This window comes from Dermacentor albipictus, chromosome 6 (assembly GCF_038994185.2).
Source record: "Dermacentor albipictus isolate Rhodes 1998 colony chromosome 6, USDA_Dalb.pri_finalv2, whole genome shotgun sequence".
NCBI classification, from domain to species: domain Eukaryota; kingdom Metazoa; phylum Arthropoda; class Arachnida; order Ixodida; family Ixodidae; genus Dermacentor; species Dermacentor albipictus.
In genome coordinates this window covers 142,905,647-143,012,235 of record NC_091826.1, presented here as the reverse complement: position 1 = coordinate 143,012,235, position 106,589 = coordinate 142,905,647, and the positions used below count along the sequence as shown (strand labels likewise).

General features: G+C 44.9%; 1 protein-coding gene, 4 long non-coding RNA genes and 1 other non-coding gene across 11 annotated transcripts; 4 read left to right on the top strand and 2 right to left on the bottom strand.

Annotated features, from left to right (window-relative positions):
* The first annotated feature begins 13,146 nt into the window (after positions 1-13,146).
* LOC139061394 (uncharacterized) lies at positions 13,147-23,962 on the top strand. 3 transcript variants are annotated; one of them, XR_011515435.1, is made up of 4 exons: positions 13,147-13,285; positions 13,424-14,421; positions 14,560-14,848; positions 23,830-23,962. It is a non-coding gene; the product is annotated as an uncharacterized lncRNA (long non-coding RNA). The 3 variants fall into 3 exon arrangements; XR_011515433.1 differs by having other exon boundaries at positions 13,204-14,421; positions 23,830-23,961; XR_011515434.1 differs by having other exon boundaries at positions 13,204-14,421; positions 14,553-14,848; positions 23,830-23,961.
* Positions 14,859-36,203, bottom strand: LOC139061395 (uncharacterized). 2 transcript variants are annotated; one of them, XR_011515436.1, is made up of 3 exons: positions 36,053-36,203; positions 33,029-33,061; positions 14,859-15,111 (listed from the first exon to the last, which is right to left on the bottom strand). It is a non-coding gene; the product is annotated as an uncharacterized lncRNA (long non-coding RNA). The 2 variants fall into 2 exon arrangements; XR_011515437.1 differs by lacking the exon at positions 14,859-15,111 and adding an exon at positions 32,354-32,923.
* A 6,256-nt stretch (positions 36,204-42,459) lies between these two features.
* Positions 42,460-44,477, top strand: LOC139047139 (uncharacterized). The gene is made up of 3 exons (XR_011507065.1): positions 42,460-42,769; positions 42,852-42,940; positions 44,210-44,477. It is a non-coding gene; the product is annotated as an uncharacterized lncRNA (long non-coding RNA).
* A 7,934-nt stretch (positions 44,478-52,411) lies between these two features.
* LOC139061390 (zinc finger protein 771-like) lies at positions 52,412-92,166 on the bottom strand. 3 transcript variants are annotated; one of them, XM_070541378.1, is made up of 3 exons: positions 69,070-69,087; positions 68,443-68,479; positions 52,412-65,128 (listed from the first exon to the last, which is right to left on the bottom strand). In XM_070541378.1, the coding sequence occupies exons 1-3, from the start codon at positions 69,070-69,072 to the stop codon at positions 64,518-64,520; spliced, it is 651 nt and encodes a 216-aa protein (XP_070397479.1). In that variant the 5' UTR covers positions 69,073-69,087; the 3' UTR covers positions 52,412-64,517. The 3 variants fall into 3 exon arrangements, with proteins under 3 accessions (XP_070397479.1, XP_070397480.1, XP_070397478.1); XM_070541379.1 differs by lacking the exons at positions 68,443-68,479; positions 69,070-69,087 and adding an exon at positions 92,114-92,166; XM_070541377.1 differs by lacking the exons at positions 68,443-68,479; positions 69,070-69,087 and adding an exon at positions 71,530-71,732.
* On the top strand, positions 60,187-60,260 carry TRNAS-GGA (transfer RNA serine (anticodon GGA)). Its single transcript has one exon. It is a non-coding gene; the product is annotated as a tRNA-Ser (tRNA).
* Positions 92,167-92,288: 122 nt separating the features above from the next.
* Positions 92,289-103,718, top strand: LOC139061391 (uncharacterized). The gene is made up of 3 exons (XR_011515430.1): positions 92,289-93,092; positions 93,674-93,757; positions 102,917-103,718. It is a non-coding gene; the product is annotated as an uncharacterized lncRNA (long non-coding RNA).
* Positions 103,719-106,589: the final 2,871 nt, after the last annotated feature.

Sequence of the window (106,589 nt, the reverse complement as noted above, 5' to 3'; positions counted from 1 at the left end):
GCTCAAAGTTAACCAGGAACAAACCAATGTCCTCTCCAAGCTTAAACGGCCGCATCAGGTCAGTCATTTTAAACAATACTCGTTCTCCTGCACCGTGTGCCTGACTTCCATTACGAGCGCGTTCCATCTCTACCTCGAGACGCTTCATTTCCAAAGCGTGATCGCGCTCTTCTTTTTCTTTCTCTTTTCGTTCTTTTCGTTCAAGCTCATCTCTCTCTCTCTGTTCTTTACGTTCACGCTCCTGTCTTTTTGCAGTCTCCCTCTCCTCAATGGTCTCAAGGCATTCCGACAGCTCGTCATCCTCAGCTCCTAACTCAAGAATAACCCTTAGCAGTTCTGGTTTTCTGAGTTTGTCTGAGACATCCAGACCCAACTCTCTTGCAAGCTCCAACAATTTCGGTTTGCGCAACGACTTCAAATCCATGGCTGCTCTGAATGCTGCTTTCTCTACTGCCTACTATTGTCTTGCCGCAACTAACCCGGCAGCAACGACAACCACAATTACCAGCTCTGTTTCTGACACTAACAAAAGCCTGGCAAAACTCAGAAGAAGAAAGTCCCGCACTCACCAAACCTCGCAGCCAAGATTTCAGCGCAGTCGTTCCGCTGCAGGCAACCAGTCATCACACAGGGCTCGTTGCACTGCTCCCGGATGGTCGTTGAGCTGCTCAGCATACAGTCAACCGCATTTCTTCGCTGCTGGCCTCCGTTGTCGCGATCTCACCGCTGGCAACCAGATGTTTGATCCGCACCGATGGCACCGGCTGTTGGAATCTCAGCGCGGCCACCAGCTGTTGGAACCTCAGTGCTGACGCCAGTTATTGCAACTGGGCAGCAAGCCCCAAGGGTAGCGTAGGCCTGGCGGCCTGGGGCACACTGGAAGCATCCGAAGGTCCCAGCAAAGCATGAGGCGACTGCTAACAGAACAACTTGTTTATTCTAGCATCGCAAAGAGCGGGCGGTCAGGTCGACCGAAGTAGAGAGACGGGAGAGCACGTTACTCAACAGCAGAAATCGGAGCCTCTCTCCTGGCGTCCGGGGCAGCTGCTCTTATACTCTCGGACTTGAGAGCAAGAGGGAAGGTCACGGGACTTCACCACGTGACAGCGGCGACGGACGGACTGAAAGACACGTTGGAACAAGGAGGTGACGCATCAGCCGGGCCGGCGCCGGACAGACCTCCTCGCTTCACACTGGGGGAGCTCCCCTCCCCGGCTGCCGCGCTTTGACAAGCGTGGGCACACACACACACACGCACACACAAAGACACGTGGCACTGATCATGCCGGGACGCGCTCGCCGGGAATGCGTCGCGGCCGCTCCGAACGGGCCAAAATGTCCGCCGCTTGGAACGAAGCTCCGGCGTACGTTGCATCCGCGCTGGCTTTACCGCGCATCGTAGGCGAAACGTAACAAGCCACATTGTACATAAGAGGGTGAGATTACCTCAAGCCGCGTCTGTGCGGCTTTTTTCCCTCATCCACCTCCATTTACCACTCCTCTGTACATGTGTGTGTGTAAATGGAAATTAATAAATCAAATCAAATCAAACTCACTTGAGAGATTTACTGGTGCTTGTTGCTTGAGGAATATACATGACGAATCTGTTTGGCAAACTGACACAGGCTGCTCGGCCCAATTTTTTTAGTGAAGTATGCCTGCTGGACCACATAGCTGCAGCCAGAAAGCAGTCGAAGCGTCAATGACTAGTAGTATGGGACATATTGAAGATATCGAAATTCCCCCTGTGGAGGGTCAGAAATCAAGTGAAAGTATATGCAAGGCTTGTGGTGCTTTCTTTATGAATGTTTGCGATTGGATTGGAGCAAACTTAAATTAGCCTGCAAGGCTCTCTTTTAAGTACCGACGAAGCGAATAGTTATCCGTTTGTATAATTAAATAACGCTGGATCGAGACATGGTGAGACAAAAGGTGCTTGAATTTTCCTTTTGTAGGCAATATAAGCTGCGTAGTAGTAGCTCGAGAATACTTTAGCCATTCCAGTTGGCGCTGTAAAAAAAGGCTTTATGGTTTTAATTCGAAGTTGAAGTGAACTGATGGGTTTCGCGAACATAGCGTGCCTCGCCATACGGACAGTCGATTACTACCTTTACGTGATCAGGGGTGTGCCATATTGTCGATAAAGGCTACTGAGGGCCACTATGATACATTTCATCACTTTCAATTGAGTGGCTGTCGATCTAAACAACGAGACTTTTCTCTCAGGTGATTGCTACTATGGTGTTTGTGAATTAACTATGTAAATACTCTACATGACACGCCGTCGTGTTAGCAGCCATGAGCAATTCGTTTTTTGGAGGCCTGTTTTAGAGGGGGATGAAAGTAGCAGCAAACATTTTCATAAGAAATGCGCGCCTAACTATTTTTTTACGCATTAATGAATGGCCATATTTGAATAGAACAACACACCAGAGTAATAGGAATCATGATGAGAGCTTCGCTGGGCAGTGTCTTTCTAAAATCACATTACATGTTGACGCCAATTACCAAATTTTTCTTCCACGTAAAATGCAATGCCTCTCATAGCTAAATACTAAAGGAATGTTAAGTGTTTAGCGAAGCATCATACACAACTTCGCGCGTTGAATTTGCAGATATTCTTTATTTAGTCAAAATTTACCGATAGACACGGCGCATATATGCATTGCTAAACCTAGTAGACCCCTTTAACGCTGCTTAGCTTGCGATATCCAAGCCGCAAAGTTTCTCGACTCACACGCTTTTGATGAAGAAACTGTGGTTAAGACAGGTATTGCAGCTGAAAGAAGCCGAGTTATTCTTCAATACGTACGGCTCGAGCAGCCGAGCGAGCCGGAGCGAGCGGCGTCCTGGCCGTGACGTCACTCGCGAGAGGGCGCCATTCCTCTTTCTCGGGGCTCTGGAACGTCGCTCTCTTTTCCATAGGGAGCTCTCTGCCGAGTGTTGCGACCATGCGCCGCAGGACGGCGCGCGCCACCGTACCGGTCCCCATGGCAACCACAGCCGCTGTCGAAAGCATCGCGGCTTCACGCCGCTGCTCTCCCGCTTTCAGGCCGGCGGTCGGGCGAGTGGCGCGCTGAAACCCGGCTGCTCTGCTGCAAAATTTTGTGCGAAGACAAACTAACGGGCGTCAAAAAAGCACGATAATGTTGTTCACACAAAGTAGTTATTCAGGGATATAAACGATGCATAGTGTTTCGCGCTTTTTTTGAGGGGATTTCGTTCACGCGTTTTTCTTCTTCCTTTTCTTGCTTTTTTTTTACGTGCGGCTGCCCGTTTAAGAGCGGCCACGAAAAAAAAAGGTCGTTGATAAATTCTGATGCTGTGCTTTTTCATGAGCACTCTATCCAGATCGGTAAATGCTGGATTGGCTGCCTTGTTACAGGGAAGATAGGTCACCGTACGTGGAGAGGAATATCAGCCTTATGTGGGAGGCTTCTGGATAAAGCGATTTAAATATTTAAGAGCTTGAAGCATGTGCTTCGCGCTGTTCCGTTTCCTAAGGTGCCAGGAATTATATTTACTCGAATAATAGCGCCCGTGGTGAAGAAGACATCATCGAAAGATAGAACGTACACAGCGCCTGAATACATTATTGATACGTGTAGGTTGTACGGAACACAAAACAAAGAAAATAACACTAAGTGCACATAATCAGCCAGTTGTGATGTCACGAGAATTTAATGCACGGCCCAAAAATCATTCCTAAGCAGATCGCAGTGCTAGCTCAGCAAATTAATGTTCGAAACTCGACCACATTATTCACACCTGCTTGTCATAAAAAGCACACGTTAATATATAGTTCATGTGAGATATTCTTTTCTGGTTCATCACAGCAGATGATGATGATTCCACGCACTTTGATGCAGAAAGTGGTTGGTGGTTGTGGCACGGCGCTTCGTGTACTGCCACACGACAAATGCACTACAGTTTTAATACTTTTCTCGACAGGGGCTTTTTCTCAAGAAACTTGACGACAGCATTCGTGTCGGTTTTTGCTTGCGCATAGTTTGCAAAAAGTGGCTTTATGAGCTTTCTTGCGATGAGTTCCAACAGGCCCTTGCGGTGGTCTGAATCGGTGTTGCCGCAGGTCAAGACGGGCAGACTCATGAGCTCTTGCACTGTCCTCTGCACGCATACATCGAGAGGCTTCTCGACTGACCGTCGCTGAGACAGTATGCAGTCCGCAAATCTGCGAAGACCTATAAGAACTTTGACGAGCTCCTCCGTTGGGTAGAAAAGGCCGCCGCGATCCTGGTGAGTGATGAGGCCATGAGCGGGAGCACTGCTCTTTGGTGCCTGAAGCATTGCAACGCAGTCAGCACAGGGAATGCGCTCGCTTACAGCTCGAACAATGAACCCTCCCATCGTGGCCACGCTGGCAATGTCGGGGTTCGAGACAAGTGGTCTGTCTGACAAACAGTGCTCTCTTAGACTCATTGCTGCTATGTTCAAAATGCGCTCGGCGGTGCCTGTGGTCGTATGGCGCTCGTGCTGAATTCGAAGAAGCCGCTTAGATGTGAAACTTGTCGAACTCTGCGCACATTGCTGAACCGGCTATGATGCCTGTTTTCAGCATCTTTTAAAGACCGCATATTGTGCTCCTGACGTCTAGGGCATCATCACATCCAGCACTACGCCGCAAGAATCCAAACATTGCCTCGATAGGATCACTCGACATTTTGCGGGTAAGAACAAAGCTAAATTGCTTGTCAGTCAGGAGATGGCGGATGCAAGCAACATTTGATTGCGTTGTGAATATCAGAGCATGACACGTCTCCTTGCTGAAAAAGTTTTCAGTCTTGCTGGCATCCCTCACATCTTCGACGTACGCGATGAAAGCGTGTTCCAGCCAGTCGAGCCTCGGATTATCCACATCACTGAATGAACGGCAATCGTCGTTGTTACAATGAATGTAGTTGCTGGCAATTGCTTATGTCCATTACAGTAAACCATTTCTGCATCGCTTCCAGAAAGTGGATTGTAGGCCCTGCCGATGCAAACTCAATGTCCGCAGTGTGCCCTGCTTGGTCTTTCAAATATTTGAGGGCCCCAATTACTGCGGCCGACAGCAACTGCACGGCCAGTTTCACGCTCATCTTTTCAATTTTGGACGGGTAGAGGTGCTTTCGCTTGAGGAACAACCTGATTGGCTTTACTGTTAAGTTCTTCTGCATTTTGTGCACCATCTTTAGGTACTTCGATGATATCTCTTTTTCTCCGCCGATGTCTTTCGCCAGAAATTTCGATCTCACATTTTTAATTATATGGCTCTGATCAAAAGCCAGAAAGATATGCTTAGTGAGATCTGCAGGGTGCGGAGCCCGTATACGCAGGACTCCATCACACAAAATTTGCATGGCTGTCACATTTGTCTTGTGATTATCTGTGACAACGCGCACGACATCGAAGCCGATCTCCGACGTTTTCTCGATAACATGGCGCATGACTTCTGCTAGTTGCTCCCCTGTGCACCCCTTTGTGAAGAAATACCCGACAGGTATCTTGTATCGACCGTGGAGCCCGCAGAGCAAAAAGCAGAGGACAGAGTTTGCCAGGCACTCATTCTGAGAGTTTGGGACCAGGTGTTGGATCCAGCTCCGCGCCCAGGTTGACGTCGCCAATGAACGCGTCCCTTTGTTTGTGGTATTGTAGTTTCTGGCGAATTCTCATTTCGTCTATGATAAGTGAACAATTACTATTGAGTGCGGCGTTTCAAGCGCTAAAATTTCTGTTTCCAGGCGGCAACGATCGAACTAGCTGAGTAAAGCCAACTTCTCCGGAAACCGCGCCGATGTATTTTTGGAGGGTCTTGTTGCAAGGCAACCGCAGCAGGTCTTCGGAGCGCAAGTACTCGTACGCCTTCGCTGACAAATTTCGGAGTACGATGCTATGTCGCAGCGTTGTTTCTGACCATTGTGGCTTTTTCTTTCTGTAGTTCTTTACCTGGTCAACGATTAGGAGTGCCTTTAAATTTCCTTTATCGGCATCGGACGTCACTTCTAGGAATGTACCAACGTGTGGTGCTTCTTTCAGCTTGAGTAATTCCTGTTTGTACGATTCTACAGTTCTACTCAGCCTCTCATTTTTCGCTTTGAGCGCTCGTTCTTTCTCGCGCCACCGCTTGCGCTGGACAAAATACGTCGAGGAATACAACTTCAATGGTGTCTGTGTCTTGTACGAGCGTTTAGCATGCACCATCCCTGTACGTGGTACATTCAAGCTATCGGAATTCTCCGCTGTTAGATCATTCATCGTGGTTTCCTCTAGCTGAAGTTGAATGGCATGGCGCGTTGGCTCGGTTCCTTCAGTGTTGCTCTCGTTACTTTCGTGCCCTGGAGGCGTGGCTGGACCTTGATTTCCTTCATTTGCGCATTCCGGTGGTTCGCAAGGCAACGAAGCACGCGAAGGGGCACGCTTACGTTTTCGCGTACGTCCTGCCTTGAGGTTCCGTCCCGCTCTCGCTTTGTGCGAGGCACTGTGTCCGTTCGCCGAACACACCGGACACTGTCGTGCTCTCAGTTTGCGCAAGGCACGGTGTCCGTTCAGCGAACACACTGGGTACCGTACCGGGTTTCAGAAGTCGCTTCGTGAAGTTCTCCTTGAAATCCGTAGGACGGAAGTGGAGGCTACACACAACAGAGCAGTCCGAGATAGTAATGATCGGCAAAGCGTCTCTTGATATAGCTCTCAGCCACTCTGTACGCAAAGCGTTTTTCGCTGGCACCTCGTGGAAGGACACCCCCGGTTGCTTCCGTCCCCAACTTGACGGGCAGCCTGGTACACAACAGCAACGCATCGTTGCGCGTGTAAATCACGAAAAGTTAATAAGGCGGACACACACATACAGTAAGCACCCACCGGCTCTGTAACATAATTTAGGCTCTGATGGTACTGAAATAAAAATACCGTCTCTGCTGTAACAGACGGCGAGCAAGCATCACGCGAACGAAGGCAACTTAAGCTGACGGGTTTAGCAGACGAACTTACCACCATTCGCCTGTGGCTCAGTTTCCAATAAAAAAAAAGAGTTTCAAGAAAGTGAAGTTTACTTTATTCAGCAATTTTTCATCTCGTCGCAGCGATAAAAAACGACACATGTGTGTCAACGTCTGCATGCAGCAACGGTGAAAACGCACGATGTCGTCTGCTCCCGACGCGCCAGCCGCTTGGCTGCCGACGTCGCTCCCGGCCGGTAGCCGGTAGCCGCGCCACCGGCGTGTTTACAAGGGCTGGCCGCAAGAGGCGCTCGCCACCGTACCAAAAGGAGGAGAGTACAGGCGAGGGAAGGGCAGCGCGTTTGCGGCTCACGTTCCAGGCATAGTAAATTATAGGAGGCATAGAGTTTCATATTAGTATACCTAGAGGCAAATCTGGCGCTGCGATCGTTCAACCATCATGGGAATGATGGGAAGTACAGGCTTCGGATTGGCATTCTATTGACTGGCGAACCAGTCTACGAGTATTTTTTTTTGCAGTTTTGGTTTCGCTCCGAGCGCAATCGCTGTAACCTGCAGTGGGACAGTGCAACGCAAAGCTCTCTGCCTTTGTTATGTTGCTCGGAGTGGCGATAGCGCGCTGGGCCAGCGACTTGGACGATGCTTGTGTTGCGGTGTGGCGTCGAAGCCCTGACGAGAAAGCAGCGGCATCGTAAACGTTGAAAGAACATGTTTTGAGCGTTTGGACTTTGGTTTGTCAAGTGTGTTAGGATGGCACTGTAGCGTTATGTGCTTTATGAAACTTCAGAATAGGACAAAGAAGGCACTACTGATACAATACATGTACAGTTGTACTTCTAGTGGCTTGACAATCAAATTTTATTGAGAGCTTCATTTTGCATTGCTCGTTTATGTGCTCATTGAAATGCGTGTTTTAGGACTTTGAGAACACAAACTTACTTGTGGTAGGAAAGATAGCTGCTTTCTAGCTGTAGTCTAGTGTCGCACAATGGGCACCCGCAAAGCCACGCCGTAACGCTTCGGAAGCCGTACGTCAATATAAAATATAATGACGCATACTCATAGGAGGCTACAAGCGTCCTAGCTAGCACTGCTGCAGGTGTGCTTAAAAGTACTTGAAGACGTTCAGCAATCGTGACAGCCGACGCAACCTTTCGAAAGAGCGAGAGAGTTCGCAAATGCCTGTCGTCTGCGATAAAAGTCTCGCGTTAAATGCAGCGAGAAGGCGTCGTAGCAGACGACACTTGTAGCATTCCGCTCAAGAGCGCAACGCTTTGTCACAATACAACATTTCTATTTTCAGAAATACTTGATGAGTATTTTTATATAAGTACATGCACGGTTGTTTTGCTCTTGCAAAAATGAATAAATAATTATTCTTTGGCGTTAAATGGGAACCAGAATCGCACAAGTATGCATACCCTGATGTGTCCTGGTGACAAACCATAGTAAGCCATGCTTCCATCTCAAAGTCATACAAAGTTTATGTAACGTGTTGTACATTATATACCATACGGCAGAAATAGAATTAGATTTTACGCGATAATATTTGAGTATAGCTTTGTTTACTGCACCAGAAGGAAACGCCACTAGTCTAAAGGCCGAAGTCAATCCGAAGCCTGTACTTCCCATCATTCCCATGTAGGTTGAGGCAACGCTCATAAGAACCCCCGTAGACACTAGCGCCACATTTCCCTCTAGGGTACGTATTTAGAAACTCTATGGTGAGCCGCAAACGCGCTGCCCTTCCCTCGCCTGTACTCTCCTCCTTTTGGTACGGTGGCGAGTGCCTCTCGTGGCCAGCCCTTGTAAACACGCCGGTGGCGTGGCTACCGGGAGCCAGCCGGGAGCGACGTCGGCAGCCAAGCGGCTGGCGCGTTGGGCGCGTCGTGAGCTTGAGCTTTCGGCGGCGGCGGCAGTGGTTGCCATGGGGACCGGTACGGTGGCGCGCGCCGTCCTGCGGCGCATGGTCGCAACACTCGGCAGAGAGCTCCCTATGGAAAGAAAGTGTCTGCGTTCACCCGGTGAACGCAGCGCAAGCGTTAGGTTCACCCAAACGTCACGTCCGGGACGCCACATCCGGTCTTTGTTTTTTCACGTCCGTGATGTCACATCCGGCCTTTTTGGCGGCATATGGCAGGCCAGTGCCTCCTCTATTTTTCTGTGCCTGGGAAATGGAGCGGAGAACCAAGGGAACCGGCCGTCGGCTCTAGTACGGCTTTTCGCCGCCACGCGCCGCCGCCGGAGTAGGATCATCGTCGCTCATTGAAACGCAGGGCGCGACTGTATACGCAGTTGTTAAATGGTTGAGCTTTCGACTGTATTCGCATTGTTTCAAGTACAAGCAAGACCTTTGTAAACACGAACCCTGAAGCACTTGTCGCTCTGGGCAACCAGCCTATTTTAGAGGCATGTGTCGTTCGCGGCTATTGCTGTTCGATGCGCTTGCGCGTCATCTGCTGCGCCGATACGAGAGCGCGCGCCAGTTGAAATCCAATGCGTGGAAAAATGTTCTGTCGCCGTTATGTTCGCTTATATGAAAGTCGATATTTGAAAGCAGTGCTTGTCACCATATAATGGGAACGCTTGGGCGCTGAAAGAGCCCCTAACGTCAACTCGTGTAGCAGGCTGCACGCAAGCCGGGAGTTCACGCGCTAAATGGCACGTAATGTCGTGAGACTGCTCTACGGCAAGACGTGATGCCACGTTTCCTTCTTAAAGCTTTTGAGAATTACATTTGTTGCCACCGCAAGGAAGCCACAGCTGGCGTCAGAAAATGAGGAGCTGTGCCGTGTCATTTAGGAACTCAAAGCTGTTGAATCGTAACGATGCAAAAACAAACAAAAAGCGCGTTCTGCCGCGCGATTCTGCAATACATGAAGTTCTGCAGAACCTGCATGCAGACATTACTCCGCAAATAGGGAGGTTCATGTCTTCAATATCAATGAGTTGCGAGTCATGGCTCACATTGATTTTACCATTTCAATGGTGAAAATAAAAGCATTTATTGCGGAAGGAAGCTACCACATGTCATTGAAGCGTATGCCACTCTCACAGTTTCGCGTGCTTTCGCGAAAGGGGCTTTCTTACAAAATGTTTAACTGTGTCGTGCCTATCAGTAACATTGAAGGCGTAGTTGCAGAGGAGCGGCCTCAGGAAACGAACCGATATGAGGTTCATGAGCTTAAGCCTGTGCTCGTTGCTGTCATTGCTCTTGCACTTTAGCAACTTTGAAGAACAAAGAGCTGGGACGGCGTACTCCACTAAGGTAGTCAATGGCTTCTGCAAGGTCTGGTGCTCCTGCAGTGCACGGTCAGCAAAATCTCTTAAACAGTCCAGGACAAAGAGAAGTTGGTCCGACGGGTAGAGTAGCCCACCTCGATCTTGGCTCCGAGTGAGCTGAAAGAGCGGCTGGTTGCTCACCGGCTTCGTACACAAAGTAACACAGTTCTCGCAGTCAATATGCTCGCCTACAACCCTTGCAATGTAGCCCCCCACATAGGCGGTAGCCGAAATCTGAAGCGATGACAGCTGCTGTGGCAAAATTGTGGTATTAAGTCTCTGCAATGCCAATCTTGCTCTCGAGAGCTGGGGCACTGCTGGCACAGTCGACGGCAGGGGAGGTATTGAAGCTGAAGCAGAAGTTGGTTGTGCAGAGGAATGTGCATCACGCAGTATGTGTCCCGACATTGCACCACATTCTTTGTGGGCAATATTGGAGGCTGCATTCGACACAGCAATCCCGGTCTTCAGTAGTTTTTCGAGGCCTGACAGTGCAGCCCGAACGTCCAACATGTCGTTGCACCCGGATGACATTCGCAAACTTCCAAAGAGCGATTCAATTGGATCGCTGTTGAATTTTCGAGTGAGCACAAAAGAAAACTTCTCTTCTGTCAACAGATATCTGACGCACGCCACTGTCGAATAGGTGGTTAACAGAATTGCTTCATACGTTTCGGCTGTGAGGAATTCACGAGCATGTCCAGATCTTTTCTTTAATGTCTCCAAGTACATAGGAAAAGTGACCTCAAGCCATTCAAGCCGCGGATCAGCACTGTCGTCAAATTGACGGCCATCCGAAAAATTGTGGCGTATGTGCTGCGTCGTGTTGCTGACATCGTGAAGCACGAACCACCGATAAACGTTTTTCATGAACGTAATTGTTGGGCCTGCGGCTGAAAATGACAGTGCACAAGTGTGTCCAGCCTGATCCTTGAGATGTTCCAAGGCAGCGGTTACACTTGGAGACATGAGCTGGACGGCTCTTGCCACGTTCATCTTTTCTATGTTGCTCGGATAAACATGCTTCCTGCTTAAAAACCGAACAGGCTTTACAGACAAGCCTTTCTGCAGTTGGTAGAGGTCTTTTATGTGTGAAGCAGAAATCTCACCTTTCGGGCCAAAGTCACGCGATAGAAACTGTGACCTCACGTTCTTCAGCACGTGGCACGGATCAAAGCTAATGAAAAGAATCCTGCTGCGGTCACAGGGGTGTTCAATCCGGTAGGTAAGCAGGCCATTTCCAAGCAGTTTCATGCAATTCACGTTCACTTTATGATTGTCCGTGACAAGGCGAACAATCCTAAACCCACAAGCTTCCACTTTTTGCATGACGAAAATCAGCAACTTGTGGAGTTGGGGGCCCGTTAGCCCTTTTGTAAAATAGTAGGCAACTGGAATCCGAAACTTTGTTGTCAGTCCACTGATGACAAAGCACAGGAGCGAATTGGCTAAGACAAGGTCACCGTTTTGCTCTTCCACCCCGATGTCTACTTGCCCAACAAAGCAGTCACGTTGCTTGTTGTATTGCAACTTCTGCTTTACCCTCATCTCGTCAACGATGAGCGAGCAGACCTTTGATTGCGGTTTGTCAAAGTTTTCGGCTTCACATTTCAGCCGAGCTTCCACCAGTTTGCTGAAGCCGGTCTCACCACTTGTAGTTCCAATATAGTTGGTTAGGGTCTTTCGGTCCGGAAGCTTCAAAAGCATCTCCCCTCGAATATGTTCGTAGGCTTTCGTTGATAAATGCCTCAGCACCACACAACGTCGAGTAGTTTCTTCAGACCAGGTAGGCCTTTTTTTTGTAATTGGTAATTTGGTCCAGGAGAAACAATGCTGAAGCCTCTTTCTCTGCTGCTCTTTCTCTAATGTAGGAAACGTCTGCAGTCAAAGAGTCCTCCTGCAGTTTCTTGAGCTCCTCTTTGTACTTGTCAATTGTCTGATGTAGTCTCAGTATCTGGCTCCTCAGATCTCTTTCTTTTCTCTTCCATTTGGCCTTTTCGGTAGTGAGCAAAGCAGAGGCCGAATGGCTGTCGACCTGGACACTTTTGTCGCATGAGGCAGCCTGGTCAGCCCTGTGCACGCATTCATTCTGGCACTGTAGACCATGATGGTCTCTTGTTTCGCAGGTAGCGCTTGTAGTATCCATCGGCTCCGATTCTTCCGCTTCGGGACCTGTTGCCTGCGTTGCACATGACAGCGGTCGCGAGGCAGCATGGCTACTGGTGCAATCATTCGTTGACTGTTCGTTCACAGCACGGTCACGTTTAGTGATACTTGCCATGCTTCGTTTAATTGTTGCCTTCGGCTGCAAACGTGAAGGGTAGTCTGCAAAGACGGACGGAACTGCATCCTTCTTGAGCCGCCGTTTTTTTCCTTCTATGAAGTCTTCTGTTCTGAAATGGCGGCTGCATACTCTAGTGTAGTTTGAAGTTGTATTAGGCGACCAATCACCCCGCCTAATTACTGCAAGCCACCTCTCTCGTATACCAGCGGCAGCTGGTATTTCGTGGAACGACAGCCCGACAGTCTTTTTCTTTCCGTTCGATTTGCACAATGGTACGCAACAGTAAGACATACTGAGGCATAGGGAACACGTGCTTGCAAAATCCTGAAAGAAGAACAATACGAATTCAAAGTTGCGCAGTGTTAGCGCGGCCGGACAGGCTGCATGTGCAACACGTGCGTGCAAAATTTTGCCTGAGAAAAAAGAAAACGGATACTATGAAATACGAATGCAAGTTTCGCATTGTCAGCGCGACCGGACAGAGTGCATGCAGAATACGTACCTGCAAAAGCCTGAGAAAAATCGGAAATGCAATCAAACGCGGATGCAAACACGAATTCGTCTGCTTCGTACTGCGCGCGGCCCGTCAGCGCCAGCTTACTATCCTACTCACACAGCGCCGCCACGCGGCGGCGGCGGCGCGGGCGCCCGACGGCCTGGGGAGAGCGTTCGCCCAGGCACTGAAAAAATAGAGGAGGCACTGGGCAGGCTCGGAGTGCACGAAGCGGTGGATCGCTTATTTTTCGGGCTTTTGCTTCTCGTAAGTATACTTCGTCTTTGCGTTTGATGTGCATCTACTACGCGTAGCTAATCTTTCGACTGCATGATGCCATATATAGGTGTTCTGTGATGATACTTTATAGCCAGGTTCCTCACGAGCTTTTGTGATGCATTGCAGGGACCGCCGCACCGGCCAGCCAGTGCTACAGTGTCCTAATGCAGAGAACGTATAGTACACGGAACTGCGCTCCTTCAGAGTTATTTAGAGTCTTTGTCAGAAGCACGTAACAGTAACATGACTTGGTTACGGTGCTGCTGCATGGCAGAATATTTGAATGGCAGATGTCCCGAGTGCGGCATGTAAGTACGTACGTACGCGCGCTTGTTTAGCCTAAATAAGAGTTTCTATTGTTCCCCAATGGAAATGCACATTCCTGATGCACGGTTCAGATCTGCCGGCTAAGGGCGGTAGTGAATAAAGTCACCAAATTGCGGCCTCGTTGCGGTCTCGCATTGCGGCCTCATTGCACGGTCGGGAAAAATTGCTTTAGAACCAAAATTTCGCTGCGCTGTCAGTAGCCATTCACTGATAAGCTTTCTCCGCAGCGTAATGCTCAGTGCAGGTGTGATGGGGGTTGTGTGTGCGGTCGGTATGTGACCGATATTCCTGAACGCAGTGTCATTCAGCGATGTGCACAGCTGTGGCTGATTGTAGAATGTGGGCTGTGACAGGAGTGATGGGGACCATGCTCCTGCCTCGGCCAAGGTTGCAGCGATTTCAGAGCTGCAGGGAGCGCCCAGGCAGAACCTAATCTCGGCCCTATGCTGCAGCTCCAGCTTCTTGAGACGGGCACGTGGTAGTGCCACGAGTGGGGGGACGTACCGCAGGCGTGAGGTGGCTACTGCATGGTACAGCCGCAGAGCCCACCTAGTGGTGCAGCTCTGTCCTCGGGCAACAAGCTGGGAGACTGCCTTGTGGACCCGGAGGACCTGGACATGCAGGGTCTTGACAGCAGGCAGCCAGGTCAGCCGGTGACGAACGTGTAGCCCCGGGTACGTCACTGCCGGTCTTCAAGGTCGCCTTCCAGTTGCAGCTGTGCAGCGGGCGGTGTCTCTTGGGTGGAGCAGCATGGCCTCCGTCTTCCTTGCCGAGATGGCAAGGCCAATGCAGCTCAGGTAAGCAGCGGCGGTGTCGAGGGCTCTTTGCAGAGCCGAGCGCGCACTGCTGTGGCTGTGTGGTGGATTTCGCACACATAGGGCGATGTGGTCCGCGTTGATGGAGGTATTCACGTGGTTGTGGGGGTCAGTCTACAGGACAGCAGGCAGTCGGGCCAGGTTGAACAGGAAAGGGCTCACCACTGATCCTTGTGGGACGCCCTCTACCAAATAGGTCCAGGGCCTGCTGAACGACTGGATAGGGCAGGCCGTCAAAGGCCCCCTTCATGCCGATAAGCACCAGGAGCACGGCGTCACCGCAGGCCTTGGCCTCTTCCAGCGTGGAGACCACGTCCACGATGGAGTCCGCACTGCATCAGCTCCGCCGGAAGCCTATCTGCTCATCGGCCAGAAAGCAATGGCCTCCATCAGCTTGCAAGCAGCAGAGGTGAGTGAGACTGGCCGATAGGAGCTCACGTTTTTCAGCCAGCCTTCAGGATGGGGGCCACGTAGGCTGTGCGCCATGACTCCGGCACCTGCCCTGACTGCCAGATGTTTAAGCAGTCAAGCAGGTGCAGCTGCTCGCTGGCGGCCAGGTTGCGAAGCATTTGGGTTCCTGGTGCACTGGGCTCCTGGTGCACTGCGATGCTTGGAGCTCGTGCAGCGTCAGCGGGTCCTGGTAGATAGCCATAACCTGGCTCGATGGCCACCCTGGGTGGTGAGAGAGAAGGGAAGACGGAAAGGCAGGGAGGTTAACCAGGCTGAGTCCAGTTTGCTACCCTACACGTGGGGAGGGGAATGGGGAGTGAAAGAGGAAGAGAGAGAACTTAAGTGTAGGATGTCTATAGTCGGGCACTCAAGTCTGTTGCCCTCAGGTAGCGAAAAAGCGCTCGGACTGCTTTCTGGGCCAATGAACTGTGAGGCCAGGCTCCCAAGACTGGATGACAGGCCATTTACATAAGCAAAGACCCTCTGTGGTGGTTGTGCAGGCAGCTAGGCAGGCTGACGGAAGGCTGCCCTACCTTCAGGATGGCTGCAGTGCGTGGTACAGCCAGCGCAAACTGGTTGGCGAGGAGCTCCGCAAGGGCCTCTTCGCTGATGCTCAGCGTGATGGCCACAGCGAGGACAGGTTGTAGGCTTCCTCTCCTGCTGGTGAGGGATTTGAGCAGTCTCCAAGCCAGGGGTCCCCTGGACCTGCCCTCGATGGCAGAGCAGAGGCTCCTCCTGCGCCGGGCTTGGCGTCTGCAGCGGGAATCTGCACGTCTGTACTCGGTCCAATGCTCTGCCTTGCCCGTCCGGATTGCTCCACGCTCCATACGGCGCCTGGAGGCACGAATGTTGAGCAGGTGGAGGTCCGGAGCGGGGGTATCTGGTTGGGTAGAGCACTGAACGGTGGCAGCCTGAGCACAATCCACGATGGCGCTCAGGAAGTCACGGCCATCGTCCAACTTGCTGCAGTGCTTCCGGAACAGGGACCAGTCTGTGACGTAAGTGCTTGACCTAGGCCTTCTCCCAGACCTGGGGCTGATCACAATAGGGAAGTGGTCAGACCCCCATTTGTCCGAAGTTGTGGCCCAGGAGTAGGAGCACTGCTCAGTGTTGAGGGAGAGGTCAATGGCCGTGCGAGCTCTGCGGTAGACGTAGGTGGGCTCCCTGGTGTTCCAAGGTCAGCAGGCCAGCTCAGCTGATGGCATCTGTGAGGCCTTTGCCTCAGCGGGTGCAGCTGCGGCTTCCCCAATCCGTGTGGTGTGCGTTGAAGTCACTGCACAGGACTGCATGCCCACCAAGGCGAACAGCCAGCTGGATGAGGCTGGAGGGATCCCACGGCTTTCCTGGACGGATGCAGATGCTCGCCACAGCCGTGTCCTGGCTGCCAAGGCGTACCACAACGGCGCATGACTCCAAGGGGCCACCGGCGATGTCAGCAACAGGTAGAACAGCATGCGCCAGGGTGCTGCGGACATAGACTGCCGTGCGTGGCTTTCCTGGCTTATGGACTCCATCTAGGCAGGGTGCCGCAGTGCAACTGCGTGTGGCACAGGTGCTGGCACCCGAGTAGTCGGGAAGCCGTAGGTTCTCGGCCACGGCATATGTCTCCAGCAGTGCAAGTACCGTATAGTGCGGAATATGGGTTGAGGTTTTTTCCCAAAAATATTACTAAAAGTTCACCCCTTGACTTACATACCGGCCCTTGGCACGGCATGAATAGTCGTCTGGCAGCATGTAGGAGCGCAGACCTTTCGGCATCCACATTATCGCCCCCTTGGTGACCGACGCGGCCCAACTCGCGGGCGCTGCGCGGTTCTTTATTCTGACGAAGTTCTTTATTCTATGGCGCAGTGCACCCGGAGCTCAAAGACAGGGTGGCGGATTTTGTCCGCGAGCATCGTGCCAGATCTTTGCCAGTCACAGCAGAACTCATCTGCATCAAAGCTATTGAGATCGCCCGAGAATCCGGACTGCCCAAGGAACAATTCAAGGGCTCCATTTATTGGGTTCGTCGCTTCATGCAACGCAAGGGATTCGCACTTCGACAGCGCAAATCAATCTGGCAGAAGCAGCCATAGGCATACGAGGACAAGTTGGTCGAATTCCAGCGCTATGTTATCCGTCTCCGGCAGCAGCATGGCTACATGTTGGTACAGATCGGCAACGCTGATGAAATGCCGGTGTGGTTCGACATGCCGTCGCTCACCACAGTGTGCGAACGCGGCACAAAAGAAGTCGGGCTTCTTTCTACGGGGAACGAGCATTCACGGTGATGCTCGCGTGTACTGCAGATGGCAGAAAGCTGCCCCCATACATAATATTCAAGAGGAAGACGCTGCCGAAAGAGGCTTTCCCACGGGATGTCGTTCGCGTGAATGAAAAGGGCTATATGGACGAGGCCCTCATGCTCAATTGGATTAAGACCGTCTGGAATCGGCAACCAGGGGCACTCTTGCGGTGTCCGAGCATGCTCGTCTTGGATGCCTTTCGCGGGCACTTGACCGCAGGATTGAAGCTGGCACTCCGCGACGGGAGGACGGAACTCGCCGTCATTCCGGGAGGCATGACGTCAACACTTCAGCCACTGGACGTCTTGCTCAACAAGCCTGTTAAAGACCGTGTCCGTGAACAATATAATCAGTGGATGGCGGGCGACAACCTGATGACCCCAACCGGCCAGCTGCGCAGGCCGCCTCTCGTCACTGTGGCCACATGGGTGTCGCAGGTTGTGCCCGCTGCCCGACGATATGGTGGTGTGGGCATTCAAGAAGTGTTGCATAAGCAAGAAGTGTTGCAAAATTTTTTGCATAAGCCAGGAACGCACACAGGAGTCCAAAGAACTTTGTCACCAGGAGAAAAAGTTACAGCACAGTGGGTCGAGTCGTAACGAAACTTGCGAGCGTCCTGGGAGACGTCGGTGTTAAGCGGGGCGAGGCGTCTGCACTCTGCGAGGCGAGACACAAACTGTTCCAAGAAAGGAACTGATGGGGGTACAGGAGTCGAAAGGAATGATACATCAAGAATGAAACTTGGTGAACAGCCATAGATGAAGAAAAAATGTTAAAATCCAGTGGTACGTTGCGTAGCCATGTTATAGGCGAATGTCATGAACGACAGGATTGCATCCCCGTTCGTGTGGCCCGGGTAGATGTACAGTCGCATGCAATATGACTTGCAACACTCTTTTTCGTTGTTGAAGGGGCTCCACGGCTGCGCAGCAGCTCTGACATTCGAAATAGCAGTTTAATAGACACCACTAATTGAAGCTGTGTTTCGGTCTGGAACTTACCATGTGTCTGCACAGCCGTACAGCCTTGGAACCCCTTCGACCATGGGTACCGGTGTTGCAATTCATATTGCACGTGACTGTACATCGCAATCATCAAGCTGTTGGTCTGCGGATGGTAACTGGAAGTCGTCTTGCGAATTGTGTTAGAGGCGCACAGAACTTCGGTAAGGACAGAAGAGAGGAAGACTGCTGCGGTCACTGAGGAGAACGCGCAGAGCGCTGCGGTGTAAGATAATGTTGTGTAGAAAGAAATCGGCGACTTCAGCAGCAGTCCAGGATGGCAGAGATGCTGTCTTCGCATAGCGTGTTGGATGGTCTATGGCCGTTGCAATCCAACGATTTCCATGTGAGGTCATGGGAAGAGGACCGTACAAGTCTATTCCAACTACTTCAAAAGGCGAAGCGGGACAAGGCAGAGGTTGTAAAGAGCCAGAAGGAGCTGTTGGGTTTGCTTTGACAATGAACGCAGGGTGCAACATACTTCGCAACGGCTGAAGATGGGCCAGGCCAGGAGCAGCAACTTCATATTCTGTTGTAAGTCTTGTGGTAGCCTAGAGGACCAGTCGTCGCATGATCGTGAAAGGCTTCAAGCACCTCACATTGCAGAGAACATGGTATGACCGGGACCCATTTGTTGCCATCGATGTGATAAATGTTGCGATGTAAAACCCCATTGTGCAGCTTGAATTGATTAAAGGGAAGCTGAAGCGGTTTTCAATTTCCATGAATTGCTGGGATTGGGAAGAACAGACCTAATAATTTACGGTTCCGAAATTTTTTTCTTCGTTTTGTTAATATAAGGGGCGGAAATCGCTTTCTAAATCACCCCCGCGGACACGCCCCCATCGCTTCCCGGAGCGCCGGGTGAGGAGGTTACCAGAGGAGAGAACCGGTGAGAGTGACGTCACTGGCGGGGACCGAGCTGCCGGACCGGCGTGCTGGCATGCGCTGGCATGCCTCTTTCCGTCCTGTGCTTTACTGAACGACGCTACGAGAGATTTGCCGCCGCCGCCGCTCACGTTTGTTTTGCGATTTTCGTAAACTGTTCTTTCCTTCTGTGCTGCGTGAGTGCCTACAGCCAAGGGCGCCCAACATGCCCTCGTTCTGTGCAGCATTCGGCTGCGCGAACACACGCGGGCGAGACGATGTGGTGTTTCACAGGTTCCCGAAGCACAAGGAGCTTGCAGTGCAGTGCGGTGAGGAGAGATAAGTTCGTGCCGACGAAATCAACTGTGCTGTGCTCGGACCATTTCCGCGATAGCCGGATAGCCTTACGACAAATGCGGAAACGCGTTGTTGCTAGCGTTGCTATACTCCGTTTCATACATCAGGTGCAACGCTGTGGAGGCTTGAGATACTTCTTGCAGTGGCTGCGTTCGCACTTAGAAAAAGTTCGGTGTTTCTTGACCCGATTTTTGAGAAAACTTTTCATATATAAGCTCAGTTCTGAATGAAAAAAAAGAATTTACCCATAGAAACAATCCGTGTACTTATACGGCTGCTAACACGTTCTTTTAAATCAATTTTATTTTCGGCATTCTTTAATTGCAGCCCGTCGCGGCAGCTTCACGTGCATGCTCGTGCGAGCAAATGCCGCTGGCACGCTGCGAAGCATAGACGGAAACGCGCGCAGTAATAAATTTTGGTAACCGGACTTCGTGCGTAGCTTCCACAGCGTTGCACCTGAGGTATAAATTGGAGTATAGGCTTGCCTATAGTGACATTCGACGTACGGTTGCAGTTATCATGTTTACCACACGGCGGTGCTAAAACTGCCTAATGTCTTTATGTCAACACTAGCATGGAGCATACCGATTATGCATACCAACACTAGCATACCGATTCTTGATCGAGCCACAATCGCAAAGTCGTCGAACCATATTCTGAATATTGCACATATAATCCCCCTGACCATCTCGATCTGGATGTGTATGATAAGCAACTTCCATGACTGTACCTCGCAGCACTGCATGTGCGCGCTTTGAAACGCGGCACTTATGTTAGCGATCGTGTATCAACGCTCAGAAAACCACGGGACTTCAGACAAGCAGCGGCAAGGTGCTTGACATCGCGGAATTGTACCCGTGTTTACAATCTAATGAGAAGTTAGTGCTTCGGCATTCTTCCAGCAGCAAGTTCCCAGTGACACTTTAGCGCATTTTTTCTCCCGCCATTGGAACGTGCAGCTACATGAAAAAAAAAAAGCATACGTAACAGCTAAGATTTCCAGCGCGCGAGAAGGTGTACACATCGCTCTCGCTTTTGGCACACTCAACATCGTCGTTGCCGCCATCGTTTTCCGTATCGGCTGTCGGTTCGAACATGTACGGCGAAAATACAAGCTGTCCGAGACAGCGAGAACGTTCCATAATGCTTACAACTCAGATATGCAGCCAGAACAGAACAGCGTGCTACGTTCTGAAACGGCGGCATGCGGCGGCGCCGACCGGCGACTGCCGCCACTGACGTCACAGCGGCTCCGACCAATCACGGGCAACAGCGGCGTTCGCGCGATACCCTGAGGCGCTGGTGCGCGTTTTCATGAAAAAAGAGCCGCTTGCGCTTGTTTTCGCCCTTTTTGAACGAGATATTCGTGTTCAGGGGACTCAAAACTGTAGAATGCCGCAGAGAACTCATTTTTTTCGAAAAGTGTTTCAGCTTCCCTTTAAGTTGTCGACGAAGTCAGGCGTTTGGAGGTGACGAAGAATCTTCCATGCGTTGGAGAATAGTTCAGCAGTGTGGGTCGATGCGTTAGTGGGACACAAGGACAGATGGGCTGTTGTGTCTTAGCCATTCGATGGCTACAATGGGTAAAGCCGATGAAGAGGACTCAGGACGTACACAATCACGGAGAGGTTATGGTGAATCGTCATGATTCGGCAGAGGGTAGCAAGAGAGAGCATTGGTGTCTTGATGCTTCTTTGCAGCCCTGTAGGTGACATTGAAATCGTACTCCTGTAGGTGAAGCACACAGCAACCCAGGTGACCTGATAAATTCTTTAGCGATGAAAGCCAGCACAGTGTGTTATGGTCGGTAACGACTGTGAAATGGCGGCCATGAAGACATGGGTGAAATTTTTGCACGGCCCAACAGCAAAGCACTCCTGCTTGGTTATGGTGTAGTAATTTTCTGCACTGGTTAGTGCACGACTAGCCTAAGCAATTACTCGTTCGCGGAATGTGTTGTCGCATTGTAGTAGAATGGCACCGAGACTGACTGCTAGCGTCGGTGTGAAAGATGGTGGGCGCGGTTGGATCAAAGTGGCGCAGTACTGGGTCTGACGTCAGGGCATGTTGCAAAAGCAGGAAAGCATGTTCACATTCGTCGGACGAAACAAAGGGTGCATTACTGGGGAGGAGTTGATGGAGCGGGGACGTAAGTGTAGCGAAGTTGCATATGAAGTGCCGGAAGAAGCAAGTCCAAGAAAACTGTGCATGTCTTTTTGACGCAGTGGACACAAAATTCGAGGATGGCAGTAAGCTTCTCGGGGTCCGCACGAATACCTTCTTTGCAGACTATGTGCCCCAGAACTTTGATGGCCTTGCTGGCCAAACTGCATTGTGTGTGTGTGTGTGTGTGTGTGTGTGTGTGTGTGTGTGTGTGTGTGTGTGTGTGTGTGTGTGTGTGTGTGTGTGTGTGTGTGTGTGTTGAGCTGCAAACCAGCATTTGCAAGACAGGCAAGGACTTCATCAAGATGTTGCAAATGTTGTGAGAGCATGGTTGAAAACACAATGTCGTCGAGATAGCACAGACGGGTTTTCCATTTCAAGCCACACAAGACTTATCGATCATGCGTTCGAATGTGGCAGGCACATTGCAGAGTCCAAAAGGCATCGCACTGAACTCGTAGAGCCCATCAGGGGTAGCAAATGTCGTTTTTGCTTTGTCGGATTTGGACATCGGTATTTGCCAGTAGCCTGGTCTAAAGTCAAGGCTAGAAAAATACTCAGCACCATGGAGTGAGTCTAGTGCATCATCCATCCGTGACACGGGGTGAACATCTTTGCGCACGATTTTGTTCAGCGCACGGTAACAGACGCAAGAACACACTGAGCTGTCTTCGTGACAATTGCAATGACATGAGTGTCAACAGCTCAAGTGACAGTTGATCCACGAGGCAACAGTTGGGGTTCGATTTGGTTTATTGCAGTAAGCAATGCAGACCCCTCAGAGAAGCGAATAAGGCCAGGGGTAATCAGAATTGCTCGAGATAGGGTATGGTCATAGGGTAGAATGAATACGCCGCCATCCACAATGTTACAGGAGTTGACACCTATAATCTTTTCTCTAGGTGGCCAAAGAACGTAATCGGAAGAGGTGACGAGACGAATGCATTCTTCGTGGTTAGGAAGAGAATTGCCAGTGGCATCATCCAGTTGTGTGAGGCGCTGACGACAAGAGATAGAAGCAAACGCCAAAGATAAGAAGTCCCACCGCAAGATGAGTTCATGGGTCACTCACGAAATACCGCAAAAACAATGTGGTGAAGAATTTAGTCTATGGACACACGAACAGGACACGGTGCGATTGGACGAATAATAACCTTGGCCGCTGCACAAAGAGAAAGGCCGGAGTAAGGCAATTCTTGTGTTTTATAGAGTCCCAAACAGTCACATGGCAATAATCGCCAAGCGTCTTGTAACATGGAGCCACCTCAGAATTGCGCCAAACAAAGATGATGGATGCAGCCAGTCTTGCCAGATAACTACATTTTGACTATTCTGTATTGTTTGCATTTTTTGTGTAAAAGGAATTGTCGCAGAGAGTTTTATCTTCAGTGGCCTTCAGTTGACGTCATCTGCTACAACTAGCACATAAGTTAACTCCATAGCACCACTAGGATGGAGACATTGTGTCGTGGGGTGCTACCTTAAAAGTGGACAAGAAGATTCTAGAGGAAAAGTGTGAGATGGTCACAGTAATAACCAAGGCATTTGGCATGGGAATGACCCAGCTATGAAAGTATTATCAGATGTGGATAAGCATATAATACTAAATGGCGCCTTGCACGAGTCCCAAGTGTCAAATGTAATGAGTATTGTGCATTGAAAGGGCCAAAAATGTTTTGTACATGCAAGGGAACACTATGGGCATTTGATAACAGTTGCTTAGATGTACTACATTAACAGGAACCAAACGAACTCCCTTAGACATAAGCATGCAGCAAATTCAAGGACTAGATGAAGCTTCAAAGAAGTAACTGCATTTCATGTAGGATAGGTGTGAATGACCTTTGTGCACGAGATCAGTGACAAAAACACTAAATGAATGCAGTACAGTGTCTGTATCATATCTTGTGCAGAACAAACTAGCCTGGAGTTTCAGCGTTCCTTGTCAGTTCATTTAAATAGGCACTACATTGTTCAAAGTGCAATATTGTTCTACAAAACATAATGTGCAAGATGTAGCATGCTAACCCTCGTGGCTCAACAACTACTGAACCGAAACCTCAATGAGCAGTGAAGCTTCCTTGTAATTTTCATCGTAACCATACTTTCGCTCTTGAAAGTGAACCTCTTTAGTGAATTTGCTTGTGTATTAATTTTTCTTTAGGCAAGTATTTTTTATACATGTTAATGTCTCAATCCTACTTTTTCTTTCCGGGGCTAAAACAAAATGCCTCTTATTTCACTTTGATCTTTTGACCTAGGAAGCCATCATCTGGTGCTGTGTACAGCAAGCACATGCTTCGGGCAAGGAGGGAGCCAGCACCATATCTACATCAGCAAGAACCTCGGTGCTCAAAATAAACATTTTCTGTGCAAATACCTGTCTTTTTATACTTCCAGCATGAATTAATAAGTTTCTTTTGCCTTCACATGCAGGAAGGTTTATAGGAATAAATAGTGACTGTTGAATGCCCAGGAAAAGCCTTGAAGCCATTCTACTTGTACAGTGATAAAGTACATGTGTACTTGAACTTGATAGTACAGAAACGAAAGGCAAAGTAACAGGCAAAATGCTCGGGGCAGCAGTCGTATAAATGGTAGATGAACACAGCTAATTGTGCTGTCCAGTTTCAGTTTGACCAAATGTTGCAAGAATTGCCTTCAATATGAATCATTCAGTTTAGCCAGCTAAAGTCGAACTCGTACAAACTTTGGAATGTCTGCTGGGAATTTTAGCATAAATGGTATGTGTGCATCGTTCAGCAGCACCACAAGCCCAGTAAGGTTTTTGCGTTACTGTCCCCCCTCCCTTGGGGTTATTGCAGTGTCTACTTCAAGTGCTTGAGGGTATAATGGAGAAGGACTCCATTCTCCAATGAGAAGGCTATATAAATATGCAGGACAAGAGCTTGTAGGCCTGGTTATAAGCATGAATTAGATATGTATAGACCAAAGGCAATATGAATACAATATGTTAAATTGCATCCATATGTGGGAACTGCCCACATCAAAGGAAAGAAAGTGCAATACTTGCAACCTACCAACATAAACATCAGTCTAGGGAAGGATTCTGTAAGGATCCACTAAGTGGACTGTTTCAGCACACACTGATTAGGTAGAGCTATAAGCTGGTAGAGCAAGTGGCAATCATCACCATGGGCTCTCGTGCTCTATTCATTCAGCGTGTACTGGAATGGACAGTCCACTTAGTCAACACTTACAGACTAGCCCCCTAGGGCTGTGGAAGCACGCAGTATATTAAGCTTAAGTCTGGAGTGCTACCTTCTGCTTATGTGGCAAGTCCTCCTGTTTACCTGTTCCTTTCAACTGAGAGCTGAGCACTGCCTAGGTTAAGTCAGAAAAAGCAACCAGGGTCCATAGAATTCAAACTATTACTATTTGCCCTATATAAGGGGACAGTGAAGCCTAAAATGACACTTGACTTGGGCCATATTTTTCGCGATATGCCAGAGAATATTGGGATTTCCCATCAATTTTACCATTCCTACATCACATAGTGAACAACCTGAAAACTTAACACTGTTGCGCAGAGCGATGAAGGGTCAGGATTTGAGCGAGAAAACAACACATGACACCTGAGCGCAAACTATGAACTGGTTTATTTTTCTGCAAGTGAAGCGTACATAAAGCCTACACGCATGCACAGGAGTCCTCTTCCCGGTCTACCTACACCCTCTATTGTCAGTGATTATGCTAATCTCTTCATTGCTGAGTGAAATAGACGGCGGGCTGACACATGAGCCCTGTGGGTCCACCTTGAGGTTGTATGCTTCCACGACTTGTCTTTTCCTTTGGTTCCTACTTTTCAGCAGAATCATTGCCTTGTGATAATCACCAGTTGATAGTTTGTGCTCAGGTGTCTATTGTTTTCTCGCTCAAGTCCTGTCCCTTCGTCACTCCGCACAACAGTGTTAAGTATGTTGAACAAACTAGCACACTGCACAATTTTCCTGATCTTGAAAATAATTGTAAACTAAAGTCCGTGAGAAACAAAGTGTTCTGTCATGACATACAGATTTATGCATGATCACTTGGCTATATAAAAATACAATTTTAGCCAATGTTAACGAAGAGCTTCACTTCTGGAGTTCACTTAAATGTCTGTGATGCATTGTGACAGTACGAGGTCCTGGAGATCCTACTGTGGAGATAAGTCAACATTGAGCCTATTCCTGTTTAATGTATGGATAGATGCCTTCACGAAGAGTTGGAGAAACTGCACAATACAATGTTTTATATCACATGCTGTGATAAAGTGTACACGCTGAGCTTAATGTTTTAGAAAAGCTCAAGAAAAGGCTCCAGAATAGGTATGATGGATAGGCAACCTTTTATTTGGCTCTCTTCATAGTGAAATCTAGACGCATCACCTCAGCCACACTTAGTAAAATCTGTGGGCTCGCACTGCCCATGCCTTTACTGCACAAGTTGCCTTGGTGCTCCCAGTCTTGACAGGTAACACTTAAGCACACTCTCATGCACGTGTTTGTTCCAAAGCTACAGCTGCTAACTAAAGTAACTCCCACATGCGATTCTGTAACTCTAGACCTAACTGCAAAAACGCATGCAGTACTACGAGTTTGGCATGGAGTCCACATGACATGTGCACAACTTCAAATTTCGTATAGGCAACAGATAACTGGTAACCTGTTAGAGTAACAAAATGGATGCCAAGGAAAATTCACCCAAAGCCTTAGGCAGGAAAATGAGGTGTTGTGATGAGATAAATAGCAATCACATTTGATCGACTGACTAAAAGCTGGCAGGGGTATTGCATTTGACATGATTGAAATGAGCTGCAGCATGGCATGGTAACTGTGGCAGCCTTTACAATGCCGCGCTCTCTGAATTACACTTATGTGCATCCATATGCTGCAGCGACCAACTGTTTTTATTCAAGAAAGCCAGGTTTGTGGTTCAGCACACATCATACGCTGGCAAACTCACTGATGAGTCAACTCCCTGAGATCATCCCATGAGTCTGAGTGAGCCCAGCTGAGCAGTATTTTGGCGAGTTTGAGCCCGAGTGAGCTCGGCTGAGTAGTATATTCTTATGAGTTCAAGTGAGCAGCTAATTATAATTTTGGCGAGTCTAAATAGTGAGTTCCGATTATTTTGCCAACATATATATGGTCCGTGTACTTTCGAAATTCAGCTACGACACTTGCGCATAGGTTGGAAATTAAGCTTCTCGCCAAGTGACTACTGCATAAATGATCATAGAGCCAGCGAAGAACGATACGCCTTAATGATGCAGCGTGCCGCGCGGGATCCATGTGTGCAGCGTGCCAGTGGATGGGTGCGTGTTTGGGAAATTAGGGGGTTTCGACCCATCCACAGATAATTTACATAATACCTTTCTCCATAGTATATTATTGCGATAGCAATTTTTGGACACCCTAAGCGAATTTTCGCCATCGCCCTGATGTTTGGTTTAAAGTCCAAGTGTGACAAAAATTATAGTGCTCCGTTGCATCCCTTATGCTGGGGTTAATTGCGAATGAAAGGGTGCGATTGTGAGCCGAGAAGGATGGCAGCTTTATGCGCGCTGTCCACGTCCCGTGATCAAGTGCGCGCTAGGGTCAGAGAGCGCGCGACGTCTCTTGCCTGGCCGTGCCCGTGCATATGGCTGTCCGCGCGCAGCAGAGTGCATATACACGGCCCGCGCGTGCCACATTTTTTAAAAGTAATTTGCGGCCGGTGTAAAGGCGGCAAGCCGACGTGGCTGCTGGTTTCACGAGTGTCAATTGGAAGTAGCGATATCTAAGTTTCGGGCGAAACTTAGAGAACAGTGACTTCCTTAGAGGGGCCAAAATTTTGGGGCGCATGAGCGGCACGTATAGTAGAATGCAGTGTTCCATTGTAAAAAAAAAATGATGTAACAAAATAGAGTGCTGAGTGTTACGTCTTTGTTACATCAAGGTTCAACAAAAATTAAGCGCTGGAAATCAGCGCTGGACGCACATGCAACTCCTTACTCCACACTGAAAACATTTGAGAAAACATTTTTTTTAAATACTTTGTACATTTGTATAAATCCCTACCTGCGGATATTCCTCTGGTTTAGCCTAATTATGTGCTGCCTACTTAACTTACTGACGCAGCATACGTATCATTGCGAAATTTATAATTTTTTGCTTTTAGAAAAAGCATCGAGTTATTGAATTTTGCGAACAGAAAAAAAATTGCAACTTCCAATATAGCGCGCTTCCTAGGCTATTAAATAGCTACAATGTTCAAGGAACGTACTGTTTCCATGAGTGGTTTACTCATGCAGTAAGATGTACTGCTCCTACACCTTGTAATAAAAAGCATATGCATCGACACATAGCAGCTGATATTCTTGCTTATTTTCTCATCACAGAGGTAGATGGGGCACATGAACCAATATGCTCACACAAATCAACGTGACCAACTACTGCGGAGACATGGCAACGAATTCTTTGTTTACCTTGTACACCACAAGTGCGAGGTTTGCGCATTAATTTGACTTCATGAAACCCTATTTATACTACAGGCTTTACGGCAATGCTTGCATGCAGTGCGGTGAAGCGCTCGACGAAACTGCACATATTATATGATTTGTTTGATATTAACTCGAGATGCAAACGTTTGTGCAGGCAGGCAAGCAATGTTTCCATTCACGCAGCGCACCAAAATAGCGAGGTGTATGCATTGATCTGGTTTCATGACATCGTACTTTTGCCACTAGCTTTACGGCAGTGCTTGTGTATAGTGCTGCGAAGCACGACGGAACTGCACGTTATTATACGGTGTGCTTGAAATCCACTCGAGATGCAAACGTTTGTGCAGGCAGGAAACGAATGATTTAATTCACGTAGCACAACACGAGAGCGCGCTCTATGCAGTCCTTTGATTTAATAAAACTCTATTTCTGCCACAGGCTTCACAGCAATGCTTGTGTAGAGGGCTGTGAAGCTCGACGCAGCTGTAACAACATCCCACAGTACACCCGATTTTTACCGAGTTTGTTTTAAAGGGCCCCTCACAGGCTACATAACAAATTTTGGTTATACACTGAAAGTTGTTACGTGCCCTCTAAGAAGTGTTCTACCGCAAGCATTTTTCAAATTGGTTCATTAACAGCAGATAGAGAATGATTGAAGTGCCGCGAACGCATGATTTCAGGAGGCGAGCGTCGCCGCCTATATAAACACTCTCTCGACATTCCCCGTTTCGCCTGTGTAAGCAAATTTCCTTCACTGCGTTCTCCCATACCGGAGCCGAGGGGTCGCGGCGGGTATACCCTGCCGTCTTCTTTTTTTCACCGTCACCGGCACACTTCCGGTGACGGTGTCGCGCGAAGCTGTTGCGCTTGTCTCGTTTCCTGTAGCGGACGATAGTGCGCGCTCTACACGAGAACACGTGATTAGCGGTATAAGTCAGTGCCCCAGCACTGAGGCAAACGCGAGAGGATAAAAGAGCATTCATGATCGCAATGCTGGAACACATGTAGACAATGACGTATAGTTTCGTTCTCTGCGCGCGTGCAAACGTCGGGAAAAGGAGGCGAAACGGAAATTCATCTCTCTTGCTACAGTGCGAAGTAAAACAAAAGCACCCAGACATTCGGGTTGTATTTTTCATTATTTCTCTAAACTTTAATTAGTTCACTGCAGCAACAGATTCAACAAATAACTGATGCTGCCTTGAATCTAAGTCACGTGTCACTCTGAGTGCCATCACAGCACATCCTGTGCTCCTATGCAGCAGCAAAGTTACGGGCATTCATCTGCTTGCTGCTGCGATAACATTATGACACTTTAACTCAGAGGTACGATTTTTGTTGTGTGAGATTATAGATAGCCAGTAGACTACTTGTCTGATGTTAAATGCTATGACCCACTGGCAATCCACGATGCACTCAACGAAACCGTTTTTATGCTGTGTGTGGCGTGACTCACCAGTGACCCACACGCAAGAATTCTTGCTCTTGTGTTGCCATCTGAGGTTTGAAATTGCAACTAATATATATTTTTATTGCATTGGACATGGGGTGGCATGTTTGTTTTGGAGAGTGGAGTGGCGGCGCATTTCTCAGTTGGGTTTCTTGCAAACTTTCGCAGCAGTCTTTGAAATACGTGCCATTGGAATAAGTACCTGCATTTTTCTTGCTACTCCCAAACTTTTCAGCGTGTCTAATAGATAGATCCTCATACCCCTTACGGATGAAAAAAAAAAGCACAATGCAGAGGAAACAAATAAACTTAGTTTTGGGCCAGAAGAATGCACCAGCAACTTCGCGATCACCAGCGGATGAGTCAAGTGCTTCAGTGTCAGATGTTCAGCAGTGGACAGTGAAATCAGTGACAAAGATAGTGTTTACGAACCATCACAGACCTCAGCCAGCATGTCGAATGGAGAGTCAGACCTGACTGATGATTCTGAGGTGAATGATTCAGGATACAATGCTCTCATTTCTCTCAGCCCATCTCTAGAGAAATGGACACCAGCAACAACCACTTCGCCTAGTGTGACACTACACGTACTCTAGGCCGCCCACTATCATTCAGTTGCCATCTAGCCGTTATGCCCCATCTTTATGTTCACTGTTTATTACGGATGACATTTGGCAAATGATGGTCAATGAAACAAACAGGTTCACACAAGTGTTGAAGTCAACTACTCCTAAATCTAAATCACGCTTGAAAAATTGGACGGAAACCAATGCCAAAGAAATTAAAGCATTTATTCGAATACTGATTTGTATTGGTCTCCTCCGTCTTCCTACTCCCAAATCTAAATCAAAGTTGAAAAATTGGATGGAAACCAATCTCCAACAAACGAAAGCATTTGTTGGAATACCAATTTGTATTAATCTCGTCCATCTTCCTATCCGAGTCACTACTGGGCAAAAAGTAACCTGTATGGTGTTGAACTCATTCATCAAAATATGAGCCGTGACCGCCTTCTCCCTACTTTTGAGGTTCCGGCATTTTGCAGACAATTAACTGGTTGCAGAGTTGCAGGATCACGTCTTTAAAATCCATCCTCTGGTAGAGAAATTGAACCAAAATTTTTGCCACTGTGCTTGAGCCAGGAAAGGAGGTTGTGATAGATGAAACAATAGTGCCATGGTGTGGCAGACTTTCGTTCTTACAGAGTCAGGCTGTTCAAGGCATGTACCAAAGACGGTTACAGGCTAAAGGTTGATGTATATGCCGGAAAGTGTGACTGAACAATTGCCATCGGACATGCCGAAGATGTATGCTTGAAACTCCTGCAAAATTACAAGGAAGTTGTGTGCCCGCTGTCCGTAGACAACTTCTACATGAGCTTGCCGCTCACTTTTCGCCTTCTAAAGGAAGACACTTTCATTCGTGGCACAGTTCGCTCAGTGAGGAAAGGGCTGCCAAAAGATCTCACTGAAGTAAAGGTTGCAAATGGCAGTGTTACCGAACTTCAGTCCAAAAATGGAGTGAAGGCACTGAAGTGGATGGACAAGAGGCCTGTTCTGATACTCACATCTGTCGCCAAATATGAAGCAACTTTGGTGGACAGTGGGAAGAAAACAAGGGACGGTGCACCAATCATGAAACATCAGGCCGGTCTCGATTACAATGCAGCAAAAAAGGGCGTCGACTATAGTGACCAAATGACGTTATACCACAACTGCCCTAGAAAAGGATTCAAGTGGTACAGAAAGGTAGCTGTTGAGTTGCTTGTTGGATGTGTCATCATAAATGCGTGGAACATTCGTGGCATGCTTGAAGGAAACTCTACGCCAATTATAAAATTTCAAGATGAACTGGCTCATTCACTGTTCGGCCCTCGTCAAGACAACATCGAAGAAACTCGTGGGAGAAGTGTCCACATGCTAAGAAAAACTGGCACATCGGCACACGACACTCAGTGGCTCTGCACTGGCTGCTATGCAGCCAACAGTACCAGCAGTAGCCCAAACACTATGGAGAGTGAGAAAAGTGACCACTTTCTGTGAATAACGCCCCGGCAAGCCATTCATCTGTTTGTTGTGCTTTAATTCTAAGCACAAGTAACCTGAGAAGCAAGCTAGCTTCAACTGTAAAATGAGTAGGATGAAAACTTCAAGACATGGCTAATGTTCATACTAAATTTTAGCCTTTCTCTAACTAATAAATATTTCTAACACAGGAACTGACTTCTTGTCTTTTTTAATGGCAAGCACTTTGTAGTTCAACATAGGTTTCTAGCATCTTGAATCCATTGAGGGGCTACAGAATGTATTAAAGAAAGCTAAAAATGCATAATGTTGTGCTGAATGTGATCAAGACACATGTACAAGAAACTATAGTCATTAGTTCGATGAGGACAGTAATGTGCTTTAGCAAGTTAGAACTTTGTTACCAAGTTGCCCACATTCACATCTTAACAGATTTAACAATGTTTCCACTACGTGGAGAACCTTGATCTACAGTGCTTTTATCATACTGAAGAAGGTTGGTGTTCCTATTATAACACGTGTACTTAAGAAGCTCAATCTCTCAGGATTTCATGTTGTTTTACTTGACATAAGCTTACGAGGCTTACAGATTACGTGCTCGTATCTCAACGTAAACACTTACTTCCTTTTCAATGATTTTCATTTCTGTAAAAGCACAGTAAATTTCGTCAGACGAGAAGTGCAAATGTGTTTTTTATTCTTTCATACTTGGTGCTTGCTATTATACAACTTACTTACATCAACTTGCGTGTTTAGAAAACTCATAAAAAACACTCCCCCCACCTTCTTCTTTCTTCTTTTACTTTCCATTGACTCTGACTTTCATTATGCTAATAAACTTCAGGAGAGCTTGCTCTCAGGCTAGTTTGTACACACTGCTAAGAATGAAAAAATGGAGAGAAAACGGGACAAGAAAGAAAGGCCTACAGAATGCTGATTTGCGCGCGGCAATCTATATCAAGGACGGGGTGCTGCACCAGGGAAGCTAAGAAGCCGCCACAACAAACTATGGGAGCTAGGTGAATGGCTTCGATGTCCACACAGAAACATAAATATAGGAATGTTATAGAATGCTGTGTCATTCAACAACCCCATGAATGTTGAAAAGTGGGACACTGATCAGCTGAAAAGAGTTTCAGAGAGCTCCAGGGAGTGGGGAGGATGATACAGTAAGGGGGCTATGGTGGTGACACGCATTAAGGGCATCAAGAATGAAGTGAAAAATTATGGAACATAGGGGGATTGTCTCATCACTGCTCGATCGCTCAACACCAGATAGCTGTGGCCAGTTGCCTTAGCTGAGATTCACCTACCCTGTCATAGCATGTGCTGTGCTTGCTGCTTTGCAGTCTTTAGAATAGGCAGGTGTCAGGGAAGCATGCCCATAATGCCTGCAATTAAGTAATAGGCGACTTGCAAAATAGTGCCCGCTCTCTTCCATACACAGCCATGGCTGAACCACTCACTAGCAAATCTGGTAAGAAAATAACGCTGACCTTCACTGTTACTTGGGCTGCAACAAGTCTGGGCTGCAAACAAGAAGACACAAGACAGAGCGCTGTCATGTTTTTAGCACAGTTCACTTTCCTAAGTAATGTACCAACAAGGTCATAATATACATTATATAAATACATCAATTTGTAAACAAAATGTTATTTTTAATATAGTCATTTTTAAAAACAGCACAAGGATGATGCATAATTTTAGGCGTAGTCTTAGCAATGAAAAACTTTTGTCAGAAGTTAAGCAAAGTTTTGGCAACGTAAAAATGTGCATCCTCATTGCTAAAGCATTCCTGTCCGGGGAGTGCTAGGAGTTTGTCTTGGTGTGATGTAAAACCCTCCACACATTTATATAGTGCTAGAGAGAGAGGTGATGGGGGAGTGGTAGCGGCCAGTGGAGAATCCTTCCCTGAAATGAATTTCTGGCTACGGCACTGAATGTCTGCAATGCCTTGTAATAGCAATAGGTCTTGGATGGAAACACTATAGATGATACCAGTGAACCTATTGAGCCTATTCCTGTTTAGTGAGGTGATGTATGTTTTCCCAAAGAATTATAGAAACTGTACAATGGAATGTTTTGTACCACCTGTAATAACCATGCTGTAAGAAAACAGAAAGGCTGAGCTTAGATGTTGTAGGAAATCTCTTAAGAGGCTCAAGGATCGGTAAAGATGACTAACTTCTGTATTCTCCACTCAACCCTCCACCTGGATTCAAATGCACAGCAGCCCCACTCCTTGACACAGGCGGTTGCCTAGCTTTAATTAAACTTCATGTCAATTACTGTGAAACACAGCGTCGTCTTCAGTCAAGGGGTGGCACTGTGCTCATCTCAGTGGAATGAAGCTTCCAGTCATAGATGGTTTCAGAATACAGGGTAAGTGACCTCACATTTTACTCTCTTCGTCATGAAATCTAGACACCAAAGCCTCGGTTTGAACAAGTAATGCTTTAAGTGCTCTCTCATGCATATGTTTGCTTTAAGGCAGAGTCAGCTTACTATTTCCTGCTTCTGCCACATGCAAATGACACAAAAATATCTCAATAAAATGATTGTGATTTAAGTGGTACACACTCTCTGCAATGTGATTAAATGTTTGTAATAAAAGAAGCACTACTCATGTGCTGGTCAGCATCTGCAGCATTATGTTCACCAAGATAGCTTTTTTGTCTCAATATATTCAATATTGTTGCAAATTTAAGAGGTTTTGCAGCTAACATGTAGCTGTCAACTTGTGTCTCAAGAACATACAGCTTTAGTTGAGAGGAGCGCTATATTGCATGAGACAAAGGAGCATTTTTAGACTGCTTGTTTTATTTATGTGTGAAAAACAATTGTGAAGGTTTTAATAGCAAAGTAATACAGTAGGTGTTGGCAACGCGAACAAGCCATGCAAAGTGTATGCATTAGAAATGAACTATCCAGATGAGGACCCCCCACCCCACTGATATATGTCAATGCTATAATATCAAATGCTGTGACATTTAACACATATGGTGACAAAAAAAAAGGATAACTAAAGCAAGAGCAGCATTAATAAAACAATATCAACTGCAAAATTTATACAATTTTTCTCAAAACTTTTATCTTCGCATAAACTGTGGCATCACACACTGTGGGCACTTTTGCTAACAACCTTCACATTTCACTAGTGCTAATTCTAGCTTCCCTTTAGCTTGTAGCTTGATTCTAGCTTCCAGCTCAACTGCAATGTTTTGAACGTCAGGGCATGTGCAAGTGAAAATTAGTTTGTGATGGCCATATGGATCTGTTTCTCTGCCTGAATAATAGGGAGAGGAGGGCAATATAATTGCCTTGAGAACTATTAAGCAGAAGCAGCATGGTGGATGAGGAGCAGTGGCCAGAATAAAACATTTCAGGAGTTCAATGTAGTAAGGATACAGGAGTCATATGATTAACTTCGCAAGAATATGAGGCCATTATAACACTAAGGGAAACAGACTGGCCCATCACACTGAATTTTCAAATATCCTAACTGGTCTAGAACACCTTGCACAGCTGCTGTAATTAGGAAAAAAAAAATGTAGCATTGTCTTAAAAAGACAGCTTTTTTGTTTGTTTACTCTGCTATGCCACTGTACACATTATTACTATTACTTTTTTTTCTTTTGGAACAGAAAGTCACCATATGCCTGGAGGTTTTAGATCACCTTCTTGGTGTGCTCCCGATATATGAACAGTTCGAAAACATTAACATTGTTGGTTGGTTTATTGCCCAAGTAGAGCGGCACGTAACGACTGACTACGGAACCAGGCGTGTGAATATGCACACCCTGTATCCAATCAACCCCTATATCAATCAATTTTGTACAATTAGACCTCCATATATTGAACTTTAATGTAACAAACCGTTTTACTTTGCAGAACTTATTTGGTGTGCATATAGAAATCTTCAATTTATTGAATTCTGTTTATCTGCAATTTCAATTTACGGAAACTATAAATTCTTCTAAAATTTATATGAGGATATGTGTTGCATTTGAACTGCAAATTCTATGGACGTACAAGCGCTTTCCGGGAGTAAAGCTTCACGATTTCCTTCCAAAGTTTATTCGACTTAAGGACAAAATTCTGCAGCAAAGTTATAAACGACCACAGGTGACAAGCAGCTGAATGCGAGGTATCTGGTACAGACCCACGGGGGAAAACTTAAAAACCACAATAGCACACATTCAGGCGAGTATGTAAACAGGCGAACTAAGCAGGGAACAAAAACAACACAGCACTGCTTTCATAGGTCCCGAATGATCAGAGCTTCGTCAGAGTTGGTGCAAGCACGCATCCGCAGATAAAACGGGCTCCCACCGTGCATTGACCAATACTTCGAGAGCTGACGCCTACACAATAACCGGGGTAGGTTACAGCACTTGTTTCTGCTCTGATCGTATAGTGTTCGAATGATGTCGCGACAACCAACGCAAGTACTTGCAATAGGGGCGACGACCTTCCACAACTCCAGAACATCACAAAAGACCGTTTGCACATGTACTAACCAGCCAAACAAACTAACCACGGCAGCGAAGACCACTTAAATCGAACATACAACGCAGAAACACCTCGTAAAGGTTTCACCATAGAGAAAGGTTACACCTTGTTGCACAGACGCTCACAAGAAATTCAAGAAATGTCCAAAGCGCACTACCGCCGCCTTATAAAAATCCAACGGGAGCCAAGCCAAATCAGTAATAAGTTGGCTATTTGGGTGAACGCAACGTACCCGTTAGAACCACCGGGTACGCCCAACGCCGGCCCTATGGAAAAGAGAGCGACGTTCCAGGCATATAGTTATAGGAGGCGTTGTTCCAGGCCATAGCCTCCTATATTTCTTCATGCCCGCTCACTGAGTGGGGGAACAAAGCGCGCCGTCCGTACCGCCTAGTTCATGCGCCCGCCACCAAACCGCGCTGCCTTCCCATACCCTGTCCTCCTTGACCCTGTCCCAGAGCAGACGACGCGACGCCGCCGCTTGCGCACGCGCTCGTGGAGACAAGTTTGGCGTTCGTATTTGAGATGGAATTATAAAATATAATCGCACGTTAAATTGATGTTCGTACACAATGTACAGTGGAAGTAAGCAACACAAAACATGTTGTGGAGAGCCAGCCCTTCACCAAAAAGCGCCGAACTGTGAGATCATAGCTCACAGTTTGAGGGTCTTTCGTGACAGCGGTTTTATTTCAAACACTTTAGCCATGTCGTGTTTGTCTGTCGCCTTCATTGCAAAATTTGTGAATATTGGGCGAAAAAACTTTGTCAGCAACAGTTGCAGCAGGTTCTCTTGGTGTCCTGGCGTCGAGCACATCAATGTTTTGTGCTCGCGGAGTATTGCAGCGGCATTACTCACAGCCTCCTTCAAAGGCTGATTCATGTGCCTTCTTCTTGCGAGAAGAACGTCGATAAATTTATCTAATGCGTAGAGAACCGCTAAATGTTGTCCAGTTGGGTAGATGAGTCCACCGCGGTCTTGGTGCTTTATCAGCGAGTCCGAGGGCGCCGAGGCGTTTGGCTTTTTTAACAGGCTGACGCACTCCTCGCAATTGATATTTTCTTGTACAACTCTTGCCAAGTAGCCGCCGACCATAGCCAATGCTGCGACATCTGGAGTAGGAAGCAGAGGCTGTCCTCGCTTGAGTCGCTCTGTGAGCTCTCTACATGCATCTGCAGGGAATTCCTCGCTGGTTCCTTCCCTTGTGTTTTTCTGTTGCGGCAGCGTTGACAAGTAATCGCTGCCTTCTGCTGCCATTACGTTGCTCGTACCAGCCGCCGACGCGATGCCAGTCTTCAGAGTCTTCTCAATACCTGACAGAACAGCTCGGGCATCCGTTTGATCATTTGACCCTGCTGACTTCCTCAGCCAGCCAAAAAACGACTCGATTGGGTCAGACGACATTTTTCTCGTTAAAACAAAGTGAAAGCGCATCTCTTCAAGAAGATATCGAATGCACTCAACATTTGAACGAGTTGTCATCACCAGGCCTTCGTAAGTCTCCTTGGTTAAGAAGTTCTTCGCCAGGCACTGGCTTTTGAGATCGGCCAGGTAGTCGAGGAAGCTTGTTTCAAGCCAGATTAACCGTTCATCGCTTGTAAATTCGAACTGCTTGCAATCGGCATTGTTCTGGTGTATGTGCTGGGTACAATTGCTCACGTCCATGAGCATGAACCAGCGGTGCACGGTGTCCATGAATTCAACGGTCGGTCCGACTCCCGCGAAACTTGCGTCGCATGTGTGGCCCGCTTGCTCTTGCAGGAGCTTCAGTGCCGCTGTCACCGCAGGAGACAAAACTTGGATTGCTCTTTTTACGTTCATTTTTTCGATGTTTGTGGGGAACACGTGTTTTCTCGTTAGAAATCGAACTGGCTTTACAAGGCTGCCTTGCTGCATTTTGTAGAGGCTCTTCAAGTGGTTCGCCGTTATTTCGCCGCCTTTTCCAATGTCACGCGATAAAAACTGCGAGCGCACGTTTTTGACCAGGTGGCACTGATCGAATGCTAAGAAAAGCTTTCGATTCGGTGTTCCTGGGTGCTCAATGCAATGCGTGAGGCTTCCGTTGCATAGAAGTTGGAACGCTAAGACATTGATTTTGTGGTTGTCGGTGACAATGCGCACGATGAAAAATCCTATGTTTTCAACTTCATTCAGGACGTGTCGCATGAGCGTGTGCAGCTCGCGGCCAGTGCAATTTCTCGTGAAAAAGTATGCGACGGGTATTTTAAACGAAACTGAAAGGCCGTTGAGGACGAAGCACAGAAGTGAGTTGGCTAGCACAGGCTCATTTGTTGTTTCCTTAGGAAAGCTCCCACCATAGTCTACTTCACCGATGAAGGCGTCCCTTTATTGTTTATAGTAAAGTAGCCTCTGTTTCACGCGCATTTCGTCGACAATTAAAGAGCACGCTCTGGCTTTGCGATGAGAAGCGAGCTCGGTTGACAGCCTTTGCTTCGCGAGTTCCGTCACGCCGACTTCGCCACGTGATGTGCCCATAAAACGCTCCAGGGTGCTTCGACTGGGCAGCCGGAGAATGCCCGTAGTCCTTATGTGCTCGTATGCGCGAGTCGAGAGGTTACGTAAAACTACAGCATGGCGCACGGTCAGATCAGACCACGTTGGTTTCGTTTTCCCGAAATTCTTAACTTGTTCTACTAATACTGATGCAGCCAAGTCTTTCTCCTTCGCTTTCTCGACAACTTGGAGGAATGCATGAACAAAGCACTCTTCCTTGAGCTTTTGTATTTCTTGTTTATAATTGTCGACGGTATTCTTGAGCCGCTCAATATGCGCGTTTAAGTCTCGTTCTTTGCGTCTGCACTTTCGTTTGTCCACAGTCGAAACCGAGAATTGTGAGGACACCTGCACTGCTCTGTCCATCTGCAAAGTCGCGGTGATGCAGCGCTCGCTAGCGCCGTTTTTCACGGGTGGCAACGGTTCGGTAGCGGTGCAGTCCACAGGTGACAAATCTTCAAAGACGACGTCGACAACCGGCAATTCGTAGAGCGGATGCGGACACGACTCCATTTGGTTGTCATCAATGACTGCTCGTCGCTTCGGCGGTGGTGGGTTGGCTAGCGCAGCAGCCTCGCGCTTTTTCACTGACGCGTAGCTTCTCTCTCTTTTTTTAGGAGGCTGCAAGTACGCCGGATATTCTTCGAAAATGCTGGGAATAGCGTCTTTCTTAAGTTTCCGAATTTTGCAACCTTCCTTAAAGTCAGAGGAACTGAAGTGTCGGCTGCATACAGTCGAATAGCACGACGTCGTATTCGGTACCCAGTTTTCACGAGAAATGACTTTCAGCCATTTTGCGCACAGTTCTGGATCGCTTGGTATTTCGTGGAACGATATGCCCGGCGTCCGTTGTTTACTGGATGACTTGCAGCGTGGCACACAGCAGTACCGCATCTTGTCGGGCGCAGGACACAACCGATTCCACACTGCAGATAGAGAACTGATTGGGTATAAAAAAGAAAGTAACGCAAGGAAACGATAAGAACTGTGCATCGTAAATCACTGATCTTACACTAGTAAAGCAATACACGTTGCAACAACGCCAACAACTAACACGTGGTCGCGGAAAATCTAGTAAACAAACGGTCGCTTCATTTGTGTACACTGCTTACAAGTGCGGTCATGCATCCCTGATATTTCAAGAAAATATGTGTATAAACATGCTGCTGTTGCAAAACGCATACGCTTACGTGCAACCAACACGACGGAAATCGCACAACTCTTGCTTGACGGATCGGTTAGGGTGCTTCGATGGACCTCGACGCGTAGCTCGGTCTGGTATGTGAGGGCAGCATTTTAGGATGGATGGATGGATGAATGGTAGGAGCGTCCCCTTTGAAACGGGGCGATGGCAGTTGCCACCATGCTCAGATTTTTATTTCGCCTTTTATTTTTATCTCTGTTATGTGTTATTGAATTTCTCGATTTTCTTTAAATACGTCTTCCTACCCTTTTAACCTTATGTCCCCTCTCTGCTTTTGAGCCACCAATCCTCCAATCGCCTTTTGCTAATTTCCACCGCACATTTATTTACATGACTATCATTATCTCTGAACCCTAGGGCCTCAGGAAGGGTGACTGTGGCCGCATCGACATCGGGATTGATACCATCACATTTTAGTATGAGGTGTTCCATTGTTTCTACATATTTACCACACACAGTACATGTGTTTTCTTCTTCGTTAAATTTCTTTTTATAGCTCCGTGTTCTAAGACATCCTGATCTAGCTTCAAAGAGTAGGGCACTGCCTCTTGAGTTATCATAAAACGCTTCCTTCCTGATCTGCTGTTTCCAGTATCGATATAGTTCTACGCTATGCTTCTTTTCCATTGAATTTATCCAATTTTTACCTTCCGCTTTTTTAACCTGTAGTTTAATGCTCTGTCCTTTTTCGTCCTCGTGTCTGGCATACTTACTGGTTAGCTTCCTAGTTCTTTTCCGCCATTGTGAGTCAACGCTCTTTCTGTATAGGTATTTAAACACCTTGGCGGCCCACCTGTTATCATCCAATTTCCTCAGACGTTTTTCGTATAGGATTTTACTCTGAGCTTCCCTTGCTTCGAATGATGCCCAGCCCAAATCTCCCTGTACTGCTTCGTTTGTGGTTTTCCCGTGGGCACCTAGTGCTAACCTTCCCACAGCTCTCTGATTTACTTCTAGTCTCGACTGAACCTCTGCCCTTAAACACAGGACCGCATTCCCGAAAGTAAGCCCCGGCACCATTACTCCCTTCCAAATGCCTCTCAGTACCTCATACCTGTTGTAACCCCATAATGCCTTATGTTTCATTATCCCGGCATCTCTTCGCCCTTTTGCTATTAGAGACTGTTCGTGCTTTTCCGTGTACATCTGCCCTTTGTTTATCCATACCCCGAGATACTTGTATTCGGCCACTTGGGGTATTTCGTGGCCTTGTATTGTAAGCTCCTGATCAGTTGTATCGTTGAAAACCATCCCACCGGACTTAGCTGCACTAAATCTTAAACCTAAACTGTCTCCTTCGTCCCCACAGTAATTAACCAGAGTTTGCAAATCTTCCTGGCTATCTGCTAACAGTACAATATCGTCCGCATACATTAAACCTGGTAGTCGTTGCTCAACAACCTTTTCGCCTAATCTGTACGACAGATTATACCCTAGATTGCTTTGTTGTAACCTTCTTTCCATGCTTATCATATAAAGCATGAACAGCATGCGGTGATAGAGGACAACCTTGCCTTAATCCTTTGTGAACCTCGACAGTTGTCGTACTCTTGATTCCTTCCCATGTTATTTCAACATTATTTTCTCGATATAGTTCCTGTAGAAAATCAATTACCTCATTACCGATACCTTCAGCTTTTAATATGTTCCACAGGAGTTCCCTGTTCACATTGTCGTACGCACCACTTATGTCCAGGAAGGCTAAATACAGAGGTCTATTTTCCGCCTTAGCTATTTCTATGCACTGGGTAAGCACGAACAGGCTATCATCTAAGCGCCTACCACTTCTGAACCCGTTCTGAAGTTCTCCAAGTATTCCATTACTTTCTACCCATGACTGCATTTTTAATTTCACCGCCTGCATCGCCAGCCTATATATAACTGATGTTATCGTAATTGGTCGGAAAGATTTTATGTTCTTCTTATCACCTTTTCCTTTATAAATCAAATTCATTTTACTCTGTTTCCAGCTGTGCGGAATTTGCTTATTTGTTATGACTGCCTCCAATGCTTTTATCAGCGTTTCCTTGCTTCTTGGGCCAAGTTCATTAATTAACTTGATTGGAATTTCGTCTATCCCCGCGGACGTGCATTTTAGAACATTTGCTTCCGCCTTTTTCCAGTTAAGATTGGTCAATTCTAAGCTGTTTTCTATTATGCTATTCTGTGTTGCTCCCTCACTTGGGGCGATTACCCTATCGTCTTTCCTAAATGACTCTGCTATAACTGAACCAATGTAGTTCACAGCGTCATCTCCCTTTAAACAATTTCCTTCGGCATCGTGAATCTGTTCCTCTTTTCTGTGATTAGCTTTACCCAGCCAGCTTATATATGGTTCCAGAATTTTCTTGACCCCCCTTTAGTTGCATCGCGAACTTCAGCCAGCCAGCGATCAGAGGACTGCTTTATTTTTGCCTGGACGAGGACCTGCACTCGTTGTTTCTTTTGTCGATAATATTCCTATTTTTGGCCTATTTCCTCTTCAGATAATTGCGCCCTCTTTGCTTCTCTGTGTTCCCGAGATGCCCACCGTCGTTGTTCGATGTCCTCTTTAATTTCCTTATTCCACCAACTTCGTGGCTTCCCCTTTCCTCTCCAGCGGTTTACTCCTTTTACCTCTTTTATTTTTGTACTAATGAGTAGTTCTAATTAGAGTCACTCTAGTTCTAATGGGGTGTGAGCGCCTCTCGCGGAGAGCCGAGGCGTAAATCGAGGAGGAAAGGAGAGGGCAATGGACGGTCTCCGCGGCACCATTGCGCGGGCATGAAAAATATAGGAGGCTATGTCCAGGCATAGTATATTATAGGAGGCGTTGCGGAAACACATACTTTATACACGGACACATCACGCACTCAAGAGGGCTATTGGAGGCGAGGAGTTACGGAGTCGCCATCTAGCGGAAGCGCCTCGCTGGCGTAGTATGAGGGATCATGTGGCGCGCTCCTCATAGGTTTTGCTGTCAGCCTTCACTGAAGACAGCACGCGCGAGCTCTCCCGGACATTTCTGTAAGTACTTTCGAAACGAGAGAAGTTTTTTACTGTCTAAATAATAACCTTGGGCAAACTGAAAGCACACAATCGTTTACAGACGCTATCTCTTTACCGAATACGTACCGTGAACGCCACTGCGCGCGGTCGCCGCGATGGAGTCTCCCGAACCAGCTTCTTGCGTGAAAGGTAGGTAAACGCTGAGAGGAAGCTATGTGAAATATGTTCTTATAGTGTTTGTATAACTAAATGGAGCGTAATAGAACGAAGCCTCAATGCAGCGATCGCGCAGATTCCCAGCGACCGGCACGTCTGGATGCTTGTCCGCGCACTGTTTCGCTTTCTCCGCGCGCGCGTTTTCGCACTGCGCCATGAGCTTTAGGTCGCAGAATATGAGCATTTGACAGAATACAAGCAACCATTGTTGCGTGGGTGCTATCAGAGCTGTTCAAAGATAACTTCATTGTAGAGACTTCGACGCCTGTGCCGTCGCAACGATTCAATCTTTATACTTTTTGTGCGCAAACAAACAGGGACGAAGAATAGGGGCAACACAAGGACGAGCGCTTTGTGTTGCCCCTATTCTTCGTCCCTGTTTGTTTGCGCACAAAAAGTATAAATATGAATATGTTCCAACTAGGCCGACTTGCAGTTATGATTCAATTTTGTTTGTTCTGAATTCTTTGACCTTTCAATATTATTTCTCGAGTTGCGGCGCACTGTATGTTTATCGGTGTTCTCAGCGTGCAATTTCCCGCTGCTTTTGTAATCCAGTGCATGCATTAATTCATAACACAAACATGACCATATGCCAGGCTTTTTTTTAATGTCCTTCTTACCGCTGCCTTTCCACTCCACTCAACTTGCCAGTATCTATAGCATCGACAAGTTCATAGACCAAACCGTCATGACATTAGTCGGGCAGCGGACTCAGGCGAGCGTCTCAGTACACGTTTTCAGAACATCGCAGACCGGGCGCCGTAGCAGAAATCTTCCTCGCGTCTGTGCTTGCTGCATACCCGAGTTGTAGCCGATGTTTGCCGGTTTTATGTTTCGCGAGCCAAACTTCACGCAGCTTGTCCTGCGGCTACGTGTGAATAAGGCTGACTGCGGGCTACGTTGCGTACATCCGGCATTGTGGCACCGAGCAGCACCTCCCTGCATCCACTTACTCTGGACCCCTGGTCATACCTCGCTGCCGGATAACGGACGCGCACATGCGGTTGCCCGAGAAATTTCCCTCCGGGTGACTCTGCGTGGTGAGGCGACTAGTTCAGAGTGGGGGGATCCCTTGCTCTGTTACAAAGACATACTCCGTCATTATACCTGCATTCGTCGCACCCACGCCGCACTACCGCCGTCCTTCTCGCGGGAGGAAGCAGTGGCATTACGCCAGTTACAAACTGCAACTTTTCCAAATCTTGTGTCTCTCAATAAATTCTACCTACTGTTATGCAGATCGTTGCCCTGGCTATGGCAGCTCGCCCACAATCTTCCACGTCACGATTGAGTGCACTGCAAACCTCTTTCCTCCCTTGCCAAGTCTCCTTTACCTCCTACGCAACAAAGAGCTGCGGGACGATGCCCTCCGCAACGGACCTCCCGAGGTCCTTCGAGCTGTGATACAACGAGCTCGAAACATCGCCGGAATCATCTTAGGGATCCTGGACTGAGGGTTCCTCCCACACTGCTCTCACCATTCAAATATTATTAATAAAGATGTTTTACTCTCTCTCTACAAAAAACTTTCGCACTTTAAGCAAAAAAGGAAGTGCTAGGAAAGAAGCATGAGATTATTCCTAATTATATATTAATTAGCATATACAGTTGACAAAATAATTAGACGAACCATTTAACATACAACAAAACACTATGTATAACGCCGTCACAACTTTGTCATGATCCTGAGCAATTCCCAAGCTGTTTATAACAGCTTTCAAGCAATGAACCTCTCTAGGGAGTTTCTTTCCAGAGAGTAAAGCAAAATAAAACTACATGCACTCTCTTACTTTATGCCACAATATGCAGTTTTTAGAACATGTGGACAGCTTTATGCCCACCAGCACTGCTCTTATTGTAGCCTCTCAAATACAACCTTGTAAGCTTTTGCAGCAATATCTGCCACTCATGACCAGCTAATCACAGTGATAATGTCGACGAAGAGCAAAAATAAAAATAATTGGAATAGAATCGTAACATTATCCTGGCCCTGGACATGGCGAAATTCTGCCATATTGTCAAATTCACATTTTTTCACCTCTCCATTGGCTCACAGGGTGACTACACCCTCTCGCCTTATGTGGGCAGGTTTTTATCAGGAAGTGCTTGGGGGCCTCCAATATCATTCATTGTATAGGTCACTTCATTGTAAACGTCGCGCACTTCACCGCTCACAATAGAACAAGGACCGAATTATTACCTCATTATACAAGTCATTTCATTGCAGAGGCACTCAGCTGTGTACATGGCTCTTCAGGCTATAATGCCGGCTGTTTTTTGCACATACAGTATAGCATAGCATTGGCATTTCTTGGTGGATGCATTTTATTACCTCCTCAAAGTGTACAAGTGCATTCAATAGCTTTAACCCTTTTCATGGCAGCGACGAGTCTCTCCTGCCCACATGACTACTCCAAAATATGCCAGTATCACACGTCCAGGCATTTCCTTTCGCCTATTGAGTGCCATAGAAGAGTGGCAGTTGTTTCATCATTTTGGCGTGAATACGGTGCTATTAATTATACAACACCAGCTTCCCACAAAGCAATTTTTTAAGGTGCAGTTGGTGGACATGAAGCGTAAGTCTTGTTGCCAGCGGTTTTAAAAATGGCGGCTGTAGTGATGCCAGCTGTCTTTTCAATGCCAGAACCATGGTGCTTCTGGATGTTCCTTCACCCCAGGTAAACAAATAGACCCAAGAAGCTCTCGCAAGTTGTATTCAGAGCTTCCACGTAGCACAATGGCGAGAAAGATTTAGAGCCTGTGGCAACATATATCACATGCAGGGCTGGGCAAAGATACCTTGCAATTGTATCATAAGACGATACATGATGCTTGGGCAACAAGTATTTGAGATCCAGTTCCAAGACATTACCGCAATTATTTTATACGATATGATACCTTACATTAGTATCTTAAGATACTTCCATAGATTCACAAGTTTCTTATTATAGATCTATATAATGTGGAGAAAATGCGTATCCACAGAACTATTTGCTTGGAAATTTGTTAACTCCGACCAACATTGTTTACTTTTTAATGAAATGTGTGTTAGTATCTCCAAATTTTTGTCTTTCTTGCTCAAAGTATGACTTTCATTACGAAATAATTTATTGGGATTGCTTTAGCTGCTTAATCTCGGAGCTCTTTACGCGCGGCACTGTCAGCGGCTTTTGATGGTTGCGTTTGCAATTGTGGGAGTCGCTGCTCTGCTTGCTGACCAGCTAGTGGGTTGCCATTTAATTACAAGAACGTCAATAAGAAGCCTCTAAGAAACACCTTTTTCAGAAAACGTAGCAAGTGGGCCTGGAAAAGCCCTAATGATGAAACAAGAAATAAAATTCATTTCATACTACTATCTGCCGATCCCAGCATAGTGCAGGATATAGAAGTGATAGGTAGGGTAAAGTGCAATGATAATAGGTTAGTGAGGGCTAGGATTAAGCTCAATTTGAACAGAGAAAGAGTAAAATTGGCCAAGAAAAAACAGGTAAACTTAGAGGCAGTAAGGATAAAAGCTGACAAATTTAGGCTAGTACTAAACAGAGAGATGATTATGACGACATAGAGGTAATGAATGAAACCATAACGAGGGTGGCTTCAGAGGCAGCAATTGAAGTGGGAGCAAGGCACCAAGGCCACAAGTAGGCACACTCTCCCAAGTAACAAAGGACCTAATAAAGAAATGACAAAGAATGAAAGTGTCCAACTCAAGAGATAGGATAGAATTCGCTCAACTGTCAAAAACTGATCAACAATGCGAAAATAAGTGCTATTAGAAATTATAACGTGAGAAAAACTGAAGCCGTAAAAAATGGACGCAGCCTGAAATCAGTGAGAAAGAAACTTGGCATATAGGACAAACCAAGATGTATGCACTGAAAGATAAGCAGGGTAATATCAACAGCAATCTCGTCAATATAGTAAAAGCCGCAGACGAGTTCTATACTGACCTGTACAGTACTCAGAGGAATCAGGATCCCTCAATTAGAAACAGTAATGAACAGGATACAGAAACTCCTTCTATATCTCTCGATGAGGTCAGAACGGCCTTGCAAGACATCAAACAAAGAAGAGCGGCAGGAGAAGATGGAATAACAGTCGATTTAATCAAAGATGGAGGGGACATAATGCTAGGAAAACTGACGGCTCTCTATACGAAGTGTCTATCGACTGCAATTGTCCCAGAAAACTGGAAGAATGCAAACATTGTACTAAGCCACAAAGAGGGAGACGTTAAAGAATTCCAAGTCCTTATTTTCCTTTTTTGGTGCAACAGTCTATTCATTAGCTTACTCCCAGTATTATATAAAATATTTAGCAAAATAATCTCCAATAGAATAAGGGCAACACTGGACTCTCCAAAGAGTCAACACTGGAAACCAAGGGAACAGGCTGGTTTCAGGAAAGGATACTTCTACAGTGGATTACATCCATGTCATTAATCAGGCTATAGAGAAATCCGCATAGTACAATAAGCCTCTCTATATGGCAGAAGCGCACAAATTTGGGCTGGTTGGTTCATGATTACGAGCAATAAAAACAGCGCTAAACGACAGGACGAGTGACGCACTCAAAGATAGTCAAGCGCGGTATAGCAAGATCCTGCATGAAGGCGGCCCTCATCCGGTCTTGTGACCACCAAGTGGATGTCAGCTTCGAAAAGCAAGTAGCCAGGCTGAAGCTCGCAGGTTTCTTGGTACCGCTTTTGACCAGCATCGCTGAAAGCCTCGCAATGAACCTTAAAGGAAAGCAGTCGGCAGCTGCTCTATCTGAGAATCGCTCACGACAAATGGTGGCGGTTATACCATATGTGCACCAGGTTGCGCACAATCTCAAAAAGGTTGTCAGCAGGGCAGGCGTCAAGTTGCTGTTCACTGTCAAGAATAAGTTAGGTAGCCTGTGCCACCAAGTCAATCGGGTAAGCAAGAACAACAAAAAAAGGTTGTAAAAAGCAGCACAGACAGAGGTTTGTTGGTGACTGTTGTGACTGTGTGGTGTATAAGATTCCCCTTTCATGCAAGCGTTTTTATATCGGCCAAACGGGACGGTGCATCAATGACCGCATGCGTGAGCACTCTAACAAATGTCAAAAACGAGCAAAAGATAGTCAATTGTCACTGCATTGCAATGAATGCGGCTGCAAGCCTTTTTTCGAAGGTGTGACCTACCTGTCAAATTATCGTGATGACCACGCACGCCTTGTTTCCGAAGTTTTCCACATTCACATTAGTGGCGAAGCATGCGTAAGCCTCCCTTCTATTTCTCTCCTTCCGAAGGAGATTGCCTTCCTATCGCATTAATGGCAATCCCCCTGCGCATGCCCAATTCTGTTGATTATGTGGTTTCAGATAGCGGCGGAGCATATATATGCTGACTGAAAGAATAAAGACACTTTGGTTGTTAGTCAGCCCTGTTGTCTGTGTCCCTTCACTTGTCCTGTCGTTTAGCGCTGTTTTTATTACTCTCCATATGGCTTTCATAGATTACAAAAAAGCATTTGATTCAGTAGAGATACCAGCAGTCATAGAGGCATTGCGTAGTCAAGCAGTACAGACCGCTTACATAAGTACCCTGGAAAATATCTACAGAGATTCCACAGCCACCTTAATTCTACACAAGAAAAGTAGGAAGATACTTAATTGTAATTTGTACGCAGCAGCACGGTTTTGTTCCCTCCAGATCGACATCAACAGCAGTGCTAACACTTTCGCAATTAATAAATTCTGCACTTCATCATGATAAAATAATTGTACCAATATCTTTGGATATAAAGAAGGCATTTGATACCGTTTCTCACTCTATACTACTGCAAAAACTTGAATGTTATGGTGTCACAAAGGACTCCCTAAAATTTTTTTCCAGCTATTTATCCTCACGGAAACAAATGGTAGTAATGGGTGATTATTATTCTACATACAGCACAGTCACCAGCGGAGTCCCACAAGGTTCAGTGCTCGGTCCTGTGTTATTCTCATTATACATTAATGACCTCCCTAATGCTCTTCAGAACTCAAACGTTCTAATGTACGCAGATGACACAGCTTTATTATTCACAGGAGACACATTTTCTGCACTGCAAACGCATGTGACGTCCGAGTTATCAAACATTTCTTCATGGTTCTTAGAAAACAAATTGACTTTAAATAGAAATAAGTCAAAATATGTAGTTTTTCGATCGAGGAGAAACAATGTTGACACCAGTCAAATAAATATCACGTTAAATAAAAGCCCCATCCAAGAAGTTGATTCGTTTAAATATCTGGGCGTCATATTTGACCAGCATATACATTGGGAAGCACATATTTCATAGTGTATGCAAGAAGGTCGCATATGGTTGTTACTCCCTAATTAATGCGAAGCAATATTTTCCCCACGATGTACTCAAATCCCTTTACTATGCGTTTCGCCATAGCCATATTAGTTATTGTTTAGAATCATGGGGTGTGACCTACATGACATACTTACAACCTTTACAAAAACTCCGGAAAGGGCCCTGAAAACAATTGGCCCTTCAAAATATGCCAGTGATACATTTAATGATGTTTTCGATACACAACATGTGTTATCCGTTAATGCACTATGTAATCACAAGATCTCAATTTCAGTTAATAATATTTTATGCACTAACTTTCCTATTCCTCGAAACGTCTTTTCATTTCCAACTCGCAGTACAAGACATGCTTTAAAGGGTAACCTCAACTTGCCAAAGTGTTACAATGTATACGGTGAAAGGTTAATTGAATTCATTGGTGCAAAAATCTGGAATAATTTACCCCTAGAAGTTAAAACCGCACGTAATTTCAAGCAATGTAGCAAATTCTTTTTTCTTCATAACCAGAATCTCTAACTTACTTTCATAATGTACGAGTATTTTCAATATGTTTGTTGTCTGTATAACTCATGACATGTTCCGGAATACTGTGCTGTTCAAAACTGCGCCTGACCTGTCTTTTGTAATTTGTCACTGGACCGCAAACTAGCCTTCCCTGGCTATCGGTCCAGATATCTGTATAACCATGATTATGTAAAGAAAAATAAAGCACTTACACTTGCAAAAAAAAAAAGAAGAAAGGGGTCAGACAAGGAGACACAATCTCTCGAATGCTATTCACTGCATGCTTGGAAGTATTCAAGCTATTAAACTGGGAAGGTTTAGGAGCAAGGATCGACGGCGAATACCTCAGCAACCTTCAGTTTGCTGATGACATCGTTCTATTCAGCAACACTGCAGATGAGTTACTACAAATGATTGACGACCTCAACAGAAAGAGTGTAAGAGTGGGGTTAAAGATTAATATGCAGAAGACAAAGATAATTATAAATGACCGGGCAAAGGAACAAGAGTTCAAGATCGCGAGTCAGCCTCTAGAGTCTGTGAAGGAGTACATTTACCTAAGTCAGCTAATCACATGGAACCCTGACCATGAGAAGGAAATTCACACAATAAAAATGTGTTAGATCGCATACGGCAGACATTGTGAGCTCCTGACTGGGAGCTTATCGTTATTATTGAAAGGGAAAATATACAATCAGTGCATTTTACTGGTGCTGACATATGGGGCAGAGACTTGGAGACTGAAAAAGAAGCTTGAGAACAAGCTTCTTTTTCAGTCTTTTTCACCATGCAAAGGGCGATGGAACGAAGAATGCTAGGCATAACTTTAAGAGACAGAAAGAGAGTGGTTTGGATCGGAGAGAAAACAGGTATAGACGATGTTCTAATAGACATGAAGATAAAAGAATGGCACTGGGTAGGTCATGCAATGCGCAGATTAGATAACCGTTGGACCATTAGGGTGACAGAATGTGTACCAAGAGTAGAGGACGGCGTAAGACTATGTGGAGCAAAGAAATTACTAAATTTACAGATGCTAGTTGGAATCGGTTGGCGCAAGACAGGGGTAATTGGAGATCACATTTAGAGGCCTTCGTCCTGCAGTGGACATAAATAGGCTGATGATGATGATGCACAATGGCACAAATACCGCTGTGGAGTTTTATCTTGTGCGTACACATATTACCATTTACGCAATACTGGATCACCTGACAGGCGTATAGCAGCAACATTGGTAGCAACATATTTTGTGACTTATCGTGTATACAGAGAGCACATAAAACTGAAATGACCTTCGATATTCTGCTTATCTGCTTGCATAAAGTATTAGCAACATATTCATTAACGTGCAATCCTTTTGATTTTTCTTTTATGAGAAAACTTGCCTCTCAAAAACGTTTCACACATATTGTAGTCACAAAGCACCACGTAAGAAAAAATTTGATAACTACACTATAGCAGCATCAGAATTTGTGCAAAAGACGCCGCACGCATTGGCATACGCAGGGCAGTACCATGGCTACGAGCAAGTGTCATGGCACCGATGCAACTAAAAACAAAAAATCAAGAAAATGAAAGATCGGCTGTGCGCATGTTTTTGTTGAGCCCCACCACGTGAATGTGCTCGACCAACAGGGACACGCAGGCCTCATCCCCTGCCGTCGCTGGAGGGCTCTGGTAGAAAGATAAAAGAATGTCACTGCCTTTAGTTTTACTCGGGTGGCTTAGTGGCAGCAGTGTCAGTTTGAGAAGCAGAGTTCAGCCAATGTTTACAGTTTCCCACAGTGATGTTGCGATAGCAGTAGCTTGTATCTTAACATTAATAAGATACCCAAACATTATTTCATCTATGGAAAATACAGCTACCGATACGTCTCACCAGACGTATCATGGTAGAGATACAAGATGCCCAAGGAGTATCTAAGATACATGTACCTTCGATACAGCCCAGCACTGGTCGCATGGAAGCGGCTCGACTAATGCTTTGCTGCTGGTGCCTATAGAACCTGCTGCCCGCGCCACGCCATCAATGTGTCACATGGACGGAAAGTAAAGGCACAGTTTACTTTTATTCCAAGAAATATTGTGTTTTATATAGGCTGTTTCTGTGACCTGGCCTATCTACAACGCAACACCATGAAATAATAATGGATAGTAAAAAGCAGAATACAAATCAACATGATATTGCAATAATAAATGCTGTTCACAATGAATCAGTCATAAAAAGAACTACGGAAATTCTGGTGGCTTTCTGAAAAAAAGGTATTTGGGACAAAAAAGGTTAAGTAAAACAAAAATCGCTCTCTAGAAAGGTGCACCCTAGATTGGAGGCACAAATATCCCTTTCAGTAGTGGTAGGGGACACACTATGTTTTGACCATTGATGGGCTGCCCCTTTTCTGTGCCTCATTCGCGGCCTCCTTCTGTGGATATATTATTACTTCATTCCTTATCATCCTTTGATGTGCAGACATGCGTATGGCTGTGTACGCCATGTAGCGCCTTGCTACAATAAAGCCACTGCTGTTAGTCGGTGCTTGTGTTGTCTCCCTTTCCATCTGTCCTTGCCACCCTGTCTCGTACTTCAGAAACCACGCAATTACTTGGTCAATGCTTGCACTTTATTTCACATTTGGTGTAATTTATTCACACAGAAGGCAGAATAAGGAAAGTTTAACACACAGCACATGCTCCATAAATCTGTGGCGCAACATATTGATGCATATCCACGGAACACAAATATTTATCATACTGAACAATGGTTGTTTGTGCATTTGTAGACAATCTCTTAAAAAGGTAAGAAAACAAAAACACACATCTTAGAGGTATCATCGCCGTTTACTTCTCAAAAGAAAGATCCACTACCTGTAATAGACATGACTCAAACTTGCTACGTATGTGCTAGCTATGAAATACATCTCACACCTTGTTAAGCTAAAAGGAAAAAGAAAAGCATGTACACTTCACTTTAACTACAGTTCTGCATTACTCTTGAATAGACGACACCATGAAAATTACACCTGCAGCAATGATGAGGGCAGGCAAGCCATCAGCGTCGCTGTGACGACCAGATACTTAGGAACTGCACTGCAAAACTGCTTTTTGCATTGCATGGACACTGCACACACACATGCAGTAATTACAGTTTCTAAGTGCTTCTCGTGAAGTCAATAGATAAAACAGTGCACCAGAGACAACTTGCTGGTCAGGTACACAAGGTGAGAAGGCTGCTCTCTAGTGTTTAGAAGACAATGCCATTGAGTCTACGACAGACTAGAAATAAATGTAAACATTCTTGCCCACACCAAGCTTCTGCTGATTCTAAACATAAGCGATGTCACTGACAGTGACTAGAATCTCGCCACTTTCAATAACACAGCGCAAGGCAAAGTCGTAAGCACAGTGACCATGCTATAAGCCCAAAGCAGAGTCTAAATCATGCATGACGGAACATTCTCATGTAAATGCCTAGATTTTTTGCAGTGAAACACAATTGCCTTGAGCTTTGCGTGCCATAACAGAAATCTCGTATGTACATCAATGCCACATGAGCACACAAACACGTCACACAAGGAGCTCACAAGAGTGGAATGACTAGCCCATGTAAATGCCTCTGACAAGCTTTCATGCAAAGTGTGTGGCATCAGTCTGACAAGCACTGTTTTGCATCTTCATGCTGATTCAATACCATAAGAAAACACACTGCTGATTTGTAAAGTAGCACTTCCAGAAAAGAAACAGAAGGGCATTAATAAGTACAAATTAAATTCTGCTCTATAACAAAGTACAAACAAGTATGGCAAGGAGACACTACAGTGTCCACCAGATGCGAGAGCACCTGATGAAATGACAATGAGTCCATGGGACGTCAGCACCTACGCTTATGGCTGCAGCACTCAATTCACAAGTGCCAGTGGTCTTACTTTACAAGTAAAACATTCCACATTGCTTTCATGTAGTCTTTGACTTAACCACTGGCACCATGTATTGCAGTTTCGTATGTTGACTGCTCCTAACTTCATGGACAACTTCAAATAGCAAGCGAAATAACAGCCATCATATTTGAAGCAAACAATGCTGCAAACTCCACTTTGCAGAGCTTATTCCCGTAGTGTCCTAATGCATTAGGGGTCAAACTAATTTAGACTATCAAGGGAGGTTGGTGAACAAGCAGAACCACCACACAAACAAATTTCATTCTTAAGGATATTCAAGGCAATGGCCCTCAGCACTGCGTGGCACGCATGCAAGAACACTAATGACTAACATCTCACAATTAAAACAGGGCCGTGCTCATGCAGTGCAACATTGCAGATACCCATCTGCTGACCTGGCTACTGCGTGAGCAATGCCCACAGTTCCATTTCATCGTCTTTCAATACCGAAGCAAGAAGAGGAAGGATTCTTGCTATTTCCGACCCATCCATGGATACACCAGTGTGCATGTCAGCCAACTTTCATGGCCCATGGAGTTGCACACTGCTGTGACTTGCTAAAGATAACACAATGACAAGGCACTCTGAAACATAAGCACGAGATGCGCCATGTGTACATTGTTTTGCACACATTCAGCGTGTGGTGTTGCCAGCTGAGACTCACTGGTTTACGACGCTCTGGCATCTGTCTAGCTTTGCCATGTTGCCTGTTCTAAATACATTTAATAGTTGCATAATCTGACCCACAAAGCAGACATGACCTGCAGACTCAGGATGGCCCAGGCAACAGTGAATCCAATAATAGTTCACTTTATGGCATAGGACACTGTGTCAAGGAGTGCTACACAAAATGAAACCATTATTCAAACATAGCGTCTGTCTGAGACTGCTTATTTCAGCTGACATGCACGCTGTATAAACGACAGCCAGAAAGGCCAATTCATGCGGCACTGAAATTTCGAGCCTGTGTAGTTTGCAACATGCACACCTTTTAATTATGCCACTGTTGGAATGCGGGTACGGTTGAAGCAACAATCTTTCACTTAACAGCATAACACAAGAGCCACTGAGCCATTGCAGGGAGTGCTTGAATAAGCCCGTCACCGGACGAACATGTTGTGTTCTTTGTCTCCTTCCTTTGACGCTGAGAAACAATAACACCATGCCTTCAGGGGCCGAAATTTGCAACAATCGTTTTCACTATCCATTGTTTCTGCACTTCATCACTGGCTGGCATGATGGCGTGCCTTCCTTATCAGCCATCCGCTGATGATCAGAAATGAATAGAATACCAGGAAGAGAGTCCTTACGTAATATTGTCCGAGCTACCTATCGTGACACACGACAGGCTGACTATACAGAGAGGAATGCAGTAAAAGGAAGACGGAGCAAAACAGGGAATTAAACGAGACAGATGGTTGCATGCAATCAAATTATTACCCCCAATAAAAAGAAAGGCATGCGTAGTTGTCACAAGCAATACCATGACTGTCACATCACACTGCTGCACTATACGGCAGAGTCTAAAAAGGTAAATCCATCAGAAAAACAAATGGAGCAATCTTGCTCGTGCCACTCATTCAAGCTTAAACACATGTGTGTGTCTTCTTATTTTTTCTGGGGAGACACATAAAAAAAAAAGGACAGAGTACTCAGTCATTCTTGTCTGGTGTGTCCTTCTATTATTTAGTGGTTTTACAGTGTGCTAGTTGTATTCAATGACCACACTTTTCCAGTATGTAGAAACGGCTGACAAAAAGGAATAACACAAGCACCAACTTCAAACTAACCTTCTATTACTGAGATTATGTTTCTTTTCACAAAGAAGCAATCCGCAAACACTTTTTTTCTATGCCTTTTGTGCACTTGCACATTACTTTTTTTTGTGTACAAATAACAACCTCGGTAATTGAAGTTTAGTTAGAAGTTAATGCTTGTACTTGTCTTATCCCTTTTATGTCCGTCATTATTGCATGCTACAAAAGTTTCGTTGGTCGGTAGCACCAACACCTCCTAGACAAGTTCGCAATTCAAGCACTGCCAAAGTTCAAACAGGTAACGATGTGTGTAAATGGCCACACGCATAACTTACTCATACGTTTAATTGACAACTGCACGACAAATACCCCACTGAATAACTAGTACAAGCAAGAGCAAAACGTGAACAAGGTGAATGCAGGAGCCTACGCTTCGACAAGTGGACTTGTCTTCATCTCCCGCATTCCCAGTCTTTTCTCTAGTACAAGCAAGAGTGACTTGTATCGCACTGCAAAGGTTGGGAATGCCAAGAAACGAAAGGCACTTGGCATAAACCCGAGAAATAGTTTTTTTCACATACGGTTGTTGTTTGTGTACTTGTTCGCTATACTGTATTCTATAACCAGGTGTCCTTTCCCATAAGCACTAACACAGGATTATGTACCAGGCGTACAGTGTTGCACTCTTGCTTTGCATTTCTAGCGATTTTCCATTTTTTGCATTGACTTGTTTGTGTGCGTTCCGTATTGAAGTGTTCTGCAACAGCACTACGGAAAGAGCTGCTTAGGCTTTTCGTGCACCAGATGTTTCTGTATGCCATCTTTCTTTTCTTGCACTATGTCTTGCCTGTTTTGTGAGAAATTGTGCAAACCATGAAAACTTCAGGGTCTCAATAAACACCAACGTTCACCCAGAATGTGCCGATCTCCTTTCTACTATAAAGCACCTAGCTGCTGTCGATGCATGAGCACCGCAGACCGCAACATACGACCAGCTTTTCCCTCACACCAGCAGTAAGGGGTGCTGAGTCAGCCAGCCGGGTGAAAGCTGCCAGGTAGGGGGACGTGGTTGACATGATGACATGCAGGCCTGAAATGTCTAGGAGGTTTTTGTAGTGCTCAGCCCATTGCAAGCCAAACGAACACCCACTGGCCCAATTTCTCACTCTACACAAGGTATATCTTCTAAGCACATTGTATGCGTAGCTTATACGGGTGTGTGAAAACTCAAAAATTTCAAATAACAAATCAAGACGCGTCGTATTAGGCTCGGTCTTCGAATCGAATAATCACACTTTGTAAAAATGAATGTTTATCAAATAGTCTTTCAATATTTTAAAACATCAACTGGGCACAAGCAAACAAATAATTTGACCAAAAATCCATTAATTTTCGTGGAAATGGGCATAGCATCGAAATTGAACTTGAGAACATAGGTAGTGGTACAGGCTACGTTGCTCAAGCAGCCAGACTTGACCGGCTTTCCAGTGATTATCTGCACTCTCAAAATAGTCCTGTGTATGCAAACAAGCTTCTTAATTATTCCTAATACTCCATTTGTTGTTTTTAATAAACAATGTTCCATAACATGCAAACAATAACAGAAACTTGCTAATGTTATATTGTTTTACCTCAAATATGAAAATTGCTGCTCATTATTCAAAAAGCATTCGATATTTGATTCAATTCGCTTCGACTATTATTTGATTCACATTCGATAATTACTATTCGCACACCCCTAGGAGTTTACGATAATGAAGAAACGGGTTAACAGGTGCCCCCGGCACGAAAAATGAAAAACCAATCGGTAGGTGCCCCACGGAGACAATTGTGCAGGCACAGCTAGACGGCAGGGAGAAGTGGATGGTGCGTCGTTTCCTAGGCGAATGCAAAACCTGTGGAATCTGCCTCCGACAGTATGAGAGTCTCCTAAAAGATATGCAGATGAGCTGGAACTCTGCAGCGCCTGATGTTGACAAACAGGTGCAAAACCATGAACAAATTTGCATGTTCTCAAACCCGTGCAGTTCTGTAAGAGGTGCTCTTGCTATTTCACTTTGGAGCAACACTCAGTTATGTACGATGAAATACACATTATCGATTCGATTTGCTCTTATTCCACAGAAAAAGGTTGGTTATTAGAAGACAAAGAAAAGTGCTCTTAAAACTAGCTAGGTCGAGCCTTAGGGTCCTTTAGAATGCAATGTAACCACTGTTCATTAAAAGATCGTTAACAAGCCTAGAGCATGCGCCGTCCAAATTTTTTTACATCACAGGAGAACCAGTGCAGGAACTTGGAGCTCATTTTTAGTTTTTTGTGTTTTTTTTCTAGCTTACTAAGATTCTGTACCCTGATGTTCCTGGTATTCTGGAAATGTAATTTAGCTAACCAGTTTAACACAATAGTCTTTGTTGCCCCTTTAAATTGTTTAAAGTGCGATAAGACAATATTCCATCATAATTTTGAGTGAAAATCAGAAGCGATACTTCCCTTTTTTTTAGAAATGAGCTTTGAACCTGCATTTTCCTTTAAGGAGCTCCTAAGAGGCCTTTCCAATTGCCAGCTACTCTCTCGACAGCTTGAAAAGCAAAAAATTCCAACTCGCCGCTTCATTCAAAGCATAGCATAGGCGAAGCTCCAGTCATGGCTATGTGGTGCTAGCATCAAAAGTGACCTCAAGAAACTTTTCACCATCGCCATCTGCCGACCTGTTGGTTTGCCCTTTCCCAGTGTCAAGGGCGCCTAACGCTAGCACCACGTGCAAATGTGCGCCCAAATTACACTGGCTATAGAAGCAGACACAAAAGACAGTAGTAGCAGTACAACAAGCAGCAACAGGGGCAGGACTGGCATCCAAAACACAAGTGACAGTTCATTGCCCACCCCTTCTGGCATCCACAACCTCATGACACCATGATAACCATGGGGATTTGGACTTGGCTGTTGACTATCTACAAGTACAATACAATAAGTTCAATCCACTAAAACTAACAATTATTTCAGCCCATTTAAATGGGCCGTTCAACACTTTCGAGAGAGCTTGTAGACCAGCACTGATAGGAGCATCACGATGAGGCAATTTAGTGCACTTTTTGCGGAGGATGTGACATCAATGAGTGGCATTATGATCACCTGTTGAAAATGCAATGTGCAATTAAGTTTGGACAATAATTCGAATAGGGCAAAAAAAAAAAAAGACAGGGCATTGCGTTTTCAGATGATTTTAAGCACCGTACAGCCACAGGCAAGGTGTCACAACTACAGCAATAACACGTCAACATTCCGAGCACATGGCATACCCATGGCCACCTTGCGGACGCTGTTGTAACCGTAGAAGCAATGCCATGAATTTGGAAATAATATTGTGCACTGCCTAACAGCGCAAGCCACAGGATCAACACGTTGAGCTGGCTTGCCAAATTATGGTGTGACAACTTCCTTTCACTGATAACTGATGATGCTGTGACTATTGGGCAGCACACTATGACGTCACGAGAGCGTGAAATGCGCGATTCAAAGTCACGAAAACTCGAGCTGAGGGTCACCCACATTTTTCTCGTTTGTCTTTCTTTTTTAGACCAATAACTTTTGTTTGTGTGCATTTATTACCATAATCCCTTTTTCAGTCAGTTCTTTGACATGCGAAGAAAAGGCCTAAAGCAAAAATGGTGGCCTTCAAAAAGTGTCGCAGGAACCCTTTAAGAGAGAGCCACAAGTACACAATATTCAGCACTGAGCGACTCTATTTTAGAGATCTTGTGTGACTCAATGGCGTCATAGCACCCCTGGGCTGGCACTGTGCCAAGGCAACTGTGCAAGGAACACGGTTGCACATAGATGCCAATGCATCTGGCTCACAGAGTTATGTAAAATCTGCCCACTGAGCAAGATAATATAAAATTGTGAGCATCACGTTTTCCACTATGACATGGACATACCATAGTGAATCACTGGCCAAATTATTACCACGCACAGCTGGTGTTCTATCACGAAGTCAAATTCTACCAAAAAAGTTAAGCTTATAATTTATCATGCACTGTTTGTTATCCATACAAATTATTGTATGTTGGATTAGGATACAGCAATGTCCTGATGTGTATATACCATCTTTCTATTTAAAAAAAGATCACTTCAGTACAGTGTGAACATTGTTCACCTTAATCCGACTGACACATTATTTCCTTGTCATAAAAAAGTGTGAAGCACAGGTTAATTTTTTTTCACTTTATTTTCATTTCTTTGCTAGTGAACAATTAAGTGCAAGGTTTTTCTCGTGTATGCACACAACACAGTGACTCGGGCACTCACAGCTCCAACAGGTGGCCTGCTCAGCGTTGGCGCACAAGCTATTTTCTACAATCACTTTTGTTCACATTGCCATTTTTGCTTAACAATTATGAACAGGCAGACGTTGCCTTTGCTCTGTATACCAGAAAACAAATGTGTGATTTTGTTTCTAATTCTTTGCTAATGTTCACATCTGGCCTGTAAAACTGTTATCATATACACAGGCCCTCAGGTACACTCATGTGGTTACAATTCATGCTACCATTCGGGTGGATGCCCATTTTTCCCGTTTGTCCTCCCCACCGCCTTGCGGGCTTCCGCAGAACTCATTTGCAATAACTAGTGTCCCAGTGTCTCGAGTTGTCGATCAATTTGCCCTCGCTCTATGATCGGCTAGCTCCTGGTTAGCTCAGATGGTAGAGCAACCGCCCTGGAAAGGCGTTGGTCCTGGGTTCGAGTCCCGGACCAGGATGAATTGTTCTTTAACTGCCAGGCTTTTTTTCTGAGAAACCCATATGGGTTTCCTTTGTAGCTTCGTGCTACAATACGGGTAGATGCCAATATTTCCCTTTCATGTACTCCACTCCACTTTGCGGGCTTCCACAGAACTGGTTTGCCACACTCAAGTGGTTTGCAACTGCTTTTCACTTATGAGACACTCAGCTTATGCTGGAAGTAAAAGATTGATTGAAATCTCATGAAAGTGATTGCATCCCAGAAAGTGAGTGAGTATACAGCCCCAGGCTTCTGCTGAACCATGTGAAGGTTCAAGCCTCCAAGTTTCACGCAGGTCTTGTAAGAAAAAAATCTATTGCAATCATTCAGCCACTAGGGATAATGGTTTGGAAATAACTGAATGCTGTGCAAGTGAGAGCTAGGTTTAACTGGTTCTTCTAGCTAAACCAGCGACTTGCCTGCATTCAAGCAATATTTCATGGTGCCACACAGATGGGTGCACTGCTTGCCTGTTTATGCCAGGATTGCAACTGACAACCTGCCAAACTTGAAGTTTGTTTAAATCTCACAGACTTGACACCAGGTATGGTATCATTTCCCACTAGATTAAGACTGACTGATTTAGATGCCGCACACAAGCAAGCAACAGCAGACTTGAACCAGCAGAGACTGGCAAACAACGCACTGTATCTTGATCACAGTTAATTTGCTGTTGTCAATTTTGCTTTCTACAGGGACTTGTCTGAATAAACTTGCTCAATGCAGGTTGCCTTCTGGTGCACTTTCACCGTGAGAAGACTTGCAAAGGTATGGTCTTAGTCAGACCAGCAAAACTTTTTCATGAATGGAACTTTTGATAAAACTGGATGAAATAATATTAAATCGTAGAACCAGTTTAATTTCCTAAATGTTATGGAAAATACGGGAAAGTTGGCAGGAATGCAGGATAAATTGGAAGTACAAGTTGCCTGTGGCAATGTCAGGTGAAAAGCTGATGATTTCACTGTGACAAAACATCAGTGCCATCTGCCCTTACCAGGGCAAGACATGGCAAACCGTGTTTCACCCTAACAATGACGATGCTACCATTATCCTGCTGAAAAATCTACATTTTTACGTTTGGTGTCAACACACACTGTGCATGCTAATGAAGTTATTCTGGACAATGCAGAAAAGGAATGCACCTGAACTTGCACACTAACAAAGTGACACCTTTCTGCAAAACTTGAATGCCAATAAGTTAGTTGGTTCAGTCAAAGGTCGTTTGTACGCGATGCCCTCACTCGACATTCAGCATGATTGGACTGCTCCACTGAGAACAACACACTGCAGCTTCTCTGTGTATGCGACCTGAAACCTGCAGGACGGATAAGCAGCACGACAAACGGAACAAAAGGAAGGATTTTGCACTCATTTTCCGTCATGAAGTCACACCAATGGGCTCAATTTCATGCCCTTTGTTCCTGCAGTTAAGCTTAACAATTGCAAATAATTCATTGGATCATGTAATTATGAGCGAATAAGTAAACAATGGCTGTTAACACTTTGAGTGCCTTTCTTTTTTTTTTTTTGCAAAATGTGACCCCTGCGGATTTATCTTTATTATTGCGGATTGAAAATCTTCAGAGTGGCTTATTTCAAAGACCATTTAGCATAATTTTTTTAGAGTAACCATAAAGTGAGAAAATCAACCAGCACACACATTCTTTGTGTAATCGAACTGTGTATGTGAGTGCACGCAGGAAAACTAAGTGGATGTGCACCCATCAGAAAAACCAAATGAGAGAGAAACGCGCAGTGATTTGTTGTCCCATTACGAAGGGAGGGCAATCAGTTTTCACGAGTCCCTAGAAAGGGAACATTATTCATGGAAGCATCATTCTTCTACAACGGCATCATTTGTATATACTAGCACAAAACTGTGAACAGATGTCATCATGCTCCTGTGAACAATAAACGAGCGAGCATCTAGCAGTGGCTCTTTGAGAGGTTAGAAAAAAGATAGAACAGACGCGAGTTCCTGGAGTCTGATAAGGAAAAACAGCCCGCAAGACAATACCAAAAATAACTGCCGCACACCCACACACGTACTGATGCATGAGTGGTTGCTGTTGTGCCTGCATAAGCAAGGCGTGGAATGAAAACCCAGGCTACAGTGCAAGCAAACAATTCCCTGTATCCACACAGGGTGGCCACACTTGCTGGGCAACCGCGAGCTGAAAAATTCGCGCGTTTTTCAAACATACAGATGGCGTAGTAAATATACAGCGACCATTTGGGACTTGTTCTCAGCACCGTATAGTTGTGTTTGGCCCTAAAAGGGTAAAGAGTATGCGTGTTACTAAACCAAGACATCACGTGATCAGTAATGCTCACCATGGGTATCCCATTTTTTATATTCTGCACAATTATTTCTCTTTGAAATACTCTGAAGCAGCAGCAATGCAAGTCCGCATAAGACTAATTACTATGTAATTAATTTTCAATGACGTATAACATCAAGGTTAGTACAAGAAGTCACACGGACATCCGAAGCTGGAGAGATGATTACACAAATCTAAGCACAGCCCATTATCCCCATGCTTGTTGAACTCACATACCACCAGCGAAAGCAGGCAACAATGCTACATTTTCTTTTAGTATAGAACCCTATGAAGCAGGCCTTCACAAGATTAACATAAGCAGCACTTAAAGGTGTACCTATTCAACTGATGAAATTTGCTAGATAAGGCTCTTGCAGTCTGCTTATGTTGACATCACTTACCCTGTTCCTTAAGAGGAAGCTTTAGCTTGAGTGCTCCTATCTAAATACATGCAAAAGGAGAATTCGTTTTTCTCGGCAATCACTGCACCAAATTTGACGAGGTTTGTTGTATTTAAAAGAAAAACTTAAAATCCAGTGACCGTTGGTTTCGAAATTTTGAGTTAGGTTGTCAATATTTTATTAAAAATTGGCAAAAATCCAAAATTTTCAAGAAATGAAACTATCAAATTTACAACTCTAGCTCAACAACTAAAAATGATAATACAATTCTGTGAATTGCATTTAATAGTACATCTAAAGCGGACAAAATTGATATGTTACACACGAATATAAAAAAATTTAATAATAGGGAAATACAATTTTTGGAAAACCCTTGTAACCAACGTAACAAATTCACGTAAGATGTAAAATGACATTGAAGTCGTCCGCTTTGAATAGTCTAATGAATGCCGTTTACAGAACTGCGATATCAGTTCTTGATGCAGAGCTATGAATTTGTAAACTTCGTGCTTCTATTTTTTTCAAATGGTCAAATATTTGAAAATCGTTTTAGGAATATTCAAGCTCTAAATCGAAATTCCGCTTCCAACAGTCACTAGAATTTAGCTTTCTCTCTCAAATGCAATAAATTTCGTTAAAACTGGCCCAGGGGTCATCTCAAAAAAACGTTCTAGCGTTTTACATGTATTTGAATAGGCCGCATTGGAGTTGGACCCGAGCTAAAGCTTCCTCTTAAGCAGCAAACTTTACAAGCTCCATGTGCTTGTCAACATCACTATATGCACCCATGAATGCACAGAAAAAGCACAGTGTACACAAATGGCCTTTCTAAACAAGAGCGAACAGAGAGAGTGCCAAGTCACTAACGATCTACTGAGGCAGCACTGTGCGCAGAAATGTATGCAGTGTTATATTTGCTCACCACAAACCACCATTGGCAGACCCTCGAAATAGACTGCTGAATGAGGTGGTCCACGTTGCTCAACCCATCTTGAGCTTTTGGCGACTGCGGACACAGGCAGCACTCGCAAGATGCTAACAAGCACTGCGCACTCAAAAGCATGCAACAGCTGCAGAGAATGTGCCCACAAACAGGGCAGTGCAAGTCATCGCACACTTCCATATCGCTTATGCAGAACACAAAGAAGGGATGACATCACAAAGTTCCTGTGAACTGGCATCGGAAGCGCTCTCAAGCGTAAATCTTCAAAACTCGCAGAGGTACGATGCCTCTCTTCAAACTACGTTGTCCGGTGTGCAGGAACTCACATGGTTACGCACATGGAAAGTGTGTCATGGCACATGGAGACGCACTAGTGCCCCAGCAGAGCGTTGGTTCCCAACACATGGCACACGGGGACATCAGAAAAGGCATATCTTCTGGCTGTGGTTTGCCTAAGCCAGTAGGTGTACGCAGTCAGTTGACAATTATGTTTTCAAGACGACTGCAACGAGGCAGCAGGCGTCTTCAGCATTACAGCAAAGGCCAACGAAGCTGCCGTAGGACTTTCAAGCCAGTCCTAGGAGACTGTTCCCTTCCTCATTGTCGTCGTCCTCTTCCTCACTGGCCGGCAAAGAGGGAGCGTCCTCCGACGGGTGCTCCTCACCCACATGCTGTTCCAGGCTCGACGACTCGGTGAACACCCGCTCACAGCTGGTGCAGGGATAGAGCACATGGCCGTCGCTGGAGACATGACGCTGCAGGTGCTGCATGAGCGCCTTCTTGCCGGCGAACGTGAGCTGGCACAGCGGGCAACTCATGGGCTGGTCCCGCTCCAGCTCGGCCACGGCCACGCTGGCCTCTGCGGCGGCTGCTGACACGCCGTGGGTGCAGCGCAGGTGAGCCGCCAGGTGCTTGCCCTGGGCAAAGGACTTGGCACAGTGCGGGCACTCGTGCCGGGGCTGGTCACCATGGGTGCGCATGTGGCGGTTTAGGCCGCTCTTGTGCGTGAAGCGGCGGGCACAGCACCGGCATGTGTACGGCTTCTCCCCGGTGTGGGTGCGCCGATGTACGGTCAGGTTGCGGCGGAACGCGGTCGAGTACTGGCAGAGGTCGCAGCAGAAGCGCCGTGTACTGCTCGGACCCGGTGACTGCCTGCCCAGCGCCACCACACGTGGGCCTGGAAGCGAAGCACAGTCGCCACTTTAAATGTAGAATGCCACAGCACAGCAGCCATTATTCGCTGCTGTGGCAGCATTTACGACAGCCAGATTGTTTTCCGAAACACCTCCCATCTTTCCTTACAGGAAAGACTTGATGCCATTTTCAAGCCAATTATAGTCTGTACAATTTTATTTACCACATTGGCAAATTTCTTAACACAAGTTGCGGGTACAATACAATACCAGGTGCGTGATGACAGCCTGACTATCCCCAGCTAACCACGAAGAAGCTAACAATAAAAGAAACTACAGTAAGAAACATTCAGCAATCATACATGAAAATGAATGCGAGTTTAAAACAAGCGTAGGATGACATGTATGGCATATGATGACATGCGTGATGACACGTACGAACACAAAAAACAACTGCTACTTGTCCAGTAATGCTTGGGTTGCATGAAAAGTGTTAGTGCTACCCTAAAGCACCATCGCAAGCTACACAAGCTATCCGTGTTGCTTATCTCCTCTAAAATAAAATAGGTGCCTTTTCACCAATAAGCACTGATCATATTGCTAGAGGAATGCAATTATACATGGGTGGGCTTGACTCCATTCTCAGCTGAGCTAGGCAGCTCATACTTTCTGCAAATGCAGGCCACACTTATTTTGATATAACAGAAGGATGGATGTGCCAACAATGTTGTTCCCTGTTGTCAAAACAAGTGTGCACCGAATTCCCAGAGAATATGACTCATTGTTCAAGCACTTCACTCAGGGCACAGAACTGTGAAAGAAAATGGAGCTCAAAAGGATAAGAAAACTAACAAGGTCACAAGAGTGCAATCCTAAAGCTACCTAACTAACAGCCCTGCACACTACATCATCTAAGTGCCACTCTCCGGACGAAACTATGCGGAATGTTTTCCATCGTTTGAGAATCATTTCAGAAGGATGCACCTTACAGGTGAAAGGATTTTTCTTGAGGAAATAAACGCTCTCCACAGACAACAAAGAACTTTGTTCTTTTTGCTGCCACTGGCATGTTTATCTCCAAAAGAAATGCATGCCCCTCGCCAGACGATGTTTCATCACAGCCTGGATTACTGGAAGGGATACTAAAAACAAGTTCATTATAATTACCCTCCTACAACACCCAAAACATACACTCCTAGCATGAAAAGAGGCTAGCCACAAGACAATACCATCATGAAGTTTCTGCACCAGCTCATCACGACATCCTAAATTTTGACACCTGCCCAGTTAATTTTTTATTGGTAAAGATGGATTACACTGTACTCTAAAATGCTAAGACCAAACCTGCCGAGTTTCAGGAACTGTTACTCTGCCATAATTGCTTGAATACAACAAATATGCTCTGAAATCAGTGACATCACACTGGAATGCTGGCACTGTGGCTCCAGCTTGACATTAAAAAAATGGAATTTTGACCTTCACTTTCTTCTTAACAATTGGCCTATAATTATGAAATTAATGAAAACAGAGTTTTTAAGGAATACTTTACCAGTTTAAATTGATTTAGTCTTTCTCTTTAGTGTCCCTTAAAATCATTTGCTTTTCGTCTTGAAAAGTGTCCTGCAACCTTTCCAGTACTTGTTAACTTCTGTCAAACCTACGACCGAAGTAGCTATGTGCTCTACCCAGTTGACTATCATGAACATAGAAGTAACTCAAGGTGTTGGGTATAACATCCTGAAACAACACAGGAGTGCCGAAGTGGGGGGCTCTGGATTGATTTTGACCTTTGACTGCCTGAGGTTGTTTATTTGTGCACCCAAAGCACCGTGGACGAGTTTTTCTGCTTTCCACCCACATTGAAATTCAGCAGCCGCAGCTGCAATCAAATCTGCGACCTTACACTCGGAAGCCCAATCACTGAGCAATTGCAGTGGCTTAACTGAGAAGTGGTTAATTTGTACTATCAGCCAGTGTTTGAAAGTCCCAACATATCACTATGCTTTCCTACAGGGAGGAAAACACCCTTGAATTAAAATATGTCAATAATCAGGTTATTTATCACTAGAAGGAATTGCCAGTGGGCACATTACGTGCTCATCTAATCAGGGCGTAAATGCTAAAAGGGACACTTTTCAACTCAGAGTTATGATCCCATCCCATTTATGCTTAGGAACCGGCATAAGCAGTAGGGTGGAAAAAAAAAAAGACGGAGGCAAACAGAGACACACACAAATAGGATGAGCCACACTTACACTGGCATGTCTAACCAACCAGCTGCAACAAAAGTTCTGCTTCAAGAACACCCCATGCTATCTCCTTTTCCATGCAGTCAACATCATCTACACAAGCACGGAAGACTGGACAGGGAAGCTAATCTAGGAGCAGCATGTTGGTTGCTTTGAGCGCAAATATAACTGGCATCGGAAGCGTCTGGACACTAGTTCTGACCCCCTAGCACAGGTAACTTTAAGTAAACACTCGTAATGTATAGCAAAAAAATATACAGATATCTTGGTCTTAGTGTGCGAATATATTCCAACCCACCGGGTACTTATATCTTGTTCACGTAAATAGGTATAAACCACTGAAAATGTTCAATTGATTGCTAAATTGGACGTCACCAATTTTTAACTGATTTTTTACATCCCCGTGGTACTGGTCGACTCTACATTTGAGTTTGTTTATTCAGTATGTATGTCCCTGACTGTAAAGTTCTTTTGAGGGATGCACAGTGCCAAAAAATACTGTCTGCCACAAGGTACATGCTGTGGAGTTAAAGGCGATAACGTTGGGAAATTGGACAAATACTTGCTTTTTGTCACTTCATCATCATCATCATGAAGTACTTTGAGCTTACCAAATAGATGTAGTATAGAACTGAGAATGTGTCTTTTCTTTCTTCTTTCGTACAGTCAAAAAAGCATGTCACAATAAAACTTATCACACAGCAACTGGTCACAAATTGGTGGGGCACTGCTTGGAAGGAAAGCTATGTGCCGTGTGCTAAAACAATGAACACCACAACATGAAACAGCACTGCATATACACTTTGCACTGCCTCATCAAGTGACCTCAACATGCTACTAAGTAACATTCTTTTCTTTTCTGCGGTTTCCTATAGGCACGACACAAATCAACACAGCATTTCCATATGTGTCTAGCATACATACATAAACATCCATGTCCTGAGCGTGAAGTTCACCGAACAACAACATGTACATGGTGACAAAAATACAAAAGAAAGCACCGCTGTGTTTCCCAAGCTATACATTGGCTGCAAACACTGGCTTTGCCGTGCTTGCAAGAGCTACAGCAAAAGCAAACTTCTGGTCTTTGATTGCATCTCCAGTGGTACCTTGGTGACCTCTGCAGGCTTCGTGTCCTGCTTCACTCTGGAAGAAGACAACAGGTCGGGTCATCAAGTGCTGCTGAAATGACGACGGAGTCACATTAACACGAGATTATAGCCATCCTCCTGTCCACTGCAGGAGAAGATCCTCTCCTTATCCCAGTCTTGCATCACTCGTTTGCAATGAGTGCAAACTACCTGGTGATACTGAGCCCATGCTGCTTCATAGTCACCACTGCACAGATAGCAGTAAAATACTTCAGTCGGTGTATGTGGGCAGATGCAGGAAAGAGATATTTATGACCCTTTGAACTTTCGTTAGTCATCTGTGCTTGAGTTGTTTATTTATTCCTATATTTTTCTTGCCTTTGTCTTCTTCGCCTCCAGTATTCTTTTCCTCGTCACCTCAAACACTGCTTCTGAAGTAGCAAGCCCTGTATATAGTAGGGATGACATCTTGAACTTCCATTGAACTCTGTTTCTCCAACCTCTGCTGAAAATCTTATACTGACACAAGCTAAACCTTTGCCACATCCGACTGTGTTTATTTTCCCCTTGGCATTCATTCTACTCTGATCTAAGAACCGTTTGTTACCTAGTTCTACACCCAAACTATCGTAGCATTAAACCTACCATTCTTCACTGGAATGCCTTTGGGTCGAGAAAGCGCAGATTTTGTGGGCTGCAACAATAAAGCAAACTGGCTGAACTCAAGAAGTGTCTGTGTCATTTCAATTTCTCCTCTGCACGTTGGTCATACATGTTAGTTTTCAAGCTTATCAGCAAGGTGAGTGGCCACCCACTCATCGAATGAAATAGATGTTTAGTCTGACCATGTAAATTTTTGTGTTACTGCCTCGGAATGTCAGGTAAAGCCACTACTAGCCCTGAGGATCAGCCAAACCTTACAGAGCTCCTGTTGTCATCTGTGTTCTCCTGCAGCCTAGCGTACAAGCTTCTGCAGTAAAGCAACGTTTCCTCGCACTATATTTATTCCTGCCAACATGAACAGCGCAGCAGAAGAATGTCCTGGAACAGTGTGGTTGAACAGTGTGCCACAAAATGCCATCCCAAGCAATCTTGTTCATGGCATTCTGATAAAACAGCTGAAATTCATGTTTTCTAGTTTCAATGCCCCAAACTGCCCAATGGGTTATGAGGGACACCATGGTAAGGGGGCTTTTGATTAGTTTGCCTCGTGTTCTTTAGGACCCATCTAGTTACATGAGCATTTCAATGCACTTATGATTCTTTGAGAGCTTTACCCACTCAGCAGTATGTATGTATATAACCTCTTTGGCATGCCCAAGTGGTCCACTAGCTTGGGCCACTGGGTGTTTGGCCAAACTTGCTGCTGGCTGGCCTAGCAGACAACTTGGGTCACTGTGTATGTGATGATGGTGTGTGCCCATTTCCTGCCAATCCCTCAGAATGGATGTGCCAAGGTGGCGCAAGAGGTATGTAGCCTTTTTTTAAATTTATTGAACATACCTTACAGGCCCCTTTACAGGGCATTTAGTAAGGGGGGTATTAAAGAAAGTACAAAGTAACTTGTCAGTGTACAACGCACGGCTCAAATTTGCAGTTTAACATAAAGGAGAGGAATCGATGATAATGTGGTATGGCGGCAAGTACAAGGTCGGGCGGGAAAAAGGATAACACGAAGAGAGAAAAAAAAAATATTGGCTGGCATTATACATATGGAAAAACTGGATACAAGAACTATAAAGTATACCGATTACAATGACAACAGTAACAAGAATAGAAACTACAACCAAAGATAGACTGACAAATATGTGGAATCTAGGCGCATGAACAGTTGGCAGGGTTTAAAATACGCACAATGGTAGGGCATGATAAAAACGCAGGAACTAATGGCGTGCCCAGTAAAAACATTTATCAATATAAGGAATGCAGTCGGGCACAAAGTGGGATACTGAAGAAAAAAAAAAGAAACACGTGCAGTGGTACAAAAAAATGACGGATGTCTTTGGTCTTAAAGCTGTCGAAATAACAAATAAATAAATACATGGGTAGTATACAGAACATGGCACCGGAAGTAAAATAAAACTGGAAATACTAGTGGCAAGTTTTTATTGCGAAAAGAAAGAGTGCAGGAGTTGATGGAAATTATCGTGGTCTGGTTCAGATGCAATGTTGTCTGGAAGATCATTCCACAAACGTATGGCGCGTGGAAGAGCAGATGCGTTGAAGGTGTGAGTTGACCCATATAATCGCGTGAAACTTAAGTGATTATGCAACCGACGTGATGTGATGGAAGGAGCATCAAGGTGAAATGGGAATGGTCTGTTGCTGCATGCGTATTTGTGAAAAAGGCATAAAAGGGCAATGTCGCGACGAGCACTAAGGGGTTCAAGTGAAAGATTGAGCTTAATTTGCATTATGCTGTTATGGTTGTCATAACTGCGTGAAATGAAATGGGCAGCCCTATTCTGAACTGCTTCAAGCATGTTAATTAAATAATTTTGATAGGGGGACCAGATAGATGCGGCGTATTCAAGCTGTGGGCGAACGAAGGTCTGATAAGCTAGATGACGAACGTGAGTGGGACAGTTATGTAAATTTCGACGTAAATATCCTAAAGATTTTGAAGCTTTTGCGCTTATGGTGGTAATATGGTGAGACCAGGAGAGGTTGGGTGTGAAATGAATACCAAGGTACTTATAAGATGGTGCCTGCGACAGTTGGTATAATTGTTAATGGTGTAGTAGTAGTTGGAAATGTTTTGCTTGCGTCTGAAGGAGATTATTTTGCATTTTTCTGTATTCAGCGACATAAGCCATTTTTTACACCAGTTGTTAATGCGGTAAAGGTCGTTTTGCAGCGTTAAGTGGTCATCGGCACAGGTTATTGGACGATATATGATGCAATCGTCAGCGAAGATTCGCATGCAGGAAGAAATGTTGAAAAGAAGAAAATACATTGAAGCAACAGTACCCCACCCCATCCATGACATACACCACCTGATGGAGAGCAACTGCAACGAAGTGGCAGCAGCGATACTACAGACACATACTGCAGAGTCCCAACGGAGTTGCAGTGATTACCACAAGATATACAGTCGCGTTGTACCGTTAAGTGTCGTGGTAAGCAGCGAGAGTGCCCCTTGGTGCGTCTGCAATGGCAACAATGTGCCTCCTGACATAGCTCCAATGCTAATTGCCCATGTTCATCGTGAGATGAATCCTGCTGATTTTTTTCTTTTTTTTTTTGCATTTGGCCCTCACCAGGATGCAGCTGTTGTAATGCCTGGAAATACAAAACAACGACATTATGCAATGCAGCGGAACACCACAGCCGCTGCAGTGGTTAATAAAACCATTATGCCAGTGTGTACACATTAGGGGGAAGCTTTAGCTTGGGGGCTCCTATGCAAGTAGATTGGAAAGGAGAAATTGTTTTCTTTGGCAAACACTGCACCAAATTTGACAAGGCTTGTTGAACTTAAAAAGTTCAAATCTAGTGACTGTTAACAGCAAATTTTCTATTTAGGTTGTCAACTTTTAATAAAATCTTTGAGAATTGTGAATTTTCAGAAAATCAAACTATCAAGTTTACAACTCTGTAACTAGGCCACGGAAAATGGCATCACAATTCTGTAATCTGCACCTAATAGTACATCTAAAGAAGATAAATTTGGTATATTATACATGGTACTTAAGTACACCACTAATATGAGAGTAGGACTTTTGCAAAGCCCTGGTAAACATTGTAACATATTGACGCAACATAAAAATTATGATATCAAATTTATTTCCTCCAGATGCTTTAACAGTTGCAGTTCACACAACTTCGATATTTGTTTTTGATGCAGAGAGACAAATTTGTACACTTTGAGCTTCTGTTTCTTTTCTTCTTAATTAAGTTTGTTACAAATCTGTCATAAAACTGAAGCTCGAAATGAAAATTTCTCTTCCAACAGTCACTAGAGTAACTTACTCTTTAAAATGCAACAAATTTCGTTAAAACCGGCCCAGGGGTTTTCTCAGAAAAGCATTTCTTCATTTTATGCGCACCTGAATTGGTGCCTTTGGAGTTGGGCCTGAGCTAAAGCGAGGCCCGAACATTTCGTCAGAAAGCCTCTTTCTTTAACCCTTTGCAACATATCTGCCATGGCAACAAATGCAAGGTGAAGGTATATGCAAAGATAAGGCATGCCAAGCAAGTCACTTAACACAGTCAAAGGATCAGTGAAATTAGAATACTTGCAGGCACAGGGTGGCATTATCTGATGCAAGACAGCAACAATCAGAGATCACCGAGAGAAAGATATTCTGGGAGCCTTTGCCCTGCGGTACACACATGACGGCACCTCGTTTGCATGAGCAAATGAAAAATTTCAATGTTTTATTTATCAACGTTTATATGTTCTGAGCAAGCCAACTTTTCAAGCTTCCCATGTACAGTCAGACATAACTGTCTCATCACAAGCTAAAACAACAGTGACGGGGATCTTGTATGAGTTTGCCTGCTTTGTAACGCAGGATAAAGTATACGGCAGGTATGAAATAAGATTGCGAATACCTGACTAGCAGCTAGTGCCTTTATTCAAAGCAAGGAACATATATACAAGTAAAAATCTATTGGGACACTGAGAGTGGTTGATACAAGTAATAACCACAAGAGCACCATACTTTCTTTTTCACACCATGTGCACTAAGGTGATGAAAGTGACACGAAAAAAATTAAGTTCATGAAATGCAACCAACAAGAAAAAAAAAGCAAGGAAAACTACGAAACTATAGCCTGAAATAAATATGACCTGGAAGCTGAACAATCTTCATTGATGCTTAATGCACCTGTTGTTCTTCCAGGCATTGCCCTAAAGGCCTTTGAACAAAACTATGGCGGCAATCACAAATAATGCAAAACAGTTAGTTTCTACACACAAGGCAACAGCATTAGTTCATTGTTGCATTCTTAATCACAGTGCAATACCAAAGGTCAATTTCAATTTGATGATATTGGCAAAAAAGGGCTTAACCCACAAGCTCTATTCCTACCTCAATTTTAAAAAAGCCAAGACACAATGAATTCTCTCTGCAGTAAAAAATTAGCTTGAGGCGAATTGTTGAATGCTCTGGCGGAACAATCCTGTTCCCAGAACGGTTGTACTTTTGACTTGACAGCCTGCATTGATGCCAAGTGCACCCACTGTTCTCCCAAATGTGGCCCAAAAAAGACGCATCTTTAACAGTGATAAAGAATCAATGCTGATCACTTGTGATGTGGACTGTCACAAGAGTGAGAAGGCAACACTGAGCAAGACGTGCAGCTTCTTAGTATTCCCTATGCTTCGTTCCATGCACAGAGGCAACGCTATGTAGATGAGAGAGTGACGTCTTTCACTGTTCGCACTAGTGACCAAAAATAGTTCGTCCCATATGAAACATGCACACATCATGCGACTGGAAGCAAATCTTATATTTCGGAATATGGCGTATTCATTACATGCAATGTGTCGAAGGTCTGAACTTATTTAGAACCAAACGAGCTCACTTGCTCTCACAAGTGAAACACAGTACAGTAAAAGCTCGTTAATTCGAACCGCAAGGGGAAGCCGCTTCAGTTCGAATTAACGAAAGTTCGAACTAACGAAAGTGAAGAAGAGCAACAGTACACTGCGATTTGGAAGCAGTAGGGCATGTCAGAAATTTGGCGTGTCAGAAAGTGATGGCGTGTGCCGCGGGCACATGCCATCTTCAAGTCGAAGCTCTGGGTCCAACTGTGCCACACTACCGATGTCCACCGATACAAACGTTAGCCGAGGCTTAACACTATCACAATGATTCGCGACGGCCGATACCTCCTAAGCTGAAAACAGAGGTGCACAACCGATGAAGACTGCCGAGACAAAGACGCTGAACATGTGAAGGTGGCGAAGGCCCTGATTCGTTGGTTCCTGATTGCAAGCGCAGCTGCGACGTACTTGATTCGCTGTGTTTTGGCGCTTGCCGTGCCATCTCCGCACAACATTAGCAGCTGTACAAGATTTGCAAAGCCTCCGAGATTCGCAACGGGCAAGAAGTCTTGGAGGTTACGTAGAACGGAGAGGCGGCAGCCGCCACTGCCTTCTGGCTGACCCCGCGTCGGTTAGATTTTTTTCCGATTTTGCCTTCTCTCGCCGTTCTCTCCGTTTCGGAGGCAATACAGCCTTGTGTGTAGGCAGTAGGCGCTTTTCTCTGGCCGTGTGCCAGGTGAGCGTAGTTCGAATTATCCGTGAGGGAACCTTCTCGCGTTCGAATTAACGGACTTTTTTATACATAGACTTCTGTGGAGCTTGGCCGGACCAAATCGTACAGTTCGAATTATCCATAAATTCGAATTATTGAAGTTCGAATTAACGAGCTTTCACTGTATATGCAGGAAACACAGAAGGCGCACAAATGGCTTGCGATTCGGCATAAGCCCGTGTCTACGAGTTTCGGTTGCAATATATGAAGCAGTTTATATTTCGAAAGTGCCGCAGCTCAAGAGCAACTGCACTGCAATCTGCGTAGAGCAGGACTTCCTTGGCCACACTACTTGCATGGTTTCTGCAATGTTGTCTGCTCATTACGAGACGAAGTACATTGGCGTATGTGGCACCACGGGAATGATAGGAAACTACGACCTGTCTTGAATGTGGCTTAGCATGAAACGAGGTCATGGCTTACAAATTAAAATGTTTTCTGGGAGCTAAATCTTTATATGGCAAATCAGTTCTGCGGAACCCCGCAAGGTGAAGGAAAGGACATGAAATGAAAAATACCTGCATCCACCCGAATTGCAGCACGAAGCTGCAAATGAAGCCCATACAGGTTTCTCAAAAAGAAAGCCTTGCAGTTGAAGAAAAGTTCACCCGAATGCCAATGATTCGGGAAGGGGATGCCAGAGTTCTCTTCCGGCAATGTTCCAAAGAGGGAGCCCCCAAGCTTTTGAGCAATGCACCAGGATACCTTGGTGCACACACTTAAGTCCTCAATACATGGAACTTGCCCACCTTTGGTAGACACTGCACCACAGCGAGGCATACATGCATTTGTTAGAGAAGTTTGCCAAGAACCACATGTCAGCCTCAGACCTCTCATCTTCCTCTGCTCAAGAGCAAATGAAAATCCTCCATGACATCAAAATAGGCTTAATAATCCTCCGCTTTTCCACTTTCACACTGCAGATGACACATCCCTAACCAATTCTGTCTTCCAAATGACGGTTATTTATAGGAATGTGCTTTAATGTGTGTTGTAATGAAGAAATATATATTGTAAGGACAGTCTTGGCTTCTTCAGCTTTGCTTTCCAGCACTTGCCATCGACAACATGCACTCTGGGCAGAGTGAAGACGCCTGGGTTACCTCCCTTTTGGAGTTTCTCAAATATGCAGAAATAGTCCCGGTATGCAGGATGCAAACACAATAAGAACACAATTTTATTATTTGTGGCCGATTCCTCTACCATTGCAACCACGCCCTCAAAGATCAGCAATAGCTTGCGCTTATATCCAATCTTAGGGAAGATTTCTATGCACATTGTTACAGGACAATCCCATATGTACATCATGGTGGTGCATTTAAGAGCCCCCCCCCCCCCCCCCCCCCCACCTTCAGCTTCGATATTACTGGCCTGGTTTGTATAAGCATGTTTGCAAGTACACGCGTCTTGTCTCGAATGTCAATGCCGCAATGTGGTTCTAGAAACTTAGTTTCTGCCGCTTTCTCGTCTGACCAACCTCTTTGATTATGTACGAACCAATATTTGTGATCAACCGCCCTGCACCATTACAGGCAACCAGTGAATTATTGATACAGTTGACTGCCTGCCCAAGACGTCACATCATTTGAACTACACCACTTCACTCTTTGTTACGGAATCTTACAAACTGCTTAGTGTGCTTTTCAATTCAAAGCTATCTCACTGCTTCACAAGAAATCAGATCATCTACTCAGCTAGTGTGCTACAAACACATACCACCAAAGATTAACAGGCTCACAGAGCATTTCAGCTACACTTCTGGTGGCACGAGGGCACATACGTCACACAAGACCATTCCAACATTTCAACAGGGACATCAAGTTTCCGTTTGTTAGACGAGTCTATAACACTGCCATTAGACTTAAGGCGAGTATTTCTCTGCTTTTCCTATCATCCGGCCGCGAACGTTCCTGCACAATCTCTACAACTAGGCCCTACTTGTCTGAATCTTCAGAATGTGTGCTTCTCTCTCAAGCTCACAGCATGCTGATGAATGCAGATAGCTTGCCCACTTTCTTATAACAGCATATCGATCCTGTGAAAACACCATCAAGATGACACTAACCCCTCATATTATTAATCTCTCTGATCGAGCTGTCTGTTCCAGCTTAGAACGACAGAAAGCTGAGCTAGTTGGTGAGGATTCATTATTCAAAATAGAAGTGAGGCGTGCAGACGGGACACAAGAGTAGAGAAGTAGACAACACGAACGCCAACTATCAACTGAAGGGAGTGAGCAATTTAAACTTTGTGGGGGAGGATTAAAGTTTACCAAGGAATTTCCTCAGCGACGCGTAATTCAGTTTCTTGACACTTCCTTGATCTTTGAACAAAATCATGTTTGTTGGCAGTACTCCCCAAGATCTTCGAAGCCGTTGCTAAACTTTCAATCCAAGCATTCTAAATTAGTAAAAAACGGAATTGCCATGTCGTGCCTTAAGTCTTCCCTCACAAGATCTTGCATGCACAAAATGAGCACCAGTTTTAATGCGCAGCTCCGGCACCTATTAGAAGCAGGTTATCCTAGTGTAGCGGTGACCACTGTGGCTGAGCGTCTAAAGAAGTTGGTTTCAAGAGGGACGGGCGTGATTACAGAAAGCAGTAATAGCAAAAAAAGAGTAGTGGCTATTCCGTATATTCATTCAGTGTCGCACAGGCTTAAAAAAGTTGCTAGTAGATATGATGTTAATGTTGATTTCTCTGTTCCCAACAAGCTAGGTAAGATATGCGCTGCCGTACAGAATAAAAAGGAGCGGGTAAAAGGCAAAAAACGAACAGATATTTGTCCAGTGAAGCACAATAAGAACAACAGTTTTACTCACTGTCGTATGGGTGTGGTTTATAAAATTCCCCTTAGCTGTGGCCAGTTCTATGTAGGGCAAACGGGACGGTGTATCAATCGGAGGCTAATGGAACATAAAAAAGGTCATTAACCGGTGGATCGCCTTCTAATCTTTCGCTACATTGCCGAGATTGTAGCTGCACGCCAGAGCTAGATGAATGTGCGATATTGTACAGGCACAAGAATGAAGATACGCGTCTTATGGTAGAGGCATGGCATATCTACAATGGTGGAAGCGCGTGCGTGAGTCAGCCTTCGATTACCTTACATAAGGAAGAGATTAAGTACCTTAACAGTTATCTCTCACGTAGGCCGGTACGTGTACCCGATTGACACGTGGTGTTACCATTCCTGAGCATGCGCTGTTCCAGCTGTAGCTCTGGAGCTCCAAGATGCTGCCTGAATACTGTAGCGCTAACCGTGGCTCAATGAATCTTCCTAAATAACAATGTTCCTAACATAACAACATCCTACGAAAACAACACCCAACATTATCAAGCAACAAGCATTTGAGAAAAGGGTTCCAGAATGTCCCAGGGGCCGCAAAAGAAAACTTTAACAACATGCTGGTGCACGCTAAAGTTAGCCAACATCATTCCCTCGTAACAAAAGCATGTTGTTGCCCCAGGTGCAAAACCTGCAGGCACCTTCGAGGTGACATTAAAATTAGAGGCACCGCAAATAGTTATGCACACAAAGTGAAAACTAGCTTTACTTGCACAAGTTCGGATGTCATTTATATGCTTGAATGTTCCTTCCATAAGAAACAATATATTGGTGAAATGGGACCATCAACGAATGTCAAGTTAAACGGACATCCCGCAGACACAGCTAAAAAGCTTCCTAAAGCCGTCACTGAGCATTTCAACCAACCAGGTCATAACTTTGACGAACTTAAACTCTACATCTTACAGAGAAAAGAAGAAACAGTCACCATACCTGGCTATAAAGCGATATCTAATACACAAGCATCTAATTCCAGCGTTGGAGGCGTTGCTCTTTTCATCAAGAACAAACTCCCCTTATCTATGCCATCTGAATTCACATGCAGCATAACGTATTGTCACCTAGTAGTGATGGTGAAGAAAGCAAAACGATGAATGGTGAAGCTAGCGTCTTATTGGGCGAACTTGTGCCCACAAAAGCAAGTTGCACTCAAAGGACAGCAATAGCGGCGAACACAATCAGCGGTAGTCAAAAATCTGATCAGCGGGTCAAGCGCGTCAGCTTTTGTATATTCGTCATCGAATGTTCCAGGGTAATCGCTGGGACCCGCGTGTCTTCCATAAAGTTATGCCCAATTCAAGTAGCGCATGCATACAATCAGATTACACAAGGTTTGGTGACAGACAGCGGATGGAACCATCAATAACATTCCAGAAACTTCCGATACATGCAGGAGCTGTTAAGAACGACCAGCTGCAGTGCAAATTTGCCACCCAGTTACAACTATGGCGGCAACATTCCAGGAGCGTCGCCGCCAACTTCTAGCCACAGCGTGACTAAATCGACTTTGTGTCGGGGAACAATACGGGCATCCCCCTCTCTCTGTCGCTTTCGTCTCTGTCTCGTCGCTGTGTTTCGTCTCGTCTCTGTCGCTGAGGATGCGTTCGATGAAGCAGGCTTTGTGCTGAAACCGCCACATAACTCTAGCCTCATCGCCGTTGTGACGGAATGAGTTCGGCGGGCCAACTATTGTTCCCAAACTCCCCAACGCGCAACCCAGAATGGCTCCGAATTCTACGGGGCCCCTCTTGCGTCGGCTCCGGACCTTCGCACGTGTGTGCATTTGTGTGCGTAGACCGTCCTGCAGGGAGGCGGCTAGTTTGCGATGACGAAACGAACGTTCATCACCTTGTATCGGGAGAGGACCGAGTGTTTAAAAACCGCTGTTGTGCGGCTGCTCAGGACACTCTCTCTCAAGCAGTCATGTTAGACTGATATAAATACTGTAAATAAACCCATATTCCTTGTTCTCGATGAGAAGCAGTACCTCCCTTCATCAACGTCCTCAGCGTGGATAGGTTGGACGACAGCATGGGCCAGCTACCTTCTAATTCGTGCCCGACTCCAATCTTGACAACGGATCACGAGCGATGGGATTGAGCCCCAATCCTGACAACTGGTGGCAGCGGTGGGATGGTCTTTGCGACGTGGTGCTGTGACTGCAGTGAGTCCTTGGTTCTTGCTTTGACTCTCTAGGCTTCATTGTGGTTATTCTGTTGAGAACAGTAGGGAAGCTAGATTGTTGAGTGTTAGCTAGGTTGTGTTTTCCTAGCTAGATTTAGAGAGCAGGATCAAGGCAGTAAAGCAGCAATCATGGAGTTAAGGACACTGCTGAGAGACGAATTGTTGATTGTTGTACGCAAGGAAATGCTAAAGTCGAAATTATTGGCGCTAATTTCCAATCAGGCCAGTGAGAAAGAAATTGAAATGGGATTGGAACTTCTCAAAAAGAAAGAGAAAGAGAAGAACGGGAAAAAGAGAGAGAGGAACGCGATAAAGATAGCGAGTTAAGAAAAATGCAATTGGAACTTGAAAGCAAACGTTTGGAGTTGTCTCAAGGAAATGAAGGCGCTCTGGGACGATCAAGTGAGGCAGAATCATACTGCATGGACAGGCTATTAAAGCCATTTGAGGTCGGGACCGACATAGGCTTGTTCCTAAGCAATTTTGAAAGGACTTGCGAGAAGATGAACTTCGGCCCGAGTACATGGCCACAGCGGTTTCTGTCTATGTTGCCGTGTGAGGCGGTGGAAGTAATCGCCAGACTGAGTGCACAGGATGCATATGATTATGCAAAAGTTAAGGCTAGTCCCTTGAAGAAATACCGCCTTTCAGCCGAAGCTTTTCGGCAAAGGTTTAGGAGCACAGGCAAGAAAGATAGCGAGGGATATCCGAAGTTTGCACATAGCTTAAAGGCCAACCTAGTCGAGTGGCTTAAAAGCGCGGAAGCGTACGACAGCAGAGACATGATCATGGAATGCATGTGTCTAGAGCAGTTTTACAAAACCATCCCCCAAGCTGTGAAACTGTGGGTGCAAGACAGAGGGAATGTAAACACTGTGGAAAGGGCGGCTGAATTAGCCGAAGAGTATGCAACCCGTAGAAAGTTGAACGCCGAGGACGGAAACTTGGACGGTCGAAATGGACCGCGGAAACCATTTCCGTTCAAAAGGGGTTCGCAGACTAGACGATCGGAGCCTGTAGACATGGCGGAAAAGCCCGCAGAAGAGAGCGAGGGGAAACGTAACGGAGAAACCACACAAAAAGAACAGAAAAGAAAATTCGAATCTTTTAGACCAATTCGCTGTTACAAATGCCACAGAATGGGACATATAGCTGTAAACTGCGGCAAGCCTAGCGTAGTTTTCTCCTACGTGGAGGAAAAATACGAGAATATGGAACTTTTAAGTCTATATCTTCACGACCTGCAAGTTAATGGCAAACCATGCTGAGTGTTAAGAGACAGTGCCGCCACGATGGACATTGTCCATCCATCTTACGTGGCGGTAGATGACTTCACCGGAGAAGTAGCATGGATAAAACAGGTTGTAGAAGAACACAGCGTGTGTCTGCCCATGGCCAAAGTCAAAATCAATGGACCATTCGGGGACCTAGAGACTGAGGCTGCAGTTTCCAAATTTTTGTCACTGCAGTACCCTTGCACCTTTTCGAATCGTTCGAATCAGTTACTGCGTGACAAAGGGCTCAAACTGGGAGAGGGCATAGTACAGGCATTGACCCGAGGCCAAGCTCGTAAGATCGCGTCGCTTTCGGCTGAAAATGCACAAGCTCCTCCAGCGGAAGCAGAAAAGGGGATAACTTCAATACCCGAATCCGAGCTACGCCCGAGGGTCAAAAGAACAGTTGAGGAGAGCCTGCCAGCTGACCAGCTCAATAAGAGCGTAGCACTAGAGGGTCAAAGTTCTAGCCTGCAGGAAGAGCAAGCTGACGCACTCACAAGTGAGGCAGGGTCGTTGTTATCACCGGCCTCAAATAACTTTGATCAGCTCTTACGTGTGGATAGAGAGTCATCGGCAGCCGAGCAAAAGAATGATGAGAGCTTAGCTAAATTACATGACACAGCTAAAGAAGGCATTGCTAGGCGCAATGTGATGATACATGAGAGAGGGGGATTGTTGTATCGGCACTACAGAGATAGAAAGGGTAGGATTTTAGATCAGTTAGTCGTACCTACTAAGTACAGGGAGGACCTTTTGAGTCTCTGTCATGGAATTGGGTGGTCCAGCCACCTGGGCATAAACAAATCAAAGGAAAGATTGCTTATGGAATACTACTGGCCTGGCTGTTTCAAAGATGTAGAAAACTTTGTAAGATCATACGACGCCTGCCACCATTCTGGTAAACCAGGAGAGACATGGAAAGCTCCACTGAAGGTAGTGCCCTTAATAACAGAGCCTTTCAGACGACTTGTAATAGACACGGTAGGGCCTCTTCCAAAAACAAAATCAGGCTACAGGTACTTGTTTACCATGCTGTGTCTGGCTACCAAATTTCCAGAAGCAATCCCTTTGAAAGAGCTTAGCTCCACCAAAGTAGTAGACGTGCTTTTGACAGTGTTTGCACGAGCTGGGTTTCCAGCCTAAATTCAGGCAGATCAAGGGTCAGTATTCACGAGCGCACTGACTTCCACATTCTTGCAAAAGTGCGGGGTAAAGTTAATACACAGTTCTGTCTACCACCCTCAGTCAAACAGTGTAGAGAGGTGGCATTCGGTGCTTAAGCTATTTTTCCGTGCGCTCTGTTACGAGCACAAGGAGGACTGGGAGAACTGTCTGCCGGCAACTTTTTTTGCTTTGCGAACGGTTCCACATGAAGCGACAGGGTTCTCGCCGGGAGAACTAGCGTATGGGAGTACACTCCGTTCTCCACTGAGAATGTTAAGAGAGATGTGGGAGGAAAGAGGGGAGGGTCCAACAGTGGTTGAATACGGGCTATATTTGCTGGAACGGCTAAGCGCAACCCAAGGACTAGTCGGAAAGAACATGGGAGCAGCTTAAAAGAACGCCAAATTCTACTACGACAAGAATGCAAGGCTTCGAACGTTTAACGTCGGAGACCAGGTAATGATCCTCAAACCTTCAAGAAAGAACAAGCTTGAAGTTCACTGGGACGGGCCCGTTAAAGTGTTGCAGAAACTTTCAGATACTAACTATGCTCTGAAAATGCCCGGTCGAAGGAAGGAAGTGAAGATATATCACTGTAATTTGATGAAGCCGTATGTAGAGCGGAGCGGAGTCGTTAACTATACCATCAAAGAGCGGGATGGCACTAGTACCAAGTTTAAGGAGTATAGGGCAACCTCCAACTCTGAAATCGGCCTAGAAGTAGTAGAACACTCGGTAAGCTCGCATGCTCTAAGACCCGAGCAGCTAGATGAGCTAAAAGAGGTTTTAGAGGAATATCTCGACAGATTCAGCAATCGGCTGGGTAGAACCGAACTAATAACGCATGATATTGAGCTGACATCAACCGAACCAGTAAGGTTAAAGCCTTACAGGGTGTCTCCAAGACAGAGAGATTATGGAGGCAGAGATGCAGCGCATGCTATGGTTGGGAGTTATTGAGCCCATTGAGAGTGACTACACGTCACCGCTAATACTGGTAGAAACCCCTAACAAGGACCCTCGTCCGTGTGTTGACTACAGGAAGTTAAATGCCATCACTAGGCATCAGCTGTACCCGATACCCAACATTGAGGAACGAATTGAAAGAGTTAGCGCTGCTAAATACATTTCAACTATAGATCTCGTGCAGGGGTACTGGCAAGTTCCCCCTTTCAGAAAGTGCCAGCCACTATGCTGCATTCATCTCACCTGTAGGCACTTTTCGCCCTCTCGCACTCAGCTTCGAGCTGAAGAATGCGCCATTAGCTTCTCTAAATTAATAGATCTTGTCCTAAAAGACTTGCAGGAGTTCGCCTTGCCCTATCTTGATGATGTAGCAATTTTTTTGGACAGCTGGGAACAACACGTAACGCACCTCAAACAGGTGTTCTCACGGTTGAGGGAAGCTGGCTTAACGATAAAAGCGGAAAAGTGTAGGTTTGGTTGTTCACGGGTTACTTATCTGGGCCATGTTGTCGGTCAGGGCATGAGACGGCCGGCCGAGCTGAAAATAGCTACGATTGGAGAATTTTCTCAGCCGCGCACGAAAACAGACCTTCGTTCATTTTTGGGACTTGTGGGGTACTATCAACGGTACATTCCGAATTACTCGCAAATGGCAAGTCCATTAACGGACGCCCTCCAAAAGGGAGCACCGAGTAACGTACACTGGGATAAGGACAAAGAGAACGCTTTCCAAAGTTTGAAAACGCTATTGGTTTCTCGTCCTGTGCTTCGCGCGCCAGACAACACAAAGGAATTCATAGTTCAATGCGACGCAAGCGACAGAGGTATGGGCGTGGCACTTAGGTCGGCGACGATAACGAGGAGCATCCTATCCTCTATGCCAGCCGTAAACTAAATGTAAGAGAGGAAGCCTACAGCGCTTCAGAGAAGGAATGCGCCTGTTTAGTTTGGGCCGCCCAGAAGTTGTCGTGTTACTTGTACGGAGCGAAGTTCATCTTTGAGACCAACTATTGTCCTCTGACGTGGCTCAATCAAATGTCACACAAAAATGGCCGCATGCTCCGATGGAGCCTCTCTCTCCAAAAGTATAAATTCTCCGTTAGATATAAGAAGGGAAAGTTGCATAGCAATGCGGATGGTTTGAGCAGGCTAATTTGAATTCTGCATTTGAGGGTCCCGCCTAAATTTTAGGATTACTAGTGTTAATTTTGTTAAGCCAAGAAGTACCCCTCCCATTTCGCAGGATTCCCTCCATGATTCCTGAATTTGTCAGCACGAAATTGCTTCAGAAATTGGCATAGCAAAATGCAGCATTTTTTTTTCTGCACTTACGTATTTTTTTTTGAAGCCTACCGGGCCTAAAGTGAGAGCCAAGGTATGTCATCTCGGCGCAGAGCCGTGTTGTGGGCTTCATTTTGCAGTTGCCTGTCCTTGTTGGATGTTTTGTGGCGGTCACAAAACATCCAACAACCCCTGGCCACCAGCCGTTCTCTTCCTGCCCAGCGGCTGTCAGCGCTAGAGAGTCGAGATTTTTCGGGCCATGGAGGCGCTGTTAAGAACGGCCAGCTGCAGTGCAAGTTTGCCACCCAGTTACAACTATGGCGGCAACATGCCAGGAGCGTCACCGCCAACTTCTAGCCACAGCGTGACTAAATCGACTTTGTGTCGGGGAACAATACGGGCATTCCCCACTCTCCGTCGCTTCAGCTAGGATGTGTTTGATGAAGCAGGCTTTGTGCTGAAACTGCCACCAAACTCTAGCCTCATCGCCGTTAGGACGGAATGAGTTCGGCGGGCCAACTATTGTTCCCAAACTCCCCAACGCGCTACCCAGAACGGCTCCGAGTTCTACGGGGTCCCTCTTGCGTCGGCTCCGGACCTTCGCACGTGTGTGCATTTGTGTGCGTAGACCGTCCTGCAGGGAGACGGCTAGTTTGCGATGACGAAACGAACGTTCGCATCACCTTGTATCGGGAGAGGACCGAGTGTTTAAAAACCACTGTTGTGCGGTTGCTCAGGACACTCTCTCTCAAGCAGTCATGTTAGACTGATATAAATACTGTAAATAAACCCATGTTCCTTGTTCTCGATGAGAAGCAGTCCTTCCCTTCATCAACGTCCTCAGCAAGGATAAGTTGGATGACGGCATGGCCCGACTCCAATCTTGACAACGGATCACAAGCGATGGGATTGAGCCCCAATCCTGACAGTGCGTCCTGCGCTGTGCAATAACATTTGTTAGGTGGTGAAACGTGGTCACCTGATAACGATAAGCAAATACACGTGTCAGTATATTGAAGCACTCTTTCTACAGATCAAATCTTCTGCTGTTGTCGGTGTGATTTATCGGCCTGCCAAACACAGCCACTAGCTGTTTTCTTGTCAAACTTGAGAAAATTATTTCAGCCTTGACAAGGACTGGTCGTACTCAGGTTGTAATTCATGGCGACCTAAACATTGATGTCTTGAGTGCTAGCCACAAAGAACACACTTACCTAACAAAATCATATAATGTTTGCAATTTAGTCACTATGCCTACACGGGTGACTTGCACATCAGAGACCATTTTAGATCGAGTGCTCACTAATATTCCTACTGACATGACAGCAGGCGTTTTTGATGAGCCTGTCACCGATCACATACCAACCTTTGTCACGTTTGAAAAAGCGCCTATGCTATGCCATGCTGGCCACAGAACAACTTACAGAATTGATTATAAAAGGTTCATAATTTTTTACATTCAATAAGTTGGCATGAGGTTTACCACAACGACGTAGACCAAGAATTTGTTAATGTTCTCACAGACTCCGTTAAAAACTCCGAAACTGTAATCAATAGGCGCACGTATGATACTAATTTGCCCCTGAATGCCCATGAATTTATAAAATATGCTTAAGGCAAACTATTGGTATCATAAATGGAAACATGATAAGCATAATGCCCATCTTCTAATTGAGTACAAATCTGCCCGTAATAAATCTGTAGCTATGTTGCATAAATGTAAAAAAATACTATTACTCCAACCTTATTGAGCAAGCTGCTGGTAATTCTCAGAAAACTTGGCAAATAATCAACGAAGCAACTGGACGTGCTTGCAATGAAAAAATTGTACCTACTAATGTTACCGAGAATACTGTCAATGACTTCAACACTTATTTTACAAATGTTGGTACCTCACTGGATAAAATGCTGCCTCGTCCTAGCAAAGCTTCTTATGAACCTATTTCCATGACCAATAGTTTCGTTATAAATCATATAGAGCTTTATGAAATTCTGTCTATTGCGAGTAAGCTGGTAATGACTAATGCGCCGGCCCTAGATGAGATTCCAGCGCACGTTATAAAAGATAATATTGATATATTCGGACACATACTATGCGATCTATTCAACCCCTCACTACATACTGGAATATATCCATCAACATTTAAAATAGCCAAATTTACCCCTATTTATAGAAAGGGAGACAGGTCCGACCCTTCTTGCTACCGCACGATATCTGTACTGAGTGTTCTTAACAATACTTTTGAAAAAATAATCGTAAAACACATGCATTTATTTTTGGACAAATATCATGTGTTATGTCCACATCAACATGGGTTCCGACCAATGCATTCTACAAACACAGCAGTGCTCACACTGAGTCAAACTTTAAATACCACCCTTCAAAATAACAAATTTACTGTAGCAGCTTTTCTTGATGTCAAGGAAGCATTTGACACCGCAGATATCGAAATCTTACTTTACAAATTATGTAAATATGGCTTCCGCAACACAATATGGTATTTCTTAGAGTTACCAAAGGCCGTCAACTAATGATAATAATTAGCAACATTACTTCTTCCCTTCAGTCCATACGAACAGGTGTGCCACAAGGTTTGGTATTAGGTCCATTGCTTTACTTGCTATACATAAATGGCTGACCACAAGTACTAACCGCTGCCAAAATGCTCATGTATGCTGATGACATTGTCCGTATTATTACTGGTGAAAATATTTCAGATATAGAAAAAAATAAATGAATACTGAACTAGCCAAAATTGCTGATTGGTTTACTGCTTACGATCTTACCATTAATGCTAATAAAACTAAATGCATGGTATTCCATTCCCAAAATAATACTACTCCACTTAATGATATTACGCATTAATAATTGCCACCTAGATCGTACTGACTGTCCTTCTAGACAGCGGCTTAAATTGGCAGCTTCAGCTAGGTGCTGTCTGCTCTCAATTAGCCTCAAGTTGTTATGCCCTCGTGCAAGCTCGTGAATACTTTGACGTTTCAATACTCCGTATTTTCATTTTTTGTTCCATTTTATTTGGGCAACATAAATACAAGGTTTGCCCGCAAGGTAAGGCAAAAGGAGGGCGTAATCCTCCCGACCAAGGCCTTTACCTCGCTGGAGCAGCAGAAGTAGCAGTCAACTGATAAAACAAAGTACAACTAATAAGGCACAAAACTCCAAAACTATTTATAGCAAAATTTTAAACACATTGAAAAGTATCAACCGTTTGTCAAATAGCAAGTAACTAAATAAATACAGCACAGCATTCTGTTATTGACAAAAGTTGTACATTCAGAATATAACATTAATAACATTACTATTGACATTAAACAAAGAAGCTTTATTAACATTCGTTAATAACACTGTGATCAGAAAATATTATGTTTTGTATTGCATGTTTAAATTTGTGAATTGTTCTAGAATTTATAGCTTTGTCAACAATGTTAGGGCACGTATTACATAAACACATGGTTTCATATTCGATCGTTTGCGTGCCATATTTTGTCCTTGGTTTCCCTATTACTATTGATGTGTGACGTAAGTTGTATCCTGTGTCTTTACGCAGGTAAAGAGTTGAAAATAGTTCCCTGTTGCTGTAGATCTCCTTGAATAGCCGTATGCAGATCTTTGTTTTGTAAGAGTCTCGAATATTAGGAATGTTGTAGCGCATCATTAGTATGGAAGATCCTATGTATTGTTTCGAGAAGTTCAGAAACCGAACAGCTCGCCGTTGAAGTACTGCCAATTTTTCTATATCTGTTTTATTACCGTTTTCCCATACTAAGAGGCAGTAGCTAAGATGCGAGTGCACAAACGAAAAGTACAATTGTATGAGAAGCCTGATAGGCACAAAGCATCGGATCCGTTGTAGCAAGCCAACAGTTCATGCAACCTTAGTGCGTACCTTATTTATGTGCTCTGTCCAGCTAAGGTTTTTGTGAAATGTAACACCCAGAAACGAATGGCTTGAGACATGTTCAAGTAGCGATCCACAATAAAAAAGTTTTACGTCGTAATTTGTTTGCTTATTCTAGAAATAAAGAACTGTAAATTTAGTTTTTTTTGCATTTAAGTCAAGTTTATTAAGATAGAGCCACACGCTAAGTTCTTGTAACCAATGGGTTGCGGTAACTTCTAGTTCGTGAAGGTCTGCTCCGGAAAAAAAGACATTAGTGTCATCAGGGTACAGTATGGTTTCCTCTGTCAATGGAACGTTAGTTAGGTCATTTATGTAAATAATAAATAATAACGGCCCTAAAATGGAGCCTTGTGGTACCCCATATTTAATCATGCTCTTTTCAGAACTGTACCCTTTCAAGGAAGTGTACTGAAATCTAGATTCAAGGTAGCTATGCATAAGTTCTAATGCTATGCCTCTAATGCAATATACTTGGAGTTTCTCAAGTAATATATTATGTTTTATGCTATCAAAAGCCTTGCAAAAGTCTAGGAATATCCCAATGGTAAAGTATTTTTCTTCAATGTTTTTTATAATTGTATCTCAGACTCTTAATAATGCCATTTCGGTCGATTTATTCTTCTGAAAACCATATTGCTTATCCGAGATAACGCCTTTACAGAAAAAAACTATTTAGACGCTTATATATAATATGTTCAGCCACTTTGGAAAATACCGGCAATACCGAAATTGGTCTATAATTATTCAAGTCATTGTGTTTTCCACCCTTACAGATTACAGTGACACGAGCTATTTTCATTGTCTAAAGAAAAATTCCACTTGATAATATATTGTTACGAATGTGTACCATGGGGCCACAGATTATGTGAGCAACTGCTTCAATAGGCTGGGCTTTAATGTCATCCTCACCATTTTATGCTTTATTCTAGTGAACTGCCACCTACTGAACCGTGTAGAATCCTGGGGTTCGACATATAACTCCTACCTTGAACCAGTGTGACGGTTGCAAAAATGAGCTATACGTACAATAACTTTGTCGCGATACAATGAACCAAGCAAACCCCTGTTTCCTATGCTAAAAATGTTGCCTTTTGATTTCATACGGGAATCGCGATTAGCCACATATATTAACAATGTTATAAGATACAACGAGCCATTCCCTATTTCGTTACTCTGCACCTCACGACGCCACACTAGGAACCAAACTTTTAGTAACTTAAATATACCGCAATAAAAAACACCTATAGTAAACGACTGGTACAGTACGCTGGAGCGAAGGTATGGAATGGTATTTCGCATTACACAAAGAACTTGCAGGACTTGCCGAGAGCAATGAAAAAGTATTATTTTGAAATTATTTTATCTGCTTCTTAAACTGATTCTTGTATTCTCTATTTGTTAAACCATGTACAAACACTATCTCATCAGGTATTTCTTGTGTTTATTGTGAAGTGTTGCAATTTTCAAGCTCTCTTTGCGAACTTTTCGAGAAGACTAATAATAATAACTATACAATAAGTTAACATTTTGCAAATCCTTGTACTAATACTCATTCCTGTATTTAGTGCAAAGTGTTGTATTTTCTTTATTCTTTGTTGATATATTTGAGACTCTTTACTAGCATTATTTTAACAGTTTTGTATAAGGATATCTTGAAATGGGCCCCATACTAGCCATTGGCTAAGGGACCATAAAGATTGTGCGTGTCTTGCGTAATGAAATGCGTGTGTGTAATAAAGAAAGAAATAACCTTGCAAAAGGGAGCTTTAGAATCGATTCACTACACTACATTTCAAGCTATAGCAACAACACTTGTTATTTTCATTTGGATGCTTTGTCTTTTTCTCTCGTTCTTTTTTTCTTGTCTTTATATATATATATTCCTTTTTTTTTCACGAGCACCGTTTTCTGCTGCTCCTTTTATTATCTCTTTCAGAGATAATAGCCCACTGACCTCCAGCGAAGCAGATAATAGAGGGGTGCTGTGCACACAGCCGTCGACATGTCGGCTGTGTTACTAGCCATGTGCATAGCACCCCTTTATTCTCAATTCTACACCCTCGCCGCTAACACACCTTTGGTCGTTGTCTCACCCACCCCTTACCCTCTCTCCCATTTAGAAGAACCCCACATGTCCCTTTGAAAAAGAAAAGTCCGCTTGTTTAAACATTGGCTCCCGCTTTTACCTTGTTCTGATGTTGCCGGTCGTCTTGAACTTCCATGTCCCGCATTTCCCGTATTTTCCCTGAATGTTACTTACTGTGTTTTCTGATAAGAAACTGGTCCGCCATTGCAAACTGTGTGCGTCCCATTTCATGCCAATGCCAGACTCTTCATGATCTGCCTTTTTATGATTCCTCTGTTGCCACTGCTTTGGACCACTTGGAGAGCGCCTTTCTCTTCAGGGGACAAAAATGCCACTCGGCCAGGTACACTGCCAGTGCTTGGTTCCCAACACTTGCAGGCAAGCCTTCTCTAACACAAGAATGGCAGTTTTCGTTATTTTTGGAAATAAGCAGCCAATCTGTTCGACAGTGAATGGTTTGCGTGATACCATATTTCAAACAAAAAATTAAATTAAATGCTGAACCAGCATTGGGTCATTGTGCAGCTGTTTTTAGTGCTATACACTGTGCAAGCAGGAGGCGATGTTCCCCCTACTCGATAGGGAAATGTCCAGCAAAGGTACGCGGAACCATAATGGGTGCCTACCGTAATGAAATAAGGAATAGCCTTAATGAGAGTAGCATTCCGGGAAAGTTGGTAATCCATTACTCGAGTGATATTGCGCTACAAAAAAATGACACGGACGCGAGAGAAGACGACACACCAAGCGCAAATTTTCAACTAACGTTGAATTTTCAACTAACGTTAAATTTTCTTAGTTGAAAATTTGCGTTTGGTGTGTCGTCTTCTCTCATGTCCGTGTCGTTTTTTGTCGCGCAATATCATTTGAGTAAAGGAATACCCATTACAGACACTGGTAACAGACAAAACAGTGCACGGACTGTTCGCAACTTTGCATCTCAATATTAACCTCGGCAGACAATTCTGCGTTGTACATTCGCTAATATATCTGGCGCTACAGAGAGGTTTATGCCACACGTCCCTCTATTTATTTATCGATGCTTTTTTTTTTTTTCAGGGAGGGAGGGGCGTGTTGGAAACGCATTACGGCCATACACAACACTGTGGCGTACCGATGAAAGTGTGAACACAAACAGCACTTGACTGCAAGCGCCCCTATAGCCAGAAATGTGAGCGCCTGTAATTCGCATTCCGCGTAGCGAGATACAAACGTAGGCGCCCAACATGACAGTAGACTTGGAGACTGCGTACCATGCCCGCAGCGATACGCATCGTGCAATCAGTCGGGCACATATGCATCAAAGAACGCCGGTGCGCCACTAATTTCAGAAGCCCTAGGCCACGTAGAAACGACACCGGTCGCATCATAATAGCTTTCGAGCAAAGAGGCCTTCAGTGGCAGGCCAAGAGATATGTGATGCGATGCGCAGCGATCCGCGCTTCTTTATCGGGCTCGGACGGGCTGCAATGACGATGGCTGGAGGCGTGGGAAATGAGAATATGTGCAAGCCGCTAAGCAGGCAAAGTTGGCAAGGAATGCGACCCGCTTTCGCACTGCAGTTTATGTTCGCGGAAGCCAACGTAGTACGATTCCCGTCAGCGTGCACATGGTACGACGTCGCCCACGCTAGTGTTATCTACTCACGTTACCGCGGCAAGTCTCTTCGTAAGTGGGCTACAGCATGCACTCGCCTGCCATTGTCAACAAACAACAGTGAAGGTAACGCGGATTGCATTGGCTTGCTTTGTTCCGGCTGTTGAAGTGAACGTGAGTGACTAATTCTACCATCATCATCATTATTTAGGACCCGGAAAAAACACAACTCCGAAACCGGAACTTGATGGCGGTTCTGGGATGGGTTGAAAAACAATAAAATGCGTGTCGCGTGCGTCGACGACCTGCAAACTTTGCCCTGCGACAGCGAGTTCGCTGTTCGCTTGACGTTCCAGTGTTCCGTAGACAGCGGCTGTTTTAGTTCTGCAAGCAGCGTTGTGACATTTTACCGTCGGTGGTGATAGCTTTCGTTTTCCGATTTTGGGCACACGTTTTCGAGAGAGCCCACTTGCCCGCAACACTTTCCGGTGGTTGTGTTGCTCACATTTACTTCTAATGCCGCTGCTAAAGCCGTGTTGCTCACACGCATTCGTTTTGCGAGTGAAGTTCACTGCAACTTGAAGTGGTTCGGCGACAAAACCGCCGCACGCGCCTCTGCGGCCGTTCTCCACGGCGGATGACTTGTTGGCGAGATACTACAGATGATCGGTAGAAGACCGACAGAAGACACAGGCCAGCGATACTTTGCGCTTTTTTCTTGTGTTTTCTTCGGTTCTTCCTGTTCGTGTGCAGCTATGCAATGTTCGTGTGCAATCACGAGCAAGAATTTGGAGACTACCGGTGCCGCGAAAGAAATCCTTTAGGTGTACATGTTTCGTAATCTCGATTCATATGCAACCCAAAACAGAGCTCCCGACGAGCGCACGGCGTGTTAACTGCACGACCACGGCGCAGAAAAAAACAAAAAAATTTAGCTGACGCCGCGTTTGCACGTCTCCAAATGTTTGCTCCGTGGTACAGCGCAGCTTCACATGGGTGGACCCGTTATCTGCATGAGCCCGGAGAATAATCCATCGCCAAGTGGTTCGGGGGAAGAAAATAACCACTCACAGCTAGGTAATTTGTGAACTCACTTTGAATCGTATATATGTGACAAATTGGGCTTGTTAATTGTTATATATGCCGTTCAGCAGGTAATGGGATGAAAGAATGTAGTTTTGTGTTTTCATAGCGAAATCATATACATAAATATGGGTGATGGTGAAGCAACATATTCAAACGTAATGCAGCTGCCTATAGCATGAATGCATGCTCCACAGCCAGACAGAAAACTGGTAAATGCAGCAAAACCTTGTTATAACTAAGTTGATAAGGGAGAGCCAAAATTACTTCATTATGTCCATTATTGCATGTATTGCGATATTATTTGCTCTGAGGTTTCAAGGGGCATTTCACTCACTACTTCATATATTGATTCATTATAACGAGGTTTCGATTAGACTGGTATGACAAGTGTACAGTTACGAAGGCATTCAAAGTCTCATATAGTGCGAAAATATTAACTATATACCCTGACTCTGTTCAATTAAACCCACATTAACCTAAGTGTACTTCCAGAGATGCCTCTTTCGACAGATAATTCTAAAATTCACATTTTTACTGTGGTAAATGAAATGTGCATGTTTCCATACCTACAGCACACAGCTGACTGCCTAGAGTTCCACATCAGTAGGATGCGAAGTCTACCCCGAGATCTCCATGCCACCTTTATTCTGGGTCTAGTATGTATATGTTCAAGCTCTCATTTTATTCACCATGTAACTCTGCCTGTGAATATGCGCATTTTGTGGCCAGCCTAGTGTCATTGCGCCATGCTTCTTGAATGGCACCAAATGCAACCAGCTCGAGATTGCCACTTCGTGAAACCAGATCGGCTCCAGCCTTTACAGTGCGGAAAATTTCTATAAAACTAAATCAAGGTAGTAAATTGGTGAAATCTTGTAAAACGTGTCAAAGAACAAAATGTACAGGCAAAGGAACCCTACATCCCAGAAGTACTTTGTTGTGAACTAGTTAGACTCATACTGAATGTAGTAACGTAGTGCATTCTGTCCTGTCTCTCTTTCCACCATTTGTATTTTGCACAGTATGTTACTTGTTGACAACTAGACATGTTCTTCTTGCTTATTTTTTACTCGTTTACTCTAACCTGACCTTTAAGGAGGCCCATGCACCAATGTGTGCACAAGTGCCTATCATTCAGGGCTTTGTTTTTGAGTAAAGTTTAATTCATTGCAACCTTGTACAACAGATAAGAGGAATAAGTGTTCAAGCCAGAGGCTTAGATGATGTGTGATATTTATGTTATTTCTTTTGCACCTTTCATATTGCTTCTTAGGCACAGAAGTGTACAAAACCTTGTTTAATATATTAAATATAGATCAGTGCCTTGTAACTACCACAAACATATTTCTTTTATTTAACACATGGCAGGGGCCATATAATCCTCAACTTCTTGAAGTACCTGTCCACATTTTCCCCACACCCCATATGGGGCGGTGCCAAATTGCCGGGTGCAGCTGTTTTAGCACACCGCTGCTCTGGCTTCTTCTTTTTGTCAGGTGCACCAAGCCTCTAGCATAAAAAATGCAATCAACATTGTGTTTGTTTTTGAGGGTCATTGCATTAGTTTTTTAGAGGTGGGTGAACTGTGAATTTGCCATTCGGCACTTTTTTTTTCTTTATTCAGACATATCCCCGCTTAGCCCGAAAGCGTTACAGCAGGGGGGTTACAAGCATGAAAAGAATACATCTTGATTCTCACTGCACACCTGTTCGCATGACAGTCGATTCCACTGAGCGTCAGTTTTTACGAAAAAAGAATTGGCATACAGGCCCGTCCTAGCCCGGTATTCTCTAATTTTGCACTGGTGGTCAGTGCGTGCCGATATATAGTTTAGTGGTTTTATGTGCATTTCCCTACCAATTCCAGTTTTGTTGTGATAGATTTCATACAGACGCTTTAGCAACAGCTTCTTTCGGCGAGATGACAGGGATACCCAGTTGAGCTCTGTTTTCATTGCTGTGCAACTGTACTTCCTCCCGTACCTACCCGAGACAAACCTGGCTGCTCTGTTTTGTATTTTTTCTGGTTTATTTATAAGACATATCTGTGACTGGTCCCAATTTTAAATTTCTTTGAATGTAATTCAAAGCAACTGCCGCTTTGCCAACTACATAGTCCACGTGTGCCCGCCAAGAGCAGTCGCCCGACAGCATCACGCCCAAATATTTAGTCTTGGATTTATTACTTAATATATTATTCATTAGACTGTAGCTAGCATCAATTTCTTTCTTCTTCTTAGTAAACCGCACATGGACGCACTTTCCGGTATTCAAGTTCATTTTCCACTTTGAGCACCATTCGCAAATACGATCTAGGTCGGCCTGCAGTTTGAGAACATCATCTCCATTATCGATTTTTCTATACACAATACAGTCATCTGCGAAAAGCCGCATGTTAAAGTCGATACCTAAGTTAATGTCATTAATATATATAAGAAAAAAAAAGAGGCCCCAGAACAGATCCTTGTGGGACGCCTGATGTGACCTCAAGATAATCTGAATTAGTACCATTTGGGACCACACGTTGACGGCGACTTGACAAACAGTTCTTTATCCAGCTAAAAACACTAGAATCTATACTTAACATTCGAAGTTTATGAAGTAGTAAAGAATGGCAAACAGTATCAAATGCTTTGCGGAAGTCCAGAAATATGCAGTCTATTTGTCCACCCAAATCAACTACAGACGCTAGGTCATCATAAAATTCAATCAGTTGTGCCGCACATGAAAACCCCTTGCGAAAATCCGTGTTGTCTGTTTGTAAGCAATGTGTTGTCCGTTAGATGTTCCATGATAGCCTTATATATTATGTGTTCCATGATCTTGCACGAAATCGAAGTAAGTGAGGTAGGTCTATAGTTAGTAACTTCTTTTTTAGAGCCCACTTTGTGAATAGGGACTACATTTGCAATTTTCCAGTCCTGTGGCATCTGACCAGTAGTTAATGACTTGTGAAATATTAAATAAAGGTAAAGCGAGATGGCGTGAGAACACTGTTTTAAAATTCTCTGAGAGATACCGTCAAGACCGATAGCCTTACTTTCATCAAGGTTTTTTAGCAGAGATTCAATGCCGCTAACGCCGAGTTTGATTGGTTTCATAAGAGGAACGTTGCTATTGGATGATTGTGGGCTGCATGCAGATTCAGAAAGAAAGACTGATTGGAAATATACGTTTGGGCATGTCGCTTTTTCTGCATCGTCAGAAAGAATGCGTTCATTGTAAATAATTTCATTTATTCCAACATCATCAGACCCACATCCCTTCAAATATTGCCAGAACGGTTTAGGATTTGTTTTCATTTTGTCATTTAATTGTTTAAGATACTGTTCTTTTGCTTTTTTCGACAGGCCTTTGTATTTGCGTGTTAATTCTTGTAGCCTTTTAAAACACGCATGTGTTTTTGTTCTTTTATGTATTTTAAACACATGCCTTAATTTTTAATTAACCTCAATACACGAAAGGTGATCCATGGTTTTTTACGTTTTTGGAGTCTAGCCGATTCAATACTTGGTACGAACTTCTCCGTAAGGTCAAACAGCTTTTGTTTAAATGTGCTCCACAAAAATTCTACTTCATGTTCCTCCACAAAGCATTCAAAAACAGGAAGAAAATCAAGAAGTTTATCAGAAATTGATGAATAATCGCCCTTTTCAAAGAAGAAAACTCTTCTGCTGATGCACTTTTTTATTCGCTGTACTTTCGTTTTGATCTCTGCAACCACAACCGAATGATCACTGATACCTGGAATGATATCAACATTACCAACTAAATTTGGCGAATTACAAAGGAGAAGATCTAGGGTACTATTAATTCGTGTGGGTTCGAGGACATACTGAAAAAAGCCAAAACTATCAACCAGGTTCCTCATTTCTAGATTAGTACGATTTGCATTCATTAACTCGCATGTACCATTTTCCCACTTTAGGTCGGGCAAGTTAAAATCACCCGCAAGCAGTATTATTTGGCCAGATACCTCCGAAACGATATCGTACAGCATTTCCAAAACACTGAAATTCATGCTTGGTGATCAATAAAACGCTCCAGTGACAAAAGAAAGATTATTAGCCAGTGTAACTGTGCACCAAACCGACTCGACTGAGTCATGACCGATGTTTTAGCCAGTGTAACTGTGCAGCAAACCGACTCGACTGAGTCATGACCGATGTTCAACATCGAAGACGAAAGGGACGAATGAACTAATATAAAAGCACCACCACCATGACCTGGCCTGTCGTTGCGATCAGCAGTATAGTTGCAGGGGAAGACTTCGCCATCAGTAATGGATGGGTTAAGCCAGGATTCAGTACCAAACACTATATCTGCCTTTAATGACTCAACCAATCCAGCAAACTCATCCATCTTGTTGACTATACTGTACTACGGCAATTTACCACCGCAATAACTAAATCACGATAAATAGAGCAAATATCATTTGTACGTCACCGTTTTGACAGGGCAATAGCTTCTTTCTTCTCATCGTCCCATGTAAACGATCTGCCATTTATGATCAGTTTATCGTCCTTCAACTTAACCTGGTTTTTCTTATCCGCCTTCTTTACTTTGCCGTATTCCCAAAGTTTCCATCGCACTGCTCGAGTTTCAAATGAAAAGTCCTGTTCTGCACTGTAAGAGGAGGAGAATTACAGAGAGCAGTAATCGCAAAAAAAGAGTAGTGGCTATTCCGTATATTCATTCAGTGTCGCACAGGCTTAAAAAAGTTGCTAGTAGATATGATGTTAATGTTGCTTTCACTGCTCCCAATAAGCTAGGTAAGATATGCGCTGCCGTACAGAATAAAAAGGAGCGGGTTAAAGGCAAAAAACGAACAGATATTTGTCCAGTGAAGCACAATAAGAACAACAGTTTTACTGAGTGTCGTATGGGTGTGGTTTATCAAATTCCCCTTAGCTGTGGCCAGTTCTACGTAGGGCAAACGGGACGGTGTATCAATCAGAGGCTAATGGAGCATAAAAGGTCGTTAACCGGTGGATCGCCTTCTAATCTTTCGCTACATTGCCTAGATTGTAACTGCAAGCCAGAGTTAGATGAATGCGCGATACTGGCATAAGAATGAAGATACGCGTCTTATGGTAGAGGCATGGCATATCTATAATGGTGGAAGTGCGTGCGTGAGTCAGCCTTCGATTACTTTACATAAGGAAGAGATTAAGTGCCTTAACAGTTATCTCTCACGTAGACCAGCACGTGTACCCGATTGACACGCGGTGTTACCATTCCTGAGCATGCGCAGATGAGTTTTGTGTCTTCTTTCATTTTTCGCCTCTGTGCTCCCTTCAGTGATAGTCGGCGTTCGTGTTGTCCACTTCTCTACTCTTGTGTCCTGTCTGCACGCCTCACTTCTATTTTGCATTATGAAGAGGAGCCCTTGAACTAGCTTGCATTCTTCAAAATGGCCATTTTTTCTTTATCGGATGAAAAATTTACATGTATAGGTCTTTTCTTCTGTTCATAAAAGCGACCAACCCGATGCGCCCTTTGAACCGACTGCAGTTTGTAGCGCAGGTACCCTTAACCAAGGCTTCAGATTGTTCCCACGTTTCAAACCAATCATTGTCATCTATCCCGTAAAACACGAAGTTCAATCTACGGCCTCTGTTTTCGAGGTCTACATTTTTCTTTTGCAGAATTCTTTCATGATGGCTTAGATCCCTATTACAGTTGCTTGTTCTTGTACTAGCTTCATAAGATTTCCTATCTGGTCTTGGGTTTTGTCAAGCTTGCCGTCCATTTCAGCCATTTTGGCATCATGACTAGTTATCCTGGCATCAATGTTTTCTAACTTATTCATAATAGTATCCTGTATTCAAGAAATCCATTTCGCCTTTATCAAAAGGCCCAGGGTTAAGCTCAATGTCGCCGGAAAGAGGCAAGAGCAAAACGAGCCATAAAACTCAGTTCACAACTAAACGAAAACGTTTATCACGTCCAGTGTACTGTACTCGCGCTGTACATGCAACACTCGCCCGCGTGGGAAGAGCCGGCAACGCCATGACTGCTTTAAAGATTTCAATTAGGTGAACAGTACTAACCTGCAGAAACAACAGTGGCGTAAGCTGAATGTCGGCAAGCGTGCCGGCTCTAAATCCCACGCAGTCAAGGTGCTGCGCAGCTATATCAGCCAGTCCTGGGTCATGTGTTTCGCAATGCTTGACGAGCCTGCTATCGACGTCATGGTCGAAGAAACCATCCCAGTGAGCCTTGCAGCGTTCTTCGTACAGCGATGAGCTTGCGTCAATTGTCGATATGTGCCATGAAGGGTCAGAAGATTGCTCGGGATAGCACGGATTAACTGCACGCCCACCAAGCGGTCGATGTGCAATCACCGTCCAGGAAGCACCGAAAACCTGCAGAAACAACAGTGGCGTAAGCTGCATGTCGGCAAGCGTGTCGGCAAGCGTCCTGGCTCTAAATCCTCGCTTTGTTTGCGGGTCATACTGGCAGCACCAACTTTCAGCAGTTATGCTTTTCGCAGAATGACATCTCGCCCTTTTCCAAAAGTATAGGGGCACTTGCTTTTGCAGTGGGCAAGTTTTGTATTCTGGTGGCAAACATTGCTGTTCAATTTAAAATCTATCATGTGCACAGCAGCATGGTGATTTTCTCGCTTTGTCCGTTTCACACATGTGCTGCGGTGTGTTGACAGACGGCCAGCTCTGAGGTCGCCTTGCACCAAATCTCTGCCCTCCAAAAACCTTTGGTGCCATGCAAAGGCACGGCTTCTTAATAATGCTCTGTCACTATACTTTTGCAGAATCATGTTCCATGTCTCACCAGGGGTTTTCCCTAGCCTAACACAGAAATCAATCCTCTCTGCTCGAAGTTTGTGTCGATCATGTCACTCATATAACATCCAATAAGTGCACCAATGAACGAAACAGCTGGTGAACTGAACTGGTTCAGCTGTGTTGCTAAGCACCGCTTTGTCCCTGATGAGTTTACATAGAAACCCTTCCAAGGCTGTGTCTGCTTTGAGCACTTATAAAGCAGCTCAATAACACCCATTTCTGGAGTTCTAAAAAATGAGTCTTCAAATTTTCTGACAAAGGATATATAAAGGAGTCATTCAAGATCGAGCTCTAAAAATGTGAGCTGTGGTTGCCAGTGAAAGAATAAAAGAAACGAGATAGTGGAGAAAAAGGTTTAGTTGGGAACGGTTTCAACCTTATAATCTCAACAAAAAAAATTGTAAACTATGCTACAGTGTGACTGAATGAAATAAAAATTAGGGTTATCCATGAACTTGGTCCTTCACTTTTTTTTTAGTGCCTAGGTGCTTGTTAGTAGATTGTTGTGCTTTTTGATGTTCTCTCCTGTACACATGATGCCTTTTGCTTTTCTTTTCAGATTGCTACTCTTGGCTGCACAGTGGTCACCTTCCAACACTACATAAAATTGTTTCATTGTATTTTTACACAGCCAGACATTTTGTAATCAATGAACCTATGTTCCTGGAAGTGTGCCCAATTCCCAGTCATATCTGGCTGACCTCGCATGAGGTTTAATAACCCACAGGATAACCAAAGTCACAATGTGTTTTAGCTGCTAGCTGATGTTTCTAACTGAAAGATGAACTTTTAGTGGGAAAGCATGGCATTGTATTTTTTAAGCATTCACTGGGGCTAGTACTGTTATGTCTGCCTTGTAAATGTGATTGGGTTTGCCATGTTTTCTAGTGATTCAAGTTAAAACGTAAGTTTGTAACATTGGTATGTGAAGTGCAACAGAGCGCTTAGATTCCTTGTCTACTTTGTTAGTGAAAGCTTACTTGCAGATGTGGTGGTGTGTTGTTTCTTCAACAAAGGCTAACCAGAAAGAACATTATGCGAAATGGTGTTATGAAAAGTCTACTTGTATGAACAGACATGAACAAGTGCCTCGCCAACTGAGGGTTTATTAAAAGACATGGGACTCGATCACAATAGCTGCTTGGCAGCTAAGTGGGTTTCAGAAAGGAAACTAGTTTACATAATGTCGAACAGCCAGATTGTTTTTTTTAACAGCACGACACAAAATGAAGATTAAAGGCACAGGACAGACTTGCCTGTGCCCCATCTTTTCTTCTTGTGAAACATCTGCTGTGCAACAAGATGTACCAAGAGCTCAAATGAACAGACTGCTAGTTTAAATAATATTTTGCTTTCCTGTCCCCACCTTTCTTCCTTTCAAATGCAGATTGTTTTGGTAAAGTTCTCAGTCATCATGCTACTGGCATTGGTTAAAGATGTTCACTGCAGAACAGTCTTTATTTTTGCCAGAGAAATGTTTGTAGATCTAAATGAAAGTGTGACAGTCCTTGTCTGCACCCCTGTGATGCCGCCCATAGCATCATATACGTTATGCTGTTTTGAAAGCTCGGAATTCTGATTTAAGTACAGGAAACTTAATGCACAGTCTATAGTAGTGTTTCTGATACACTTGAAAAAGTTTTCGATTGTGGATAGTTCAGCAGACTAATTACTCATTATTATTTACCCTACTAATTAAGTTATAACTCTGGTAACATTTCGTTGTTGTTTTGTCTGCAAATATACTCTTCATAGCCACAAATAAAAGTGTTGTCACATTTTTCATTGAGGTGTGCCTGGGCATTACAGCAGCGTTTAATGGATCGGTGCCATGTGGAGCACTAGTGCACCCAAAATCATTCATCATGGTGCCCGTTCACAAGACCAACTGCGAGGTTAGCAACCTCTCTGTGACCTCAAAATTGAACCAACTGAGATGTGTGGCTCGTTCGTTTGTCACGATGCACTGAGGCACTTGACCCATGGGTGGGGCATGAAGCGCAGAACTTTAGACATTGAGCAACAGCTTCTACAGACAACCGGTTAACTTTTTCTCATTCACATATTTCTGAAACTATAGGTGCAGTAATTGACACACACAGAATCAGCACCCTTGAAGAATATTTCTGAAACATTTGTCAGTATTTGCGTGCAAGTACTTTGGGACTCCCCACCCAGTACAGGTTGGCAGGCATCTTGGGTGACATTATAAAAGCTTGTCGCTTTGTCTTTGCCCATTTTTGCTTTCCTGCGAGTCTTTCCTTGCTGTCTGTTGTGTCAAAGCAAAGCTTCCTTGCTACCTCACATAATTTGCGATGAACAACAGTTAACCCTGACTTTGGCTCACTCTTGTTAGCAGCACCACTTCATTTCCATTTATATTAATCCTGTCTCCTGCAGTATTTGTATTTTCATTGTTGTGCAGTTGGTTCATTGCAAAACCGAAAAATGACCTCTGCCATGCTGAAGAGGGCACCTACATTTGACTGGCTAAAATGTAGAGACTAAATGTGCTCCATTGCATGCATGTCTTGTTCCTCTGTCCTCATTTGGTTTATGCTGTTGAATTCTCAGCTTTGAGTCTTTATTTTCTTCTACAATGCATCCTTTTTACTGGCAGTTCGGCATCTTTTGTGCTACCTATGCTGGTGCGCTGCTTTGTGTAAATACATATCGCATGATTTCTTGGACACTCACCAAGATTTCGCCTACTGCAACAACCATGTGTGAACATTTGTTACTACTGTGCGAACTCATCTAACACTGTGGATTGTACTTATTTCCATCACCAAGTACTGTGTTTATCTTGCCTGTTGTTCAGTTGTTTTTAGTTCTTAGCACAACAAAATGAACTGCGAATGTTTCTGTAACCTCCCCTCAAGCAATGTTCTGAACCTGTGATGTATATGAATAAATAAAGAACAGCGTAACCCTAGGGATGCTCTTACGCATCATTTTACTTTTGTTGCCATTTGTTGGTGCCAAGTTGTTTCTGTTCCACTGCAGTTCCTGGTCCTGATGACTGTGGGATGCCCTTCTGTTGGACCTCGATGGACGAGCTGCAGATGGGCCAGGCTTCCCGTGGAAGAGTGTTGCCCAGAAGGGAAGCCTCGGAGAGCAGTGGCCGATTCTCGTGCCACTTCTGCCCGTACGTCTCAAACAATGCTGCCAATCTCCAGAGGCACGTCCGAGTGCACACTGGAGAGAAGCCGTTCAAGTGCAGGCACTGCCCGGCTGCATTCTCACAGAGTGGCAATTACAAGCGCCACTTGCGCAACCACGGCACCGAAGAACAATTCAAGTGCCGTCCGCGGCCAACGGTACTTTCTCGGAGTGCTGCCTTGGTGCGTGCCATGTCCACTTCAGAAGGACAAAAATGAAGAAAACTTTGCGAGCACCATGAGCCCATACTTGTGTTCCAGAAATTACTTCTTGAGAACTTGGTCCTTGACCCAGATATTTCACAGAGCTCACAAATGCAACCACTGCTCGTGTGTTACCACCCAGAAGAGCCCTCTGTTACACTGCATGGCTATGCACAAAGACTTGAAACTTGTGCTGTTACCTGAGCCAAGCACAGAAATGAAGTGAGCAGGCACTAATTGCGATGCATAACCACAAGGGACAGTAAAAGTGTGGTTTGCACTGTCAAGTTTTCTGCGAAGCACCAATTTGCCCTGTTAACAATGCTACTATATACTAGTCAGGCAGAGAGTACCTTGAATATTTGTTTTCTCGAAAAAAATACCAAAGAACATGAAAAGCTCACTATGTTCTATTTCAAATAAAAAGTGGCATCTTGTCATTGTTCCCCACTTTACTGCTACAGCACGTGTTCTTTTGCTTGTTAGTAGCACTTGGTGTGCAGCACAACTGCTGAGAATCGCAAGTTCTTGCAAGCGCATTTCTCTGCATTGACACTTGATGCTTTGCACATGAGCATGTTTTTTGACGATAAGCACATTGCAGCAGCCTCAATTCCTCAATGATTTGCCATCTTACAAGGAACGTGATGGTTGAGAAAAAAGTTGCGGCAGAACCCATCTTACGATGTCTGTTGATGGTAATGCATTTACCATTGAATCAACATAGCCACACAATGTATTGCCACCATCGAAACGAGGTATGTATGAGGTATTTACAGCAGCAGGACTCCTCTTTCGTGCTTTCATAAGAACCCTCAGCATAGTTCAGCGTCGCTGCCGTGAAGCCTGCACATGGCCTTCGAAATGCATGGCGTGTGTGGGAAGGCGTGCTGCCACTGATCTGGGACGGGCTGTTGCCATCGACCGCCACAGAGTCTGCCTGTGGCCTCCGAGGCGAGAAGCAAGCACTGAGCATTGTTCCCCAACTTGACACGCACTCGGTGGCGCATACTTGGCAACCCAAGTTGGCGAGAGGTCCACTTAAAGGGGTGGAGACATCAAAACTTTCGTTCATGCGTTTGTTGATTCAAACGTTGCGTCATGCTTCAGGGAGCACGATACACACAGCGGGATTCATATATATCCGATAAATAATTTAATAATAGCATTATTATACCAAGCGATTTCGGTTTCGGTTTCTGGGCTCCGGGGCATGCTATGACGTCACAGAGGAGAAAATGCAACATGGCTTGGTCACGTGGGCCACAAAAAATAGTGACGTAAAACTATGCTGCGTCGTCTGCTCGCGTATACGCCTGCTCTGCCAGCAGAGGTCAACAACTGGCGATTCGTAGTGCATGTCGCGATTATTATAATTATTGCGAAGAGCGACAACAATGGTAAGAAAATGTGGGGCCTTGTGAGAGTCGGTGATTCATTCCGAAGCGCCGTAAGCTTTAGCTTTGAAGTGAACCGGAAAAGGCCCATAGCGACGATATCGGCGGCGCCGAATGATCAGAGGCGGTGAAGCTGCCGTCGGTGCCAGAGTGACCGCTCCTCGGTCGCTGATTGGCCGCTTCGCCATACGGCTGCCGCTCAAATGGGTCCCGGGCTAGTTCTCTCTACGGCAAGGAAATGTCGTTCGCGAGCAAAACCGCCGTCGCACGGGGGCCCGCGAACGGCAAACGGCGTGCGGCGAGTTTCCATGCCGGTAACGTGGACGGGCCCTTACATTGAGAAAGGCCAAGCGAACGAGAGACCGCTCCGAGCTGCCGAACTATGCGATTATGAGAGGAGAGAAGCGGACAACTTTCGGAGTCGGCCGGAAAGGCCCGTCCGCACGGCAACTCGCCGCACGCAGTTTGCCATTCGCGGGCCGCCGTGCGGCGTTCGTGTTGTCCACTTCTCTCCTTTTGTGTCCGTCTCTGCACGCCTTACCCCTTCTTTGCATTAAGAAAGGATTTCTGCAGGCTATGCTCGGTCGCTCGGCTCAGCAGGCTCCGTAATCGGCATTTCATCGCTACTCATCATACGTCACGTATTTGTGCTAGTGTGCTATGACGTCAATATTTTCGTTCCTCCTCTGTGACGTAGTAACTGCCGCACTAGCGATGGGTCTCGACTACGAGAAGGAGTTTTTAATGAGCTGAATTAAAATTATTTTGAAATGTTTGCAGCGAGGAGAGAAGCGGACAACACGAACGCCGCCTATGCTGGTCCCTTTCGGAGCTAGTGTTACACTCAAACGTGCACGGCAACTCGCCGCACGCAGTTCGCCGTTCGCGGGCCGCCGTGCGGCGTTCGTGTTTTCCACTTCTCTCCTCTTGTGTCCGTGTCTGCATGTCTTACCCCTTCTTTGCATTAAGAAAGGATTCCTATATGCCTGTTGCTCGGTCATATTGGAGGCTATGCTCGGTCGCTCGGCTCCGCAGGCTCCGCAATCGGCATTTCATCGCTACTCATCATACGTCACGTTTTTGTGCTAGTGTGCTAAGACGTCAGTATTTTCGTTCCTCCTCTGTGACGTAGAAACTGCCGCGCTAGCGATGGGTCTCGACTACGAGAAGGAGTTTTTAATGACTTTTTGGAGCTGAATTAAAATTACTTTGAAATGTTTGAAGCGTCCAATACCTTGTTATGGGTGTCCTTGCATACGGAAGCAGCCTACAACATGCTTTTTATAGCCTCAAAATTTGGTGTCCCAACCCCTTTAAAAGATGTGCCCATACCCTGTGCATTCATGGCACAGCTCGCTAAAGCGTTGGCATGAAAGCCATTTATTGAAACGGGGCACATACCCACTGCATTTGTGGCACAGCCTGCTTATGCATTGGGCTACTTTCCTTGAGGATTCCTTGAGAGTTCGGATTGATTCCACTCAGCAGTGAAGAAGTTTAGGACACCTTTTTCATCACTGTAGAGCAGCACGCTTCCAGTGTGATATACCTAGTTACCCAAGTCGGCATCAAAGACGTTCCGTGAACTTTCCGGGCATCTGTCTGTCTCTGTCTGTCTGTCCATCTGTTGATCCATCCATCCATGTTCCTATCTGACCATTTTCCCGCCTGCTTGCATAGAAACTCTGTTCTCACTATTAATGACGAAATTGTTATTTGAGAAGCCTAATATAGTGTTCAATCTAGCATGACTCAATATTTTCATTCAGTGTTCCTGGAAACTGACTGCATGCATATACAGTCCTGCCTGAATATGGTGAACTTTGATGCAACAAATTATCAGATATGAGGAAGTTAATATAAAATGTTATGACTGACATCAGCATGTAATGATCATATGCTTATAAAATCAGTATT

Bases quoted from the DNA above. Each gene is read 5' to 3' on its own strand.
- LOC139061390 (XM_070541377.1), bottom strand. From the start codon at position 71,602: ATGTCAGGAGGCACATTGTTGCCATTGCAGACGCACCAAGGGGCACTC. The intron at 65,129-71,529 runs GTACAACGCGAC...CTTCGCTTCCAG, and splicing joins GCTTACCACGACACTTAACG to GCCCACGTGTGGTGGCGCTG.